The 144,179-nt window shown below is 34.0% G+C and overlaps 1 protein-coding gene across 2 annotated transcripts; it reads left to right on the top strand.

Annotated features, from left to right (window-relative positions):
- Positions 1–74,093: 74,093 nt before the first annotated feature.
- On the top strand, positions 74,094–142,817 carry RB1CC1 (RB1 inducible coiled-coil 1). 2 transcript variants are annotated; one of them, XM_074278304.1, is made up of 24 exons: positions 74,094–74,498; positions 86,712–86,835; positions 87,927–88,056; positions 91,155–91,281; positions 91,579–91,749; positions 99,327–99,529; positions 100,742–101,174; positions 108,235–108,405; positions 111,289–111,473; positions 111,738–111,924; positions 112,036–112,117; positions 113,064–113,125; positions 113,830–113,933; positions 114,328–114,454; positions 114,547–116,447; positions 123,002–123,167; positions 128,484–128,592; positions 128,723–128,963; positions 132,057–132,108; positions 133,121–133,168; positions 136,268–136,326; positions 137,535–137,662; positions 141,016–141,086; positions 141,822–142,817. In XM_074278304.1, exons 3-24 carry the CDS (start codon positions 87,986–87,988, stop codon positions 141,897–141,899), a joined length of 4,776 nt encoding a protein of 1,591 aa, XP_074134405.1. In that variant the 5' UTR covers positions 74,094–74,498; positions 86,712–86,835; positions 87,927–87,985; the 3' UTR covers positions 141,900–142,817. The 2 variants fall into 2 exon arrangements, with proteins under 2 accessions (XP_074134405.1, XP_074134394.1); XM_074278293.1 differs by having other exon boundaries at positions 137,535–137,671.
- The last annotated feature ends 1,362 nt before the right edge of the window (positions 142,818–144,179 follow it).

The raw sequence follows: 144,179 nt of genomic DNA, 5'->3' as shown, positions 1-144,179 counted from the left end.
CACATTTAATTCTGTTCATTACCACATCACTAAAAGAATGGTGGGCATTTGACCCAGATTGGAGCCAGAAACCTCACTTCATGTGCTGACTGATTTCTGCTACTACAAGTAGTGGTAACAGATTCCTTCCCCCTTCTCGTTTCATAGTAGAGATACAGGAGTTCAGTACTGGTTTTTTGGGAAAGTTGTGGCTATCTTGATAATTTAATTTTTTTTTTCTATTCAAGAGTTTGAGATCACTCTTGGGGACTACAGTCCTTCTCATCACTGCCTGAATGTTAATGCTTGGTGTGAAGCAATCTCTAGTGCAGATTCCATGTTATAATTATTCCAATATTATTATTATTATTATTCCCTCTATTATCAGGATAGTCTTTGTACAACACTAATAACTTTTTTATGCAAACCAGTCTAAACCAGTCTAAAAATAGACTTAGTCCTTATCTTATGTTCTTATGTAGCACAGAGCTAAAGACATTGATTAGATGGAGCCAAAGAGTTAGTCATAGATTTTCTGTTTTTGTTTAGTTTTATTCAAGACATTTATCAATGAGGCATGAAATATTTTTGGTTCCAACTGATGCAGCTATTTCTCATACATCAATTAATGAGTCTTTTACATAGGACACAGGCATAAACCTTACCCATGATATACCCAAGGACAGTGGGAAGGTAGATTCCTATTACTTTTTGTGACTAAAATAGTTGTAGGTTCTATCTTGTACCAATGAATGATAAAAATTTTCTTGACATGTACCTAGGGGAAAAATAAAATGCTATTTTAAAATAAAATAAAATAATATTTTAAAAAATAAAACAAAAAAGTTGTGGATAACTGTCACTCTTTTGGAATAGAGCTCTATTTGTTTACTGTATTAAAAATAGATTGACCTTCCATCAGGTATATTATTTAATGCCATTGAGTCCCTGGGTTGTATTGTCACAGAATTTCAAATGATCTTATACTTCAATTGTAGTAAATGAATCAAGGAATAGGTTCCCTAAATCAACAAAACTCTTGTGATTCAATATTAAGATATTCATGATTACAAAAGGAGTAACACTGAGACTTGATGCTTTTTTTATGGGATTCACATAATATCCTTTAACCCAGCATTACTACCACTAGGTCTGTCTCCCAAAGAAATGAAAGAAAAAGAAAAAGAAACTAATCTTATCCTTCAGTTCCCAGTAATAAGCACTGTTCAGTAAAGAAGTACCCATACCCAGCTTATTTCCCTTCTAATTAAAATCTATATAATACTGAAAATTACATACCCATCAGTTTGGAAATAGCTGAATAGTATGGTATATGAATAATAGAATGGTATATTATTGTTCTATAAGAAATGATCAGCAGGTTGATTTCAGAAAGTCCTGGAGAGACTTATATGAACTGATACTAAGTGAAGTGAGTAGAATGAACAGAACATTGTACACAGCAACAAGATTACATAATGATCAATTGTGATAGACTTGGCTCTTTTCAACAATGAGGTGATTCAGACCATTACTAAAAGACTTGTGATGAAGAGAACCATCTGTATCCAAGGAGAGGATTATGGGAATGAAAGTGGATCACAACAATATTTTCACCTTTTTTTTGTTATTGTTTATTTGCTTGTGTTATTCTTTCTCATTTTCCCTTTTGATCTGATTTTTCTTGTGCTGTATTATTAATGTGGTAATTTGTTTAGAAAAATTGCACATATTTAATCTATATTGGATTACTTGCTGTCTAAAGGATAGGGGCTGGGAGAATGGAGAAAAATTTGCAACACAAGTTTTTGCAAGAGTGAATATTGAAAACTATCTTTGTATGTATTTTGAAAATAAAAAACTATTATGTTTTTAAAAACCATATAATCTTTGTCCTTTTATTCCTTCAGAGAGTTTCTACCAGTGCAGGTGAGAATCCCTTACTAATGAACTGATTAACCCTTATTGGATCCTCAATTTCTGATTCTGGTTCTGGTTTTGGTTCTGACAATTTTATCCACAGCAAATGGTAACAGAGTTGGGATTCTCAGACAGACAGGCCAATGGACTGAATTCCAGGTTTGAGGGGATGAGGTTTGACCCAGGAATTACCTTGGTTTCACCCACTCAGGTTAGTCCTTACTTGTTGATGTTGAGATCCTGATGAGTATTTTTACCAAGCCAGGCCAGGCTAAGATTGTTCACTCTGCTCTGACCTACAAATAGCAATCTCCCTAATCTGATTAATCAGGTAGTCTAGTATGATTTAGTCTGGTTTGGGGTTAAAAAGTGGTTTCTCTGGAGAAATTGGAAAGACTTCAACTGCAAGTATTTTTATATGTCTTGGTGAATCCAAGTAAGTCAGTTGACTTTCCTGTGGTTTGATCAGTGGAGGAAAAATGATATAAAGAAAAAAAAAGTCTGTGAAATTTTCAGACTTCAAAGGATAGTTTTTTCTCTCTCTCTCTCTCTCTCTCTCTCTCTCTCTCTCTCTCTCTGGGGTGTGTGTGTGTGTGTGTGTGTGTGTGTGTGTGTGTGTGTGTGTCTTGAGTGGGGGCAACCAATCAGAAAAGCACAAAATCCCACAAGACCTTCATGTTAAGAGGAACCTTAGACAACAAAGATTGTGTAAATTAATATATTTTAGAATTAACTAAGATTTAATAGTAAATTCCATTCAAATTTCAAAATTCAAAGATGCTTGACTGTAATGTCCAAATTTTATTATTCTAATTATAGTGTCCTGTACCTAAAATATCACTTCCTACATCCTCTTTGTAGGATCCTTATTTTTCTTTGTTACTTACTCTATTCTATATTTAATTTTTATTTTTCTGCATTGAGCATAACTTTAACCTCAAGATCAGTCTGAGTACTCTATGTGAGGCCAGTTCTCGGCCTTACATATTCCCAAGATGACAGACAAGTTCTGATGATTGATGGTGTTATGGGATACCGTCAGACTCCCCCCCACTCCCACCCCACCCCCCATACAGGGTCACCAAAATGTTGGGGTTTAATCACCAAATGATGGAGTACAAGGAATGTCACCCCAAAAGTATATCGGGGTCTTGGGCTTGTGTCATGAGGTGCCTCAAAAGAATTTGTAGGTTTCTCCAAATCAAGGGGCAAACATTTTATCACATCACAAAGAGTGAGCTAAATACATAAGGGTTTTTAGTAAGGAATGGGGTTTTAGCAATTAAAAAGGGGCCTAACACATAATTAAGGAGGAAAATGACATTAAGATGTGGCAAGTAGGGGATTATACTTTTGACTGACAGGATTAACCCCAAAAAGGTATTAGTTAGTGCGGTACAAGTACTTTCTTTTATAAGGGAAATATAAACTGGGGAGGGGAGCAGGGAGTGGCATCATATCTTGGCTTTCTGATTAGAGTCAGTAACTGTAGGGTATTTTTTCAAAGTAAGGTATTCGACAAGGAACAAAAGGTCCACATAAGGCTCAGAAGATCCTACCAGTGTGCTCCTCTATGCTTCTCTTAGAGAGGATCTAGGCTTCTAGACTGTTTCCCTAATTCAGTCTCTCTCCTACCACCACTTCTTGCTACCAAAGACCTGGGAGTCTTATTCAGCCTCCATCAATGACAATGTACCCGGGAAAACTAGTATATAGAATCCTGAACCTGGAATCACAAAGAACTCATCTCCTTGAGTTCAAATCTTATTTCACACATATTAATTGTGTAGCCCTATTTGCTTCAGTCTCCTCCTCTGTAAAATGAGTTGGAGAAGGATTTGGCAAATCACTATTTTTACCAAGAAAACTCCAAGAGGAAACATAAAGAATTGGTCACAACTGAAAAATGGCTAAGCTTAAAAAAAGGTGCAATAAAGCAAAAGCAATATCATTTTCCAATGTTAGCAGCCAATTGGCCTCCTTCATTCACTTTTTCAACCAGAGGGTACCTTAGACTCTAGATGATGCTCTGCTCCTGTTTTTCTCAAAAGGACTTTCTAATGAAGCTATTATATAATTTGCTTACAGTATCACAATTAGAGTTAAAATGGAATTCAGACCTTTTGACAGGATTAGTTCTGATTCTCTGCTCCCTTCTAATTGGGAACCAGATCACCACTTGGCTAAATATCTGGATATTTGTTAAACTACTAAGGCCATTATTAGAGGGAATTAAACAGTCTAGACCTTAAATGTCACAGGCCCTGAATTTGCAGCAATTTTCCTGAAAGATAGATATGTAAGTAGAAAGGAGGGCAGATTGGGGGGAAGGAGGAACAGGAAGGAGAGAAAATATCAAACTTCAAAGTCCAATAAAAAACTTAAAATTAAATAGCAACAAAGCAATTTGAGATTTTGTTTGATTTGGCTACCATCCATACATAGCATTCTTTAAAAGAATTCTATTCTTTTTTAAAATTTCTCAATTGAGAATTCTGATACATGGGGAGCAGATATCATTCATATATGATTTCCTACATGAGGGCCTTACAACCTATTTCTTTCTTTCCCTACTAGAAGTTCTTAACCTTCTATCTGTCCTGGACCGGGCCTGACTCAGGTCAGTGAGCTACCTGAAGACCATTTAACATTTAACAAAAGAAGGTTATTTTCGTGTAGCATAAAAAGAATATTTAAGAAAGTAAATATTGAGTTATTTCATTTGGACATAACCCTTTTCTCTGCCATGTCTCCAGTGTGTGCTGATTTTCACATAGCAATAGAGGTTCTGGGACTGAGAAAGTATCACTTTGTTTTTTGATGTGTGGGTTTTTTTTTTTTTGTTTTTTTTTTTTGCTGAGACAATTGAGGTTAAATGATTTGCCCAGGGTCACACAGCTAGGAAGTATTAAGTGTTTCAGGCAGCATTTGAACTCAGGTCCTACTGACTTTAGGGGTGCTGCTCTATCCACTATGCCATCTAGATGCCCTTGAAGTATCAAGTTTTTATATTTAGGGAACCTCATACCTTAGTCCCTAGCCTAATTAAGACTCGAAGAGACTTCTCTTGATTTTTTTTTTTTTTTTTTTTTTAGGGAAAAACTTGTATATGTAGGCTAGGACTTTTCAGTTTAGTATAAATGTTGTTCCTACCACTCTCTCCCTCTTTGAATTATTTTGCATTTTATATCAACTTTGTATTTATTTATCTATATATGTATTTTATTCCATAAGGGAGAAGATTGTTTTGTTATTATTGTTTTTATATCTGGGCTGGCTGAGTTAAATTGTTTATGTTCCTAAGTTATCATACCTATTATCAGGAAGATACCTAAGAGTTAGTTGAGATAATCTCAAAGCACTCTTTTCTTCAAGGTCCCAAAAGTCAAAAAAAGATAACAGAAGCCAGACTTGTCCTGGTAGATGTAAACATATGGCTGTGGGCATGGGATATAAACATTACACATTTGTAAGCTTAATCTGAATCAGTTTTCTCCATTAGTTTCTTAGGTCTGGACAACCAATCAAGTAATAAATCAAGCCCTGATTTGTAGCTTTACTGATTTCTAAAGTGTAAATACTCTCAATGAAAATTTAAGCTTTAGCTCCATCAAGACTACAGGAGCTGGCACCAGCATACCTCTAGCAGAAGCCAGCTGCACCGGGTCCTAATAACATCTGTAGGGTATCATGGAATATTAATGCAAATGGAGTCACAAGAGTTTTTGTTTAATAATAAGCCTCATACTACACCCAGAGAAGACTGTGGGAACTGAGAGTGGCTCATAACATAACGTTTTCACTCTTTTTGTTGTTGTTCTCTTGCATTTTGTTTTCTTCTTCATTTTCTTTCCTTTTTGATCAGATTTTTCTTGAGCAAGATAATTGTATAAATATGTTAACATAGATTGGATTTAACATATTTTAACATGTATAACATATATTAGGTTGCTTGCCATCTAGGGGAGGGGATGAAAGGAAATTTGGAACAAAAGGCTATGCAAGGGTCAATGTTGAAAAATTATCCATGCATATGTTTTGAAAATAAAAAGATTTAATAAAAAAATAAACTCTAAATAATAATAATAAGCCTTGTAGCTCTGGCTTCCTATTTCTTATTCTAATACTTTTCAGATACTTAAAGACATGAAGCTGCTAAATATAAAAAAGATTGCCTTTGGCCCATGATATTACTCCTAGACATATACACCAAAATCAAAAATAGAAGAAAAGTTTCCAGATATGCAAAAATATTTAAAGCAGTGCTGAGTCTATACAATTATCTCCTGACAGCAGCATCTCAGTGCTTTTCTTCTAAAAATGTTAGTAAATTAATAGAGTCTACCTTTGGGCTATCATTAGTATTGCTACTGATATTGGTGATATGTTCAAAAGACCAGTATTTGAATAAGTAATTTTTAAAAATGATTAAACAGCACAAATGAGATTACAACTAGAAGTCTTTTTTTTTTAAATATATTTTTCAAGGTTCTTAAGCATTAATTTGTTACCAATTGCATTTAAATTAAATTTAACTGAGACAAACATCTACAATGAAGCTGATATAAAAAAGTGACAATTCTAAAAGAAAGGATGTTTCCTTTTTATTATTACATTGTTATAATAATTAAATAAATGGAAAGTTTCATATTATTTTATTGCCATTTTTCACCAATAGCACGATGCCTAGACATATTTACAAGAATTTTCTAATTCTTAGTGCTATGTTATTACCATTTCTACCGACATTCCTCAATTGCAAGAGTTCTTGAAGGGTTTGTCTAATGCCTGCTACCACCCTCTGGTCACCCTGTGACTTTATCAATTCCCAAGGGTTTAATTATTTCTGTGCCAATGACTCTACCTTCTGGCTTCCCTGATTCCTTTACATCTTAGCTAGCCTTTCCTGATCTCCCTACTTTTAGTTACTTCCTTCTGAGTTTATCTGCAACTTATCCTGTATCTTGTTTGTATGTAGTTGTTTGCATTTTTTCTCCCTCATTAAACTCTGATATTTTAGAAATTAAGGATTTTTTTAAAGCTTTTTTTTGTTGTTGTTAGCACCATGCCTTTCACTACCAGGTAGTTAATGAAATTTTTTGGACTTTTTGGCTAATTGATGCTACTATAAGATTTGAACCTGATTTTCCAAGGCCATTTCTAATAAATTTTGGCGTAAGTACTACCATTAGTTAGGTTCTGAGATGACCCATTTTCTTCTAAATGATATATGTCCATGTCCATTGACTCTTAACTACTTCTCTCTACTATACATAGGTAGAGATAAGGAGGAAGAGAATTCTGGGCATGGGGAAAGACAGTGAAAAATCACAGAGTGAGGAGATAGAGTATCTTATTTAAGGAAGATGCAAGAAGGAATATTAAGGCTCATAGGGTATATAGTTGGGGAGTAAGGTATAAAAAGAAAAAAGATAGGAAGAGCTAAGTTATGAAATTCTCTAAAAGTCAAAGAAAATTTTCCCTTTGATCCTGGAGGCAATAAGTAATCATAAGAGTCTGTTGAATACTGTGTGTTTTTCATGACATTCCATGTAACCTTAGCAAAAATGAATGGCTAAGCAATAATTAAATTCCATTTTTCTGCTATCATATTCCAAACTGTCTTAAAAATATGTCACTTGTCATAACTTGTAGAGGGCCTGAATTCTGAAAAGGTATACTTGAATCAAGGATAACAGGGTGCTTATAGTTAAGCACCCACTCAGTGTGAGATAATGGTTCTCTAAACATATATTTAATGTGATATGGTGCTATAATGGTTGCACATGCTCAGTTGCTATAGTTATGTAATCATACTGAAGTATTTAAGTTCTGGGAGAACTGGGAACGAGCCTCTCAGCCACAGACACAGAGAAGACTCCAGACTTTATCTTTGACCATCCTCATGGCTCTCCTGCCTTCAGCACTCCTCCAGTAAGACCAAGGACTTAGGCTGGTCCCAAGATCCTCCAGAAAGCTAGCCCAGACATAACAATAACTAGAACCAAGCAAGGACATAATTATATATATATATATATATATATATATATATATATATATATATATATATATATATATATATATCAGTCTACTAATGTTTTAGAAAAAACATTCTAAAAATTTCCATATTAAAGATTGTGACCTTATTAAATGAAAATTAATAAATTTTTTAAAACTCTAGGGATGTGCCCATAAATGCTTAATGACTGGGAAGCAGGCAATGTACCCACAAGACACATTCAAATTTAATCAGCATTTTCTCTTTACTTTAAATTCAAAATGATTAACAAAACTACAAATCAAGCTTTGATTTGTAGTTTTGTTAATTTCTTAGGTTTATAGGCTCTAATGGAAATGAACTCAATAGCTGAGGTGACTTTACCATACCTCTGGTCATAAGCTCCTTCTTCCTATGAAACTGAAAGACCCAAGTAATTGTGTTGTTTCTTTTAGTACTTCATAATACACATATTTTCCTATTCATATGTAGGTCCTTATCTTTTTGAAAATTTAAATCACCTAGTTTTCTTAACTTTTCATTATCAACTCAATTCTTTACAACTTAGATTAGCTCAATATGCTAAGATAAAAGCTCCATGTAAGGTTGAGTAGGAACAATCTGAAAATGACAAAGCAACATGAGTTCTGCTCACAGACAATGATATCCTGGGAACAGCTTTATAGTTAACTTTTTAAAAATCCACTTGGTTTGATAGGGTACAATATGATCTTTAAAGGTCCTTTAGAATTACCTTTTGCTAATCTCTTTAACTGGTTTCCAGCAGAGAGATGAAGAATTTTTAACTAAGGTCCTATTTAAATACAATGGCCCCTAGAAGCATGGAGTTCACTGATTTCTTTTAAGGCATTATTCAAATCATAAAACCTGACCACTGAGTCATGATGTTGAAATGATTCCACTTTTTTTAAGTCAAGAAAGATGGAATAGAAGGTAATACTGGCATTTAATCTCTATTATCTTTCAACGTAAAGGTCAAAGGAATTCATTGAGTTCACTTGTACCTTGTTTGAACATATTAATAAATAATTAATAATAATAATTGAAAAGAGCTTGATACTGAATTTTCATTTATAATAATTAGTTTTATACTGACCTCCCCATATATTTGATCTATTTAAGTCAAAATGTTTAAATCCCTTTAGAATACTCATTTGCCTCTAGCTGCACTACTTGGTTTTAATTCAATCATCATCTTATATGATATTTATGAAAAACTCCACCAAGAAATTTATCATCATGGACATTGTTTCAGCTTTTCTACTTATATATCATCAATAAACTTCAATAGTGTCTGTCTCTCTGACTGGAGGGGCTAAAGTACTAAATGAAAAACTCTTTCCATACTCTGTCCATAATTATAGAAGGCTCAAAATCTCAATCATCTCTTCATTAACTACCAACTGAAACTTTGGTTTCAAATTTCCCGTCATCTTCATCATGCCCTTACATGACCTTACTTTCTGGTGCCTCTTTTCGGCATCCATATATATATAGATAGATAGATAGATAGATAGATAGATAGATAGATAGATAGATAGATATAGATAGATATAGATATATAGATATCTATAGATATAGATATATCTATATATATATCTATATATATATATATATAAAATCCTCCCACATTAGACTATAAGTTTCTTGACCATGAGAGTATCTTTCTTTTTTTTTTTTTTATTTGTATTGTATTGCTAGTACTTAATACATTGCCTTGATCATAGTAGTTTCTTGACAAATATATATAATATCCTATAATGTGCTTCTTGAGAGTCAGTCAACAATCATTTATTAAGTAACCATTCTGTGGCAAGTGCTAAGTGCTGGGAATGCACAAAAAAAAGTTTAATAAAACTGCTCCCAAAAAATGCATAGGCTAATGTAAGAAACAACATGCAAATAACTCTGTACAAGCTTCTTTGATAGTAGAATTTTAGTTGGGACTTGATGAAAGTCAAAGGAAGCTGACATCACTGTATTACAGAATAAAGTGTAAGAATGAAAAGGAAGGAAGGAGGGAGGCAGGAAGGGAGGCAGGGAAGGAAGGAATATTTATTAAGTGCCTCTTCAGAAGAACAAGATATACATAGATATAGAACAGACATATAGTAACAGATATGACCAGTAATTAGATTTATCTTTAACTCTATTTATTGATTACAATTATTATTATAATAGGATTGTATGAGGTATTCAGAGAGGATTAATATTTCTGGTGTGAGGACTTGCTGAACCCTTTTCAGGGCTGTTCATCCACCTCTGATGTCCCCCTTCACCCAACTCTCACCTGTGACTCCAAGATGAATATGTGACATGTATACACAGTAGCCACATCCCAGCAAAACCATCTCATTAGACAGATTAAACCAGGTTGAGGATAACAAAAGCTTCAAACCTATTGGTGAGTTAGAGGAATATTTACTCCATGCTTGTGAATATTTCCCCTGGTGGAATAGGTAGAGGAGGACAATTTTTCTAACAGTCATGAAAATAGCTGAAGGAGGCACTATGGGACACTTGGTCAGACATTATAGATGCATCCTGGGTCATTGCCAATCATCTTTACTTTCATCTTGTCACTAGATTTCAATGACTCTAGAAGAGGGAAGTTGATAACTATGTGCAACTCTACCTAACTTAAATCTAATTCATGCACAAGTCAAGATGTCATTCCATGATATCATTGGTCCTCTTCAAAATAAAGGATACAATATTTATTACAAGCAAAGTTATATTTTTTTAAAAAAGAAAAGTTATCAATAAAATATTTTTAAAGAAAAAAATTAATAGTCTGTGTCATACAAAAAGACTGCTCAATTTGCCTTGTCTTGTTAACCATCAAACTTAGGGAGAAAAAAAATTTCCTTTCTTTTTTCAGTATTATATTCTAAGATATACCCAATTTAAATCAGCATCCTCAGAAAGCATCTCAGCCTTTTCTGGGAGCTAAGAAAATGTTTAAGCACTGGCATCTTGCTTCCTGTGGAAATATCCTTACTTTGTCACCATTTAAAATTCTTTATTCTATATTAAATAATCTCATGGTGTCTTATATGTAATGTTTCTTGAATTAAAGAAGTCCATTCAATAAATGTTAAAAACCCTCTTAAATCACTCCTTTATTCAAAAATCTTGTAGGATTCCCAGTGGCCTCTTTTATCTGGCATTCAAAGCCTTCCACAATCTTTTTAGTTTTTTTTGTCCTTTACATTTTTTGCTTTGTCTGTCCAGCAAACAAATTGTGTTTTTCTTCTTCCTTCACTCATGTCAGACCCTGGACCTAAAAACCCTTCCCATAGTGAGCTTTGGACAAACTTTGCTGTCACTCCCAATCCCATCTCCTTTATCATATCCTTGAATAGGGTTTAGTGAATTTCTAATATTAGGTCTGTAATGTTTTGTTCTCTAAATTGTGATTGCTCTCTGGGAGCAGATTTCTTGGGGAGCGTCTAGAGGCAGCCTTAGTTTCAGTTCAGTTCAATAGTCCCAAATGCAGCCAGGTGTTAAAGTCCAAATTTATTGTCTCTTCCAAAATCTTATCTCCTTCACTTGGGGCTTGGCTAGTTTTCTGGAGGCCTTCCTCTCTCCTTGATTCCCTGAGAGCTCTTGCCCCAATGTCTCCAGCCAGCATAAAGGTGAAGTGGGAATGAATCTTCATTCTGAATCTCTCGAAGTTCTCCAAAGTTCTGAGAGCTTCTTGCTTATATGGTGCACACTGAGTACACCCCAACCATTTCATTACTAGGAAACTATTATTTGTTGTAGGATTAAATCAATGCTAAAATACATTTAACCATTGTCTCCTCAATTCTACTCAGTACCTTGTTTCAAGTTGTGGCCCATAACATCTCCTGGTAGGATCAGATTAATCATACATACAGATAATCATTGCCTCTATTCATTCCAGTGACTTAGTACCTTGTAAGAATTCTAACAAGGTCACTAGTATGTTGGAGGGAATTCTACATTGTTAGTACATCCAAATGTGGCAAAATAATTGTCATTACTACTTTACTCCCATAGGGATAAGAAAAATGCAAAACAGGCATGCCTCAGTCATGTTGTTGTTCCTCAGACCTGAGGTACCACTATCATGACTGAGAATTAGAGTGAGCCTCACTGTCTGAGCACAAAGAAGGCCAGAGTAGTCTTTTGCCTGGCTGCAGCTGTTATTGTTTCTAATTTCCTTGCCTTCTGTTTTAAAATTATTCTTTCAATCTAAGTAAATGTATTTTAAAAATATATGCTTTGTGTCAGATCAGTCAATTACATCATGACTGAGGATTAAGGAGCTATAGCCCTCCCACAATTCCTTGCCCCCCTTCATTTACTGAATTGGTCCTAATTTCTTAAAATTCAACTCAAATGCTATTTCTGCTATGAATTCTTCCTTGATTCCCTCAAATCATTTCATCACTCCCATTCCAGACACATACTCTTCATATTACTACCTTGTTTTGTAACACTACAATTACCTTATAATTCTGGGTAAACAATTTTTACTCTATAGCTATCTGGTTATATGTGTTGGAATCAAATCTTATAGACCAAAACCAAATGCTGTGAAGTACTAATAATTTTTTAAATTTTCCTGCAAGGATGATTTAAGAGAGGCCTGGAGAGACTTACATGAATTGATGCTAAGTGAAATGAGCAGAACCAAGAGATCAGTATATATGGCAACAACAAGACTATATACAATGATCAATTTTGATGGATGTGGCTCTCTTCAACAATGATTCAAACTATTTCCAATTGTTCAGCGATGAAGAGAGCCATCTATATCCAGAGAGAGGACCATGGACCATTATTTGTGGAATTGTGAACACATCCAGCCATTCTGGAGATGATTTGGAACTATGCTCAAAAAGTTATCAAAGGGAAAGTGACCTGTATGTGCAAGAATGTTTGTGGCAGCCCTCTTTGTAGTGGCCAGAAACTCGAAACAGAGTGGATCCCCTTCAATTGGAGAATGGCTGAATAAATTGTGGTATATGAATATTATGGAATATTATTGTTCTGTAAGAAATGACCAACAGGATGATTTCAGAAAGGCCTGGAGAGACTTACGTGAACTGATGCCGAGTGAAATGAGCAGGACCAGGAGATCATATTATGCTTCAACAACAATACTATATAATGATCAATTCTGATGGATGTGGCCCTCTTCAACAATGAGAGGAACCAAATCAGTTCCAATAGAGCAGTAATGAATTGAACCAGCTACACCCAGTGAAAGAACTCTGGGAGATGACTATAAACCACTACATAGAATTCCCAATCCCTCTATTTTTGTCTGCCTGCATTTTTTATTTCCTTCACAGGCTAATTGTATACTATTTCAAAGTCCGATTCTTTTTGTACAGCAGAATAACTGTATGGATATGTATACATATATTATATTTAACTTATACTTTAATATATTTACCATGTATTGGTCAACCTGCCATCTGGGGGAAGGGGTGGGGAGAAGGAGGGGAAAAGTTGGAACAAAAGGTTTTACAATTGTCCATGCTGAAAAATTACCTATGCATATATCTTGTACGTAAAAAGCTATAATAATAATTTTTAAAATACTTTTTAAAAACCTATTTTCAGGGATGACTGAGAAAAGAGGGGAAAATGGGAAAAATCAAGCAATGTAAAAGCAAAATATATCAAGAAAATTTGTTTATAAGAAACCAAAAGGATAAATCATTTCTTTAATAAAAATATATTCAAGCTATTTTAATAAAAGCATATTCGGGTAAAAGCAGTCTACAAAGTCAGTAAAGCAACAAGTGTTTGTTAAATACTTATCACATACCAAGTACTGTGCCAACTATTGGGGAAGCAAGAAGAGGAAAAAATAGGGTCATAGTCTTCAAATGATTCACATTCTATTAGTGAAGGCAACATATACACAGCTATGTACATACAATATAGAGAGAAGAGAGGATAATCTCAAAATGAAGGCATCATCTATCAGTGGAAGGAACCAAAAAAAGTCTTCTGGCAATGATGGGAGTTCAAACATAGTTATGAAAGAAGCAAGGAAGACAAGACAAGAGATGGAGGTGATAAGGAACAGCATTTCAGGCAAGAGATATAGCCAGTGAAAAGAGCCAGGGTTTGGAAGATAGAACGTTGTGTGTGTGAGAAAGCCCAGTAAGTCATGCATTAGAGTCTGAAAAAAAGATGGCATCATCGCTGACATAGCCACATTTCATAAAATGAAGTTTTTGGGAGGAACTGACCAAGAAGAAAAAGGGGCTACAGGGAGCAGAGTGAACTTCCATTGTGAGAAGTATAGAAGAAAACTTTGAAAAGCCAAAAGATAAATCTGGAGAGTAATGAAGACCCCTGTGTCTGGTTCACAGCACTATTTTCTAACCCTGGTTAGTAGTTTGTGACTATGAGAATTCACTCAAACTACCCTAATTTCAATAGTATTTTTTCTCACCACAAAGACTTCTAGGAATTGATGCAGAGTAAAGTCTGAGTTCATTATTAGCTGTGTGATCCTGAGTAAATTATTTGATCTCAAGTCCAGTTTCTTCCTCTATAAAATGAAGATATTAGTAACACCTCCTTCACAGAATTGATCAATTGATTTCATAATCTAAAAAAGAGTTAACTTTTTTTAAGTAGAGTTTTTATTTGGCTGTAGAAGCAATAGGAAACCACTGGAACCTCTGGAATAGAAATGTAACCAAATCATATCTGTGCTTTCTAAATGGTAACTCTATTGAGGATAGATTTCAAATCTTTGGGAGACTAATGCTTTTTTTGGTGAAAATACTATGTTGTACTGGGAATTGAGGGTAAAATATTTGCACTATTGTCTTTCTATCCAGGTTACTTATACTTTTGGAATCCAGTTCTTACTGGGCAACAAGAAATTTGATTTTACACATATATATTGTATCAAGGATATACTGTAACACATTTAATATGTATGGGATTGCCTGTCATCTAGGGGAGGGAGGGGAAAATTTGGAAAAGTGATACAAGGGATAATCTTGTAAAAAAAAAAAAAAAATTACCCATGCATATGTACTGTCAAAAAAAATTATAATTATAAAATTAATTAAAAAAAAAAAAGAAAAAGAAAGAAAATACTATGTTGTGATCTACATTCAGTCCCACAGTCCTCTGTCTGGATGCAGATGACCTTCTCCATAACAAGTCTATTAGAATTGGCCTGAATCACTTCATTGTTGAAAAGAGCCACATCCATCACAGTTGATCATCACATAATCTTCTTGTTGCTGTGTACAATGTTCTCTTGGTTCTACTCACTTCATTTAATTCATGTACATCTCTCCAGGCCTTTCTGAAATCAGGCTGCTAATCATTTCATATAGAACAATAATATTCCATTACATTTATATATTCCTTATTCAGCCTTTTCTCAACTGATGGGTAGCCACTCAATTTCCAGTTCCTTGACACTATAAATAGGGCTGCTACAAACATTTTTCATGATCTCTTTGGGATACAAACCCAGTAGAGACACTGCTTGTTCAAAGGATATGCATAGTTTGATAGCCCTTTGAAGATAATTCCAAATTGTTCTCCAGAATGGTTAGATCAGTTCATGACTCCATCAATAATGTATTAGTGTCCCAGTTTTCCCACATCCCCTCCAATATTTATCATTACCTTTTGCTATTATCTTAGCTAGTCTGAGAAATATTTAATGGTACCTCAGAGTTGTCTCAATTTGCATTTCTTTGATCAGTAGTTATTTAAAACATTTTTTCATTTTTCACTAGAAATGGCTTTAATTTCTTCATCTAAAAATTGTTTATATCATTTAACCATTTATAAATTGGAAAATGGCTTGTATTCTTATAAATTTGAGTCAATTCTCTATATATTTTAGAAATAAGACCTTCATCAGAACTCTTAAATGTAAAATTTTTTCCCCAGTTTTTTGCTTCCCTTCTAATCTTGGCTGCATTGATTTTATTTATATAAAAATCTTTTAATTTAATATAATTAAGCTTATCCATTTTGCATTTCATATTGTTCTCTAGTTCTTTGGATATAAATTCTTTCCTTCTCCATAGATCTAAAAGGTAGATTATCTCTTGTTCTCCTAATATGCTTATAGTATCACTCTTTATGTCTAAGTCATGAACCCAGTCATGAGGTATTGGTCAATGCCTAGTTTCTACCATAGTATTTTCCAATTTTCTCAGCAATTTTTGTCAAATAGTGAATTCTTATACCAGAAGCTGGAGTTTTGGGGTTTGGTATTTTATTATATAGATTCCTAGATACTATAGTCATTGATAGTCATATGTAGTCATGTATAGTAATACACATTAGTATTGTGTGTGAGCCTAACCTATTCTACTGATCAAGTACTCTATTTCTTAGCCAGTACCAAATGATTTTGATGATTACTGCTTTATGATATAGTTTTACATCTAGTACAGCTAGGTCACCTTCATTTGCATTTTTTTCATTATTCCCTTGAAATTCTTGATCTTTTGTTCTTCCAGATAAACTTTGTTAATAACAAATAAATAAACAGAAAATAATGTTTTTTTCTATCTCTGTAATGTAATTTCTTGGCATTTTGATTGGTATGGCACAAGAGTTAACATTTTGAAAGCACTGATAAGATATATGTGGAACGAAGCCTATATTTTTAGACCTCCTGATCCACCTTTCACTTACAATGATGTTCCTAAATAGCTTCCAAAGCTTCAAAATGATCTTTCTTAGGGCAGCTAGGTGGTGCAGTGGATAGAGCACCAGCCCTGAAATCGGGAGGACCAGAGTTCAAATTTGTCCTCAGGCACTTAACATTTCCCAGCTGTGTGACCCTGAAGTCACTTAACCCCAATTGACTCAGAGGGGAAAAAGATCTTTCTTAAGTGCAGATCTGAATATTCAAAACAATCTATCACCTCTAGGAATAAATATAAATTTTTTCTATTTCCACTTAACCTCAATTGCAACAACAACAACAACAAAAAATCTTCAATTTTTCTTTCAAAGCCCTTGTAACCTGAGACCTTCTCACTTTTCCAGTCTTCTTATACTTTATGTCCTCCTCATATATTCTTTCATCCAAGGACATTGGCCTCCTTGCTCTTTCTAGCACAAGATACTCTCTCTAGATTGGGAATTCCATCCTTCCTCATATCCACTCCCTGCCTTCTCGGCTTCTTTCAAGACTTAGCTAAAATCCTATCTTTTACAAGAAGCCTTTCCCTACCTCCCTTAAAACAGGGCCCTTCCTTTGTTGATTTTCTCATTGATCCTGTATATATATCCTTGAATATAGTTGTTTCCCAGTTGCCTTATTAGACCTTGAATTCCTTTAGGGCAGGGACTGTTTTTTGCCTTTATCTCTAGTGCTTAGCACAGTGTTTGGTACTTAGTAGATGGTTATTGACTGTGAAGTCCCCTACTTACTCAACAGAAGAGATCACAAAATTCATAGAAGTGGATTAGACCTTTAGAGGAATATATAACTTTATATATGTATGACCTTGGGAAGATAAATTAATTTCCTTGTATAGAGTTGCTGTCATGAAAATTAATGTATCTACTGGCTTTATTTACAGACTAGAATAGAGAATTTTCTTCATGATTTTTTTTTTTTTCTTAGAAATGTGTAGTACACATAGATAGGAACTAAAATTGTAAATCAATTCAACTTATCTCTTGAAAAGTCCTCAAATCGTACATTATATAAAATAAATGTCACTTTCAACCACACTGTTGTAGCTTTAGAGTTCATACAATGATCTATTGACATTTAAAAGTGACAAAGAAATAGAAAACAAAATTAAGCAAGATCTTTGGGGAGCCTTCCAGGCTGGAGCTACTGAAGGTACAGGTAAAATAAATAAATAGCATTTAAGTATCTGGATGTTTGGCAGCAGGTAAATGAATTATCTGAATAGCTGGCTGAATTGTTTAATTTTCATCCAAATGTGTGGCATTGTCTAAACATAGTCAAGAATCATTTCATAAAGCTGCAGACCAAACCACAAATCCAGAGTGCCTTTTTTGTTAACACAAATATACTTGGCTTCTTAGACTGGCATGAATACATCATCTTTTAATACATGCCTGCCTTTTTTTGATTATGTTTTTAAAATATTTGTAAATAAAATATTGGAAGCAGAGTTGTTCAGAGCTTACAGTAAAGCTTTTTATAAATGTCAAAAAAAATTTCAGGAACCACATTTCACTTTTTAAAATTCTGGCCTATAACTTTTAAATCAAAAAAAAATTTTTTTTTTTTTTTTAGTTTGAGTTTTTGTTGTTTTCCAGATGTCAAAATTCTTCCACAAAATGGTACAATATAAAAGTAAAGTATGGTATCTCTTAAAAGTTATTTCATGGGGCAGCTAGGTGGCACAGTGGATAGAGCACCAACCTTGAATTCAAGAGGTCCAGAGTTCAAATGTGATCTCAGAAACTTAACACTTCCTAGCTGTGTGACCCTGGGCAAGTCACTTAACCCCAGCCTCAGGAAAAAAAAAAAAAAAAAAAAGTTATTTCATACTGTATGAAGATATATTCTGATGGAAGTGGATATCTTCAACATAAAGAAGACCCAACTCACTTCCAATTGATCAATGATGGACAGAAACAACTACACCCAGAGAAGGAACACTGGGAAGTGAATGTAAACTGTTAGCACTACTGTCTTTCTACACAGGTTACTTATACCTTCGGAATCCAATTCTTAATGTGCAACAAGAATATTGGATTTACACACATATAATGTATCTAGGCTATATTGTAACACATATAATATGTATAGGATTGTCTGTCATCTAGGGGAGGGAATAGAGGGAGGGGAAAATTTGGAAAAATGAATACAAGGGATAATGTTATAAAAAAAAATTACTCATGCATATGTACTGTCAAAAAATTTATAATTTTATAATTATAAAATTAATTAAAAAAAGAAAAAAAAAGAAAAGTTATTTCATAGGTAGATCTAAGAGATACGTAGTATGTTGTTGTATCTTTATTTATATATTTTTTCATATTTTGATTTCCAAATGTATTTTTTCTCTCCTGAATAGATCCCTTCTTACCTTTCCTTCATAAAGATCTATCTCATAACAAAAAATAAAAAGGAAAGGGGGGAAAAAGTTTCAGATAAAACTTAAGTAACATGTATATAGTAGTATATATTACTATATACTATTTCATATTCATAATTTTATACCCCTGCAAAAAAAAAAAAAGGAAGGTGAATTTTTTGTTCCTACAATTGTTCAAGAAGAATACATTTAAAGTATTTTAACTTAAAGAAATCATACAAAGCCTATCTATATATATAATTTCTATAATGCTCCTCTGGTGAGTTTGGACCAGGACTTCCTTAACTATGTAGTTACCTACCACTCAATTTCTAAGGTTCTGCTGGATTCCAATTAGATATATGCTAAGCCTTACAAAGGGAGATTATTCATGTCTTCTGCTTCCTTCCAAGCTCTGTCCCACAACCTCCTCAATTGTTAATGTTCAGGGATGTAGCTGCACGTACTTCTTGGATGAGAAAGAAGTCACCAATTCCAATCTTCCAATAAAATGGTGGAACACTAAGTCTTGACAAGACTGCCAATACTGTGTCAGATCCACCACATTTTACTATCTGCTGCTACACTCTCAAGATCTCCATACATTCCTGTCTACCACCATAGCCTAACCTTTTTGGCTGCCCTGTACCTGAACTCTCCCATATGTTATCTTGTGAGCTTCTTATGAACAAGAACTGCATTTCTTTACCACTTTTTTATTCCCAGAGTTAATCACAGATAATACACACAAAGCACTTAACACATTATTTTTTAACTCATTTATTCAACTATTCTAGGCATTGATTCCAAGATAAAAACAAAACAGTTATTACCTTCAAGACAACTTCCATCCTTTCAGGAAAAGGGGATCAAAGGCCTTGAACTTTGAAAGAAGTTAAATCTTCTATGAGACAAAAGGTGAGAAAGAATATTCTTTTGCACTGGGAAATGAGTGTAAACAGTGAACATTGTTTTGTTTTGTTTCTCTTCCCAGATTATTTTTATCTTCCGAATACAATCCTTCCTTTGCAACAACAACAACAACAAAATTCGGTTCTGCACATATATATTGTACCTAGGATATACTATAAGATATTTAATATGTATGGGAATGCCTGCCATCTAGGGGAGGGGGTGGAGGGAAGGAGGGGAAAAACTCGGAACAGAAGGGAGTACAAGGGATAATGTAAAAAAAAAAAAAAAAAAAAAAATACCTATGCATATGTACTGTCAAAGAAAATGTTATAATTATAAAAATTAAAAAAAAAAAAGAAAGAAAGAATGTTCTTTTGTCGGGGGGGAGTTTTGGGGAGATGGCACAGAGAAAGGAGAAAAATCTTGTGTGGGAAAGCAATGAGCTGGCCAGCTTAGCTATTATGTAAAAATTATGAAACATAATAATATGCGATAAGCCTGGAAAGAAAGGATGGGTTCAGAGGATGAAAGCCTTTAAAAAACAAACCAAAGAGTCTATATTTTATCCTGGAGGTAAGAGGGAATCAGTGGAATTGAACCATGGAGGGACATGATCAGATCTGGGTTTCAGGAATATAATTTGGGCATCTTCAGTGGGAAAAACTGGAAGCAGAAAAACCAATTATTATATAATTGCTACAGTAATAGCATGAGAGGAAAGTTTAAGACTCTGAACTAGGGTGGTATGTGAGCTGTATGAGCAGAAAGAAAAGAGCATACATAAGAAAAATAATGATTGTAGATCTATAGGATTCAGTGCCTGATCTGGCATGAAGAGCATATTCTGTCAGTTATGTTCAAATCTTCATGACCCCATTTGGGGTTTTATTGGCAAAAATACGGAAGTCATTTCATTCTTCAATTCATTTTACAGAGAGGAAACTGAGGCAAATAGGATTAAGTGACTTGCCCAGCTAATAAATTTTTAAGGTTAGATTAGAATTCATAAAGATAAGTCTTTCCGACTTCAGGGAGAAGATGAGAAAAAAAAGGAAAAGTCAGGGGTAAATGATCCCAAGTGCCTGGAAAGAAGGCAATGGTCTTAACAAAATAGGAAAGTTAGGGGAAAAAAAGGGGGGGGTGAGTTTGGGGGAAAATATAAGAAATTTTATTTTAGATAGTTAAGAAGAACTATAAAACATTCAATTGAATATGTCCACTATTCATATAACACATAGTTAGGGATATGGTATTAAAACAAAGAGATTGAAGATGGATCCCAGTGCCTCGTATTTAGCAAATGCTTGTTGACTGACTGATATATAGATCTGGGAGTTATTTGCATGAAAATGAGGGTTGAACTCCTGGAAGGCACTCCAGGTCATCAAAAGAGAGAAGAGAGCCTAGTTCAGAGATTTAAGATATCTCCAGGCACAGATGGAAAAACAAGGATGACAATCTTGCAAATAGCACTCAGAAGTGTGTGTACGGGGAAAGGGTCATGGAGGTGGGAATAGGTAGAAAAACTCATGAAAGAATGGTTTAATGAAAATTCAGGGAAGAGACAGTATGCAGGAGAAGGGGTCAATATAGAAGTGTCAAATACTGAGAAGAAAAAGAATAACAACTGAGAAAAGCCTATTAGATTTGGCAATTAAGAGAGTTATATCAGTTAAATTAAAAGTCATTTTGTAAGGGATTAAGATATATATGAAGAAGGCAAATGGAAACAGGGATCATAGAATTTTTTTTCATAGAAGTTTGTCTGTAAAAGAAGGAAAAATGTATGGTGATAAGCTTTAGGAGTTTGTAGAATCAAATGAGAATTTTTTTTTTTTTTTATGTTGAGAACCAAACATGTTTGTAAGTAGTAAGAAAGAACTAGCAGATGAGAAGAGAGAGGAAAGAGAAAGGAGAAGAGAGACTAAAAGAATGTGAATAAAAATAAAAATATTAATTATACATAATACTAATATAAATACAGCTATTTTATATACTATTTTACACATTATAAAATTGTTTCTTCACAACACTGAGAGTATATAAGTACTACTGTCCTTATTTTGCAAATGAAGAAATTAAGGCCAGAGAGGATTAAAGACATACATAGTCATGCAGCTAACTGGTAGCCATCACCATGGAGTAGTTTAGTAGTGCCTGTCTCTGATGCTTTATAGTTATATGACCAACTAATTTAATCACTGAACTTCAGTTTCCCAATCTAAAATGTGACATCTCATCAAGCTATTCCAAAGAAAGTACTTTGTAAATCTCAAAGAACTTTGTAAACATGTTATAGCTGTTATTTATTCTGAATTGAAACTCGAACAAATTATTGTAAAAGTATTATTTTACTAATGCTAAAATAAATTGACTAATACAGATTCCAGAATGATGATAAAACATATTCCTTCTCAAAAGATTCTATATGTGTGAGTGTGTATATGTGCAAGCTATGATTTATGATTCAGACATTTACAGCTTTTCATTTTTGCTTAACTTTTCCTTTGTAACAAGGAAAGACAATAGGAAATGACAAATGATTTTTTAAAGAGAATTGTCCTAGAAGATGGAATATGGTTAGCATACATTCCTCCCTCTAATTTTCCTACTTCCTGCTCACCAGAGTTTGAACTCCATCCTCCTGCCTTGGACTCTACCGTGGTTGCTTAGAGCCATATACATATATATATATATATATATATTTCATGGGAAACTCACATTCCCTCCTGGATGCTTTGAGGCACAATGTCCCCAGCACAATCTCTCCCTCTCAAATAAAATATTAAAAATTCTCTAACCTCTATCTTGCCTCAATTTTCTGGCATTACATTCTTTTCTTTGTTCTCTCACTTGTTGGCTTCATTTCCATGAGTTTAAATTTGAAATTTTTTTATGATTCTCAGCTCAATAAATGCAGTATAGCCTTTCCCTAGCTCTAGTAATATATCACCATCCTAATTATAGACTTACTAGCTTTATGATCTTGGGCAAGCTACTTAACAAAGACTATTTACCTTAGCTTTTCTAGCTGTTACATTAAGTATAATAATAATACATATCTCCCAGAGTTGTTGTGAGAATCAAATAGTTGTAAAATATCATATCTGGTATATAGTAGTTATAGCATAAATACTAGCTGTCATCATCATCAATTTCATTAACAGAAGTATTACTATAAGTGAAATATGGCAGGGTTTTATATAAAAAAAAAAAAAAAAAGCTTGAAGGAATAAATTAATATAATGAACCTGGAATCAAAGGACCATTTCAGTACAAAAATTAATTCAGTGTTTATCTTCTTTTGTAAAGAAAGAAAGTCAAAGAGCATTTTATAGGTTACATTTATGAGAGTTTACTTTTTTCTGAAAACAAAAAGGTTACAAATCTTAAATATGTTATAGCAGTGTTGAATTTCAATATAACCTTATTTTTCACCACTGAGAAGTCATTGCACCATAAAAAACAACAAATGTCAGGCATAAATATGATTTAAAAAAAATTTGCTGGGGGCAGCTAGGTGGCGCAGTGGATAGAGCACCAGTCTTGAATTCAGGAGGACCCGAGTTCAAATCTTGTCTCAGACACTTAACACTTCCTAGCTGTGTGACTCTGGGCAAGTCACTTAACCCCAGCCTAAAAAAAAAAAATCTCATTTCCCCAGACAAAAAAAAAAAAAAAAAAAAAAAAAAAAAAAAAAAAAAAAAAAAAAAATTTGTTGCAGCCCAAATGCCCAAATTTACAGAAAGAAAGAAGAAAGGAAGGAAGGAAGGAAGGAAGGAAGGAAGGAAGGAAGGAAGGAAGGAAGGAAGGAAGGAAGGAAGGAAGGAAGGAAGGAAGGAAGGAAGGAAGGAAGGAAGGAAGGAAGGAAGGAAGGAAGGAAGAAAAGAAAAAAAGAAAAGGCAATACATTTCTTCTTTTAAAGAAGAAAAAAAAAAGTTATGTAACATTTCTTGTAAGTAATGTTATTTTTATTGAGTAACAATTTTTTTTTCTTTGAACAAATAACAGGACAGGATGTCATTTTGTTACACCTGTTGATAAGATCTATATTTTGGGGTTCCTGGTCAGGGAAAAATAATGAGATTGGGGTTCCTGGTGGGCATGGAGTTAAATAGTGATGTTAGTGGCAGATTCAGAGTTCAGGGAACCAAATGAAGAGGCTCCCCTAAATCCCCTTAGGATTTGGGGCATGGGTAGGGAGTTTTGGGAACCCCTCCTTTCTGGTGGCACAGAGGTCCTTCATAAAGGAATTTACAAACCCCAAAAGCTAGACTGATAAAAAGAAATTTATTATTGGCATTGGAAAGTCAGTCTTTGCTATGCATGAATAGAAAGGCTGAATTTCTTAGTGGAGGAGTCCTGGCAGAGAGATATAAAATATATTCCCAACAGAGAAATATAAATTCTCATTAGGGAAATAGGCAAAGATAAAGAGAGGGTAACACTGGAAGAGAATATCATTCCAGTGGGCAGAGTTTTGCTGCTATGCCAGGGATGACATATTAGCTCCTCTGCAAAGAGAGGGTTTAAGATTGGCTCTTTTTATAAACCTTGGCTACAAGCTGGGGGTTATTCCATGGGGCTGGGTTTTCAGCTTGAGCTGAAATCAATTGAATAAGATGTTTCTCCAATTCAATAGGATTGCTATCTCCAGCTCTGAACTCAACTAGCCCCACTCAGACAACAGAATGAAGCTAATTGTCTTTAGGTGGGGTCCCCACAGTGTCAGGATTCAAGAAAAATTCGTCCTTCAAGGAGTTTTAGAGTTTTGGGGTCCTTTCAATGTGAACTTGTGGTTTCTTTAACTAGCCTTTAGGCTCCTTGAAACTAGCATTATCAATGACAAATACTTGTCATAAATTTTGAAAATTGAGTAATAATCCAAGATCATGAACATTTATCAGTGTCTGTGAAACAAGGTATACTTCTAATAACTTAATTTGGAACTACTAACAAAGAGATAGAAATTTGAGAAGGGGAGATAGAAACCTTTTCCCTTTAAGGGAAAAAATAATAAAAATAAATAAAATGTTAATCTTTTAATTTTTTTTTTTGTTTCAGTCTTACATAAAGAGAGAAAAACAATGAATGAAACAGTAATTATCAAGTATTTACTCTGTGTCAAACACTATGCTAAACACTGGGAAAACAAATATCTAAGTCACCACATTCCCTGATCATAAAAAACTTTTATTCTAATAATGAGACCATACACAAAGAAAAGTGGTGTTTAGTGAGGGGTATTTTGGTTTGGACAACCTTAACTTCCTCAATGTGTTCATAGTAACAGCTTCAGCCAATTTCATGATTTTTAAGAACAAATTGTTTCCATTCACTTGGAGAAGTCTTCATGTGCTTGGGGTTCTCAACTTGTTTCCTAACTCACTGATGAGTTTGAGACCACCTCAGCTACCCTCAACCTGATTTAGTCCATCTGACAAAATGATTTATACCCTATTGTGGTTTCTGCCCATGCTACAGTTTCCTGGAGCCATGCAAGTTTCTTGATTCAATAAGAAAGCAGATGAAATTTAGTTTTATGGTCAAAAGCAAGAGGACACTCTTAAGGTCTCTTTGGGATTGTGAGATATGGAAGACATTGAGAAAGGAGTACCCAGCATGGTGTGCCTACATCAAAGAAAGCTGGACTCTATAAGCAAAGCAAAACTGCAGTAACTTAAAAGAAATATGAGAAACAAAAATTTAGAGACATCTCCATTATAAAGGTTCATATGGACTAATGTATGCTCAACCTGTGGTAGAGTCTTCCAAGTTCATATTGGTCTAATCTGTACTTGACCCAAACATAGTGATGTCATTTGATCCTCTTCAAACAAAGGATCCAAATTTTATTTTGAAAAGAAAGTGGAGCCACAGAAAATAGATTAGCACAATCTTTTTAGGACAAAAGGCAGAGCTGATTTGATTAAGTTTCTAGCACTAGAAGGGGAGGAGAAAGCTGATAGGTGGGAAGATTTTTTTTTTTTCTTGAAACCAAGACTATATGTCTTCTATGCTCCAAGCTTCACAGTTTTGAGCCGGTCTAGATTGTGACCAAGTGTGGAAGCTCAAGGAATATCCCGATCCTTCATTAAGTGCTTAAAGAGCAATTAGGTAAGTCATTTCTTATCGCTGTAGAACCTAAAAGGACCCTGTAAATTTCTCATGAGAACCTGAATTTAGGCACGTCGCATACTAGATCCAAAGTGACAAGCATGAGGATAGATTGACCTTGCCTATTTCTGTTCTGCTTGCTTGGGTATGTTTCTATAGATAAGGTCAGTTATTGTTCTCCTAAAAACTGACCCTGGAAAATCCCCTTAAGTCCATTCCTACCATTGTATAAATCCTGTTGTTGCTTTAGGGTGTGAAAAACATTTTTCTTGTATAACAGCTCCCTGATAATAAATAAGAAAATTTCCTAACTGCATTCTTTTTGCTTCTGTTATTGTCTCTCTGTTTTGCTAGTTACAATCCTATATAAACTCTGTGCTTCAGTTTCCCTGGACTGAGTGTTTTGGATAATAGTCCTATTTGATCAGCTAGCTTATCAAATTCTCCATTTTAAAATTAAACCTGTCTCTACTCATCTCAATTTCCCTGGTATTACATGGCATGTTGCCAGGACTTCTTTACATTATAAAACTTTGGCATTGGAAAGAGTTGGAGTTGGGAGTTGGAAAGAGCAACAAGTAGGATGGCAGTAGATGGAGCCTAGAGTTAGGAAGGACCCAGCTTTGTGACACCAATAAGTCATTTAATTCCTCTTAGCCTCCTTTTCTTCATTTATAAAATGGAGATAATAATAGCACATATCACAGAGAGTTTTTGTGAGGTAAAGAACTCTGTAAAATGCAATGTAAATTTGTTGTTTTGACTTCCTCTTAGTTGTGAATTCATCTTATTCCTTTTTTTGGTTGTGTTTTGTTAAGAGTGAGTTTGCTTTCTGAGAATGACCTAATAAAGGTGACTATTTGTATTGAATTCTGGCCATGGCAACTTATGGATCAAAGAGAAATATGTAATACATTTCTATATTTAATTTGCAGTGATAGTTGTAGCATAACGAAAAAGGACATAGATGGTGATAAAGCATAGTTTCTATGCTATCCATAAACTTTAATTTAGCTAAATGTGAGATCTTATTGAGTTTTTTAGTCATATTCAACTCTTCTTGACCCCATTTGGTGTTTTCTTGGCAAAGGTACTAAAGTGATTTGTCATTTCTGTCTCCAGGTCATTTACAGATGATGAAACTTGGCTAAGGTCACATAGACAGTGTCTGAAGCCAGATTTGAACTGTACCACCTAACTGCCCTAAGTCAATATAAATGCTAGCATTGAAAAAAAAGGCCCCAAAATTGGCAATTAAGAAGTCAATTAAGGTTTTGGTGTGAGCTATATTTTAGACAAGAAATCAGTAAAACTGATTGAATATGAGAACTGAGAGAAAAGTTGAATCAGATTTCAAAGCTTGTTTGATTGGAAGAATATAGCAGACTTGTAATTTGTCCTTCATGTATCTTGTATTTTCATAGTTGTATGTTGTCTTATTAGACTGAACTCTGCCTTTCCTTAGCATAGTACCTGGCAAATAGAAAGTACTTAATAAATGCTTGTTTATAGACTCAACTTAAATATGAATCTCAAGTTTCCATATCTACAATTCTCAATAGAGCTACAACATGGCATATTGGTTGCTCTAATTCATCTTCCATTTAGCAAGTAAACTGACTTTCCTAAAGCACAAGTACAGTCCTATCTCACTCACAGCCTCTCCAATGGCTCCACCTATTGACCTCCTTCCTAAGCTTCCTTTCAATTTCAACTAAAATCTTATATTTTACCTGAAGCCTAACAACCTTAATTCTAGTGCCTTCTTTCTGTTATTTTCTATTTCTCTTGCATATAGGTTGTTTTGTAAATATTTTTTTGCCACTAACCATCAGATTTGTAAACTCCTTGAGAGCAAGGACTGTCTTTAGTCTTTTTTTTTTTTTAAGCTTCCAGTGCTTACCTCAGTGACTAACACATTAAAAAGTGCTTAATAAATACTGATTGATTGATCCCGGAAAGCAAATCTCATTTATCTCCAGCTGAGTGACACATCTTTGACCTGGGAAATGTCCTAATTTTCCAGTGTCATATCAAGCAAAACTCTCCAAGACAAGTTGCCCAACAGTAAGCTGAGAAAATATCTTTCAAAAACAATTACCTCTGTTTGTCAAAAATCAACCAGAGAACTGGGTCTATATCCCAAAGAGGTCATAAAAAAGGGACCCACATGTGCAAAAATGTTTGTAGCAGCCCTTTTTGTAATAGCAGGAACTGGTAATTGAGTGATGTCCATCAGTTGGGAATGGTTGAGTAAGTAATGCTATATGAATGTAATGGAATGTTAACATTCTATAAGAAATGATGAGCAGGCTGTTTTCAGAAAAACCTGGAAAGGCTTAGATGAATTGATGCTAAACAAAGTGAGTAGAATCAAGAGAACACTGTACATGCAACAAGAAAATTGTATGATGATCAACTGTGATGGACTTGTCTGTTTTCAACAATGAGGTGATTCAAAGCAATTCCAATAGACTTCTGATGGAAAAAAGCCATTTGAATCCAGATTTCTCTGGATTCAATTAGGGGGACTGAATGTGGATCAAAGCATAGAATTTTCACCTTTTTTTTTTTGGTAGAGATGTTTGTTTGTTCATTATTTTTCCCTTTATGATCTAATTCTTATGCAGCATGACGAATATGAAAATATGTACAGAAGAGTTGCACATTTAACTTATTGCTTGCTTGCTATCCAGGGAAGGGAGGAAGGAGGGAGAAAAACTTTGAACACAAGATTTTGCAAAGGTGAAGAATGATTTTTTTTTTTTTGCATGCATTTGGAGAAATAAAAAACTATTATAAAAAAGGAAAGTCAACCAGATTCAATTAACAAAAAGGCATTCCCTCTCTTGCTTTTGTCACCTTAAAACAACCACCATTACTTCTAGTTTACCTATCTGAATTCAGCATGATTCTGATCACTGGGAATTGATTAAATTTATTTAAGGAACTTTAGGTCTTCAAGTGAAGCCAACAACTTTCTTTTTTTGAGGCTGGGGTTAAGTGACTTGCCCAGGGTCACACAGCTAGGAAGTGTTAAAAACCAACAACTTTCAACTTGAAATTAAACATTTAAAGGCTACTATGTGACCACATCACAACCAATTCTTTGGTATAATTCTTATCCAAGGATGCCACACCCAGGATCTAAACTTGGTATCAAGACAAAGAATAAGATTTAACATTGATTAGAATTATCAATAGAATTAGAATAAGATTAATTGATTAGATTCTAGGAGTGAGTAAGGTAAAAATCAAATCACCTCTCAACTATGAAAACAAATATATTTCTGAATGCTCTTTGAGCAGTAGTCTTAATTCTTTGTTTTCTTATTCCTAGATCTTATTTACTCTTCTTGGGTAGGGACATTTTTTGTAGGCTCAGAAGAAAATGTCTTAAGCCAATTATTTTATTTTATTTTTTTAAAATATTCTTTTTTAAAATTTATTTGCTTGTTTGTTTTGTCCAGAATGGTTGGATCCTTTCACAGTTCCACCAACAATATATCAGTGTCCCAGTTTTCCCACATCCCCTCCAACATTTGTCATTATCTTTTCCTGTCATCTTAGCCAATCTGACAGGTATGTAGTGGTGTCTCAGAGTTGTCTTAATTTGCATTTCTCTGACCAATACTGATTTGAAGCACCTTTTCATAGGACTAGAAATGGTTTCAATCTGAAATTTGTCTGTTCATATTCTTTGATCATTTATCAATTAAGGGTTAAATGACTTGCCCAAGATTACATAGCTAGGAAATGGTCTGAGACCAGATTTGAACTCAGGTACTCCTGACTTCAGGACTGGTGTTCTATCCATTGGGCCACCTAGCTGCCCCTATAATCTAATTATTTTAAATATGTGTAAACCTGGAATCTCAGCTATGTTTATCAAGCTAACTAGAATCTAGTTACTTAACTAGTACTTAAAATAATGATTTTTACCATACCATTTTGGACTTCTCACATGAGCCATTGGCCTAGTACTTTTCATCAAGCCTTTTGTCTCTCCACACAGCTGTCAAAAATTGATTTTAATAATTTCCTAGGTCTAATTATATCATTCTTCCTATTTAAGAAGTTACAAGGGTCCCTACTGCTTCCAGAATAAAGTGCAAACTATATTGTTTAACATGTAATGTCCTTTATCCGATTTATCTTAGGTCAATTATACTCCCCTGAAACTTTGCATTCTACATCCACCCCTCTTTTCAGCTTCTTGTTCACTGTCTTTTTGACCATTTAGATTGCAAATTCCTTTTACAGCCAAGATTTCAAGATTTCAAAGCAGATCCTCAACATCCCATTCGGTGTTCTCTCAATAAGATACGTTGTAGATGCCTTGTTTGTAAAAGGAGTCTCATACCTAGGATTTTATTTCAAAGTCTTTTTTAGTACTACTCCATAAAATCCACTTATGATTTGTGATCTGCATTAGATCTCATCATTAATGATATAAGACATATAAGGATGGTACATTATATTATTAGGACTATTCAAAATTATATTATTATACATTAATATGATTCTATTATAATATTTGGTAATCCTTTCATTAGGTTATTCTTTCCCTGATTATCTTCAATATCAGCCTCTTGTATTTCTTATAATAATTAATACCTAACATTTATATAATTCTTTAAGGCTTGCAAAGCACTTTACATTTTAATCTCTTTGGATCCCATGAGATAAGTTCCAAAATTGACCACATTTTTCAGATGAGCAAACTTAAAGAGGCTAAATGACTTGACTGAGTCACACAAACCACTATCTGGCAGGATTCAAACTCCTCCCAGTCCCATGCTCTTTCCATAGCGTTTAGTTGTTATAATCAAAAATAGAAAATATATGTGAGAAATAAATGAGCATTTATTTGGTTTCAAATATGTTATGCTCACAGTTATGAAAATTAAATTGGAGGAATGAAAGTTAAATTAGAAAATTGAAACTCATAAGGTTTCAATCAAAGAATAATCAACAGAGAATTCAATCCAAGTATCTCCCTTCAGCCCTTTTTGTAGTGGCTAGAAACTGGAAAATGAATGGATGCCCATCAATTGGAGAATGGTTGGGTAAATTATGGTATATGAATGTTATGGAATATTATTGTTCTGTGAGAAATGACCAGCAAGATGAATACAGAGAGGCCTGGAGAGACTTACATCAACTGATGCTGAGTGAAACGAGCAGAACTAGGGGATCATTATACACTTCAACAATGATACTGTATGAGGATGTATTCTGATGGAAGTGGATATCTTCAACATAGAGAAGAGCTAATCCAATTTCAATAGATCAATGATGGACAGAATCAGCTACATCCAGAAAAGGAACACTGGGAAATGAGTGTAAACTGTGAGCATTTTTTTTTTCTTCCCAGATTATTTTTACCTTCTGAATACAATTCTTCCTTTGCAACAACAACAACAAATTTCAGTTCTGCACATATATATTGTACCAAGCATATACTATAAGATATTTAATATGTATGGGAATGCCTGCCATCTAGGGGAGGAGGTGGAGGGAAAGAGGGGAAAAATTCGGAACAGAAGGGAGTACAAGGGATAATGTAAAAAAAAAAAAAATTACCTATGCATATGTATTGTCAAAAAAATGTTATAATTATAAAATTAATAAAAAAAATTTATCCATCTGAGTACAGATGGATCTGACTCAGGAAAAAAAAAAAAAAAAGAAAAAGAAACTGAGCTTTAGAAACCTCAGTCAATGGGGAAAGGAGCCAAAAGCTAGTAAATGTCTGAAGCTGAATTTGAGCTGAGGTATTCCTTCTCTGGGACTATCACTCTGTGTGGAATGCTCTCCCTCCCAAGGACTTCCCTGGCTTCTTTTAAGTCCTAATTAAAATGCAAAGCCTTTCTTAAGCCCTCTTAATTCTCTGCCTGCTCTCTGTTTAATTATTTATTTAGGGCAGGGACTGCCATGTGTCTTTTTTTTTTTTAAATAGTTTTGATGAGAGTTAGGTAAGGGGTACCTGAATGAAATTAGGGTTAATTGAGGTCTAGTGGCAGGCTCGGGGTACAGGGAGTCAAATAGAGCTCTCCTGCAACGCCTTTGGATTCGGTGCAAGGATACAGAGTTAAAGGAGGTCTAGTAGTGGCGCAAGAGTTCTCTGTAAAGGAATTTACAGACCAGAAAACCTAGATTGATAAGAGGTTTATTGTGGGGTTTGGAAGTAAGGTTAAAGGTAGAAAGACACCAGGGCCAGGGCTGGCACCGGCGGACAGGAACCCTTGACATAGCCTGGCATATGCTATGTTTGGGGCTCCTGCAGAGTGGACTCCAGTTTCCTTCTTTTATAATGGGGGCTTTTGGTGAAGGGGCCCATGGGTGGAGTCCCAGATTGGCCTCTCGCTTGAGCTTCAGCCCGGGTTAGAATTTGAATAGAATTCAATGGGTTTTTAGATAAGGAGGAAGCTGTTTGTGCTTGGGAAACCTGAGGGTTGGGAAACCTGAGCAGATCATTAGAATGGGGGCTGGGACAGCCCAAGCTCAGATCCAGTGGGGGCTGGAAAAGCCGGGATATCTCCCATTGGGATTCATGGGGGCTGGGAATTAGAAAGGAATCTTAACCCACATCATTTTTACCCCCTGTATTTAGCACAGTGCTTAACACACTGATTGATTGTGCCACCTAACAGTAATATTAAGGCAGCTAGGTGGTGCAGAGGAGAGAATACTGGGTCTAGAGTCAAAAAAGTTGAAATCCAACTTCAGATACTAACTGTATGACACAGGGCAAGTCATTTAACATCTGTTTACCTCAGTTGCCTTATCTGTAAAATGGAGATAATTGCACCTACCCAGGTTGGGTAAATGATATAAAAATTGTGAAGTGCCTAACACATTGTAAGCATTATATAAATGTTAGCTATTAATACAGTAGATAGAATTCTGGGCCTGGAATCAAGAAGACAGTTCAAATCCATCCTCTTACACTTACTAGCTATGGATCTGGGCAAATCACTTAATCATGAAGCTGCAATCACTCTCAAGTGTACCTACCTCCAGGGGCTGTTTATAGCATCAAATAAAATACTTAAATCTTAAAACAGTGTTTTGCATGTAATAGGTCCTTTGTAGTAGTAATTGTGCCCCCTTTAATATTTGGGGGAAGGGTGGTCCTGGGTCTCAAACCCTTCTGACCTCTGGGAGGGGGCCCTACCCTCCTGTTCATAAGTAAAACTCCCGGATAGTAATCTCCTATTGGATATTTTAGCCAGGGGCATAATCACAACCCTCTATTGAATGGTCCCCAAACAAATCCAATAAAATCAAATGCTGTTTGCTCGGACCTTTGCAAAAGTCCTAACAGGATTTTGCCCACTGGTGAAGATATTTTCTTCTCAGTATAATAAACCTACTCTTGACACAAATCACAGAGCCTGTATTCATTGGGATTTGTGAATTCTCTTACAAAGCCTGCAAATCGGCAAGGGGACCCCATTGCTGTCAGGGGATCTCTCAACCCTCATTTCTCAGTAGTACTAGTAGTAGTAGTAGTAGTAGTAGTAGTAGTAGTAGTAGTAGTAGTAGTAGTAGTAGTAGTAGTAAGCAGCAGCAGCAGTGATAATAATAGTAATGACAGATTGCAGCTTTTAGGGGAAATTTCACAAGAATCCTAAGGTCACCTGACATTGGGAGTGGCAATAATCCTGAGGTCCCCTGACTTTAGTTATCTATATATAGTTATACATATTTCTTCTCCTAGCTTTTAGATAAGATACTGCGATAATCCTGAGTTTCTCTGGCTTTAAGAATACTATAGTCCTATTGTTGAGGGCGGTAGCCCCTTGGTATTCCTTGTTTGATCTCCAACTTCCTTTGGGACTTGGACTTTGATACAAGATCTGGTCAAACTAGTCTGGACTTGTACCCAGCCCCCCACTGGATCTGAGCTGGCTTGGATAAAGCCCGCCAAAAATCTGGCCTTCTAGGAATTAACCTGAACTCCGCCCATTACTTCTTCAAGCAGATAAAAAGAGCAAAGCTAGAATCATCTTTGGTTCAGAGATTTGAAAGATGCCAGCCAAGATGCTTGCATCAGAGATTCTCTGTCCCCGTTTATCTTCCTCTATCTAATGCCTTTTACTAACCAGACCTTAACCTTGCTTCCAAGCCCTGCAATAAACATCTTTTACCCATCTAGGTTTTCGGGCCTGTAAATTCATTTACAGGGGACTCTCACCGCCACTAGACCTGATTTAACTTTGTATCCTTGCGCCGAATCCTAAGGGGGTTGCAGGGGAGCTCCATGTGACTCCCTGTACCCTGAATCCTGCCACTAGACCTCACTTAATCCTATTGAGGTATATACCTCATTATTAGGTACTTATCTCATGATTTGGTTCAAGTTACCTCATCATTTTGAGGTTCCCTTATTATCTCATCACTATGTATACATATATTGTATTTAATTTATACTTTAACATATTTAACATGTATTGGTCAACCTGCCATCTTGGGGGGAGGGAGGAGGGGAAAAATTAGAACAAAAGGTTTGGCAATTGTCAGTGCTGTAAAATTACCCAAGCATATATCTGGTAAATAAAAACTATTTTAAAAAAGAGAGAGAGAGAATACTATATAGTCCTACAAACAGTGCTGTCAGGTAAATAATCTGTTGGTCAATGATAACAAATTCCAGAGACAATAATGAATAGACCATCCCTCAAACCTACATGTTAGCCATAAAGTTAGCACATCAGTAAAATAAAGCTCTTGGTCTCTTTTTCCTATACATTTATTTACTTCTTTGCTAAATTCTTTTGGAACTTAGCCAATGCTTGGTTTACAGAAAAGTACTTGAATATTTTATATATTCCTACCTAAAAATTTTTCCAAACTGTCAAGGAAAATATTATTTTATGAGATCAAAGCTTCCCAATGTGTGGAATTAACAAAATGAAGATATTCTTATAGGAATATTGCCTTAAACTACACCTTAATTGTGGCTTGAGACTTTATAATAACAAATAGAGCAATAGCTAAAAAAAAAATTGCAGATGTTTGCTCCTGTTTCCCACCACCTCTTAATTAGCTTTTAAGTACTTCACTTAAAGGTGATGATAGCTTTGAATTCTCTTATTCCGGATATCTGATTGTATAGAAGTTCTCTAGGGAAATTTAAATTAAGAGTTTGTTGTTGTTAACATGTGTTTTTTTTTTTTTTTTTTTTTGTTCCTGGGATTGATTTCTGGGTTTAGGGTATAATCCTGAACTCCTCCAAATAATGAGAAAAAAAGGTCAAGGTGAGGGATCTTCTGTTTTATTTAATCTGGTGTTGTGCAATTTATGCTTTGAACTCCATTTACTGACAAACATCTTGTCAGATGGGAGATGCCCTTTCCATCATTTGTTACCATGGGAGATGGTAATAAAACCCTTTTTGCTTTTTCTTACTCCGAGAGTCTGTTTTTGTGGTCAATATTGTCTCATACTCCAACATCTTTTTAAATCTATCTTTGTACAAGTTGATCTTAGAAAATACACTTGGTAGATGAAGGATTGCAAGTTATAAACTTAAAATCTAGTTTAATTTCAGCAGTAATTTAATTTCCTTTGCTTTTAACACATCTACAAAAGAATTAACCTGCTGAAATGACTCATTTAGTGAGTTACTGCTTCTAGGGTGTTCTGCAGAGAAAATGCCAAATATAATTATCCTATTCTTCATTGGAATGGGAGACCTGGTTCAGTGATAGAGGAATACTCTTGGAATCAGAAATCTGTGGGTTTTAATCCTGGTTATGACAAGATATCATTGGGTGACCCTAAGGCAAACAATAAGCTCTCATATATAGAATGTAAAGTCCATTTTGACAGGAATTATTTGTTTTGTTTGATTTTTTTTCTTATGGTTGTTGTTATTGCTATTGTCTTTTTAAATTTCAAAGCCTAGTAGGAAAGAATAGTCTTTATATGTATTCTGTATTTAGCAAACCTGGTCTTAATATGCACTGAGTTACTCTTGGGAAAAGACTTGTTAATCACTATTCACTAAGATTTTAAAGAACTTTCTGTGAAAGGAAGACATAATTCTTTTAGAGAACAGGCTTAAAAATTTTCCAAAGCAAATGTCTGGCTTTTTGTGTCAACTATTAAATCCATTCCCCTTTTTTCTATTTCCCAGGTTGGCAAAGGGTGAAAAAAGAAAATAACAGTACATTTTAGCAGTTACAATTTATTTCAACAATGAAACAATCATTTATTTCTAATCTGTCTCTCAAAATAGTCTTTTCAATGTTCTTTATATTTTATATTTACTTTTTTGATCAAACAGTAGAAGAACAAGTTCTGACAAGTCTCTTAGTATTTGTCTTGGAAGTAATTTTTCTTGTAGATTATTCTGCCTGTATTGATGTAGATATATATCTTTTAAAAATATATATTTTGTGAACATTTGAGTCTTAACAGATCAAACACATCATTTTCCTGAACCAGAAATGTTTTCAGACTTTAACTCTTAGTGGTGAACACAGAAAATATTTGATATCAAAATAAAATGGATAGAGCAAGGTCTTCCCCAATGTTATCTGTTTGCTTACTTTATTTGGGAGGAGCGCCCTCTGGTGAAAATATAGAAATGCATTCATTTCTATGTAGCATTTTGATAAGACTATAAAGGCTTTCTTAGAGACATAAGATTTAGAATTGGAAAGTAATTTAAGAACATATCTAACTCATTATTAAGACTAGAATACACAGGACTTTGAACAATGGAAAATCCAATAAGACTTGAATGTCCAGGACATAGCTTAAAAGAATCAAAATGTAGATGAGGTAATAACTGCACTGTCTTTTTTGCATGACTCCTTTTTGAGGAGGGGGAAGGTAAGGGAGAGAGGGATAAAAAAAATCACAACACAAAATCTTACAAAAGTGAATGTTAAACTATCTTTACATGTATTTAGAAAAATAAAATACCATTGAGGAAAAAAAAATCACTTTCAATCTTTCAACTATAAAGAAACTATAGAAAACACCTACTTAGCAAGAATATTTTGAAACTTTGAGTGGGGGGGGATTTCTTTTCACCCCAGTGAAATCTTAATTGGTTTAGCCCAGTTCTGCTATGAGTACATATGAGGAAACTAAAGCAAACAGAGCTAAGTGTTAAAACCATAGTCACATAGCTAAGAAATGTTTGATTTGAATTTAGGACTTCCTATTTCCAGGTCCCTCACTTTATACACTGCACCACCTAGCTTGCTTAGTTGCTCTGGCAAAACAAAAAATGATTTTATCTTTGTTGCCTTTCTAGTGAACATCTATTTATCCATGTAGGTAGTCTTTGGAGAGTGGATGTATAATCTAACACAAGATCTTGATATATTTGAATTTAGGACTTCTTATTTCCAGGTCCCTGGTGAAACTTCCTATGGCTAGTACTTTTTTGAAAACCTATAGGCACTCAGTACAATAATGTATTTCATTAAAACTGATAGAGAAAAGGAGAAAGAGGGAGAGAGAGAGATTATATACAAAATATGTGTAAATCATACATGCTTTTATAATGCCAATCTGTGAAAAAAAGTTTCTCTATGTTTTAACTCATTTATTGGAGGGATTTTTATTCCCCACATCCATTTAAATATAGTCATAGTGGGGGCAGCTAGGTGGTGCAGTGGATAGAGCACAAGCCTTGAATTCAGTAGGACCCGAGTTCAAATCTGGTCTCAGACACTTAACACTTCCTAGCTGTGTGACCCTGGGCAAGTCACTTAACCCCAGCCTCAGGAATGAATGAATAAATAAATAGATATGCCAAGAAGAGACATCAGAATACAATTAAATTAAGATTAAAAACATAATATTTCTTGGCATGTTAGCATGTGTGATATTACATAGACCAAAAAAAAAAACCCTTCAAGTTTGAGAATCTATTTTTTTGCTCAAAGAATTGTTTTTTAGTTAATTCTGTTATTCTTCCTAATAGATTCTATATTTTTTATTGTTTCTTTAATAAGCAAGGTACTCTGGTTCTCTTGTGACCCCAAATAAAAGATGTTTATTTTTTCTAAACAAGTCTTTTCATATACGTTGATTATTCTTCACGGGTTGGAAGCTTTTCAGAATGAAGAATATAAAGAACGTTGTGAAGAGCATAATGGGATTTACTCCAGCCAAAACCTAGAAGCCCTTTTATATTGAGCTTTCCCACTGGGCTGAAAAAATATTCAATGTAAATAGGCATGATGAAGAATATTGAGCAACAAGAACACAATAAAATCTCATTCTTAAAATGAACTGAATAGTTTATGCCTTTTTGTTTCTCTTATTCTTTGTTATCTTTTGGACTAATTTTTGGAGAAAATACATCCCAAAGGACAAATGATAAAGTTCTTAGGTATTAGTGTAGATTATGGAACTTGCAGTTCTATAATTTTGACTTTCTTCAGTCAGGTAATCAGTTAGTCAATAAGAATTTATTTGAGCTCTTACCATGTTTCAGGAACTGTGCTAAGCACTGAGGATAAAAAAGCAAAAGACAATTTCTCCTCTCAAGGAACTAACATTTTAATGGGGGAGACTATCTACTAATAACAAATTACATATGAAATATAGTGTAAATGTCAAGTAAACTCGGATGGAAAGCATTCAGGGAGACTAGGAAAGGCTTCTAGCAGAAAGTGATATTTGAACTTAGTCTTCTAGAAAACCAGGGAAACTTGGAGAGGAAGAGAAAGGAAAAGCATTTTTGGCATAGGGAGCAGGGAAGATAGCCAGAGCTATATTTCATATATATATATAATTCCTCTTGAGTTGCAAGGTCAATATTGATGGAGTATGTGGAGGGGTTTAAAGATTATAAAGATAGGAGTCAATTCTTTTTTAAGGTACTAGATCAACATTTAGCTTAAGTCACAAATGCAAAAATGATCAATGGTTTTTGTAAAAATGAATTTGCTGATTTGGTTTGTTCTTCTGAAATTATATCCATCTATATATAGATAAATTATCGATAAAACAACCTGTACAAATAGATTCACAATGGCATATACAATCCTTCTTGTACATAGAAATGATTGTTAATTTTTGTCAAATTTGTAATTTTACAAATTGTTAAAAATAATGAATTTCTTGGTATCCGTGTCATTCCCAATAATTACATCTCATTGGGGAAAAACCCTACATAGACCAAATTTACCTAACCCAAACAGAAAAAGTAAAGCCTAAAATAGTTTCATTGTGGTAATAAGAATTCATCCTATACAATCTAGTTTTAAAATTCCTAAATCTTTTTATACATGAAACCTATTTTTATAAATGCCAGCTATGTTGTTAGTAGAAATATTTCTAGCTCATTTGGATATTTTCCCTTATTCTTCAAAATGTTTCTAAATATAATGTATTTTAATTTCATCCTTCTCTTTTTTTTACCCTGTTCCTCCTCAAAAGTCTTATTCTTCTGATCACTGTTCTCCCTTTAATCCCTATCTTACCCCCTTTTGTTCTCCTTTCCCCTCCCTCAAGGATAACAAATTTCTAAATCCATTTGAGTATATATAAAAATGCTTCCCTATTTGAACCAATTTAGATGAGAGGAAGCATTGCCTAACCATCCAGCATTTACTACTCCAGTGTAACAGCTTTTCCTTGTACCTCTTTTAGATGAAATTATTTTCCCCACACTTTCTCTCCCTTTTCCTAATGCACTTCTCTTTCTTTCCATTTATTTTTTGAGATCATCTCAAGATAATTCATTCCCATCATCCAGATCTATGTAGAATTCTTCTAAATGAATTGATGATAAAGTTCTTAAGAGCTACATGTATCATCTTTCCATATGAGAATATAATTTCATTTTGCTGGGTTCCTTATTTCTCTTTAATGTTTTCCTTGTCATACTTCTCTTGAGTCTTATATGTGAAAGTCAAAATTTTATTTATTTCTAGCATTTTAACAGGAATTCTTTTTCATTAAATAACCTTTTTCTGAAGGATTATACTCAGTTTTTCTGGGTAGGTTATTTTTTGTTGTAATCCTAGATTCTTTGCCCTCTGAAATATATTCTAAGCCCTGTGATCCTTTTACTTAGACGCTACTAAATCTTCTATTACCCTAACCATGGCTCCATGATATCTGAGTTATTTTTTTTTGACTGATTGATTATTTTCTCTTTGACCTGGAAGTTCTAGAATTTGACTAATATTCCAGGGAGTTTTCCCTTCAGGACTTTTTTTCAGTAGGTGATTGTGGATTTTTTGTTTCTATTTTATCCTCTGATTCTAAGCTATCTAGATGGTTTTTCATGTTTTTCATAATTTTTGAAATAGGATAGCTAGGATCTTTTTTTTTTTTTTTTTTTTTTTTTTTTTTTTTTTTTTTTTTGGCTTTCAGATAGTTCAATAATTTTAAAATTACATCACCTTGATCTATTTTATATATTGTCAGTTTTTCTGATGAGATTTCACATTTTCTTCTACTTTTTCATTCTTTTAATTTTGTTTGTTTTGATGGTTTATGGAATTTCCAAGTGCTCAAGTCTAAATTTTAAAGCATTTTCTTCAATGAACTTTCATACTTGTTTTCTATTTGAACAATTCTATTTTTTAAAGAGCTTTTTTCTTTAGTGAATTTTTGTACTTCTTTTCATGTAGCCAATTCTGCTTTTTATAGTCTTCTTTTCCAGTGAATTTTTTTATTTTTATCAAGCTGTTAACTTTGTTTTCATGGTTTACTTTCATCCTTTCCCCAATTTTTTTCTTTGCCCTTGTCACTTGGTGAGGCACTTGGGGTTAAATGAATTGTCCAGGGTTATACATCTTGTCAATGTCAAGGATGTCAAGAACAAGAGTTTGCTGTCTCCTGAGTTTATGCCTTTTTGGTTGTTTGCTCATTTTTCTAACCTTTTTCTTGATTTTGAACTTTATGTTAAAGTTGGACTCTGTTCCAAAGTTGGTAGGAACATTAATCCAAGTTTCATAAACATAATTTTTAAAAGAACAATTTCTAGGGGTGTATAAGTTTTTAAATCTTTCAAGATGGTGTAATCTAAAGAGAATTAAAGTTAAAGCTCTCCTGATCTGTACTCCAGTTTATAAAGGACTTTTCTGCTTTGAAATGCCACTGGTTTCTTGCTTCCCCACTGATGGACTAGTGCTCCTTTTTGCCCTAAGACTAAGACACTGAACTGGATCTGTTGCATCCCTGTGTGCGATGTTCACTTCCCTCTTGACATTGCCATCATTCTAGTGCAGGCTCTTATCACTTTCTTTGTATCTCATAAATGGACTATTGCAATAGCATGCTAGTGGTTGCCTCAAATCTCTCCTCACTCTAATTCATACTTGATTCAGTTCACAAAAATGATTTTGCTAAAATAGAGATTTGATTATTTACCTCCCTCAATAAACTTCAGTGACCCCAGATCACATCCAGAATAAAAATAAAAAATGTTATTTGACATTTAAAGCCCTTCATCACCTATCCCCTCCTACTTTTCTAGTCTTCTTACACCTTAATCTGTCATACACTATTAATCTGTGATACGTATTCTTCCAAAATAGTGTTTATTATCATCCTTGCTGTTCCATGTACAAGACACTCCACCTCTCAGCTTCAGACATTTTCTCTGATTGGTCCCTCATTGACTGGAATATTCTCTCTTCTCTATTGTTTCCTGGCTTTCTCAATTAAAATTTCATATCCTACAGGAAGCCTTTTCTAAGCCCCCTTAGTACCTTTCCTAATTCTAGTACCTTTCCTCTGTAAACTATACTTATTTATCCTCTATATAGTTTGTTTTATATTTGCATGTTGTCTCCTCTACTAGATTGTAGTCTCTTTGAAAGCAGAAACTGTTAACAATTCTTATTTTTCTAGTTCCTGGCAGATAGTATAGGTACTTAATGTTTATTAATTGATTTTCTCCCAAACTCTTTCCACCTTCTACCTTCCCTATTTCTATAGAAGGCAATACCATGTTTAATAAATGCTTTTTCATTTATTCGTTCTTTGGTTCTAATTCAGTGAGCCTCTTGAGGCATAAGAGAATAATGTTCACCCAATTACTATCAGACTACTATTCTGTGGTTTGGACTCTGAGTGATAATTATTTTGTCAATACTTTCTCATTCTCATTTGATATTCTCATATCAAAAGATATACTTTTCTAAAAATGTTGAATGAGATTTTTATTTTATAAATTTAGGGAAATATGAGAAATTATGAGAATTTTACGATACCGGATAAGATTATTGAATTCAGTCTGAAGTAGGTCAAATGCAGGCCCAAAAGTTTGGTTAAACTTTTCAAATGATAGTATTGTTATCAAAATTCATAGTAGGTTAAAAATAATGTAAAGAATCTGACTCTTAGTGACCCCTAGTGTTTTTTTAAAGACTACTATTTTCATTTTTCAAACTTGAATAGAATAGATCTATTTTCAAATTGACCTTTGCATTGTTAGACTATAACCATACAGGAATTCAGGCGGAGAGTCTCCTAGTGATACTAATTAGAGTTCCCAGTGGTGGCTGGTAATCCCTCTGCCATCATTAGAGAATCTGGTTTCTGAAAAAGACAGCCCTTTAAGGATTTAAGGATTGCTAGAAATTTCATCCTTTTGAGAGGAAGAGGATTTCAGTGAACAAGTATGATGTTATTAGTGAACTTTTTCACTTCAATTTTCTATGACATACTTACAATCATAGATATGCTTTTAAGAGATGTGATCATTTAATATTATCCCAAATACTTCTATCTTGTTCATATCTTTCTACATTTATGAAATTAGAAACAGTATCAAATAGAAAGATAAATTTAATGGATAGAGATCTCGAGTCAGAGAAACCTGAGCTTTAAGTTTTTAAGTTTTGCCTTTTTAAGTTTTGCCTATTGGCTATTTATCCTGAAACAATCTCTTCTTCTTTCTTAATCTCTTAATGTCTCAGGTAACCTTCTAATACTATTAAGAATAATTGATATGCATTGGCCAGGAGTTCCCTACATTTAAGAAATCATCAAGTCTTTGATGCTCCAAAAAGTAACCACTCACTTTTCTATAGCATTGTATGATTGGTAAAATGCTTTCTATTTCCCAACTTTAAGAGAATAGTGTAAATATTGTTATTTTTATTTTCATATAAGAGAAAACTGAAGTCCAATAACTTACTGAAGGTCACTCAGCCAGTAACTAAAAAATAAGATAATCTGATTTTATTTATAAATCCAGGAAACTCAGTAGATACCTTTTGATTGTTCATGAGTCAATTGACATACAAAGGGTTAACTGCCATGCTGTGAGGTGGAAGCATCCAATGTTTCTTGGGTCTTCACTTCCATTTTGAGGGTCTTCTTTTCTATCTCTCTCTTATGGACAAGGCAGATACAGTGTGTCAGCAACACATCAGATTCCTTCTCCATCTGTAGAGAAACAAGCAAACCCTCCCCTCCAAGCAGTTAACCTATCTGGTCCCTTCCATCTACCACTTTCTGGGTCTCTCCACATCACCTGGCAATTATGTAAAGATATTGGAACTGCTCACACTGGTCATTGTCCTTCTGGAGAATTATGAGAACTATCTGGCAAAGCCAGTGCATCTTCTTCAAAAACCAAAAGCTTAATAGTATAAAGAGCTAGATTTAGAAGTTCTCTAGGGTTACCTGTGGCTCCCCCTTTCTTTTATTTTTGGAGGAGCATCTTGATGTCTCTGCTTCTGTCTACAACTGCCCTTCCTTGAGGATTGAAGGGTATGCCTGTGGTGAGTAAAATCTTATACTGTGCATAAAAGTGTGCAAAATGTATGCAGGTCCATTGTCTGTTTTTATTGCTTGTGGCACACCCATAACTGCATAGGCCTGTGTAAGGAATTCAGTGATCACTCTAGCTGTCTCTTTTGCTGCTGGTATTGCAAAAGTAAATCCTGAAAAGGTGTCTACCACAACATGGATAAGATAGACGATAATGGGTCACATCCATTTCATTGGGTTTCAAACCACAAGGGTTCTTCCCTGGAGGAAGCATAGGAGGAGCGTGGAAAGGAAGGCAAGCTATACAGGCTTTTACTATGCTCCTAGCTTCCTCTCTTGTTATCCCAAATTGTAAATGTAAAGCTCAAGCAACCTGATGATATTTAGAATGGGAATTCCTGAGCTGCCTGAAATAGAGGAGTGTTAGGTAACATGGTGAGAAGGCGATCTGCTTTTGAGTTTCCATAAAAAATAGCTTCTAGAATACCAGTATTAGAGTAGACATGCAAAATATACTTACCTGGATTACTTACCAGAAGTTCTTTAAAAACCTGCTGTTAGAAGCTACAAATTTTATTTGGACTATGGCAATTCTTTGTACCACACCTGCTAAATAGACCGAATCAGATATTATCATATTTACATCTCCTGGATAAAAAGTGTTAACATATTCATTCTGCTGAATGGATTGAAAGGAAATTCTGACTATTTTTATAGTTAAGTCAGGAGAATATTCGGCACAAACATTATATTTGGATGCATCTATAAAGATGGTTGGTCCTTTAAGAGGAACCTTAGAAAATTTTTCTGGTTGTGGTTGGAGGGTCACCCACTTGATCACACTATCTCCTTGATGAAGGACTGATGCAGGTGCCTCTTTTGAAGATTTTTGAGTGACTCAACTCCATTGGATAAAGCCAGTTCAACCTCTCTCAAATCCCTCTCATGACCTTTGGCATGATTGAGTTTAAAGCAGTGTCTCCCCTTAAAATGTCATATAATGATTATAATTAATAAGTAGTTAAGCTTAACACTGGACACATCCATTGGATATCATTTCTGAAAGTCATTTAAAGTGTTCAAATTCTCTGTTCTTAAAGTTTTTGTACTGTAAGTACTTTGGGATATACTTCATATCCTAAATAGTGAAAAGGAGTGTGCCTTTGAATTCTTTCCTGGGCTATATGCAAATGGTTCCTTAGGTTTCTATGGTCTTTTGTAGACATGCTTCTAACATTTGTTCCTCAGATACATACCCCAAGATATCATCCATGTAATGTAATAACATTACTTTTGGAAATGCTTTTCTTAAAAAGAATAAGAGCAGCAGCAACATACATTTGACACATAGCAGCGCTATTTTTCATTTCTTGTGGCAAAACTGTCCATATCTTCTATAAGGCTCAGCTAAGTTAATGCTGGGCACTGAAAAGGCAAATCTTTTCATATCCTCTTTATCCAGAGGGATAGAGTAGAAACAATCTTTAATGTCTATAACCCAAAGAGGCCATTCTTTAGGGAACTGAGTAGGAGATGGAAGTCCAGAGTTCCCATATTTTCCATCTGTTCACTTACTTTTCTTAAATCAGTCAACATCCTCCATTTTCCAGATTTCTTTTTAACAGCAAATACAAGGGAATCCAAGAACTTAGGTTATAAGTATCAAGTTGGTCAAGTTTCTCCTGTACTATATCTAATAAGGCCTGAATTTTTTCACTGGTTAAGGGCCACTCTTCCACTCACATTAGTGTCTTAGTTTTCCACTGGGTGAGGATAGGTGTAACAGCTGGCAGGACTTCAACAGCAGCCCTGACTAAAAAAGCCAAAGTGCTCAATAGTAATCCCAACTGCAGTAAAAGTCTCTTCTGTGCTAGAGGGCTGATGGTGTCACTGCCTCCCTACTTCTCCCCTTCCCGCCCATGAAGGTGGAGTTGAGGGAGGAGGATCTGGAAGCCCAGGAGATACCCCAAGGGCACATGCACAGGCTTAGGCAGAAATGAAGATGGGCTAGGAAATGGAGAAGCACCACGCCCCTTAAACTTCTCAATGCAATCCTTATCTCCCTTCCAGCCCAACTCTCCTGGCCCTTCAAACCTCCTAGAGCAGCAACAAAACACTAAAAAAGACTTCCTTAGCACCATCCCACTGCTGTACTCTTCAAGCTATGAGCACCAACCTTCTGCTTGTTTTTCTCCTCATATTTCCTGGTTAAAAGCTTTCTTTTTCTCTTTCTTATATGTGGGATTTCTTAAAGGCAATTTTATCCTGTTGTGTTCAGTTGGCTGTTCTCCCACTGTCTTCCATGTCTCTGCCTCCAGACTCTCTTCCTTAGAGAGCCACAAAGATGTGTACTCCAGAGCACCTGAGAACTCAGTGATCTGCTTCTGTACTAACCTAAGTAAGCGAACTTTGTACTTCCCTTGGGAGGGAGGCTCTGTTGTTAGTATTTGCCCTATTTCAGCTGAAAAACAATTAGCCCTTAGCTAATTAGCTAATTCCCTTTTGTCTTTCTTTATACTTAGCTTATTCCTAGGATCACAGGGACTTCTCCACTGAACTGGCCAATTGGACCAGCCAGTTGAGCTACCTTACTTTCTAGGACCCCACATTTAGGCACCAAATGTTGTGTCCAGATTAACTCTCTGGAGGATCTCGGTACCAGCCCAAGTTATTGGTCTTAGTGGAAGAGTGATGAGGCGGGACTCACATGGATGGTCAAACATGGAGTCCGTTTATTCCAAATTTTCTCAGACTTATATACCTTAATACCTTTATGTAATCAAACCATACTGTACACATGTGCTAACCATATACTGCACATGCAGGACCAGTACTTGATATTGTATATATAGATAGATAGATGCAGATATAGGTATAGGTATATTGTATATATACTATGTAGATTGTAAATAGTATATATTGCACTTGATATCGCTCTGCTTTAATTACAAAACAGGTTGTCACTGCCTCCTGACTTCTCAGGAAGGCCAGGAGCCCTTCGGGTTGATGCTGAACCAGAACAGGTTCCTCTCTCTTTCTCTGGGTGGTTGCTCTTTTCTCTGCCTCCCTCTCCCTTCAAGACTTTTCCCTTCCTTTTTTGTCCATCACTTTTTGGCTCTGCGATGCATTTCTTTTATGTGAGAGAATAACAAAGAGAGGTCCTATCTTCTCCCATTCTTCCCCTCTTCTTGCCAACCCCTCTTCCTCTGCATAGAATCTTGTGTCCCCCATGCCATGAGTTAAACCTCTGCATACTCCTTCTATGCATTCCACCTCTCGAATTATATTGTTTGAGGTTTCTGCTACAGTAAGAGACATAGTATTTAATTGAATAAATAAATGTTTGTTCACTGTAAATTTTATTCAACCTGGATTTTTTTTGGGAGGGTTTTGAGAGAATATTTTTTGGTATTTTCTAAAAATGCATATGTGTGTGTGTGTGTGTGTGTGTGTGTGTGTGTGTGTATACACACACACATTTTATATATATACATATACATTTTATATATATACAATATATATACAAACTCATTCAAATGTATAAGAAAATATTTCTCATTGAAAAAATGGTCATAGTATGAACAAGTAATTTTTTATTGTAGCTTTTTATTTACAAAACATATGCATGGGTAATTTTTCAACATTAATCCTTGCAAAACTTTCTGTTCTAAATTTTCCTCTCCTTCCCCCGACCCTCTCCCCTAGATGGTAGGTAGCTCAATACATGCTAAATATGTTAAAATATATGTTAAATCCAATATATGTATACATATGTATATAGTTATCTTGCTACACAAGAAAAATCAGATCCAGAAAGAAAGAAAAAACTGAGAAGGAAAACAAAAATTCAAGCACACCCCTGATTGCCTTATAATCAGCTGGAGTTAGGATAAGCAAAAGTCTTTATTCTAGGTCTTTAACAGTAGAGAGTGGAAGCATAGGATCTCTTCACAGCTTGTAGAAGTGACTCTGGCTAGTCTCATTGCACCTCCTAGTCCCTCCCACAATTCTCTGTATACACCAAATGACTGGGCCAGCACAGGATTGGGAAGGACCATTTTCCATGCATATTGTCCAATCAGTAATTAGCCTCAAGCTCTCAATTGTCCCACCTCAATGCATTGACTCATGTCCATCTCTTTCCCTTCTTTAAGATCTCTTTAGGATCTCCCAGTAGAAACAGTGCTGGATCAAAGGATATGCACAGTTTGATAACTTTTTGAGCATAGTTCCAAATCGCTCTCCAGAATGGTTAGATTAGTTCACAGTTCTACCAACAATGTATTAGTGTCCCAGTTTTCCCACATCCCCTTCATCTTTTTCTGTCATCTTAGCCAATCTGAAAGGTGTGTAGTAATATCTCAGAGTTGTCTTAAATTGCATTTCTCTGATCAATAATGATTTGGCGCACCTTTTCATATGACTAGAAATAGTTTCAATTTCTTCATTTGAAAATTGTTTCTTCATATCCTTTGACCATGTATCAATTGAACAAGTAATTTTTAAAGGAGAAATATAAGCTATCATCAAGAATTTTTTTAAAATACTCTAAATTATTAATGATTTTAAAAATGCAAATTGAAATCAAATTTAAGTTTTTACCTCAGAACTATCTAACTGGAAAAGATGACAAAAAAAATATTGGGACTAAAAGAAAAAAATACACCAGTACACTGTTGCTAGAGCTATGCCATTCAAGAAAGCAATTTGGAACTAAGTCCAGAAAGTTAGAAAACAATGCATATCCTTTAATCCAACTGGACTTTACTCCTAAACAATCTAAGAAAGATAAAAAAGATTGATCTATATATACAAAAGCAGATTTTCTTTGTGGTAACCAAAAATTGGAAACTATTAGGAATAGTTAAAAAAAATTGTGAATATAATGGAATATTATATGTGATAAGAAATGAACAATTTCACAGGAAATCACAAATCTTTGTGAACTGATATAGGGTAAATGGAGTACACTAAAAAAAGAAAAAAACACCACACAATTTATGCACTGATGACAATATAATAGAGAAAAACAACTTTAAAAGAATTTGGAACTTTTTTCAACCCAATGTTAAACCAGGAATCTAAAAGAATGAAGATTAAAAGGTATTTAGCTTAAAAATACAGACATTTTTGGATATGAACAATTTGGGAATTTGCCACACAGATGTACCGTGGGCTTTTTTTCTTTTCTTTTTTTTTTTTAAGTTAGGCAGAAAAAGGGGGATGTATGGCGAGGCAAATTATATTTTTCAAAGGATATTTATGCTAATATTTATTTCAAAATTATTTTTTGCTATGCATTGGAATTGCAAACCCTACTGACAAAGAATAGTGAAAATACTCTGTATTATATTATTGTGCAATATATATATATAGATATAGATATATGGAATCTTCTGTTAAGGTTCAGAAAGGGCCCCCAAAAGATTGGGGGACACAGACCAATGCCACTAGGTGTCTCAAAAGGATTTGCAGGCTTGAAACCATCTCCAAGTCAAGTTTATTGTAATTGTAAGAAGTTTATTGTAATTGTAAGACCAATTGAAGTGGGTTAAGTTCCAAAAGAATTTAGCAAAGCATCAAGAGCAAGATTTATAGGACAAAATTAGACCAAAGCTTCATATTACTTATTTGCTAATTTTATGGCTTATGGGTAGATTTGAGGGGTGGTCTACTTACTAGTGTCTCAGGAATTTGATTATCACTGACCAATAGATTATCTAATAATCAGTAATGTTTGTAATTAACAATCAGTAAAGCCAGAAGACTTGAGAATCATTGACATATTGTTAGAACAGAAACACTCTAAGGTCAAGGGACTATACTGCTATGTTTCCCCTAGAAGCTGTACTCCATCAAATCCACAGTAGCCCTCTATTGATATTATTGATACTATTATCGATAATGAAAGGGAAATAGTTATTTTTAAAAATATATATTATGTGCACAGGATTTAAAATGGACACATCTGTATTTTAAATTATTGTATTGCTAAGACATACTAAGATATATTCAAGGAAGATTTGAGAGGAATAAAGCAACCAATTTTTAAAAAAAAAAAAAGGAATGCTTTAAAAAGCTAGGACATGTATTTATATACTATCTTCATGTAGCTCTCTTTTCTGCAAAGCCTAAATTTGTTCTAAGTATTTTGGGATTTTGACTGGGCATGCTGGATTTCGCCCAGACTTATGTTTGGTCTGAAGAGTTGCCAATGAGGTTCCCCACAAATGGGTGGGGCTGATGGTGAGATGAGTAAGAGAAGGAGTTGCCTAAACTAACTTGTCTAGGGAAATTCTTACCTTCATTGCTGTAAAAGCCTTGAAATAAGGGAGAAGGCTCAAAGGAAATAGGTTCAAACATCAAATTAGAAATTTAAAAAAATTATGGTCCAACAAACTCCAACCAGTGCCAACAATCTATCTTTAGAGAGTTGCTAGGGTATTGAAAGATTGTCTTGCTTATGGATACACAGAGAATATGGATCCAAAGCAGATCTTGAGCCAGATGTTCTGAAGTCCAAGACTATGCCTCCATCCACTTTGCCTTGGCCTCCCATTATACTCATCCTTGGCTTGAATCATTATCATCAGAAAAAAATACTCTTGTACTGACAAATCTGTGTAAATAATGTAAACAATGCCTCATTCAATCAGCCTCTCCCATCTGCCTTAAAAACTACCACACCCAAACTTTATTTAGCAGCTGAGTCAAGAACAAAGCAGGTCAGTTGGCTTAGTTGCCAACATAACACCCTAGTTATTTTCATATTTTCTGTTTAACAGCTTACTCACAATAGTTAATAAATATTTATTAAGCGTCTGTTATGTGCCAGGCACTATACTAAGATACAAAAAGAGGCAGAAAATAGTCCTTGCCCTTAAAGAGTTCATAATCTAATAGGTGAGACAAAACAAGCAAATAAATATATTACAAACAAGTTGGTGTAGGTGGTTGATAAATAGAATGCCAGGCCTGGAGGCAGGAGGACTCAACTTCCTGAGTTCAAATCTGACCAGACACTTCCTGTGTGACCCTAGGCAAGTCACTTAATCCAGTTTGCCTTAGTTCTCTCATTTGTAAAAAGAGCTGGAGGAAGAAATGAAATGAGGTCATGAAAAAATAGACACAACTGGAAAATGATTAGCATAAGGTACACAGTATAATAGAAAATAAAAAAGGGAAGGAATTAGAAAATGCCTTGAGCTGAGAAAGAGTGGGTTTCTGGAAAAGCTAGGAGACAATCGTCACTGAGTGGGAAAGTATTTTTATTGAGGGATGAGACACTCTAACAGTGTTTGGGGGCCCACAGGTCAGTCTCATAGGTTTTGCAAAAGAATTCGCAGTCCCAGTCTCCAAGTTGGCAAAAAAAAAAGGGGGGGTTATTTTGACACTGAGAATTCTCAGCCTCCTAGGATCTTGATAAGGAAAATAGCAGAGAAGCTGAGAGACAGCTTTATCCCATCTTCTATCCCTTAAGGCTAAGGCATACATGTTGATTCCATGACCAGAGACTAAAAGATTAATCTCCAATGAATTAAGGATGGAGATTGATGGGCTCTCCTTGATGAATTAAGGGGGATGGTTATTTTAGGAGTTTCCCCTAGGCAGTAATCTCCAGGTAAATGAAGGGGGAAACCAAAGCCATAAGATTCAGAGTTTCCCATTCCCCCCCAAAAGAGCAGGGGACCAAAGAGTCTTATTACATCATTTTCATGAAATAAAGTATATAACAAGATTGGAAAAGTAAGAGGGGGCTAAATTACGAAGGACTTTGAATGGCAAATAATGTATTTTATATTTGATTCTGAAGACAATAGGGAACCATTGGGATTTAGGGTTCTGCATATAGCATGAAATTCAAAGCTCAGCACATACTATACAGTATGTGCTTAATAATGTTTCATGAATCAATAAAAGGCCATAATGTTGCTATGAATGCTACCTCCCTTCAAGTGCTCCCAAATTCCAGGCAAACTAGATTTAGGGAAAGAGTCAGGAGATCTGGGTTCTACAATTGACTCTGCCACTAACCTTGGGCACAATATCCTAATCTACCAATGTTATGCCTCAATCTCCTTGAATTGTTCTACTTAAGTTTCCCTGAATTGTATCTCCATTTTCCTGAGTTAGTCGCATACCCCTTTTTTTCTGTCCATTAGGGCTGTATTACCTACTCCAAACTACCCATTCCAAATCATGGATCCATTTGGTCCCAGTAAATCTCTCCTTTTCAAATAAAATATTAAAAACTCTCTAGTCTCTATCTTGCCTCAGTTTTTCCGGCATTCACCAAAGGCAGGTGGGGTTTATAAATAAAGACATTTAAGCCCAAAAGTTGCAATTCTTCCTAATATCATATGACAATGAAAGTGATCAAGATAGAACTAAAATCTAGTTCTCTTGACTCTCAGTCTAGAGTATTTCTACCATACTATAGTACTATCTCATTAATTTTTATAATTAAGGGCATGTTGCATCTGTGAGTAGATAAAACTCACATTCAAGTTCATTTATACTCTTACCTCTTTCTGTATAGAGGTCTTTTAAGGTATTAATGACTAAATATAGTTTGGTAGTTTGAAGCATTTGCTACTAGCAGCACAAAGTCCTTTTAAATAAATAGTTTCTTCTATGCTCCACTGGCTATAAAACTGAATACCCTTTACTCCAGCAGTGTCTGTGTTGAGGTTGGGAAGAGACCTCAAATGGTTGAAGGTTGCACACCAGTGTCCAAAGTGCTTCAAAAAGAATTTGCAGGCTTGAACCCATATTCAAGTCAAGGGGCAAAGTTTATTTTATTTAACATCAATTGAACCAGGTGAAAGTCCAGGAGAATTTAGCTAGGTACCTGGAGAAAGAAGATATCTTTATCCAGTTCATCATGTCATTGATATGCTAATTTTATGACCTAGAGGTAGAACTGAGGAGTGGTCTCAGGAATTTGGTTATCACTGACCAGCAGATGTAGGACTGTTCTAAAACCAGAAGATTTTAGAATTATTTTTAAAAATTTTTATTCATTTATTTATTTTATTTTTTTGAGGCTGGGGTTAAGTGGCTTGCATCAGGTAGCTTATGTGGGCTGCCTTGAGGATGCTGCAGGCCCACTCAACAATCCTGAAGCCCCCTGCCCCTGACCATAGAGTTCCCTAACCTGACTAAGAAGTTATCTCCTCACTGGGGGAGGGGGGCAAAGAGAGACACCACAAGATCTGGAGAGAAAATACTAGGAAAAGAGCTCTCATCCTCATTGTTGTTAAAGGTACACCTGGAAAAAGTGGGAAATAACAGAAAAGAGAGTGAGGGAGAGAAGGTCACCAGCAATTTCACTTGTGTTTCTAGGAGTCCAGCACAAGAGTAGTTCACAGGAATATTCAGGAATATCTGAGGAAGAAATAACAGTAACAGCATTCTTTAATTCTAGAAACATGAGTCCAGATGGGGAAATCTTCGAGTTTAACTGAAGTTAGAGTGGTCAGAATGACCTAATATGGTCCTTTTCTAATGGGTGATTCTTCACCTAATCCTCTCAAGTCTCCTGGCACAGTTTAGTAAGGACTAAAGGAAATGAAGTCCACCTTTCCAGAAGGCTAAGGCCACCAGGCAAAGTAGAGATAATAAATAATCTTAAGTACCTCAGACACCTTTTGAGTTATTTGAGAAGTGAAAGCTAGGCCATTGTTGTCCTAGGCAAGACAAAAAGAAAGAAAGTTCTCACTGACTTGCCTCTGGAATTAGAAACTGGCCTGAGGATGTTTGAAACCACCCACAGGGGAAAAAGGCATACCCCCTTTCTCTAGCCAGGGCTTGTTCCTGGGAGCTATATAAGAGAGTACAGTAGTCAGGGAGCTGGGGAATTAAAGGTGCCTTGGTCAAAAGCAAATGGGCAGCAGCACCTGGAGCTGAATTTGCAAGTCTATTCCCTTTGGCCTAAAGTAAATCTCCCTTCTGGTGTCTTTTTTTTTTTTTTTTTAATTCATTTACTTAATTAATTTTTACAAAAATTTTATGCATAGGTAATTTTTCAGCATTGACAATTGTAAAATCTTTTGTTCCAACTTTCCCCTCCTTCCCCCCACCTCTTCTCTCAGATGGCAGGTTGACTAATACATGTTAACATGTTAAATATATTAAAGTATAAGTTAAAAACAATATATGTATGCATGTCCAAACAGTTATTTTGCTGTTCAAAAAGAATCGGACTTAAAACAGTGTACCATTAGCCTGTGAAAGAAATAAAAAATGTAGGCAGATAAAAATAGAGAGAATGGGAACTCTTATGTAGTGGTTCATAGTCATCTCCCAGAGGTCTTTTGCTGGGTGTAGCTGGTTCAGTTCATTACTGCTCTATTGGAACTGATTTGGTTCATCTCATTGTTGAAGAGGGCCACATCCATCAGAATTGATCATCATATTGATGCGGGTGTAGCCCCCTTTAAGATACCTTTCTAATCTCCAACCCCTCTTTGGGACTGACCTTTGATTTACAAGATCTGGTCAAAACGACCCTTTTGTATTCCAAGGGGAGAGATCACTGTATCTGAGCTAATTTGGGCTGTACCCAGCTCCCATTCTAATGATCTGCTCAGGTTTCCCAACCCCCACCTGGTGGGTTCTGGCCCTCAAGGAATCAACCTGGGCTCCACCCATAGGCCCTTTCAAGCAAATAAAAGAGCCAAAATGGAATCATCTCTTTGTAGAGGGTCGAAACATGCAAGCACCATGCTTTGCATCACAGACTCTCTGCCACTTTTGGTGTAGTTCTTCCTCTATCTAATACCTTTTACTAACCAGACTTTTAACTTTACTTCCAAACCCTACAATAAACCTTTTTTTTTTTTTTTTTTTTTTTTTTTTTTTTTAATCAATCTAAGTTTTCGGACCTATAAATTCCTTTACAGGGGACTCTCGCTGCCACTAGACCTCATTTAACTTTGTATCCTTGCGCGGAAACCAAAGGGGTTGCAGGGGAGCTCCATTTGACTCCCTGTACTCCAAGTCTGCCACTAGACCTCAATTAATCCTAATTTTATTTAGTTATCTCTTATCTAGACCTCAACATTTAGCTAGACCTCATCAATATAGTATTGTTGTTGAAGTATCCTGCTCATTTACAAAACATAACAGAAACCTCTCTGGGTTCATGGACAGCTTTCAATAGTTGGATATTTAATAGGAAATTTTTTTGCTGTCAAAAGTATTCTTTCTTTCCATATAGTCCATGTAGTGTGCTATGAAAAGCATATTTGGAGTCTGTATAGATGTTCAATCTTAATCCTTTCCCCAGTTGCAAAGCCCTAGGGAGGGCAATGAGTTCATTTTTCTGGGCAGAAGTCCCAGGAGGCAGTGGCTTAGCTTCCAGGATACTACAGAGGATCACTGCAGAATAACTTGTCTTTCTTTCCTTATTTTCAAGAAAACTGGATCTATCTGTAAACCATTCACGATCTGAGTTGTCAAGAGGAATATCCCTCAAGTCAGGTCTACTGCAATAGACAGAATCTAAAGCTTCCTCACAATTATGAATAATGTCACTGACTGAGTGTTGTGGCAGGGTTAGGAGTGCAGCATACTAAGAGAATCAATTTGGGGATGTCTAGCAAGACAGCCCAATATCTGCTAAATCTTCCACTAGCAAGCCACTGATGTTCTTTGGCTTCCAAAATACTCTGAACCCAGGATGGAGGTGGGAAGTGGTTGGCCTAGGGTGAGGCTTCCTCAATCAGAAGGGCTGTGGTAGTTAGCTGTAAGATAGGAGGGTCACCCCAAAGACATCCAGTTTCTTTGAGAAGCAAGGGGTCTGGGATAGAGTTCCAGAGACAATCCAGACCCCTAGGATCTATCTCCTCCTTCCATCAATGTACATTGTAAAAGACTTTAGTTAGGGCTAAGGCTGGGACTAGAGATTAGTTGAGCTTTCCGGGTCTTGACAGATAAGACTGTGTGAGCTTTTAGATAAAGAACTTCATAGCCCTGGGTGAAGGAGGGAGGCCAGAAGTTAGGGGGTTTTATGGCTGCAGATCTAGATATCATCTACATATTGGCTAGCCAGGGCCTGTCCAAATATGTGGGGCTGTCACAAAAACTCTGACCTATTTCCATGTTATACACATGACTGCCCATGGTGGAGGTTACATTCCCCTGAAGATTGTAAATCTTTATGCAATGGTATGCAAAAGAAAGCATCTTGAAGATCTAAGGTAGAAAATAATTTTGTCCCCTGAGATACTTGTATTGGGTTCATGGACTATTTATTATAGAAATTTGCTTTAAGAGGAAAAAGCAGGGACATGATTATAATAGTATCAAAACAGGTCATTTAGGGTTTAACCTGAGAGCGCATACATGAGAGGATAAAGTATATATTAATAATAAGTATATATTAATAATTCCACCTTATAGCCAGACTCTGGAATAATCATGTGGGAAACAAAAAAACAGAACTGGGACATTGAGTCAGAAGGATCCCACTTTAAGCACAGGCTAAGATTGTCCTCCCAATTCATGCCAAGATATAAGATGTTCACCTATGTTCACCTATGACAGTTCAGGAAGGCATCTCTCTGAGTAACTTAGGGCATTTTTCTCAAAAGATGGGTTACTGACTTAATGATGAGGCAATCAAATTCAAAACTAAAAAGAATATCAGTTACTGTCCCAAGAGATTTTATCTCTAATAGTAAATTCTACTAATCGCAGCTTAGGGCTAGATACATTATTTTATAGGGCTAGATACATTATTTTATACATTTAACAAGACTTATACAAATGAAGTTTTTGTTTAATATGTTTTATATGTTTAAACTTAGCCTGGTACAAAGGATCAATCATTAAACAAGTTTATAGATTCTTAGTAAACACATTCCTTATTATTCTAAATAATTAGGTTCATTTCTCAAAGCCAATGGTCTTGTTTACCCTGATGGTTTCAAGAAAACTGGCAAGCTTACAAATTAAGGGGAGTTGTCAGAAGACCCCAGGGAAGGGGCTGAGCTTACTGTTGCCCACCCCAACTATTCTTAGTGTTTTCATGGGCTGTTTTGTTTGATACCTCTCCCCACTCTGCGAAGGGGGAAAAGCTGTTGCCCACCTCATACTTGGAGGTGAACTGATAAGGCTTTCACCTCTTGTTTCACACACAGTAATTACCAATTTTACATTTAACATGACGGCAATAACTCCAAATAACTTAGTTAACAATTTTTTCAATATATAAAGATTTTCCCAAAAGGAGAAAGAGCTTCCTTATTAGAACTATCTATAAATGTATGAATATACATCTGTGTTGTGTAGTAAGCAGTATCGATTTATATTCCTTTTTTTATTAATTTTATAATTATAACTTTTTTTTGACAGTACATATGCATAGGTAATTTTTTTTTTTTTTTTTTTTTTTTACAACATTATCCCTTGTACTCCCTTCTGTTCCAAGTTTTTTCCCTCCTTTCCTCCACCTCCTCCCCTACATGGCAGGCATTCCCATACATATTAAATATCTTACAGTATATCCTAGGTACAATATATATGTGCAGAACTGAATTTTGTTGTTGTTGTTGTTGCAAAGGAAGAATTGTATTCAGAAGGTAAAAATAATCTGGGAAGAAAAACAAAAACAAAAAAAAAAAATGCTCACAGTTTACACTCATTTCCCAGTGTTCCTTTTCTGGGTGTAGCTGATTCTGTCCATCATTGATCAATTGGAATTGGATTAGCTCTTCTCTATATCCACTTACATCAGAATACATCCTCATACAGTATCATTGTTGAAGTGTATAATGATTTCCTAGTTCTGCTCGTTTCACTCAGCAGATTTATAGTTCTTAAAGTGAAAAATATTATTTCAGTTACAAACTACTAAGAAGCAAACACATCCTTATACATAAAAGGGGAAACAGAAGCTGCTCTGGTCCAGCCTCTGCAGGAGGTTCAGGGGGTTGAGCAGATCCTTGGGCAGAGTCCTGCCTATTCCAAAAAAAAGAAAAGAAACTTACCTATCTCAGGTCCCTGTTCAGGTGCCAGAGTGCAGGGGTCCAGCCTCTGCAGGGGGTCCAGAGGGTTGAGCAGTAGGAATAGGGTCCGCGTCAAAGGAAGACAGGAGATAGTAGTTTGAGTGAGGAACTGAGGGAAGTGATGCTCCCATCTCTCTCAGGTTCCTTCAGGCTTTATTTCTATACTATATCATGATCATATACTTTTCTTTAGATCAACAAAGTCTTCAGACATGTGTCTGACTTATTGACCTACATTTGAGATTTAATATTTGAGTAAGTTTTTTATGGTTTGTGTTAATTATTGATTACATTACAGGAAACCAATAATGAAAGGTAAATGTTATACAAGGTTAAATGCCACTGAATTTTGTTAGTTTACTTATATATTCTTTGTCAATTCTATGGATTATTTGATTCCTTTACTTCTCTGGCTTGAAACCATATACATAGGCATTTAGGACAATTCCTAGTTATACTTTAACTTCCTAGACGTACTGATTTTTTTAAGTCTAAGTTAGTAAACATCAGTATTTCCTAGACCTTTGGATTCTCTCCCATAATGACAATGATTTCCATGGTGTTCTCTCCTTTATCATTTGTCTCAGTGAGAGATTAGTTTTATTAGGACAGAATATGTATGTGGAATCATTTCTAATTAACTTGCCCAAATCCCCTTGTCACCAGATTTTTTAGAAAATGTTTTAGTGCTAAAATCAAGCCAATTATAAATAATATAGGAAATAGTAGTCCACTAATGAGAATCATAGAAGGAAATGTTGTTCCTGCATGAGTGCTGTGCACATTTGATCTTAGTGCTGGGCTTTGTCAATCAGCTTAGAGATTGCAGGTTCCAACAAGAAGCCACATGAATATTATAAAATGAATGACAGCACAAAGAGATTGACTCAAGATATACACAATACCTTAAAAGATAGTGATTGCTGAATTGAACTATAAAAACTTAAAGGAAAGTTTCAAGTAAATTGGAAGAGCCCTCTGGATGATATGGAAGAAAAAAATAGGATAAAAAGACATGGATAGATTATGAAAGGGAGTATTGACACAAGCATTGTCATATATTTCCTAAAGTACCATATTGAAATTTTTTTTAAAGAATATGAACAAACCATTTTCAGATAAAGAAATTAAATCCATTTCTAGTTATATGAAAAAAACCACTGTTGAGAAATGTAAATTAAGACAACTCTGAGGTAGCACTTCACATCTTTCAGATTGGATAAGATGACAGGAAAAAATGATAAACATTGAAGGATATGTGGGAAAACAGAGACATTGATATATTGTTGGAAAATTGTGAATGATCCAACCATTCTGGAAAGCAATTTGGAGTTATGCTCAAAGGGCTATAAAACTACATACCCTTTGATCCAGCAGTATCTCTAATTGGGCCTGTATTTCAAAGAGATCATAAAAAAGGGAAAAATGTAGCAGCTGTTTTGTAGTGCCAAGGAACTGGAAACTGAGTGGATGCCCATCAGTTGGAGAATGACTGAGTAAATTATGGTATATGAATGTAATGGAATATTATTTTTCTGTAAGAATGAGCAGCAGGATGATTTCAGAGGCCTGGAGATACTGATACTAAAATGAGTAGAACCAAAAGAACATTGTACACAGCAAGGATAAGATTATGTGATGATCAACTGTAATGGAATTGGTTCTTTTAAACAATGAGGTGATTCAGGCCAATTCCAATAGACTTGTGATGGATGTACCCAGAGAGAGGACTATGAGTGTTGAATGTGTATCACAACATAGTATTCTCACCATTTTTGTTTGGTTGCTTTCTTGTTTTTTCTTATTTTTTTCCCCCTCTTGATCTTCAGAACTAGATAAGGAATACCTAAATGAAATTAGGTTTAATTGAGGTCTAGTGGCAGGTTCGGGGTTCAGGGAGTCAAACAGAGGTCCCTGCAACCCCTTTGGATTCGGCGCAAGAATACAGAGTTAAATGAGGTCTAGTAGTGACATAAGAGTCCCCTTTAAGGGAATTTACAGACCCGAAAACTTAGATTGATAAAAGAGGTTTATTGTAGGATTTGGAAATAGTTTAATTAGTAAGTTGAGGGTAGAGATAAGAGGGCACTGGAACTACAGGTTCAGTGGGCAAAAATCCTGACATGGCCATTGTAAGGATGCCATATTTGGGACCTCTGCAAAGAATGGCCCTTATATTATCAAATCTGAAGGGGCTCGTGGGTAGAGTCCCAGGTTGGCTTCTGGCTTGAGTTAGAATTTGCTAGGTGGGTATTGGGAAACCTGAGCAGATCACTAGAATGGGGGCTGGGATAGCCCAAGTTGGCTCAGATCCCATGGGGGCTGGGAGAGCTCAGATAATCTCCCATTGGAATTCAAAAGGGTGCTTTTGATCAGGATGTGTGAATCAGAGGTCCTAGCTTTGGGGGGTTAGGAATCAGAAAGGAATCCTAAAGGGACCACAATCCGCATCAATCAGATTTTTCTTGGTACAGAATGATAAATGTGGAAATATTTTTAGAAGAATTGCATATATTTAACCTATATTCGATTGCTTGCTATTTAGGGAAGGGAGGAAGAGAGAATCTAGGGGAGTGAGGAAAGAGAGAGGGAAGAAGAAAAATTTGGAACACAGGATTTTGCAAGGGTGAATGTTGGGAAATTATCTTTGCATTTATTTTGAAAATATTATAAATAAAAATTCAAAAAATGTCACCAAGACAAAAAAAATTTTTTCTAAAATTTTAAAGTGTGTATTTTTTGTCCCTTAAGCTAGCTAAAGCATTGCTTGAGTATACTCAACCACACCCAGATTCCCATCTCTGCAAAGAAAGGAAGGAATCACATTTTCTCATTTCTTCTTCAGAGAGGAGTTTAGCCATTAAAATAATACATATCCTTCAGCTTTGATTCTTATATTTTAAATTCTACTAACATTATTGTGATAAGTTCTGCATATGCTTTTGTTTTTCATGTTCTTCCTTAAAATTTTTGAGAGCTTGTTTTTACAACTCTCTAAAGCAGTGGTCCTCAAACTTTTTAAATAGGGGGCCAGTTCACTGTCCCTCAGACTGTTGGAAGGCCAGACTATAGTAAAAACAAAAACTCATATTCTGTCTCCATTCCTCAGCCCATTTGTCATAACCCAGGGGCCGCATAGGGCCGCATAAACGTCCTCAGCAGGGCCACATCTAGCCCGTGGGCAGTAGTTTGAGAACCCCTGCTCTAAAACATACTTTTCTTCTCCTCCTCCCCCTCATCCCAAAAGTGGGATTCACAAAAAGTGAAAAAATAAAAATAATGCAAAACTGACTTAGGAAATTATTCTGACACATGCAGTGTTATATCCATTGTCACCATCTCTGCAAAAAGGTAGAAGTGGCTTTTTTTATCTTTTCTGGTGGACCAAGCTATTCCAAAAGTTGTTTATAAAAAAAACTTATTTTCACTTGCATTTTTTATAATCATTGTTATTGTTTTCCTAACACATTATTTTGCATCTTCAGTTTATACATCTTTCTATGCTTCTGAACAGCATGTCCATTGTTACTTACAGCACTGTAAATTTATGTACCACATTTTTGTTCAGCTATCCCTTAGTTGATAGGCCTCTACTTTTGTTTGTTCTTTGCTACTATAATTTTTTTTTTTGCTATAAATATTAGATGCATAAGATACTTTCTGTTTCTAGCCTCCCTGTGCAAATTGTGAGATCATTAGGTCAAAGAGTATGAAAAAATTTAATCACTTTCTTGTCATATAATTCCAGAATAATTGGAACAATTTATAGCTTCATAGACATTGCATTAGTGTACCTATCTTTCAAAAATTCCTTCAACATTGACTATTTACTTCTATCTTTGCCAATTTGCCTGGATGTTGTTTGAAATCTCAAGAACTGCGAATTCTATTTCTCTTTCATATGATTTGTAACAACCTAATGTGATTACTAAATTCTTTTGGAGATAATTCTTTGAACATTTATCCATTGTACAATGGCTCTCGGTCTTAAATATTTAATAGCTTTCACTTATAAATCTTGACTAGTAGTGCTATTTGGTTAAAATATTACAAACTAGAAATTTATCAGCAAATATACATATTTCCATACAGAAAATGGAGATTGTATTTAAAATTAGTGCATCTACTATATACAGCTTGTCCCTTTAAAGATATACTAAATGAAACATGGAGGTACCAGTATTGGGCTGTAAATTGTTTCAGTGAACTTTCCCTCCCTTTCTTCTATTTCCTTTTCTTATGTAACTATTATTATACTTCTACGTTCTTTCCCTCATACCCTTGTCATAAAAGCCCTCTCAGAGAAGTTCATATGTAAAAACAGGCATGAGTAACCCAAGGAATGGGGAGATATAGAAAAGGATGGGAAATTTACTTCTGTTTATTCTCTTTCTACTGAATTAATCCCTAAGATCAGAAAAGGAGGGAAAGAAATAAAAGGAGTCTTTTATATTAAGAAAATTTGGAGGGAAAGATAATGAATACTTGTTAGTTGTCTATGAGATGTCTCTAGGGTATACTGTTTGAAATATCCAACAGGTATTAATTGATGGGGATCTAAAACTGGTGAGACTGGGATCTGATATAGAAACCTATAAAAAATGATAATTAAATTCATGAGTTCACCAAGAAAAAGTAGAGTTAAGAGGACCCGGTCACAAAGCTTGAGATAACCTATACTTAAGGGATTTGATATAAACAAATAATAAATTGTCAAAGAAGCCTAAGGAATGGTTGAACCTGGGAGATCTAGCAAAGAATATCAAGGAGAAGAATGTGGTCAACAATATTTAATTGATAATAACATTTGGCCAAAAAAAAAAAATTGTTAACTTTGGAGAATTCAGCATCAATAAAATGAGAATTTTGTGAAAGCTGGATTGCAAAGAGTTGAAGTAAGAAAAACAAAAACAGGAAGTGAACACAATGGGTGTAAGCAGCTTTTTTTGCTGTTAATGTCGAACATGAAGTACATTTTTAAATTTATATAAAATGTTTCTTATCTTCACATAAAGAACCATTCCTTGTATGTCCATCTCTCAGGTTTCTATGTCATTATAAGAGAAATGACTGTTTTATGAACTAGACTACTTTCTTCCAGGAATTTTAAGAACTGATATAGTTGGCTGGGGGAAAAAAAACCAGAAAAAGAATATAGTTGCTAAGTTCCTTTTTTTTTTTTTTTTTTTTTCCCAATTTAGTTATTTTTTTTTTTAACCTATTTCTGTAGAATGAATAATTGTTGGGATTTGCTGGTTCCCCTCTTGATCCCTTTTCACCCAAGAAGTATAGAAAATAGATTTACTGATTATTGTGTCCTGCTTTCTAGAATCCCCAAGTTGGGGTGAAAAATATTTCCATACCATGTTTTCTAGAACCCCTATGTTGGGGTGATTAAAACATACCATCTTAGTGGAGGAGTGATGAGGCAATGGTTAAAATATGGAGTCCATTTATGCCAAGTTCTTTCATCCTTAATATATACCTTTATATAACCAAAACAACACTGGGCATGCCCTAAGTATATTTTGCACAAGTGAGACCACAATTTGCTATTGTATGCAGTTTGCCACCTGGTATCACTCTTTGCAACCTAGTATCAATCTGCTTCAATTACAGTAGGTTGTCACTGCTTCTTGACTTCTCTGGAAAGCCTAGAGCCCTCAGGGAAATGGCAAGCCAAACTAGACATTGTCAGGAGGTTCCCTCTGGGCTGAAGGGTCTTATACCTCACACAGAGTTCCCCCACTGTCTGTGGCCCTCTGCAACTGATTATAACATTTACTGAGAATAAATCATAATTTCTTTTTAAATTTTTTAAATTAATTTTATAATCATAACATTTTTTGACAGTACATATGCATAGGTAATTTTTTTTACAACATTATCCCTTGTACTCCTTTCTGTTCCAAATTTTCCCCTCCTTCCCTCCACCTCCTCCCCTAGATGGCAGGCATTCCCATACATATTAAATATCTTATAGTATATCCTAGGTACAATATATATGTGCAGAACCGAATTTTGTTGTTATTGTTGTTGCAAATGATTCAGAAGGTAAACATAATCTGAGAAGAAAAACAAAAAATGCAAACAGTTTACATTTAATTCCCAGTGTTCCTTCTCTGGGTGTATCTGATTCTGTCCATCATTGATCAATTAGAACTGGATTAGATTTTCTCTATGTCGAAGATATCCACTTCCATCAGAATACATCTTCATACAGTATCATTGTTGAAGTGTATAATGATCTCCTAGCTCTGCTCATCTCACTCAGCATCAGTTGATGAAAGTCTCTCCAAGCCTCTCTGTATTCATCCTGCTGGTCATTTCTTACAGAACAATAATATTCCATAACATTCATATACCATAATTTACCCAACCATTCTTCAATTGATGGGCATCCATTCATTTTCTAGTTTCTAGCCACTACAAAAAGAGCTGCCACAAATAAATCATAATTTCTTGACCCTTACTTTCAGTTATGAGATTCCATATGAAGAAGAGGATTGGGTTTTGCCTGCTCATACATACCTACTCAAAATCAAGAATCTACATCATTGTTATCCTTAAAGAAGACACTGTCTGGGTATTAGTTTCCTCATTTATAAAATGAGCTAGTTGAAGCAAATGACTTATAAGATTCCTTTCAGTTCTAACAATCTGATACTACTGAAATACTAATAATGACCATTTTCCTGGAAAATAAATTTAGTGTAGTCATTGATTTAAGCAGTTCTAAAAGGAATGTACATTTTATTACAAACACAGCATTCTATAAAAAACCAATTTATTATGCCTACTGATTTTGCTTATTTTAAATTAGAGTTGTTTTCACCAAGAGCTTGGGAGTCCTTTTCAAATATGTTTTATATATAGATGGTCTCATTATTTATTTTACATAGACTTAACTTTGGTATTTCCACAGGTAGAATTTAGTCATTATGCTGAAGGTAGGGATTCTTTTTGTTATGCCAGTGCTTAATACAGTATATGTGATAAATTTTTCTTTTGGTTTTACTAACTATATTAATTGGGGCAGAGCCAAATTATTATCTAAAATGGAGGCATTAGTGAATTTGGGAAAAAATGAATTTTCTTTCTACTATTTAACAAACATACTATATAATGTAGGTATTGCTAATCTTTCATTGTTCTTCATGTGAGTTCTGTAGAACAGTGTCTTTATTACTATATAAATTACATGTAGAAAGAGAATGAAATCACTTTTTTATCAAAATCTTGTTTTAATGCTACCTACATTTTCCAGTGCATTCCCAGTCCCCTTTATAACAAAGACTACACAATGTGGTAATGGGAGGCAGGGAGAATAGCTTAGCAAAACAATCAACACATTGAAATTAGATCAATTCCACTGACTTAGCACCTTGTTTCAAGTTCTGGCCCATAACAGGAGACACCTCCAAATTTCTAGGTTGCATTCTATTTTATCCAATCAAGTACGATATCTTTTTAAAAATCATGCAGATGGGGAACCAGGCATATTTATTTTTGCCCTTCCACCTCACCTAACATTTAAAATATTAGGATCAAATTGTGATGACTTTATTTACCTTTTACAAAAATCTTTATAGGTATGGGAAAACTTAAAGATTTACAAAATAAAGTAAAAAGAGACAGAACAAAAAAAAAAAAAGCATAATAATTATGGTAATATAAAGAACCATAGATGAAACTGAACATGTGTAATTATTACAATCAAGTTTGGTCACAGAGAAGAGTTGAGAATATGCACCTTTATGTCTTCAATGCAGAGGTAGGAGACTAAGTTGAATATTAAACATACTGATAGACATGTATTGAATGTATTGCAGTTAGAATATTGGTTGGTTTTACTGACTTACTTTTTTTGAAACAAGGGATTGATTCCAAGAGGCTCAGGTGAGGAAGGCATGATTTCCATGCGTGAGGGACAGAGAATATGAAGATATGGAGGCAGAAGACACACATAATATATATGGCTGTTGGCTGGAATAGTAGAATATAGTGGGGGGAGGAAAATATTATATCAAGATTGGAAAGGTAGATTAGAAATAGGTTTTGAAGCATCTTAAAAGCTAAATACTATACCTTCTACTTTTGTTTATTGCAGTATCTATAATAGTTTTATAGTCATACTATTATCTAAGAAACACAAATTAAATAGAAATGACACTTTTTTTAAGATTAGGATTTTTGATTTGTTTCTTCATGATGGTTTTCAATGTCTTCAAGATAAAAAAAATAAAGTTAAGTTTAGACTAATGGATACCACATATTAGGAAGGACACTACTAAGCTGAATTCAAGAGGCTGACGACTAGAATGTTGAAGGCCCTAATGATCATTCTGTATGAGGATGGAATGAAGAAGCTGGAGAAGGGAAAGATTAGGATGTACACACAGAGCTTTCTTCAGGTATTTGAAGTATGTCACATCAAAGAGATTCAGAATTTTTGCTTACTGTCAGAGAGCAGAATTAAAAACAATGGATAAAAATTGTAGAGATAGAAATAACAATCTCTAGAATTTTTATCCATTGTTTTTAACATTTCTAACATGTTAACAGTTTAACATGTATAACAGTTCTAACATTAAACTATCCAAAAGTAGACTGGGCTACTTCAGGTACATAACAAAGTACTTTCCTTAGATGTCGCAAGGAAGATTTTTATTTAGTTTCATGTTAAACTAGATGGCTTCTGAGGTCCTTGCCAACACTGAGATGCTGTTGAGTTCTATGAGCTATCATTTTCAATACCTTTTTTGTTTCATGTAAACATTTCTTGGACAGAATAGTTTAGAAAAATTAACTCTTGGTGCAAAATAGTATTTAAATGTTGCTTTTTTCATTTAAATGTTTTCAACATCTAAGTGCATTTATTCAAAGCCACACTGCTTAGAATTTTTCCAGGACAGATAATTGTTTTCACAAAAGCCAAATGAATTCCTTTGTTAAGGACTTATATATATTTACCCATCCAGGCTAAGACTAAAGAACAAAAATATATTTTTAAAAAATCTTTAAAAATTATTTTTATAATTCAGCCACTAAAGTGACTTTCCTAAAATGATTTTCCAATTACTGATCTCCTGGATTTTAAGTCCCAACTAAAATCTCACCTTTCACAGGAAGCTTTCCCTAACCCTCTTTTAATTCTGGTGCCCTCTATTATTCCTATTTATCCTACATATAACTTGCTGTGTGTGTGTGTGTGTGTGTGTGTGTGTGTGTGTGTGTATGTTGTGTGTTGTGTCTATGTGTTTTGCATGTTGTCTTCCTTATTAGAATGTAAACTTCTTGAGGACACAAAACTTTTTTTACTTTTTTTTTGATCTTCAATACTTAGCATAGTGCCTGTACATGGCAAGCACTTAAAATGTTTGTTTGAAATCATATTTAAACTTTGTTGTTACAAAAATTATGGAGACCTGTAGTTTTAAGAACAGAATAAAAAGTTGCTCAAAATGGGGAATAAGGTTATAATGGAGTATCATTGTGGCCCAGAAAGAAAATTATTTACATTGTTACCAATATGTGGATCAAAAAGAATAAGTAGTAGCAGAGATCAAACTAGTTCTGTTTACTAGAAAGAATATTGAATTTGGAGTCAAGAGAATCTTAGGTTTAATTCTACTTGTCTCTTATTAGTTATCACAAGGAAGTATATATTTAGAATTGTAAGAACTTACTAAGTCAATTAAGTTCAAACCCCCATTTTACAAATAAAGAAATTGTGTCTCATAGAGGTTGTGACTTGCTTAGGATCTCATAACTATTATCTGAAGTGGATTTGAACTCCATCTCCAAGGAATTTTACTAGCTATGTCTAGCAAAGTCTCCTTCCTCATTTCTGTCTCCTGGTTTCTTTTAAGATCCAGTTAAAATCCCTTCTACAGGTACCATCCTGATCCTCCTTAATTCGAGTATTTTCTTTCTGCTCATCTCCTACATAGCTTGTTTGTACAAAGCTTTTTGCATGTTATCTCCCCAGTTGAAGTCAAGGATTGTTCTTTGACTGCCTTTGTATTCCTAGCACTTAGCATAGTACCTGGCAAATAGTAAGCACAAATGAGCTCTTCTTATTGCCAAGTCCAGCACATAAGCTTGATTCTCAAGACACTTTGCATTATAGAACTCCTCTGTCTTTTTGCTTCTCTACAAAATTTACCTTACAAAGTACTTAACAACTTAAAGTACATAACAGTGGAAATAATCTTTTTGACCCTGTGAAAATCTGTAGGACCTACCTCACTTCTTTGTTCTAATAAGAGATAATATATGTATTGTGTTAAACTTAAAGTACTTAATTGATATAAGCTGTCATTAACTATTAAGAATAAAGCAGAAATTAATAAAAGTTATAAGATAACCTTAAAGGTAGCTAGGCAGTACAGTGGATAGAGTGCCAGGCCTGGAATCAGGAAGACTCAGCTTCCTGAGTTCAAATCTGGCTTCAGACACTTATTAGCTATATGACATTGGGCAAGTCACTTAATCCTGTTTGCCTCAATTTCTTCATCTGTAGAATGAGCAGGAGAAGGAAATGACAAAATTGTTTCAGTATCTATACCAAGAAAGCCCCCAATAGAGCCAGGGAGAGTCAGACGGTTATGAACAAAAACATACTGAAGACTTTGTCATAAAACTTCTCTTGGAGAAAAAGGCAAGTTTTTATATACTCTGATATTAAGCAGTCCATTGATGAAAAGGAATAAAATACCATTTCCTAGGTAAAATGCCAGGAAAAAGATTAAGTATTTATATAGAGCTTAGTATATGTCAGGTACTGTGCTAAGCACTTTCTTTTTGCACAACTATTATCTCTTTTAACTGCTTGGAGTTTGGCATTCACTGGAAACTCACTATGAATCCAGGCACCATTTCCCTCCCCAACTACCTCCGAAAGCCATTCCATAAAACAAATATTTGATTAAAAGAAAAAAGAGGGATGTAAATCGACAAAAGTGATTAATACATGGAAAAAAAAAAAAACCCTAAAAAAGTATATCATATTCTACATCCAGTCTTCCCATTCCTCTTTGGGAACACTAATTGTTTTTTGTTCCCTTTTATTTGTTTTGTGATTGTTCTTTTCATTTACATTGCTGTAATCACTGTGTATATTGTCTTTTTGGCTTTGCTTACTTTGGTTTACATTAATTCATGTGCAAAGCATGGGTTGGTTTGAGAATCTGGGAAAAGTTAGCTTATTTTAGTATATAACAGAAAATGTTTTGGCCAGAATCCTGACTAGGTAAAAGAGGCCTTTTCTTATCTAGTATTAATGACTGACTGGATGTTTCTCAGGTCAAACTGAGACCTACTGGGAAAAGACAACCTTAACCTTTGCTTACAGAGCTATCTTTAGTGGTCTTGATCTGTATCTGGCCACCAGACCCAGATCCAGAGGGGAAAGTAAGGCTGGTAACTTTTCACATCCTTCCTTCACTTTAATCCAGTTCATTTGCTTGTCATAATCTTCTTCCAGAATGAAGGGCAAACAACAATAGAAAAAAGTAATGAAGTTTGGAACAGAACTAGAATCGTGGCTTTAAATGGGGAAAGTGAGACAAATGAAAGGAATATTGTGAATGTAGATACAACTAAATTACTTTCATTTTTTTATGTTTAGATAATTATACAAGATATCAGTTTTTCCTCTTTGATGCTCCCACAAATTTCATATTCATCCCTCCAAATTGTAATAATCCAGACTTTATCTGTTCTTGTATTGATTTAAGGCAGCTGAGGAATTATCAGGTTCAATTGAAGTTCTTTGGTTAATAATACTTTTTTAAAAATACATATCTATATGCCCATAATTAAACATTTTATTTCACTTCAAACAAGAAGTCTAACATTCAAGGACTAGAACCTGAACTCAGGTCTCCAGAAATATAATGCATTGTCTTAGACTCTGTGGCAATGCAGAGTGCTGAGACCTTAAGACACTTGTACACTGAGTGGTCCTGTAAAATGGAGATAATAATAGCATTTGCCTACCTGAATAGCATTTATCACAGTACCAGGCTCTATATAAATCCTAGCTATTATTATTACAAAATATATGAGAAAAAAAAATACATGAGTTCTGTTTAGGGGAAGCCAAATATTCTTGTCTATTCACTCTTAAGAGTACTATATGGTGATTTAATTAGGTGGAAGAGGAATTTTTTGGTGCTATACAGAATTACTTCCTGGGAATACTTTTATTATGAAAATGTTTAGTGATTAACAACATACAGTATGAACGTAATAGACATTGAAAAAATAATTTAAAAGATTAATAGTATATCTTTTTACTTCTTCCACAGAATAAATGAAAACACCAAAAAAGACACATATGGTATCTCAGTTTAGTGATTAGATGTTTTGGGAGAGAGTCAACTAAACAATTTTCTTTTTGATGGTGTAATTCTGGAAATAATATTGCTTCTCAATTCACCATATTCTTGAATACCTTTAATGAGCTTTGAAAATAGCTATTTTTAAGTTATTATCATTAATTATAGCTATATGTGGTATATAGCATACCAATAAAGTATGGTAGTTGGAAGCTTTGAGAATATTAGCTTAGTGATTTCATTAATGCCATATAGCAACCTCTAAATGACATGACTATATCATTTAAATAGCTATGAGCATTAAAATAAAGTCACAACACACCATTTTTTCCTAGTAAAATGTAAGGAATTTTTATTGATTCTTTGAAGACATACATTTATAAGCCCTGTATTGTTTAAACATTAGAATGGATCCAGTAAGAAAACCTTGAATAAAGATTCTAAGGCAACATTCTTATGTTGAAGGAAAGCACACACCATCTAATGGTGGACATTTATGGATTGTTTTTGAACTTGGGTCTTGGGTTTGAAAGGACAAATCTGGCATTAACATTCTATTACAATGATTTAATTCACATGAAAATTGGTTACTACTAAGTATTAAGTACTAGATTTCACTATCGTGTAATTGTTTATCATAAACTTTTTTTTTTTCTTTAAAAACTATACCAATACTCTTTACATAGAGATGCTTAATATTTACTGAACTGAAAAATGACATGGTGGAACATCTGCAAATTTTCAATGGCTTTCCAATATTAGGTTGAAGACTGATCACACACATGATATTCAGTCTGGTTCTATGTGTGAATAGTGAAGTCAAATATTTCTTCACAGTTGTTGGGCACTTTGGAAGGGTATATAACTTTTATTTCCCAAAATAGAAAGTATGCTTGTTTCCAATATATATCCTTTCCCATTGCCCCTCCAAAAGAGCCACTTTTTATAACAACAAAGTAAAACAGTTCAGCAAAAAATTAAAGAACATAATATCATTCAAATTTGATATTATAGACATCCGGGTTTTTTCACATTTGCAAAGAAGGAAGGTGCATTTTCATCTGTTCTTTGGAGCTAAGCTTGTTTATAATTTCTCAGTATTCCATTTTAATTGTTTTGCTATTATTTAAAAGTACAATACTGTTGTTACAAGTAAGTCTCAGGAAAAACTATTTCATAATATGGGATGGATGATATGTATCATAATAAACACTGCCATTTAATAACATTTTAAGTTTTGTATTTGGAGACATAATTTGAACTTGACAATAATTCTGGGAGATAGGTATTATTAATACTTTAGTGAAAATGAAACTTAAGAGGAATCAAATGACTTGATCCATGAGCATATAACTAGCAAGTATGAAATACAGTACGTGAAACAAAAATCTTCTTTACAAGTCCAATATTCTATTTGCTAAAGGAGGGAAGGGAGAGTGCTAAATGGGAATTTTACTGAATAGATGTTATTCCAAAAGAACTCATGATCTTCTGCTTATCATTTCCATCTCTATCCAAAAAACCAAAATTTGTCCTGAGTGGTCTGCCATCTTTTTTTTTTTTTTTTTTTTTGAGGCTGGGGTTAAGTGGCTTGCCCAGGGTAACACAGCTAGGAAGTGTTAAGTGCCCCTGGTAGGAGTTCAGGGCTGGTGCTCTATCCACTGCGCCACCTAGCTGTCCCATCTGCCATCTATTTCTAACCAAAATCTCTATTTTCTTCAGAAAGCTGAGTCAAAGCTTTATAATCCTAACCTTCATTTCTTTTTAACTGACTTAACATGACTTTTTAATCCTTCCTTTCAATTTTCTGGTTTCAAAGGTGATCATCCTGATTCTTTGTAGGCTTGTGAGTTCTGGAAGCTTAGTGGATAGACTACTAGACTTCAAGTTAGGAAATGAACTCAGATCCTACCTAACATTTACTTAGCTGAGTGACTTTATTCAAATCACTTAAACTACTTGTAAAATGGGACTCACAGCACCTCCTTCAGAGAGATCTTGTGAAGATCAACCTAGATAATATATGCAAATGCTATTGTTTTGTATTTTCATTGATTCAAAATATTTAAGCAGTTTGAACACTACCCCATTTATGAAAGATCTGAAGATGATTATTGATGGAAAATACATTAAAAAATCTACAATCATTGCATTTTCCTCTTTTCTGAATTTGATCAGGTCTCAAACATTATTTCTATTAAATTAAACATAAAAATTGCTCTTTGACTTTCATGCATTGCCTTTTTAAGATAGTGGCAAAAATTATCTTAATGCTCACCTGCTTCTTTTTTGACTATGCTCATTTCTTTGCATAGTAAGCATTTCTGAATAATTTGCAATTCTCTTACCTTGAAGTTTTAGCTTTAGCATTGGCATTAAAGATAGAGAGAAAATCTCAACTCTTGATGAGCCTCATCCCTATCCAAGTTTTTATATACTTTCTAAAGAAGATATAATCACCAGTTTATATAATGCCGGGAATCAGCCATTCTTTGTAATTCACACACAGAGTGCCAAGTATGATGGTTATATATAATAGCCCTAGTTATTTCATATGTGCTTTTTAGTGAAGCTTAAAAGGTGAGAAACAAAAGGATTGGAAACCAATTTTTTATCATTTTATCAATTAATAGCAGCTCAAGTAGTTGCACTGGCCAGAAAAAGCAATGATTAAAAATAGTTAAAATAAAACACCCAAAGTCAAAAAAAGACAGCTATAGCTGAAAAATGTTATTTTAAAAGTAGGCAGAACCAAAGTTTTGAACTTTTAACTTGAACAATCCTAACACTTCACTGAAAATAAGATACAGTGTAACTTGTAGAAGCCTAAAAATATGTCCTTTTCTTCTACCAATATTGGTTAAAAATAAATATGTATGACTACAAGTTTTCTACGTATTTATCAAACCTATATGCCCCATAATTAAATATATAGACTGCTGGATGATAAAATCACAAACTTAAGAGCTGGAAGGTACCTTAATAATTCTGCAGTGCAACTTTTCTTAGCTTAAGAGCAAGGCTGAACAAGTTGAGACCTTCAAAGTCACACTAGTGCTAAAGAAAAAAGATCCGGCCTTTCAACCTAGGCTTTCTGAGAAACTCCAAATCTGGCTGTTTTTCACTATACCAATTCTTGTATATGATGTCACCAAAACATAACAGGCATCTCCGGAAAGCTGCTCTCCTTGTAACAAAATAGCATCTCCATTTGGAAATTACTAAGACAAGAGGTTACTACGCTTTCAAAAAAAATTCCTTTAGTGCTTAGCCTAGCACTTAGTAACATTTAATAAATAAAATAAATTAGTATGGCTAAGTCCGACATACGACTAAGTATTCAATAATAATTGTTAATTTTTCAAGCTTTAAATTTGTGCACTTTCTCTTTAGGTAAGAAATAGTCTCAAAACTTTAAGGACTGCTTAAATTACTTAAAATTAAATTTTAAATAAATTAATTTAAATTTAATTAATTAAATTTAAATTAAAATGCTTAGATTGTGCTAGAGTCACAATCTAAGTAGCAGTTTTTCCCCTCCTTCAGCTGCTCAGGCCGAGACCTTCCTTTCCCAAACTGCCCAGCATTAGAAGTGTCTCAGGCCCCAAGTGGTGGAAGTCCAGGAAGAGCGCTGTCAAGTTGTCAAGTGCACCCAGGAGCCAGGTCAGGGCGGCGGAGATCCCCAAGTTAGGATGTCTCCCTCACCGAGGGCTGATCCCCAAAGCGGGAAGAAACAGGCCCATTCCACCGTCCCCATCATGAAGGTCAAATGCACCAGGTAGAAGAACGACCCCACTATAGGCGGGGCTCAGTCCCCCGCCGCGAGTCTCACAAGCAGGGTCAAGAAGGTGGGGGTTGAAGGAAAATCAGCCGCGGCTCGAAGTCCTACGGAGTTTGGGAGGCGGAGTTATTCCGTATCGCGTAGGCTCCGTCAACTTCCGGCCATGCGCCGTGACTTCTCTAACCTCTCTGGGTTTCCTATGCTCGTCTCTATGGTGTTACTCACAACTCCCCTCCCCCCATTCTTAGCCCGAGCAGCCCTTTCCCAGCTTGCACCGCGGCGGAAGAGACGGACTCGACAATAACAAACCGAACCCCGGCTGTGGCGGCGACCAGGGCCCAGCAGTGCCCCCGAACCGACAAGCTGCCTCAGCCTCGGGGCTCGGTGCAAGCCCCGACTGTGCTGTTTCTCCGTCGCGTTTGTTCCTGACTGTCAGCCGGAGGGCCTGGCAGCGTACCGGAGGCTGTCTTTAGTGGCCTGAACCCCTCCCCGCCCGGAGCCCGGCGGGGCCGGGGGGGGACCGCCGCCGCTCGTGTCGGTTAGCAGCGCCGAATGGGCGGTTTGGAGCCGCCGCCGAAGGACTAGGCGGCGGCGGAAGATGGTTCCGGGGGCCGCCGGGGCTGCCCGCGGAGGAGGAGGCGCTGCCGCCGGGTAAGAGGGCGACTCTGCCGCCGACCGCTTCCCCCCTCAGTCAGCAGCTGCTGCCGCCGCCGCCGGGGTTGTCAGTCCCTGAAGCGGAGCACACCTGGGGCCGGGGTAGGGGGCGCTCGCTGGGGTTCCGAGGTCCTCGGTCGGAGTCCTCCCGGGGGTCCGCATCCCTGGGGTAAGGGGTGGGGATGCTGCTTGGACCCTCCTTTGGCTGGCGAGCTCCGGCATCCCGGACCGTACACCGGCCGCCCAGAGACAAAAGCGGAGAAGTCGCGAATTTTGGGAGGAGCTGGGGCTGTCTGACGCCGTATGGGACGGAGCTGACATATGGGTTCTCGAAGCTGCTTGTGTTGGGGACTCCCCTACCCCCAACTTTGCCGCTCTGAGGAGGTTGGCGAAGTTGTGGGGAAAAGGCACTGATGGCAAGGGAGACCCTCCCTGGGAGGAGGACCTCTCTCCCTTTCCTCCCCTCGGGGCGGGGAACGGATGCAAGGGTGTTTTTTTCCTGTTGGAAATGTAAAGTTGATCAGGTCTGGGCTGAATGAAGCCCTGGTCGGGCTGCTAAGGCAGACAGCCGTGTCTTTGTCCCCTTGGAGTGAGAGGGTCGGTATAAAGTTACTTCTAGGAATGACTCAGCCTCTCCGCACATTTCCACCTGCCCCCACTAGTGCCTTTTTGGGGGGGGGTTGGAGTGGGTTTTCACAAGTTGTTTCATAGATGCAGACTGTTAAACGTAAGAAATGATAATATTTCAAGGATAAAGAATCTCCTTCCACTTTTGTGGGTGCCTGTGCAATGCTTGTAGCTTACAATTTCGTAATCTGTTATTTCCTTTCTTGATTTTTACAAGTGTGGTTATATTCTCCGAAGTGGGATAGGACGAGGTGTCAGTAGTAACCTGCCATGCTGCCTCTTGATAAGGGGTATGTTTTGTTCAATTTGACCGTCTAATTTGCACTGATTCAACATTAAAAAGTGGCTGGGTGTCATTAAGTGCTTCTAATTAACTCTTTTCTAGGTTTTCACCTGTAGCTAAACTTCATATTTTTATAAGTAGATACAGAAGGCTGAAATTTAGAAAAGGATTAGGAAGGTTTTTAGAAAGGCTTTTAAAAAAATGTATATTAAGCAGTCTTAAAATTGCTAAAAGGTCAGTAAAGAATTTGATTACTTAAAAAGGACAAGAATTTTTATCATGAGCAGGATTATTGATGCACCAATCGAATAAAGATTTTTCCTCCCATATATTGTAACAGAATAAACATGTATAAGCACGTTCTTTTTGTACCTTTCCTCTTGTATATAAACTCTATTAAAATTTTTTTTTGTCTTTTATGTGTAATGGATTAGCCTACCTTATCTTAAAGATCTTGAGCAAAGTAGATAATCAGATTCTTAGTTGCTTCTGTTAAACATATTAGGAGAAAACAGGTTAAGTTCTTTGTATTTAGAGATGTTGGAACTCATTATTTAGGGTATTGACTACATTTTCAGTAATTTTAGCCAGTATATATTTTAAAATCTGCAATAGAATTGTGTTTGGTCCTCCAACTGTGCATGTTTAAGCAGTATCAATGTAGTCAATGTAGTATGGAGAAAATTAATTGGGCTTTTTAATGGAGGAAAAAAAATGGGCTTTGCTAACAAACAAGAAGTCAATGCATGACAGCATTTTGAACTTTTGAATCTGATTTTTTTTTTTTAAAGGGCAAGGAACACAAAACCTTTGTTCAACTAAAACTCCACTCCATGACCTAACATGCAAGCTTTGCATACAGAACTACTTTGAAGTCAGGATTCTGATTAGAATGCATCTCTATCCTGCCCTTACTCTCTTTGGGCCTTAATTTCCTTATCTGTAAAATTTAATGGCCCTAAGGCTCCTTCCAGGCCTAAATCTCTGATGCTATGAACTTTAACATGAACTTGGATTGTTGAAAATTTGTTACAGGCATGTAATATCTAGTATTTGTAATACTTTAAGGTTTGAAAAAACTATAATTATCTCATTCTATCCTCTCAACAACACTGGGCAATAGGTGCTGTTATTGCTTACATTTAAGAAATAGAAAAATTTAAGCATGAAGAAGTGACTTGCCAAGATCATGAAGTTAAAGTGAAACATGATTTGAACAGTGCTATCTATCCACTGTGACCCTATTTCTTGCTGTTTAGAAATTTTTATTCTTAGATTGTAAATTTTAATAGTCATCTTTGAAGCTTAATTTTGTAAGTTTATGGCAACAAAAAAACTAGTACGAGAATAAATAGGTGAACAAACATTTAAGGTCTTATTGTTTGCAGTTTAATTAGTGTTAAGTAAAAACAGTCCAGTCTTCAAAAAATTCACATTTTAAAGGAGAAGATAACATGTAAATAACTAAATACATAGAAGATAGAATGTAATATTAGGGAGAAAAGCAGCTGGAAGTGGAGGATGCTGACTGGGAAATGCTTCCTTCATGCAGTGGAATTTGAGCTTGTAAGAAGAAAGATAGGAAAGCTAAATTAGAGATGTCAAGGAAAAACAATATTTTGGTCAGAAATACTAGAGTGATTTTGCCATTCTCCAGCTGATTTTACAGATGAGGAAACTGAGGCAGATAGGGTTAAGTGATTAAGTGTAAATTTCTGGCCAGATTGGAACTCAGATGAGTCTTCCTGAAATCAGGCCATACACACTATTGTGCCACCTAGTTGGCCATTTCTGGCCCAGTCAATGTAAGGGCTGAGAGGCAGCTTATCTGGAAAAATCAATGTAAATAGAGTTGTTGGAGTAGAGTGGGAATAGAGTAGAAAACTGGAAAGGAGTAAAAGGGATCAATTTGTGAAGGGGAATTTATGAAAATGATTTTTCAGGTAATAGGGAGCAACTATGGCCCATATCTTTACAATAATCATTTTTGGCAGCTAAAAGAGGAAGATTAGGAATTTGGTTTGGGAAGAGAGTTGAGATAGGGAGACTGACCTAGCAAAAGGCTTTATCTAATCCAGTTGGGAAGTTGGCCCCCATTTTTATAGTGGTTGTATGAGTTGAAAGTAAAGACCTATTAAAGAAATTCTATGAAAGTAGGAAATGACAAACTTTCACAATGTAAAGGGAATGAAATGTGTTTGGGAGAATGGTGATGTCCTGGATAGTGACAAGGAAGTCGAGAATAGGGATTTGTTTTAAATTTGTGATTCTTTACATCTTCTGTTGACTAGTGCTCAAGTAGAGCTCTACTCTGTCAAAATATTAAATAAACTTTTGACATTCATTGAGAGGTTTGTGGACTTAACCTGTCAGTATTACAAAGGTGTTTAGATTTTTCAGAGTTATTAAGATATTAAGACTAACTTCATTCCATCAGATAATTTATAATCTAGTTATCAACAAAAAATACTGTCAGTTGTATAGCACTAACTGAAGACACTTTGAAGGAGCTGAAATTAATTAACAGAGGCAAGGCACTAGAATTCTGAGGTTGGGAAAGGCTTCTTATGAAAAAATTGGGGATTTTAGTTGGGACTTAAAGAAAACCTAGGAAATTACAAATTAAAATAAGGATTGAGAGCATTCTAGGAATAGGGAACTGACAGAGAAAAATACTAGAAAGGTAGGAGATTCTTAGGGTAGAAAGGCATGATTATGGCAATTTTTTATAACTGTTTTGATTATTTGGGATCCAGGACCATTCCTCCTGACTAAAGCCTGTCCTATGTAACATGAAAATTTATTTAAAGGATTAAGTTGTGTTTTTGATTAGAAGCCAGAGGAAGAATTTTAACTGCCCCTGACAGTATATAAAACTTTTTTTATCAGTCTATTTTTGAGTCCTTTAAATGTAATTTAATCTTACCTTTTTTTCTGAGGGTTTGATCCTATGCATGAACATAATAATAAAAGGCATATTTTTGCTTAGATAATTTGTGTTGTGATAATTAATATTTGGCAGCAGTTACCTACCCAGGAACTCAGGAGATTCTCCCATAAAAGTAGGCTAAATCCATGGTTTTTCTATTTGATCCTAGAGGCAATAGGGAACACTGGAGTTTATGGGAATTGGGGGATAGGGATGACCTGCTTTGGGGAAAGTCATTTTAGTAATTTAATAGAGGCTAGTTTAGTAGTTTAATAGAGGTTAGATTGCAATGGGGAGGGATTTGAGGCAAACATATCCACTCAGCTAGTTATTGCAATAATCAACACATTGATGTAGTAGAAACCTTCACATTACAGGCATTATCTATATTTTCTCTCATTCTTCAGTTTTGCAGAATTATTTCCTGCATACAGTTTTGCAGTTTTGCAGAATTTCATATTGTGTTTCCATGCGTCTTTATTTTAATCATCTTTTTTTTTTTTTTTTTTTACTGTACAGTAATATTTGCTTATACTTTGTTTAGCCTCCTAATTGATTGGTATCTACTCATTTTTTGTCATTTTTCAATCAGTTCCAATTTGCTTCTCTTCACATTTTTATTATATGATCTTTGTAATATTAAGAGTGTGTGTGTGTGTGTTCTAATATATATATATGGAATGTATTGTGGATTATATTATAATTTGAATGTATTTCTATTGGCAGAATACTTTGAGTATTCCGACAACTCTGCTCTAGGTTCTTTAACAACTGACTTTTGAAAGCATCAAAATGTGGGTAAGTCAAGGTCCAGTTAAGTTTTTTCCAGTCTATGTCCAACTCTGAGATCCCATTTAGGATTTTCTTGGCAAAGAAATTTTTCTTTGTCATTTCCTTCTCCAGACCATTTACAGATAAAGAACCTTTAGCAGAAAGGGTTAAGTGACTTGCCCAGAGTCACACCAGATTTAAACTCTGGGACCTGAATCTTTCTGATTCTAGGCCAGATACTTATGAACTAGCCAATACAATGCAAATGGTGCTTTGTTGTTAGAGCTTCTTAAAGAGGACCTTGAGATCAGGGAGGTGATGCCATGAGATACATGTGAATTGATTTAAATGAGGGAGGGCTGAGCAAAGGCACCTGCCTCACTGTCCCCTCCAGAGCTTTCTGGGTCCAGTGGCCAGATAGAGATCAAAACAACTGGAGATAGCCCTGGATGAAATAAGAGACCTTGGCTTTTTTAAGTTAAGGTCTTCAACAGGTTTCAGTTTGACTATTGCTGAGCTTAGCCCTAGTGTGAGTTAAACTCTAGGCCTACAAATAACAAAAGGAGAAAGTGAAAAAGAGAAGAGAGCTAAAATTGATGGTACCTGGGACTAGGCCTTTTTTAAATGGAAGCTTTAGGAGGAGTTGGCAGAATATAAAGAGTGCACTGGTAAGAAAATGAAGAATTGAGAGAGTTTTTGAGTAAAAACTGCTAGATATTATCATTATATCATATTATTTCTATTTGCTACCACAAAAAGTATTGATCTGAAGTACTTTTGTGCGTGTAGAAGGATTTCTTTTTGTCACTGACGTTCTTCTGTATACCTGTAGAAGTGGATTTTCTAGATATTTTTGTCATTCTCTGCAAAATTTTGAGCTGCTTTTCAGAGTGCCTTGATCAATTTATAATTGCACCAACCATTTGTTAGTGTATCTATCTTTCCAAAATTGTTCTAAAACTTATTTTTTTCTATTTTTTTGGTCATCTTTCCCAGTTTGTAAAATGAGAGTTTGTTTTGAATTTTATTTTTTTTTAATTGGCAATTTGGAGTATTCTTTCTTATGGGCACCAGTAGTTCACAGTTCTTTTGAGAACTGATCATCTTGTTGTTTTTTAACAGCAAAAATTGATCTTATCACTGCTATCCCCATCATCACTCATCTCCATTTCTTACACTTAACAATTCTTGTGTGCTACAAAAATAACTTATATTTTTGCACATCCTTCTGGTTTGTTTTTCTTAGAACTGATTAATCCTTACTCATACATAGTCACCCTGGATTAGGTAGAAATTAAAGAAATGGTCATAATAAAGCACTGTATATCCGAAATATTAAATTCCTGCAAATCTAATGAAAAATGTAGCTTAAAAAGCAGGAATAATTTTTAAATTCGAAGTATAGACATTATCAATTGAATACTGATAAATATTTAATAAATAGTTAAAATCTCAAAGGAACTTAAATATTGAATTTTGCGCCAAAGGATCCTAGTTTGAATTTTGGCTCTATTGTCTTAGACCAGAAAGAAACTTCCTCTAGACTTAATTTGAAGGGCTTGCATAGATTTCTAATGCTCTTGTTAGCTTTAAATTCTTTGAGCCTGCTGTGAAGATTGATGCTAAGTCATCAGTGCCCTGATATACCGAATTATAGAATGACAAATTATTTTTACTGATGCCTACCTTGAGCATTTGACCTGAGAAAATTACTGTTAATCTGATAGTTTTGTGTATTGGGTTTTTTAATGCCTTTTCCAACTTCTCTATAAGCATAGAAACTAATTACTCAGATTATCACATTAATCAAATCAGTACATTTCTCTTTTTTTAAAAAAAGTGAAATTTGCTTTTTGTGTCCTGAATTAAAAAGATGCCAAAGAAATGTAAAAGTAGAACATGGAGGATTGTATATGAAATTGTACTTCTTAATGAGCTTAATATAAAAAAGTATTGGCTCTTTTTTTCATAAAGTGGGCACACTTCATCTTAGGACCTCTGGGGAGTTGATTGTGCTTTGATGAGAGTTCAAGTTGATATTATTTGCACTGTTGTCAGTGTATAAATTATTCTTGTTCTGTCCACTTCAATCTGTATCAGTTCACACTACCCAGGATCGTCTGAAACTGTATTTCAATTTTATACAAGAATTTCCAATACATCTACATGCCATATGCTATAATATCTAGCTGTTCCCTCTTTGATAGACACTTCTCCCTCCCCTTTTTATATTTATTGTATTTTTTTCTTTTAATTTCCCTCTGGGGATCAGGGCATTATGCTTTGAACTCTTGTCTTTCCTCTTTATTCCTTTTTCACCTTATTCCTCACCTCCTTCCTACTGATACTAAAGTACTTTCACCTTAAATTCTTTAGGTTTTGCCTGTATTTACTTGGGTTCAGCCTTTATTTGATTCAATCAAAGTAAAGTATCAGGTATCCACTTCCATCAACCCTTTCTCTATTTCCTACTTTTACCCCATTCTTCAAGTATATTCATCATGTTCACTTTTTCAGTGGGAGTAATTTTTCTTGGCAAAGATACTGGAATGTTTTGCAATTTCCTTCTTCAGTAAATTAAGGTATAGAGGTTAAATGGCTGATTTAGGATCACAGCTAATAATGTCTGAAGCCAAATTTGAACTCAGTTTTCCTGTTTCCAGGCCCAGCTCTCTATCCACTGAGGACTTTTAGCTGTTTCATATTCCTTATTATTAAAATCTCAACAAAATCAGTCCATCCCCTTCTTATTTTATTTTTACATTTCTTGTGAAAAATATTAAGGTTCTGAAGGGACCCTTGGTTATAAGTATCTGAGGCCAGATTTAAACTCGGGAAGATGAGTCTTCTTGATTTCAGGCCTGACACTCTATACCACTATGCCATATAGCTGTCCTTAGGGAATCTCTATCCTTTGATTAATATGAGCATGCCATAGGAACTGAATCGTATCCTACTTTAAATGAAACTAGAAGAAAAAAGGGATTTACAGCAAAATGGAAGGGTGATACAAACTTTCCTTAGGATAAAAAAGGGAGAAGGCAATGTTTTGTGATATTCCATATTTTTATCATCAAAATTTGCTGTAGAAAATACAAATTGTCTTCCATGAAGGTGTCTTTTGTATAAGTCAAAGTTGGTTTTGGAGAGGCAATATGATCGGTGTTGAATAGTTAGAAACAAAGCTCAGCAACTATTTGATTCTGGGGGGGGTGAATTAATGAAGAGTTGAGAATGACTCAAGAACCTGGGCAACTGGAAGAATGGTTATGCCTTGGCCATTTTTTAATGTTGTTAAATAGTCTTGTTTTTTTCTTTTTTGGTTCTCCAGTTAATATTATCTTAGATTTCTTCTGTGAATTCCTAATTACTATAGCAGTTCTTGATTTCCTGATCTTGTTATTTCCATTTCCTTTTATGAAATTTGCATAACGTGATAGAATCAAAAGTGGTAGTTCTATAATAGAAAAAAAATGCTCTTGAAACACTGACGGATTGGTTGCATGTCAAGTCTATTTGGTGTCTTTCAAATTTCATATGTAAGGGCCCTTGGAGTTATCATGCCAAACTAAAGTCTCATTTTCCCTTCTACTGCTTTTAGCTATGAGGTATTATACTATTTATTATCTCTGTTTTCCTTCCTCAAGAAAAAAAGAAAAACAAAACAAAACAGCCAGGATAGTTGCTTATTATTGCTCTCCTTATTTGCACTTCTGTTAGGTTTTTTTCCCCCCTGAATTTGTGTCCTTTGTCAGTTTTATGAGACCCAAAACATGACCGTTGCCCAGAAATGTAAAAGGTAAATTCGAAGAAATAGTTTGTAATTTGTTTGATATTTTATGCATTAGAAACAGTAGCAGTATTTGTATGTGTAAATTTAGGAATTACTTGTATGGAACTTTGAATTGAATAAATTGTAGTAAAGACAGAAAAATAAACTGAAGTATTGGCCAATACGAGCTGGCCTGTCATGTAGCAAGAATGGAGCAACAGATGGACAAGCTTTAATACCTTAAATACAAAGTTGAGAAAATGTAAATATAAAAAGTAGCATGTTGTAAATTGTGTAGAAGAATATGAATAAGAATTGCACAGAATAAGAAATCACATAGACTGTGATCTGATTCATTAGAATGAATACATGTAAGACTGCAGGCCTTAGTTTTATTTATATTAAATGCATATTGGTTAATAAGAATCTCAGTCTTGATCTTGCCAAATTAACAAAAAAGATAACTGAAAACAGTTCTTTAAAATAAATCTATTACTGATTAATAATGTTGCTAAAATAAAATTCACAGGACAGGAATATAACAAGCACAGGGTTTATTAGATGCAAGGTGATTCAAAGAAGAGAGCACTAATTACTTTTAGCAAAAAATGCTTCATACAAGGGCCAGCTATTTGATGAAGGATTTTAAGAATTTTTTAAAAGATAGATTAAAAGTGCCATAGACCAAGAGGACTTAGATTTAGAGGTTCATCCTACCATCATACTTCCACCCCTACCTCCCTACTACCATCCATTAAAGGTTGTTAATGGCTCTCCTAAACTACTTTTTTTTTTTTTTTTTTTGAATGAATAAAAAATAAAAACAAAAAAAATTGGCCTATGCCCAGCAGAGCATCAGGGAACATTCAAAACATATAACGACGAATTTTCATTTCAAGAAAGTGTATATATAATAATAGAAGTTATATTAATGAGTGTCCATCTTTTTTTTGCTTCGCCATAGGTTATGTTCTCTGCTGTGAACTTTATACTTACTCTTTTGATAACTGCCCTCCCCCCATTGTAATGCCGGAGAAACTGCAAGATAGAGATTAGAGAGTATTCAATACAAAATTTATTAAATGGAGAGATTTATTGGGACCAAATGGATTTGGTCCCAGGGCTGAACAAAACTATTGTCTCAAAGAATCCAGCCCTGAATGTCAAAATGCAAGACTCTTTTATAGGATAACAAGAACTATGACATAATGGGGGAAGTACCTGGATGGGGGAGGCACCTAGGATGGAGGGAGGTACTGGATAGGCTCCTGATATTCTAATGATGTCTAAAATGGATAAAGACCTTGATCCCATCTAACATTAAGGGGGAATAAGTATAGCCTAAGGTCTAAGATATGAGACCTTTATCCTATCAAACATTAAGAGGGAATGGTTATAACCTGTGGGGAGAGTAACTGAATAGACAATTAGGGAATCTGGGTCAGGACATTAAAAGAGAACTGTGGCACGCCACCATGTTCCCCAAGCTGGCTATAGTTAAGTATAGATATTTATACGTACATACACACATGCTTATGTATATATACATACCCATACACACACATATATATGTATACATATAATGTGCCATGTGTAAAATTTGCATTTAAAATAATAATATGGCTGACATAGATTTCTCTCTTGATTGAATCTTGATTTTTGTCTAAGATCAACAATTAATAGCTTTGTATTCAGGATTAGTCTGGCCTTTCCCTTGCTAATCAGTTGAGATAGTAACCAAATCTCAGTTTTTGTGTCACCCTCTTGTCTCTGTTAAAACCTGAATATCCTAGTGAATGAAATGAACAAACCTAGGAAAACTCTGCATACCATGAGGAAGTACTTTAATTTGTGAGAAAGCCAATGTAAACCTGGAGGTTAGTAACCGCATATGGGCCATTAAAATCTCTGGGGGGAAAAACATGCCCTTCCCATAGGGATTGTTTGTTGGAGGAGTACCTTGAAGAGATTAAACAAGAAATGCATAATGGAAAAGAAGAAAAAATGGTGAGGAAAATTGACATCTCAAGACAGTAAAAGGTCTCACCCAAAAACTGACCTGAAAATTAAATGAGCTAGAAGATATCCTGGATATTTGTATTTTTCCCCCCTCTTTTGGAGGTAATTGATCCAGGGTCATACAATTAAATAGTTCAGGAAGTTATGAAAGTAAAGTACCCAGACATATGAGAACATTTGGGCAAAGTGAACATTTAATCTACTGAACATATCCTGAAAGAAACTCCCACAGTGAAATTCATAGCCAAACTTCATAGGCAGAAATTTAGTTTTGTTTTTTTGTTTTTTTTTTTTTAAAGAATATGGCAAGCAGCAAGAAAGAAAAAATCCAAGTATCAAGGATTACATAAGACTTAGCAGCTATCAGAGTAATGTAGAGGAGAACTTGGAATATAATATTTTAAGAGGAGAAAAGTATGCAGTCAAGAATAACCTATCGTGACAAAATGAAATACAATAGACAAGGAAGGTGTGTCCAGGGGGAGCAGAAAAGGCTTTTAATGGAGTAGAAGACTAAGAATTCTTAAAAGGGCAGAACTGTGGAGGCACCAAGAGAAACACACAAAAGTTCTTATAATTATTTAATTCAAAAGAAATAGGGATGACTTATTTACACATTGATGGCAGGGCAAAGGGGAAATACAAATTTCTTCCTGCTGTGCAGGTCATAAAATTTATTTTCATAATTTTTTTTTTTTTTTTTACTGTTGTGCAGGGAATATATAGGATTCTCTGCATCATCAGTTGTTGGCTTATTTTTATAAATTTATATAAAATTACTATGTTTAATATATGATTAGCTAATTATACATTTATATATTGTATTAGATATTATACACAATTTTATATACTTATATATATATGCTTATATATATATATATACTTATATATAATTTATATTTATAATTTATTCAGATGTTAATTGATCTGGAATTAATATTGCCTTTTGTTATTAGTTTTCTGTATTGGTTTATCTTGCTCAAGATTTTTCACTATTTCCTTCCTCATGAGAACTTTGGTAGTTACAATTTTTTCTCAACTCAAATGCTACTTGTGGTGAAGAATTCACTTTTCACTTGCCTTAGCCTCTCCCTTCTGGAAGAAAAGGACTGATCTCGGCTGGATTTCAGTCTCTTTTCCTTCAGGTTTGTTGGGCTATTATATACATGCTGTTATTTTTGTCCTGTTTCTTAGGTCTCTAACAGAACTACTTGCTATCTCCAGGGGGAATAATACTTCCCTCCCTCCCCCGCTACTTAACACTTTTTTTTTCCCTCATAGCAGAGGTTGTGAAGAGTTGAGGTCTTTCACTTGTTTCCACAGAATAGTGAGATGAAAGAAAAGATAAAGGGGAGTGTTACCATAGATTGTATATATAGCAGTAGCAAATGAACTGCTAAGTGGATCTTGAAACCTATCCTACTCTGCCAGAACTTAGCTTATAGTTTGTGGGGGGTTTTAGTGATTGCCTTAGGGCTTATTGAGATCTTGCTTTTTTTTTTAAGGTTTTCTGTGTCTTAGACCATGGATGCAGCTGTAATTGCTTAACTCTTAAGCCATAGAAATATTTGAGAGGTTGGAGAAATTAAAATGCTTTAGTTGTCCTTGTTTGTCATGTGACCTGAACATCTCTGATGATGCATTACAGGTGTCTTTGCCTAAAATTGTAACTGGAAAATTCTGAATGGATATACATTTGTTAAGAAACTGTTATGACTAACCTGCCCTCCAGAATTTTCTCCAAAGGTATGGGCCCTGGACATATGTACTATTTCTTAATAAATTAACCAAAAATATTTTCATTTCTAGGTCACCAGATTTCATTTTGAACAGTAATGTCATTCTGTTGCCAATATCAAGCAAAGGAAGCATACACCAGTTTTTAGTCTCCTACAGTTAAGAAAAGTGGTAGCCCCTTTAACAGTGCCTGAAGGTAAGTCGAAATCTTGTTTTTATACTTAGTATTTGACTGGAATATAAATAAGTTTTTTGCTTATATTTAACTTGGAAACATTTTCGATAGACTATAAATTCAATGATAACAGAAGCTACTTTATTTTTCCTTCACATTCCCAGATTCTACACAGTACTTTGCAATTGAAAATATTTAGTAAATGTGTGGTTTTTAAAATTAAGTTGTTAAATATTATATTGTAATAGAAACATCATTATTGTACCTAGACGAACTAGATTGTTTGTCTTGAAGCAGATTTTTTTTTTTTTTTTTTTTAGCAGTTGCAAGGGAATTTTAATTATTAAAAAATTATTACTTGTCTTAAGGTATAGCCATAATGTGTTAAATGTCTGAGACCAGATTTGAATTTGGGTCCTCCAGAATTCAGATCTTTAGATTGTTGATGTTTAAGTCTGTTGAGGTTTTTTAAAAAATTGTTTAAACCCAGTCCCCTGCCTCAAGGAGCTTATGTTTAAATGGGGGAGACCACATGAAATAAACCTGAGTAAGTGGTAACCTCTGAGAGACACTAGTAGTAGAATGTGAGAGGGTAGAGTTCTATAAAATGAGATGCTATGGTTTGAAGGGAAACCAAGAAATGGAAATGAGGAAATAGCATTTCGAAGATGGGAAAATGAATAGACATATGCATTCTGATATGGGCACTGCTTGTAAATTAATGCAACAGTATCATTGAATATTTGGAGAAAAGATGGGAAGGGTCAAAGTTAGGAGCTTAAAATGTCAAAAAAAATGAATTTTTGTTTGATCCTGGAGATAAGAGCTACTGGAGCTCACTCAACAGAAATGCTTATGGTATATGGTAGATAGTCACTTTTGTCTTTGTTAAAGTGAAAATGCTGATTACCATGTTACTTTATTTTTCATGTAGCAGTTTGACTCTGGTTGCATGCCTACAATGTCCTAAACATTTGTGTTTAATATTAATCACCTTTATATATGAAAGCTGACTAATTGTTTGTATATGTACTTATGCTCTAATAAGATGACTTTTCTTAATGAATGTGCTATATATTAAAAATTGGTCCCTGTTTCTGAATTCTTTTTAGTTCTTAAGTGACCAAATCAGAGTGAGAGACATAAACAACTAGAATCCAGAGAAATCATCATGAAGTTATATGTATTTTTGGTCAACACTGGAACTACCCTAACATTTGATACTGAACTTGCAGTGCAAACGTGAGAATATTTTACTGACAGAAATCTTTGTGTGTGTGTGTAATTTTTAAAAATGCATATTATTATGGTAGGTTATATATAAATGCTTATTCCCTTCTTTTCACTTCCCCTTAAACTTCCTGCTCCCACCCATTGAATAAGACTGCTTGGCAGGTATGAAACCATTTTGTTTAGCAAATCACATTTTGGTTAAGTATGATGAATTTTGTTTATGGTTTGTGAATGCTTTATTTTATTGCTTCAAAAATCTGTAATTTCATTATAATTTCTTAAAACTTTAAAAAATTGCTTCATGAGTTGCTGCTGGTCAAAATTTTTGAGCACCTGAATATACTGTATCTAGTTAGCCTGGTCTTCATTTTATTGTTGGGCCCATGTGTCTTGGGCAGAAACTGTTTGTAGGTACTTCAAGATCTCATTGCCACATTAATTCCAAAAAGAGGTGAGTTAAGAGAAAAGTATGATTCTATAGCCTACAATTCTTTAGAGGAAGTTAGTGCAGGAGTAATGTAATTAAGACTTTAGAAAACATTTCTGTTTTCTAAGGAGAGAGGATGTATCATCGGTAGACTCTTGTGGATATATGGGGAATCAATCAACTTAAATTTTAAGAATAGCTATATAGAAGATGGAAACAATGGTAGGCATTGGACAATGAATACAAAAACATGAAATGGTCCAGATAGTCAGGATTGTGAAACAGGCAGGAAAAAAAATGGCAAGAAAAGGTAACAATATAATCAATTATTTATTTTGTGATCAATAATGAGCTGAAGTTCTTCTTTGGTCACAAATTCCTTCTTCCTCCACAAATCTGAGAGATTAAACTAACTTATGTTCATCTAATTTTGTTTATAGTATCATTCTTTATGTCTAGATCATGAACCCATTTCGACCTTACATTGGAATACGGTCTTAGATGTGGGTCTGTCTACTTTTCTGCCAGACTAGTTTCTAATTTTCCTAGCAGTTTTTGTCAAATAGTGAATTCACAAAACGTGGGGCCTTTGGGTTTGCCAAATACTAGATTGTCATAGTTATTGGCTATTTTGTTCTGTGAACCTAACATATTCCACTGATCAACTTCTCTTTCTTAGCCAGTACCAAATGGTTTTAATGACTGCTGCTTTATAATATAGTTTTAGATCTGGTACAGCTAGGCCACCTTCGTTTGCTTTTCTCTTCATTAATTCTTTTGAAATTCTTTACCTTTTATTCTTCCAGATGAATTTTGTTATTTTTTTTTCTAGTTCAGTAAGATAGTTTTCTTGGGAGTTTGATTGGCATAGCACTAAATAAATTCATTTATTTAGATTCATTTAGGCAGTATTTCATCTTTATTATATTTGCTTAATCTATCCACGAGCACTTGATATTTTTCCAGTTGCTTAGATCTGATTTTATTTGTGTGGAAAGTGTTTTGTAATTTTGCTTAAATATAGTTCCTGACTTTCCTTTGGCAGATAAATTCTGAAATATTTTATATTAGCAATAGTTATTCTAAATGAAATTTTTCTTTGTATCTCTTGCTGTTGGATTTTGTTAATGATATATAAAAATGCTGATTTATGTGGATTTATTTTGTATCCTGCAACTTTGCTAAAGTTTTTGAGTTGATTCTCTGGGGTATCATATCATCTGCAAAGTGATAATTTGATTTCCTCATTACCTACTCTAATTCCTTCAATCTCTTTTTCTTTTCTTATTGCCAAGGTTAGCAAGAAATTTAAGTTTTAATAACCTGAGATGCATGAGGACATAGAGAATATTTGACTGCTTCTGTTATCTTTGTTATAGTTGCAAAGAGAATTGAAAAAATTATTGTCAGTGAAAGATCATGAAGTATGTGAAAGATTGTCAAGGACTAGAAAAGAACAAACTTTAGGGAAGAGCTGTCATTTTAGGATATAGAAAAGCCAGGATTGAGAGAGTCAGACTACAAATTGATTCTGTAGTTGTATGGGAAAATAATTAAAGAGCAGTGTGGTCTTTATACTACACTAGATCACATAGGTTTCAGAAAATCTCATAGAAATGAATATATTGGGGGCGGCTAGGGGGCGCAGTGGATAGAGCACCAGCCTTGAATTCAGGAGTACCCGAGTTCAAATCTGGTCTCAGATACTTAAACACTTCCTAGTTGTGTGACCCTGGGCAAGTCACTTAGCCCCAGCCTCAGAAAAAAAAAAAAATGAATATATTATTAGATTTTCTGAAAATCATAACCAAATAATTTTGTTAACCTATTTCAAGGAGCCCAAAAATGAGTAAAAATCTTTTAGAAACAGAGGGCAAAAAGAAACAGAATGAAATAGCATCTACCAGTCATTTCTTGAAATAAAGCCAAGTGCAATGCAGCCAAAATCCAGAACTTCAAGGATAAGTAAAAAATCTTACAAGTAGCCAAAACAAGTTTAAATAAAAATACGTAGTCACGTTCAGGATATTAAGAGCCATGGATATAGATGTAATTGGCTCCTTGCAAATAGAAAATGAATACAAAAAAATATTCCATGCCTTTAGTTTTAAAATCATTCTCACATTTAAATGGAAAATAATCTTAATTAAAATTCAAATTTACAGAATTTTAGGTAGTTTACAGAATCTTGGTATAAAAACTAAGATTGCTTACATTTGAATTATGAAATTGCTTTTTTTCTCCTTTCCAATAAAAGTGAAAGATTTAACATTTGAGAGAGAGTTTATAAAATAGGTTTGGAATTGTTTGATTTCCTGAGTCCCCCAACACTTGAAACTGTCTTAAGTGTCATATTGACATTGAAATCAGTTTCATTTTGTATTAGGTTACAACTTATACCAGATTTTATTGAGAATTTTCCTTAAGAAAGTAAGGTTTTTTTTTTTGTTTGTTTTGTTTTTTTTGTTACTAAATTAAAAAAGATATCATCAAAAGGAAAGTTTTACTTGTCTGTGAGTATATAGTCCCTTGTAATTATTACAACTTTTACAATTTAATAAAATTTGTCTTGAACTATCTTAATTTGAATTTAGCATAAGCCAGTTAAATTTGTATTTTATATGTGAAAGATACTCTTATTGAAGCAACTGTGAAATAACTTGCTTATCTTTTCTCTTAGTGTGGCAGACCTTAAACATGCAATTCAAAGCAAATATAAGATTGCAATTCACCAGCAGGTACTGGTAGTAAATGGAGGAGAATGTATGGCTTCAGATAGAAGAGTATGCACTTATAGTGCTGGGACAGTAAGTATACACACCTGTCTTCTATTATATACATTTCGTCTGAGGAGGAAACTAATTAGAACCTAAAAATTCTTAGGCTTGCATCCTAGATAATCTTTTTAAGGAGATTGGAAGGATTTTTGTTTATTTTTTGTGTGAGTGTAGTGAATGTGGAAGAAATACAGCCAGAAGAATTATGAAGTATCTGTATGCTAATAAATAATTTTGCTATGAATCTTATAATAATAATTTTAAAGTTGGGAAGGCTTATGAATAAAATTTACTTAATTTTAAAATTATGTTCCTTTTATAATGTAGGACACAAATCCAATTTTTCTGTTTAATAAAGAAATGATCTTATGTGATCGTCCTCCTGCTATTCCCAAAACAACATTTTCAGCAGAAAATGACATGGAATTAAAAGTTGAAGAGTCTTTAATGATGCCTGCAGTTTTCCATACGGTAGCTTCAAGAACACAGCTTGCTGTGGTAAGTTGTACACAAATATCTTTTAAACTTCAAATAATTTCAACTTGTGTCCAGCAGAATTTTTTTATTTTACGTCATTAGAATCTTTTATTTATTAGAGCCTTCACATTAAACATAAATTTTTGTTTATGAAAATCAAAAAAGAAGAAAAATCGAGAACTGATTGTTCAGTGTTGCATGCTATTGTCTTTCCCTCCCTCTGGAGAAGTCAGTCTCCTTTGGGGTCATATTTATTCTTTGTAACTTTATAACATTCATTTTTTATTATTGTGTGGTAGTTTGTTTTTGTTTTTGTTTTTGTTTTGTTTTTTGCTGAGGCAATTCAGGTTAAGGGTACCCAGGGTCACACAGCTAGGAAAGTAAGCTGGTGCTCTATCTGCTGTGCCACCTAGCTGCCCCATGTGTGGTAGTTCTTTTATGTATGTTAACGTAGTCAAAATGATGAGAGGAGCCCCATAACTCTTTCTCCCTGACTTTGGGAATGAGACATGAGGTAAAGCACTTGATGCTCCTTGGAGGAGAAAATCTCCTGCCTCAGTAAGAGCCCCAGGGAATCAGGTAAAGTGGAATCAGACCTAGTGGTCTAGGTGGGGCTGGTTGAGTCCTGAGCTAAAGAATTCCAACTGGATTCAATTGAAGATCTTCTTTTCAATTCAGCTCAAGCAGGACCCATCCCCATCAAGAGCAACCCCCAGATTGTAGCCCAGGCTTATAAAAAAGTCAATCTAAAATCCTTTCTTTGCAGAGATCCTAACATGCCATGCCATGCCATGCTATGCCAAGGAAACCTCTGGAATAATACTCTGTTCCACTGCTACCCTCTCTTTATCCTCACCTATTTCCCTAATGAGACTTTATTCCTCTCTGCCTGGATTTCTTTAAACTTCTATGTCAGACTTTGCCACTAAGGAATTCAACCTTCAATTCTTGCATAGCAAAGGCCGACTTCCCAATGTCAATACTAAACCTCTTTTATCAATCTAGGTTTTTGGGTTCCTAATTCCTTTACGAGGAATCTCTGTGCTGACTTAATCGGGATTCCCCAAAATCCCTACCCATGTGCCAAATCCCAAGGCATATAGGGAAGCCAAGCTTCTCCATTTGGTTCCTTGAACCACAAACCTGCAACTAGACCTCATTTTACTCCCTCACCACCAGGAACCTTAATTTCATTTTGGCTCCCTAAATCTAGACCTCATTTAATTCCCCAACAGAAGGGAACACCTAAATCTAAACTTAATCAATTGTATGTATTTTGTTGTGCTTCACTCAGTCCATTTCTTTACACTCTTCTCTGTAGTTATCATATATTCACCACTTTTTACAACCCACTAATATTTCATTATATTCCATGTAACACAATCATTTTCTAATTGATGAATATTCTTGTTTCCAGTTCTTTGCTAGCACAAAAAATGCTACTTTACAGCATGCTTTATTTATATCAATATTTTCTTTTTATTCCAATCACTTGTTTTCTCTTTAGTCATGATTTCTTTTGTTGATATTGCTATGCAAGACATAAATCTGTCATTTTGTTCCTTTTTAACTTTCAGGAACCATTTGGGAAAATTTGCTGCTATTCAGTTCTCTCTTGGAAATCCATAGATTTCATCTGGAATCGGTTTAATTTCCTTTGTTTTGCAGTTTTTATTTAGAGATATTTGCAGTCATTTAAATCTCTTGGGAGCCTTTTTTACTTATGTTTTAATAATTTCTGTTTTATATATTTGTGTTCTAGGTTTTTAATTGAGCTGTCTTCTTCCTGAGATCTTTGATTTGTTTTATTCCCCCCTGTGCCCTTTTATTCTCCTGTCTTTCATTTCCTGACTTCTCTCTGTTTGATGGGTGGTCTCCCAAATATTGTAGTAGACTCTGTGGCTCTTATTATATTGGTTATTAATCTTTCACCAAGCTAAAACTTATACCAAGTGTCTTCTGGGGAAGTGGGATTATCTCCATCCGAATCCTTGTCTAACTCCCTTTTCTTTCTTGCTTAGAGGCTTTTGATAAGCATGTAAATTAGATTTAAGTGAGGCAGAGTTGCACTCTGATTTAGTTCTCTTTGTTCTTAATTTGCTGGCTAAGCTTTGCTGCCCTAGGCAGAACCGCCCTTTTTACCTTCTTTGCTTCCTCCTCTTGGAAGTGGTGGAAGTTTAGTTCTACTGTGTCTTGTCACAGAATGGGAGAGTGAGGGCAGGGACAGGGTGTGCTGGAATAGACTGGGCAGGCAGGGAAATTAGTATCCCAGAGCACAAGCTACATCTTGCCAGAGTTTGTGGCCTCATGACCTCACCACTGTATGCTTTTTGGTGTTTTGACCAGTAAAGATAGCTGGAATTGCTCATAAGTTAGTTTTGTTCTTGGATAGTTTTTGAGAATTAGAGACCCTGTTAGTTTGTTTTGTAGAATCTTTTTAAATTAATGATTTTCTTGGGGTATTTGCCTTTAGTGGATTCCTGGGTTAAAAATTATGCACTAAAGTTTTAGTGACTTTAAATAACAGCAAATTGCTTACCCATATAGTTGAACATGTTTACAACTCCACCAATAATACATGAATGTCTATGTTTCTGATAAAGTCTTGGGTTATCCAGGTGGGCATTATCTGAGAAAACCTGAATCACTGGGTATGGAAGCCTGCCTATTTCCTGAGGCAACTTCTGATCATCTCAGCCTTTAAGTGGTCCTTTTGTTCTTAACTTGGGCTTTTGATTACAGTCCCATCCTAGGTGGAGGTCTCTGGAACTCCAGCTTTACTGTTTCCAGTAAACAGCTTGCTAACTTCTCTGAATTTAGCCTGCTACAGAGGCTCCTTGTTATAACTGATTTTTTTTTTTTTTTTAAAGGCTACTCTGGCCTCATGGTATATTTCTGTTTTACAGTTAACCTCTTTGGTAAATGTCCCAACAGCTAATGCTTATTAGGACCCAAACTTCCTTTTAGGGTCAGCCCTATAATTCCTCACTTGTCAAGTGTTAATGGCTTCTTCCTCCTGTTTAGTACTAGGTACTTGTTTTCCCCCATTTAATTGTTAAAACCCCTTTTCCTTGCTAAAGACAATATTGGATTTAGCCTGCTCTTAGCAGCATAATTATTATTATTATTAATTTTTTTTTTTTTACAATTATTTAATTTTATTCTAAAATGTGGTAGATAATTGCTGGCACACATTTCTGACTCGGCACAATGCTTTATCCAATCTGTTACTTTTTTTTTTTTTTTTTTTATAATTATAAAAAATTTTTTTGACAGTACATATGCATGAGTAATTTTTTTGTAACATTATCCCTTGTATTCATTTTTCCAAATTTTCCCCTTCCTCCCTCTACTCCCTCTCCTAGATGACAGGCAATCCCATACATTTTACATGTGTTACAGTATAACCTAGATACAATATATGTGTGTAAATCCCATTTTCTTGTTGCACGTTAAGAATTGGGTTCTGAAGGTATAAGTAACCTGGGTAGATAGACAGTAGTGCTAACAATTTACATTCACTTCCCAGTGTTCCTTCTCTGGGTGTAGTTATTTCTGTCCATCATTGATTAACTGGAAGTGAGTTGGATCTTCTTTATGTTGAAGATATCCACTTCCATCAGAATATATCTTCATACGGCATTGAAGTGTACAGCGATCTTCTGGTTCTATTCATTTCACTCAGTATCAGTTGATGTAAGTCTCTCCAAGCCTCTCTGTATTCCTCCTGCTGGTCATTTCTTACAGAACAATAATATTCCATAACCTTCATATACCATAATTTACCCAACCATTCTCCAGTTGATGGACATCGATACGTTTTCCAGTTTCTAGCCACAACAAAAAGAGCTGCCACAAACATTTTGGCACGTACAGGTCCCTTTCCCCTCCTCAATATTTCTTTGGGATATAAGCCCCATAGCAGCAATGCTGGATCAAAGGATATGCACAGTTTGATAACTTTTTGGGCATAGTTCCAAATTGCTCTCCAGAATGGCCGGATTCTTTCACAACTCCACCAACAATGCATTAGTGTCCCAGTTTTCCCACATCCCTCCAACATTCATCATTATTTGTTCCTGTCATCTTAGCCAATCTGACAAGTATGTAATGGTATCTCAGAGTTGTCTTAATTTGCATTTCTCTGATCAGTAGTGATTTGGAACACTTTCATATGAGTGGATATAGTTTCAATTTCATCATCTGAGAATTGTCTGTTCATATCCTTTGACCATTTATCAATTGGAGAATGGTTTGATTTTTTATAAATTAGGGTCAGTTCTCTATATAGTTTGGAAATGAGGCCTTTATCAGAACCTTTAACTGTAAAAATATTTTCCCAATTTGTTACTTCCCTTCTAATCTTGTTTGCATTAGTTTGTAAGGAAACCTTTTAGTTTGATGTAATCAAAATCTTCTGTTTTGTGGTCAATAATGATCTCAAGTTCTCCTCAGGTCATAAATTCCTTCCTCTTCCACTAGTTTAAGTGGTAGATTATCTTCTGTTCTTCTAATCTATTTTATGGTCTCATTCTTTATGCCTAAATCATGGACTCATTTTGATCTTATCTTGGTATATGGTGTTAAGTGTGGATCCATATCTAATTTCTGCCATACTAATTTCCAGTTTTCCCAACATTTTTTTTCAAATAATGAATTTTTATCCCAAATGTTGGTAACTTTGAGTTTGTCAAATACTAGATTACTATAGTTGTACCCTTTTTTGTCCTTTGTACCTAATCTGTTCCACTGATCGACTGGTCTATTTCTTAGCCAATACCAAATGGTTTTGGTGACTTAGCAGCATAATTAAATACTCCTGATCAACCTCATAACACTAATCATTCTGTAGCAGACATTTTGGTGGTCTGGTACAAGGAGAATCTGACTGCACCTCATTTCTACAACCCCTTACACTGATAGGAATAATCTTTTGTTATTTTCTTGGTGGGAAGTGAAATCTCAGTGTTGATTGTACTTTTCTTTACAACTTTCCTTCCTTGATGAAAAGTTGTTTGCAATTTTCTTTAATTTTCCCTCCTTTGTGAAAAAGTGTAAACTTGATTTCTTCCTTTCCTAATGGTATGTTACAATCATTGAGAACCTTTTATCTGCCAACTCTTTTTAGTTAGGCCTTAAAAACCTTATTTCTGCTTGTCATTAAAGTTGATTTCTAGGAATCTTCTTGACTAACCTAATTAAATAATTAACTAAATTAGCCTAACTAAAATAATTGTATGTGCAAATAATTTATCCAATTTTAGTATTTTTGCTTATCCTTTATTATAATTTTGTATATATTCTTTAGTAATAGTGTTGTTTTTGTTGACAATAACTACAGATAAAGTTTAGCCACTGGAGACCAATTCCTCCATCCCCCAACCCATCCTTCATATACACATAACATGCCTCATGTCACAATGGTTGAAAGGGAATGCTTTAAATATCTGGGTTTAAGTCTTGACTCTGACATAAGTTTTGTGAACAAGGACAAGTAAACTGAAATGCCACAGTAATGAGCACATCAGACTAGAAATCAGAAAAACCTGAGTTCAAATATAGATTAAAGACAATTACTGTATGATCTTGTGCAAACTACTTAACTTCTGTCAGCCTTAGTTTCCTCATCTATAACATAGAGATAACAGCACAGACCTCAAGTTAGGAAGGGATTTGTAAAGAACTTTGCTAACTTTTAAGTACTGTATAAATACTAATTATCATTTGTGTATAGCTATTATTAAATCAGTTAACCTCTAATTAACCCAGATCATTGTTCTGGACTTTTGCAATTTATTGTAGTGAATAAAGGACTAAATTTTGTCCTTGATTCATAACACTTTTTTTGCCACTTACCTTGTATAGGTCACTTCATATTTCTAGGCTGTAACCATCTTAACTGTAAAATGAAGAGGCTGAACTAATTGGCCTTTAAAGTCAGTATTATATCTCTTAATTCTCTGATACCATAAATAAGAATAAGAATTTTCTATTTAAAAAGTTTGAGGACCACTGGTCTAGATGATCTGTTTTCAGAATTTTAAGAAACATAAGAATTTTCTCATTCTAATTCATTTCCTTTGTAATCTTAATTTTTTAATGTAATCTGTAATTTTCCCTCTATGAGTCCATGGTCTTCATGAAACTGAAAAATGACACAAAAACAATATGGTTAATTAAATAGTTATAAAAAGTTGTCAGTCTTTTTATATTGAAAGATGTTTTTGCACCTTGATTTCCCTTAATTGAAGAAATGAAATCACAGGTTTGTATATATAGATACACTCAGTCTTTATAGTTCAACATATTAATAGTTCTAATATCTGATTCATGTGGGCCCGTAAATAATTTTTCATTGAAACATTTGTGAAGAATTAGTTATTTTAGTCTATGCAAAGAGTCTTAATTGAAAAAAAAAATGCCAAGTAAGATATCTTGCTTTTGTAGATCTGGAGTTACTTGCTTTTTGTAGTCCTGAGGACTAAGATAATATTCCAGGATTGTGGAATGATTGAGTGAGTGAATGAATGAATGAATGAAAGATTTATTAAGCTCTTACTATGTACAAAGCACTGTTTTTAAATATTAAGTAGGATACAAGTAGAAAAATAGGATTGTCTTTGCTTTTAAGGAGCTCACATTCTCATAAGGCAGATAATACATGAAAGTTACACGTCATATGGAAAAGTCTCTTACACTGGTACACTAGTAAAGCAGATAATGCTTTTTGTCATTTTTACTAATAAAATGATAAGCGTGTTGTTGAACCATTTGAGAATGAAAAGGACTATGATAACAACTGGGAGGGAGGTCTTCAGTTGTTATGGCTGTGCCACTTGCAGGAACCCAGGCTGTATCTCCAAAGGGTTTGCTTCCCAGAATAATGACTGGAAATAATAATTCCCAGAAGTCTCTAGTCTAGAAGTTTTCCTTTTCTCAAGTCCTGGTTTCACAGTCCTATATTGTCTCTGTCAGAATCCTAGAGTTCACATATCTAGAAGCAGGAAGGAATGCCATAGTACCCCCAAAACGTCCTTTTATAGATGAGGAAACTGGCACAAGTACCAAACATTGAAGATGAAATTTAAATTCCATATACTAAAACTGTAATAACATTCAACTTCAATGTGTATTTTTTGTTGCAACTTTATTATTTTTAAAATTTTATCTTTTCATTTTTATTTTTTAAAGAATTACGCTTTTAGGGGCAGCCAGATGGCATAGTGGATAGTTCATGGCCCTGGAGTGAGGAGGACCAGAGTTCAAATTTGGCTTCAAACACTTGATACTTAATAGCTGTGTGACCCTGAGCAAGTCACTTAACTCCTATTGCTTCGCCAAAAAAAAAAAAAAAGGCACAAATAAAACAAAATTAGAATTTTAGTTTTTAAGAAGTTTGTTTGACTTGATTTAGCCATTTTGAAATCTCAGGAGAAACACATTCACAGCTTTTGTTATAGTTGCCATAAGGGAAATAGTTATCATTGTCCCTTGCCTCCTAGGATCTTTTGTCATTGCCTTCTCTACTTGAGTAGTAGTAGGTCATGTTTAAAATGATTTAATGGAATATTTTTCTTCATTTTTTTTTTCCCACATAGGAAATGCATGAAGTTGCCAAGAAACTTTGTTCCTTTTGTGAAGGTCTAGTCCATGATGAACATCTGCAACATCAAGGCTGGGCTGCAATAATGGCCAATTTAGAGGATTGTACATTATCCTACCAAAAACTGCTTTCCAAGTTTGAAAGTGCTTATTCAAATTACCTACAGTCTGTAGAAGATATCAAGTTGAAGCTTACACAGTATGTCTACTAATAATACCTGTAGAATTGAACTAAATTATAGTTTTTATTTTGTTTTTTTTTTTTCCTTTTAATTGTTAGTTTTTGGGCTAAGTTATCTTAAGTGATTGTCTGGATCATGGGTTCTCAAACTACGACCCGCGGGCCAGATGCGGCCCGCTGGGTTATGGCAAAAGGGGTGAGGGGTGGACACTGAGTGTGAGTTTTTGTTTTTACTATAGTCCTGCCCTCCCAACAGTCTGAGGGACAGTAAACTGGCTCCCTATTTAAAAAGTTTGAGGACCACTGGTCTAGATGATCTGTTTTCAGAATTTTAAGAAACATACTCTACAGATATCTTGAGGAATTAAATACAATAAATAATATGTATAATGAAAAAGTTGATTAAAAAAACCTGATTTGTCAGGATATAGAATATAATATTAAAATTTAAATATCAAAATTAAAATTTTTTTTTAAATTGTTAAAAAAAATTTTCTGATATTTTATATCAGATTTTATCAGAATTTTTGTTAGATTTTCCCCTAGTTCTACCACAACAAAATTTGAAATGTGGTAAAACATTAGACCGTCTTCTTCCATAATTGCATATTAAACCATTGAGAATAAAAAGGTAATTACAAAAGAAATTTTAAAAAGAAAGATAGGCAAATAAAATGAATAGTATAAAAACGACAGTAGTCAGCCTTAAAAAGAGAGCATTTCAATTATTAAAAATACATTTAAAAAAATTTTATGACAAAAAATTTTTAGTAACTAGTATAGATAGATCACATATGTATCAAATAATTTTTAAGCCTGAAAGTAACTCATATAGTTTGTGCTATATCAACATATACTAGTCTATTGTAATATATGTAATTATGTAGCAGTTAACAAGCATTATATGTATGTATTTATATATATAAAATATTATCCCCATTTTACAGATGAGGAAATTATCACATCAATGTGCACCTTAGGTAGTGTTGGACTGTGTACAACAATCAAGTCAAAACCAAATTTTAACTTCAAATCTGTTATTTATAATATTATATTCTATACCATATCAATTATTTTTCCATCAAGTCAGATTGCATAAAGATGACTTAAGTCATCTGTAGTACCAGTATTCAGTAAATTCATTTAGTAATTCTTTGAAGTTACTTTAAATTAGTGGGTTTTTTTGTTTTTGAATATTTCTTGCTATTGACAATTTGCTTCTATTTTAAGTTTAGGAACTGCGGTTTCAGTAATGGCCAAGATTCCACTTTTGGAGTGCCTAACAAGACATAGCTACAGGGAATGTTTGGGAAGACTTGATTCTTCTCCTGAACATGAAGAAAAAGAAACAGAGAACAATGAAACTGAAAAATCATCAGAATTGGTGCTTTATCCTGATATGCCTCAGATGACTAACAAATCATTGTTAGCCTCATATTGCAAGTCAGTGGAACATTCAGCCCCGGACAACACAGATCCTGAAAGTGGCAAAGAAATTAGGGAATCTTGTCAGAGCACTGTCCAGGAGGAAGAAATTTCAGTAGAACATAAAGAGAGTGATTTGCCTTCTTTCAATGTATCTTTATTAGACTGGATAAATGTTCAAGATAGACCTAATGATGTGGAATCTTTGGTTAGGAAGTGCTTTGATTCTATGAACAGGGTAAGTAATCATTTTGCTAATTGTACATAATAAATTTGTTGCTATTGCAATCTTACTGCTTGGTTCCAAATATTCCAGATTAATTCCTTTTTTTCCTCTGGTAAATCTTAGATTAACTCTCATATTTAATTAATATCTGAAGTTTTTATGAAGGTAAATGAAAATGAGGGAATATGTTTAAATTATATAATACTATTAAAATGACAGAGTGAGATATACTTTTTCCATATTTAAGTTTTTGATATTAAAATGCAATTTTATTTATTTTTTTGCTGAGGCAATGGGGCATTAAGTGTGTGTAGGGTCACACATTTAGGAAGTGTTGAGTGTTTGAGGGCAGATTTGAACTCAGGTCCTCTGACTTCAAGTTTGGTGCTCTATCTATTGTGCCACCTAGCTGCCCCTAAAGTGCAATTTTTAAACATTTTGCTTTCATTGAAATGTTAAATTCATCAGGTTGTATTCATTATAAAATTCAAAGATAAAGCCACAAACTATGAAAATTCAGTTAATAGTAAGATTATGAGCGAGTTTCATCATAAAAATATACTGACCTATTTAAATATAATAGGATTATTATAATCCTTAATTATATAGATTAAATATATCTCTATAGGCAAAGGAAATAGGAAATATAGGACTCCATAAAGAAATGTTAAACAAAGTCATATAAACAGGATTGTAACAAGTGAGGAAAGCTTATTTGAAAAGTCCAGACCTGTTTTTTGTTTTTGTTTTTCTGTGTCATTAGTGCTACTTTGAATTAGTAGTTTGGATCAGCTAAATTTTATGTGGTAGATATGTAGTTTTTTGTCTAGAAGACTAAACTAAAATAATTTGAATCTTTGTTCTGATTATTGTTTAGTTTTTTGGTAATTACTTCTCTTTGGGCATCAATTTATTTGTAAAATGGCTATGATAATGATTGTTTAACTATCAGGTTAACAATCATTATTGTACTTTGAAAAGAGAAACTGGAATTTGAAATCTATTCTCATATTGATGTTGTACTTTGTTTTCAAAGGACTCTGGACAATCAAAACTCTAATCAAATGGTTCTTTCCCCCAGTGCATGAATGCTAAATTCTCATTTTCTGCTTCTCTTGTCCCTGAGATTCAGAGGAGTGAGGCAGAACTCCTCTTCCCCCCCCTTACTGTCTATACACAGTTTACCTTTTCTTCCTCTTTATTCATTGTGTTTTTTGGATCCTTGCCCTGCTATATTGTTAAATGGAATCCACTTCAGTGTTTGTTTTATATTCTTTCTATCTACTGGGATTCCTGGAAGCTTTTGGTTTCTCTTGAAGATTATTTATTTATAATATCCTTTAGTCACCCTGACACATACTAGGTTAGGAAGATTTGATTAAATTTTTCTTATTGCCATTTACAGACCAACCTCTTTTCCTTTTAAGTTCACTTCTATCTTTTTTATATTATCTCTTCCAGATTCTTTTTGCCATGATATAATCATGTCTAGTTTATCCTTCCTGCTTTCCCAAGTATAATTGGCTTGTGTTTTCTTCTATTTCTTCTTTTTTCTTGAATCCTCTTCCCCCAACATTCACATCCTCTCAATTCTTCATTTGATTTATTTCCCCTACCATACCTCATCTCCACTCTTCTATCCCAATTAACTTCCTTGCTTCTACTTCATCATTGCTGAATGCCACTGAATTTTTTTATCTGGGCCTTGTTGCATGCTAGTTCATTCATTCCCAAAAAGAAACATTCCAAAATGTTTCTTCTCTCTCCAGGTCTAGCAGGCCTTCTTTGTCTTACATCCTCTACTTAGGAGAAAGTAGACATATAAATTCACCTTTTTCTTTATTGATAAAGTCAAGATCATCTCTTGTCAGATCTTTTTATTTTTCCTGGTCTACCCCTCATCATCTCTGTTTTTATCCCTTTCCTTTTTTCCATTATCCAAGGAACATATATCTTTTTTTTTTTTTTTTTTTTTTTTTTTTTTTTTTTGGCCAAACTAAACTATTCAGCTTTTCTTCTTGATCCCATTTTTTCCTGTATCTTCTAGGAGTTTGTACCTTTTAATCATTGCCTGAATCCCTCTAATCTTTAAATTCTCTACTGGCTTGTCTTTTTGGAAACCTTTATTTTATCTTACCATCCTTTCGTGGTTTTATCCAATGTTTCCTAACCAGCTCAATTCCAAAGAACAATTCTTGGGTATAAAGAATTGTCCAAGTTTGCAGCTTTTACTTTTTTGTTTTGTTTTGTTTTAAACACTCTTTAATATAATCTTAACCCAAGCCTCATTTCCAATTAGGCTTCCAGATCTCTTGTTCTCCTGAGACTACTTTCTCTAGGATCTCAAAATTGCCAGATTGAAAGGACTGTGCTCATCATTTTTGATCTCTCTATAATATCCTTTCCTTTGACATCAGTGGTAGTTAAGTATTTTATGTTCCTCAGATTTGTCCTGAACTTTTCCCTTACTTTATACTCAATATACTTACTTATACTCAATTCCACTCTATATATATGAAAACAAACTCTATTTGCAGCTCTATCTTCCAGATGTCAGTTCCTTGTCGGCAGCTACCTAGTAAGACAATTTTACCTGAATGAATATAAAGTGTCAAAAGTGTTCTGGTTCTTATTCTTACTGTCTGGGAAGAACTGGTTGTTAAAAGTAGAAGTGATGGGAACTTTTGGAGTGAAGTGGCTCCTTTAAAAAAAAAAAAAAAGAAAGAAAGTTCCTATGGAACTCAAAAGGGAAGTTAAATCCAATAAAGGTGAGAAACTTTTAAAAATAAACTGAAAATATAGCTGGAAACAATTAGTGGAAAGTGAAATTTGGAATCACAGTATGCTTCAACCAACTTAGATATACAAATGATTTGTACAAGTGGTGTAAGGAAAAGAAGGTTATGGAAGATTTATATATTAAAGTATGTTATACTCTTAGGAAAGGAATGCCAAAATGTAGCTCAGAATGGGTTCTACACCCCAGAGATAGGGCATTCACTTCTGCCTCTTTTTTTTTTTTTCTTTTTTTTTTTTCCTGAGGCTGGGGTTAAGTGACTTGCCCAGGGTCACGAAGCTAAGAAATGTTAAGTGTCTGAGATCAGATTTGAACTTGGGTCCTCTTGAATTCAGAGTTGGTGCTCTATCCACTGTGCCACCTAGCTGCCCCCACTTCTGCCTCCTTAATGATTATTGGGGACATTTACCTTTTAGAATTCCTACCTTGGGCCCTAGATATCCTGATCATAGAGTGCCTCTCATGTTCTACTGAATCTGGGTGGCCTTCAACCATGCTTTACTCAATCTCAGTCATTTTCTCATTGAATTCCCTTCACTCCTACCCCCTCTCTCCCATTTACTCCTTTCTCCTTCAAGTTTCAAAATCACAATCAAATCAGTGCTGCCATTGGTATTTAAGAGTATTTCTAGACTCTGTATTCCCATGACTTCCCTGATCATAGTTTCCTTTCCAGGCTATGCATATTTTGGCTCCCTCCCCTTCAAATGTAAGCTTCTTGAGCACAAAAATTATTTTACTTGGACACAAATTTTTTTGTTCAAATTTTGTTTTTGTTCAAATTTATTTACTCAGGTACTCAACTACTTTTCAAATAGTTGTCACTTAAATGTCTTTTCAATTCATTTAATACAACATGATAAGAAAAGTAAAAAAGTAGAAGATTTTTATTAAGGTACTTTGAACAAAAAAGATTAGAAAAGGATAGAAACTGCAATTATTATTATTGAATGCAACAATTTTAGCTGACAACTGAGGGAAGACAGAATTACTTCTCTTTTCTCTGTTAATTTCCTGTTCCTACCTTATTCAGCCATGAATAAGGCATTCACTGTGACCTATTCCTTATCCCCTAGTCTTTAAAAGGGACCAACTCCATTGTTATCCCCTAAAGCTAGGTCCTAGATCACTACCTCCCTTTGCCACTGTATAATTCTCTGTCCACTGACCATTTTCTGCCTTGACCTGGATATGGCCCACTATGCCAGTCAGCTGTTACCTCTATGTCCCAGGAATAGAGTGCTGTCTTGAATGCTGTCATTGCTTCTTTGTGCCAGGACAGGACAACTGTCAGTAATGGGGCTTGGAATCTGCTGTCTTGTGCTGAGCCAAGCATTGACCTTCCTGTGCTTGGGACCTGGCTCTGCTTCTATGTACAATGTTGCTGCTGACCTGTGCTGTCATTGCCTCGTGTACTTGTTGGGCACACTTGGGTACTGCTACTGCTATGACTAGATTCTTTCCTCTTATGCTGGGAGCCAGAAAGTCCATAGAATCACTGTCTCTGTCTGATCCACTATGGTTACAAGAGGTCAAGAACTGATATGCGGAAGTTCATGCCAGAGCTTGAATTCCTGTTGATATTCTTCTTGCTGCCATTTGGCACCTATTGGAAGCACCCAGAAAATCCTGACATCTCAGACCAAGTCTAGTCTTCCACCAAAATTAGTTGCCACATATTTGGCATCTTTGCCAATTTGCATATTTGCAATCTCAGTCACCCTCCTTCACCTTTAAAAAAAAAATTGATACATTCTATTTTTATATGGCAAAATTTCTCCCACTGTTTTCTGTTCCTCAATAGCCATACCATTTAATACCCCCCCCCCAAAAAAAAAAACGTTTTAAAAAGCAAAGGTTAAAAAAGGAAGAGAAAATCAGGTTTATTGATTATTTCATTGAAAAAGTCTAAAAATATTTGCCATGTTCTATACTTGTGGACCACCTTCTACAAAGGAATGAGATGGGCAGCTCTCGTTCTTTAGTCATTGTCAATTCCATTTCTGCTATATAACTTGTATCATTCTCTTCTATGCAGTTATACATCCACTTCACTATCCTATTTCAGACCCTTAACTTTTTTTAAATAGTATTTTGTTTTTCCAAATAACATGCAAAGATAGTTCTCAACATTCACTTTTGCAAAACCTTATGTTTTTCAAATTTTTCTCCTTCCCTACTTCCATTGCTTTCTAAGATAGCTAGCAATCCGATATAGGTTAAACATGTGCAATTTTTCCAAACATATTTACATATTCATAAGTAAAATCAGATCAAAGGGGTGGGCGACACACACACACACACACACACACACACACACACACGGAACACCAGGTAAAGTAAAACAACAAAAGGTAAAAAAAACTATGCTTTGATCCACATCTAGTCTCTATGAGGATTTGAGATTAACTTCTACATTACCTGTTTGAGGGCCTGCAAGAATAGTATTGCTCACTACAGAAATGGAGAAGATAGGAGGGAGGGGGAAGGTTTCTAGGAAAAGATAATGAATTGTTTTGGTCCTGTTAAGTTTAAAATGTCTACTAGACATCTAGGCAATTGAAGACAGAGAAGAGGACCCGGGACAGAATTCAGCTTTTAAACAGAGAATATTATTTCTGAACTTGATGCTTTTTTCCTTTTTTAAAAAAGTAAAAATAGTTGTAAAATTCTTTACCTCCATTATATTAATTTTTAAAATTAATAATAATTTTAAATTTATTTTTTAGTAATTAAATTCCTTTTACCATTTAGTTTCTGTATTTAAAGAAAAACCTTTTTTTTTTTTAATTTGCTTTTCTCCTGTTAATGACTTAGAACAATCTGTTTTAAAAAATTTTAACCATTATTTAATTACGTTTTTGTTTTTAAATTATCCTCATTTCAAAATTTGTTTACTATCCCATCCCCACAGAGAGCTATGTGTTGTATTAAAGAATAAAATATAAGGAATTGGGGAGAGTGGGAAATCAGTTTCATAAAAATGATATATGAATCTGAGAGTATATGCCATATGTAAGTATGCCTTTTCATAATTTTTTTTTTCTGAGGCTATTCTTGGTCATTATACTTGTACATGTAACAGCATTTAGTTTTCCATTTCACTTTCTTCCTCTTTACCTTGTCTTGATTGAACATTTCATATAAGTCTTCCCCATGCTGGCCTATGTTTTTTTATGTTCATATCTTATGATGCAATAATACTCCATTATGATGATGGGCCATAATTCATTTAGCTGCTACTCAATGATATCTTTTTTTTTTTTTTTTTTTTTTTAAACTAATTTTATAATTATAACATTTTTTGACAGTACATATGCATAGGTAATTTTTTTACATTATTCTTTGTACTCCCTTCTGTTCCGATTTTTCCCCTCCTTCCCTCCACTCCCTCCCCTAGATGGCAGGCATTCCCCTATATATTAAATATGTTATAGTATATCCTAGGTACAATATATATGTGCAGAACCGAATTTTGTTGTTGTTGTTGTTGCTGCTGCTACTGCAGCAAAGGAAGAATTGGATTCGGAAGGTAAATATAACCTGGGAAGAAAAACAAAAAATGCAAACAGTTTACACTCAATGATATCTTTTATTTGTTTTTTTTGTGACTTCAATAAGTGCTAATATAAATATATTTCCAAACAATATACTTTTCTTTTATCCTGAGCTATATTTGTAACAATGCCTATTTTCTAGGTCAAAATAGATACTTTTGGGCATAGTTAGTAATTTACAGTTGCAAAAAAATGTTTTAAAAATTAGTTGAAGATGTTTTAGTCATTCTGGTATATTTTTAATTTAATGAGTTCCAGAAGATTTTGGGAATGAAACACAATTGTATAGCTTATCAAAGTTCTGAGACATCACTTAATTTTTAAATGAAGTCTTTCTACTCTCATACTACTTTTAGTGTTGCCTCAAGTAGAACTGTCATTTGAAAATTTTTAATTCTTGTGATAACATAACTTGGTAGTTACAGAAAGACCAGTCAGCTTTAGAACCAGCTCTGTTTTTTAGAAGTCTTAACTTTTGTATCATACCCAATTTATTATTCAAACTAAATTGATTTGAATTTATGGTGCATTGCTATTTTTAATTCCTTTGTGATCATTTGGACTTATTATTTTAGAGCTGATTTAAGGAAGTGAATTTAAGCAGTGTTTTGGCAGTGAAAATGATCTAGTAGTGGAAATGATGGTGAAATAATTCTTTATGATTTAAGAATATGTTTTGATACATACAAAATGTCATTTCTTTGCCCTTGTCTTTTAGCTTGATCCAAGATTCATTCAGCCCTTTTTGGTAGAGTGTCGACAAACTGTTGCCAAACTGGATAATCAGAACATGAAAGCCATTAAAGGACTTGAAGACAGGCTTTATGCACTGGACCAGATGATAGCTAGCTGCAGCCGATTGGTAAATGAACAAAAAGAACTTGCTCAGGTAATTAAGGCTCCTCACACTAGAAAAGAAAACTTTAATTCTTCTTTAATTCTTCTTCTGTATAGCATCTATTCACCATAATCAAAAAACATTCTTTTTATATATATATATATATATATATATATATGTATATATATGGGATTATGTTATTGAATCCTTTTAATGATGAATTAAAGATGTAATGTAAATGTAAGATTAGTATAAAAATAAAGTGATTTGAAAACTAATTGCAAATGAGGATATTCATATTAACCAGTGGATATATTTATTGAAGAAAGCTAGGATAGGTTTTAGTATTACTTATTAGAGTTTCATGATTAGATTTATATTGGACTTTAAGGTGATCAGTAATTTTTTTTTTTGTATTGTTCCCAGTTGTCTTTGAAATTAAGCCTTTAGAAAATTTTAAAAACCTGGAGAAAAATATGATTGGAAATATTGGAGATGTAATTGATCATACTTCAAGTGAAGTACTATTTTATTATTTTCAGTTATGGGTATCACTTTTTAAAAAGGACATTGCCAGACTGAAATGCAAACTGGCATGGTGGATATAGAATGGGCCTTGGGGTGTGAGTAAAATCTTGTCTCTTAACCTACTCCTGACAGTTAAAGATAGTGTAACCCTGGACAGGGCAGCTCTCTAAAATTATAAAGTTTATTATTTATAATATATTTGTAATGTGATATAGAAATGTAATTAATAACTAATTACGAAAGATAACTTAGTGAGCTGCATTGCTAGAGGAAGTTTTTATATTGGGATATGTTGAAATCACACTATTTAGGTCTGAAAGAAGAATGTAATCCAAGAGAAGGCAACTAAGATAATAAGCCATGCCCAAGGGAAAGGACCAAGAGGAAACTTGATAGCCGTTCTTGAATATTTGAAGTGTTGTCACAAAGAAGAGTAGACAAATAGAAAGCAGGTTTTGATTCACTTTCTTAACAATTAGGAATACATCACTGTAGAGTAGGTATATCATTCATATATCATTCCCCTCTCAGATCAAATAATAGATTTAAAGGAGAGATATACATTTTAAGTTAGGAATTGGTTTAATGATCCTATTCACTGAAAATAAAAAAATGTTGTTAGATTATTCTTAGTTAAATATCCTAATAAAATTATCAGGCATAACACTCAAAATAACTTGCTTGAATGGCGTTTAAGGGATTTGAGTTAACTCAATCAACCAAATGGTACAATTGTTTATTTTGTGCAAGATATTATCATAGGTACTTCGTCCCCTCAAGAAACTTGCATTTTATCAGGGGGCACAATATATGCATGTATAGTATACATGAAATAAATAAATATAAAGGTAGGATTTTTTCATGAGAAAGGACAGAAACAAGCATTTATTAAACACTTAAAATGCAGCACTGTGCTAGGCACTTTATGGATATTCTCATCTGATCCTCACAATTTTTGAGAGGAAAATACTATTTTCATTTTACAGTTGAGGAAACTGGCAGATCAAGGTTAAGTGATTTGTCCAAGGTCACAAGGCTATAAGATATCTTAGAGTGAACTTTAAAACTTCCAGACCTAATGATGCTTCCACTGGGCTGTGCCACATCTATAAAAGTTTCACATAGCTAGCTATTGAACTTTGAAGGAAACTAATATTTTACAACATGATGAGGGAAGAATGCATTATAGGTACCAGAACATACCAAGATAGGAGTCATTTTTGAGGACTAATAAGACCGCCTGTTTGACTGAACTGAAGTCCTTGAAGGAGGTAAATATGTAAAGGTGGAAAGGTAGATTAGATCCAAATTGTGAAAGGGTCTAACCAGAGGAGTTTTATGTTTTAACCTAGCAGTAATGGAGTAATAGAGAATTACTAGAGTTGAGCTGTGAAGTGACTTGTTCAGAGCAGTGTTTTAAGTAACTGTTGAATAAAAACTACTGATAAAAAGTCCCCATGAAAGATGATGAGGTCCTGATAAGTAGATAATAAGAATTTTTCCCCTGAGGCAATTGGGGTTAAGTGACTTGCCCAGGGTCACACAGCTAGGAAGTCTTTTAAGTGTCTAAGGCAAGACTTGAACTCAGGTCCTCCTGACTATCCACCATACCAAGATGTGAAATCTCGATGGATATTCCCCAAAGTTAGATAGTATAGTATCTAAAAAATAACTAGAAATTCACGGAATTCACAGCCCAAGAAGCAAGCTTATAGAGGGCCTAAGCCAAATGAGCAAATGTGATCTCCATATGTTGTTTGGTAGAATGAAACCTTTATTAATTGTTAGACTTTTGATTCTGGTACACTACAATTTGCTGATCTTTGCCATTCTCTTAAGTTTATGATTATACTTAAAACACTCATTTTACATATTATTTTGATTCTTTTTAAAATGAAGAGATTAGGTTCAAATTAGAAAATTCTAGAAGTTCATTTATAATTTTAAAATCTGATTTATTCAACAATATCTTGTCTAAAGTTTTATTGAGTCTTATTTGTGTGGTTTTTAATTGTATTTGTGTGTGTATGTGTATATTTTCATTTTGTCAAAAAATAAGAGCAGATTTTCTATTAAGGATATGAGAGTCTTGAATCTGAACAAAAAGCTCCACATCAATTCATGAATGCAGGAGAATATAAACTTTGAAAGTAGGGATTGTTTTCACTTTCAGCACCTAATACAGAGCCTGATAAATATAAATCTTAATGAGTACTTAATAAATTAAAATCAAATTCTATTCTAATAAATATTTTAATCGAAATATTTATTTTTAAAAATGTAGATAGCTCACTTTAAATTATTATTAGATAATAGATTTTAAAATTTTGAGTATTTGTTCACTGTTTTTACTAAACTTTTAATTTTAATATATGGACATATAAATGAAACATTTTATTTTTAAAGGGATTTTTAGCTAATCAGAAGAGAGCTGAAAACTTGAAAGATACTTCTGTGCTACCTGATTTGTGCCTGAGTCATGCAAATCAGTTGATGATTATGTTGAATAATCATAGAAAACTATTGGATATTAAACAGAAATGTACCACTGCCAAACAAGAACTTGCAAATAATCTACAAGTCAGATTGAAGTAAGTGATTTCTAGTGTATTTATAAGTAACAAAATTTTATTTTATTTAATGTGAGTTTAATCTAAAACTTCTTCACAAAAATATTTCTGTCAGTAATATATTGTCATATAAATTGGTTAATCTAGAACACAAAAGTTGGGGGTTTTTTTGGTACTGGATTTTTTAGTACCTGTTCGTAAATTTAATGAGAAAGTATTTATGGATAGTAGATGGTATGTGGCTTTTTAACCTGTCATCTGTTCACATTTTCCTTTTATCAATAGGTGGTGTTGCTTTGTTATGCTTCATGCTGACAAAGAAGGAGAGAAGCTACAAGCTTTGCTCCGCCTTGTAACAGAGCTGCTAGAACGAGTCAAGATTGTAGAAGCTCTTAGTACAGTACCACAGATGTACTGCTTAGCTGTTGTTGAAGTTGTAAGAAGAAAAATGTTCATAAAACACTACAGGGAGGTAAGGAGATTAGAATACATATATTTGTGTGTGCATGCTTGCAAACAGGGACTTGAGGAACTGATGGGCTACTATATTAATGTTTTTTGTTTTGTTTTGTTTTTTTAATAGTGGGCTGGTGCTTTAATCAATGATGGAAAACATTTATATGAAGCTGAAAAGTCAAAAAGGGAATCTTTTGGAAAATTGTTTAGTAAGTATTCTTCATTTGTAGCTTTTGTATTTTATTTATACTGCTTTAAAGCACTTATATATTCATTGGTTTACAAAATATGTTTTCATATACACAAGGTTTACAAAATTAGGGGTTAATATTTGGTTTGCTTCCTATAGAACTTTTGAAACTTCTGTGACTGGAAAATATTGCGGGAAAATTTCATCTACAAAATTTTATAATTGATTCCTTTTAACATATACATAATTTTATCTGTGAATTATTCAAATAAATATTCTTTGAAGATCCTTTTAAAAGTTGTAATTATTTTATTATTTTCTATTAATATTATTTTTGGGCACAGGACTATGTGCACTTTTAAAAATGATAATTATGTAGGTCATATCCTTCATTAGTACATAACATTGCCAAAAAGCAGCCTCTGTGTAGATAGTTGTAGAGGTCTAATTCGCAAAACTATTTATTCTTTAAGCACTGACTACATATAAGCCATTATGGCTCTGGGTAAAAAAAACCAAAATATAAAAAAAAAATCCGTAACTTCAAGAGGGAACGCAGTATTCACACAGATAATTACATTACATTAGAGTTCGTACATAGAGAAAGCATTAAGGCTTCCTAAAGGAAAAGGCACCTCAATCAAACTATTAACTAAACTAAAGATTCTTCCAAGTGGAAGGCAGTAAAGGAGTGTAGTGCAGGCATGTAAAATAACCTGTTTATTTGTACAGAGGCAGGAAAGTTAATTGAGTTTCAGTCTTTGTTTTTGATTTTTTAAAAATATTTTTAAATATAGTTATTAGCGAAATTTATTAGAGCATGTTTTTTGAAGGCTTAAGAGATGTATACAGATTTCCAAAGGGAGGCCTTATTAAAATACATGCAAAATTTATTTATTTATTTATTTTGACTTTTCCTTTTTTATTCCTTCTCTTGTAATCATATTGTTAATCTCTTCATACAGGGAAATCTTTTTTAAGAAATCGTCTGTTTAGGGGACTTGACTCCTGGCCTCCTTCTTTTTGTGTATGTATGCATTTTCTTAAACATTATTAAATTTTACATGTTTTAAGTCAACTACATTTTTGAAAATATTAGGTATTTGGAAAGGACCTGATGTAGAACCTATCAGTAAAATTATGTGGCAGTTTTAAAAATAATCCCCATAAGCAAAATAAACTTTGTGCTCAGAGTTGATAGTTTTTTCATTTAGGGTAATCTTTTGGTCTTTAGAAAATTTAGGAAATTGCATATCCTGAATACTTTTTTTGCTAGTATACATGTATTTATGTGTGTGTATATATATGTGATGTGTGTGTTTGTGTGTCTATATATTAGTTGCACACATACATATAAAATAATTTAGGAGTATATGTACAGTATAAAAATAAGTTAAACAAGACAAATTGAGAAAATATAGTTTATATAGCCTCTAATAGCATCAATTTGTTGATCGGATATTGCTTCATAATCTTTTGACATCGTATACCACTGATAAGGCCTTTTTTAAAAATATTGTAATATAAGATCAAAATTAGCTGAGACTTAGAGTGAATCTTAGAAATTTCTATTTAGAAAGATAGAAAATTGAACTCTTCAATCCCAAGATTTAGTGTCTCACAACTTAATTGATCACATTGAAACCTATCATGTGTATTTATTTCTGCCTTTTAATTCTGTTATCTTTATTCTGGTCCAATTACATTTTTATGTAAATTTCTTATCCTCAGACTCGAAAGCCTCGTAAGTTTGATGGTGAACTTCCAGACATTTCCTTAACTGATTTGAAGTTTCTACAGTCTTTCTGTCCTTCAGAAGTACAACCATTACTCAGGTAAAATGACAGTGCTATACTTAATTTTAGATGTGATCTTTCATTTTAGAAGATATTGTAGGAAAAGCAAAAGCTGTATCAGTGCCTTTTTTAGTAGAATTCAGTAAATTTCACTGGAGTAATGTTAAGAACCAAGCGTAGGTGAAGGGGCAGGTTAATTCTCCAAGAAATAAGACCAATTTTTGAATCAGTGGTTTGTCTTTTTAAGCTCAGGGGATAATGATCTAAGTGCACTTGGCTTAGGTATGTTTTAATACTTGACCTTGTTATTTTAAAAAATATTCCTGATAGATCAAAATTTTAATTATCTAATTTATCAATTTTAAAGTATTTCATTGTAATTATCTCATAACATTATCAGGAATTCAAAATAAACAACTCTTTCTCCACTCAGGGTTCCATTACTTTGTGATTTTGAACCTCTACACCAGCATGTACTCGCACTACATAATTTAGTGAAAGCAGCACAAAGTTTGGATGAAATGTCACAGACTATTACAGATCTACTGAGTGAACAAAAGGTAGGGTTTTTTAATTTGTATATTTGTAGGTAAGCATTAAGGCTATGCTTTTTAATCCAATTCTGCTTTTGTTTTCCTTTTTTTACTTCAAGGCTTCCATGAGTCAGACATCCCCACAATCAGTTACTACACCAAGGATGGAAAGTACAACAGGAATTACAACTACTACCTCACCTAGAACTCCTCCTCCACTTACTATTCAGGATCCCCCATGTCCTCCAGTATGTCCATTAGAAGAATTGTCTCCAGATAGCATTGATGCTCATACATTTGATTTTGAGACAATTCCTCACCCAAATAGTGAACAAACCCTTCATCAAGAATCTTTAGATTTGGACTCTTTAGCTGAAAGCCCTGAATCTGATTTTATGTCAGCAGTGAATGAATTTGTAATAGAAGAAAATCTTACATCTCCTAATCCCATAAGTGATCCACAAAGTCCAGAAATGATGGTAGAATCACTCTATTCTTCAGTCATCAATGCAATAGACAGCAGACGCATGCAGGATACAAACATATGTGGCAAAGAAGATGCAGGAGACCATTCTTCTCTAAATGTTCAAATGGAAAAATGTAGAGCTGTTGCCCAAGAATCACAGTTCAATTTACAAAACATAAAAGAAGACCTCTGTCACTTCAGAACACTTGTGCAGAAAGAACAGTGTGATTTTTCTAATTCTTTAAAATGTACAGCTGTAGAAATACGAAATATCATTGAAAAAGTAAAATGTTCCCTGGAAATAACACTAAAAGAAAAACATCAGAAAGAATTGCAGTCTTTAAAAAATGAGTATGAAGCTAAACTCAATGCATTAATAAGTGACAGTGAAGAAAATGAAAAAAAGATTAAAAAATTAAAAGGAGATTTAGTAGGTCTTGAAGAGGTTTTACAAAATAAAGATAATGAGTTTGCTTTGGTTAAGAATGAAAAAGAAGCTGTTCTTTGCCTGCAGAATGAAAAAGATCAGAAACTGTTAGAGATGGAACATGCAATGAAGAACCAAAATTTTGAAATTAAAGAACTGAAGCAGTCACGAGAAATTGTATTGGAAGACTTAAAAAAGCTCCATGTTGAGAATGAAGAAAGATTACATCTCCTTAGGGCAGAACTTCAGAGTTTGGAACAGAGTCACCTGAAAGAACTAGAAGATACTCTTCAAGACAAACACACACAGGAATTTGAAAAAGTTTTGAATGACCACAAGGTTTCTTTAGAGAAATTAAAAATGGAAAATCAACAAAAGCTTGATCAGATACAAGAATCCCATGCAATAATTGTCCAAGAAAAGGAACAACAGTTGCAAGATTTAAAAGTTAAAGTTTCTGATTTGTCTGACCTGAGGTGCAAGTTAGAAGTTGAGCTTGCTTTGAAAGAAGCAGAAACTGATGAAATGAAAATATTATTAGAAGAAAACAAAGCCCAACAGCAAGAAACTTTAAAAATCCTCATTGAAAAAGAAACAGAAAATTTGAAATCAGAGATAAGTAAGTTAAACCAGAAGATTCTAGATAATAACGAGGACTACCAAATAGGTTTAGCAGAGCTGAAAACTCTAATGACTGTTGAAAAAGATCAGTGCATTTCAGAGTTAGTCAGTAGACATGAAGAGGAATCAAATTTGCTGAGAACTGAACTAAATAAGGTAACATCTTTACATCAGCAAGCTTTTGAAATTGAAACTAAATTGAAAGAACAAATAGTGGAATTGCAGAGTAAGTTGGAGTTGCAATTGAGTATTCTTGAAAAGCAAAACAATGAAAGAATGACCCAACAACAAGAAAAATATGAAGCCATTATCCACAAACTTGAAGAAGACAAAGAGAAAATAATTATGAGTCAAGAACAAGACAGAGAACAACTCATTCAGAAGCTTAATTGTGAAAAAGAGGAAGCTGTTCAAGTTGCCCTTAAAGAATTTGAGTTACAGAGAGATGCTGTTGAAAAAGAACTATTGGAAAAAATTAAACATCTTGAGAGTCAAATAACCAAAAGGTAAGAATTGAGTTGCCTGAAAGTATTTGTAATTGAAAATAATAGATTTACATTTCACCTCTTATATAAAATTATTATTTTTATATAATCATGTGCCCTAAACAGGTGAATTGTAAAATTGAATGTGTGGATTTTAACATTATTTTTTAAAAAAAATTGTATTTGGGATGATATTTTGAATCATACTCTGTATAATATCCTTAAAAGTAAGAGGATAGATTAAATGAAATGGACTTTTTGTATGCACATATGTGCTTGTGTACACATGTGATTGAAATCACACATTTTGAAATATTTTAATTTCATAAATGTAGTTTTTAAAGGTTAGCATTTCCAAGAAGTTTTATATTGTAATTTTCCAGAATTTTTCTCAGTTTGCTTTGAGGAAAATGTTTGGTTGTATAGGTCAAAATCTGTGTTTTAACTATGCATATATTTATTGCTGCCTAGTCATTAAAGGACTTTGTAATACTATTTAGGAAGTATATACTGCAGTGATGAGAAAGTTCATAAGCTTCATGTAGCAAATCAACAATAATAGTTAATATTTATATAGTTTTCAAAGAGCTTTGCATAACATTTATTATATAATCTGTTGAATCTTTTACTTGCAACCTGCTGCTGTGAGGCTCTTTTTGTTCAAAGTTTTTGCTTTTTGTTGCAGTTGTGAACCCAGTGTTTCACAACTGTATCTACCCCTGAGTTATAGCATCAGATTTATTATTTTAGAGTTTTAGGACTTAGCCTAGTTATAGTATAAAGACAGAATTTTTGGTGTTTAGATTATAAGGACTTTGCCTATGCAAGTTGGTTAAAACTGTCAAACTGTCTCATCTATTCTCAAAAGACCTGAAAACTATTGCCTTAGCCAATATCATTCTGCAATAAAGTCACAAATAATTCTCATCATACCTCTTTATAACTTGTCCTATGGTCACCTTTCCATTTACAACTATGTTTCCATGGAATCTGCTATGTCTTCTAATGTTGTCTTACATATTTTTACAACATATTTATGGAACCTGTTAATGATGTTAGGCAAGTTGTGCCTTTACTTTGGAACTTTACTTTGAAATATTAATATAATTATGCTATCAGTCATAGCTATAAGAAATATATATATATATATATATATATATATATATATATATGAAAAATTTATGCTTATTATTCACTATTATATGTGTACAATATATAGGTGTTTGTACTTAATAGTATTAATAAATCATTTGTTTACATAAGAACTATAATATATGATAGTAGCTGAGCAGCTTTTCATGCCTTCAAAGTCATGTTTATTTGCCATTGTGTATGGCTAGGTATTGTTCCATATTCATTTACTTATTACTGCATCATGTTTTTAAAAATTGCGGAAGTGATTAGAGGGGAAAAAAGGGGTGACTTTTCAGTCTAGTATGTCTTGTTCACAAAAGCATGCACATTTTAAAATTTGTACCGTTAAGATACTGTGTCAATCATAAAAATTACTATTTGTTTTGAGTGTAATTAATAAATTATAAAATTCATTTTTTATAAACTTGTGATTAAAAAAGGCTATTGTAATTTTATTGTAGACTGAAACTTAATTATTTACGGGGGGGGGGGAATCATTGTTTGTTTGTTTGTTTGTTTGTTTGTTTGTTTGTTTGTTTTTAACTGAAAGTTAGTAGGGAAGGTAGCATTTTATATGTAGAAATTTCACATTCCTGAAAAATGTGTTTCTTTCAGTTTAGGTGCCCCTGTGTATAGACTTGATTTAAAAATTATAACTAAGACTTAATATATATTTGTATCAACATCTTTCAAAAATGAATTTTAGAACATATTACTTAGGGAAATTTAAGGTTATCATAGAAGCTTAGGTTGTTTTTTTTTTTTTTTTTTTTTTTTTAAGATCTTTTGAAATTGAAAATTTTAAAATCAAGAGAACTTGGTCAGTTCTCTTAATCCTGAGGAAGTCTCACTTTCCTCATCTTTAAAATGAATGGTTTGAATTACATGCCCTTCAAAGTTTTCTCTAGCTATTGATTTGTGACCCTGGGCAGGTTTTGTTTTGTTTTTGCAAGCCAGCTGGGATTATAAAGTGATGATAAAGAGGATTTTCAAGAGTAAGAACTGAACTAAGCTGGTGCTGTTGAAGACACTTTTTTAAAAGGCTGCATCTGGTCCTTTTCCTTCATTCTTACTCCTTGGTCCACATTGTTCTCCTCTATAACTACAGCCAGATTTTGTCCACGTTGACTACATTTGTAGTTCCTACAAATCCTGAAAACTGAAATTGCCTGAAAACTTTGATTTTTGAGACATTTTATTTGATGCATGCATTTCTTTTAACGTATTAACTTCTGTGTATGATCAGTAACTAGATGTTTGATCAAGAGAACAAGTCAGAACACAAATGAAATAAGTCTTGAGACAATTGAATTTTGTCAGGAAGATGTAGGTTTAAATTTTGTCTCAGACATTTATTAGCTCTCTTCCTTAGTACTTTAGTAAACTTTTAGTAAAATTTTTAGCAAACTTCTCTTCACCAGCAAATGAGAGATTGGACTTAATCACCTCCATTTCCTTTCCATTTCAAGATGATTTATGACTAATTGTGATTAAAAATTCTATGTGAAATTCTATATAGGGTTATAAGATATAGTCACACCTCAGAGTCATTTCTATGACTCCCTTTTTATTTCCATTTATATCATTTTGATAGTGGTAGAATCTAGTTATCTTGTTTGTTTTTTCAAAAATGAAAACAGCAGTTAAATGCAATTTTGGTGGATAATAATTGGATTTCCACTAAACTTCCTTTCTTACTTTTTTGAAACATAATCAATAACTTAACCATGATAGAAGCTTATATTAGTCGAGACCTTCATTTTTACAAACACCTTTTATACATACATAATTTTCATGGTCCTTATGATAAAGGCATAAATAAGAACTATATAAGAATTTCTCAGCACAATTTGAAATAAGAGTAATTATATTACAATTCTATGTCAGATTTAGTTCAAGAGTTTAAGATAACTAGGAATAAATAAAGGTAGCTCATTTTCTCTTGAGAATACCAGAAGTATACTTAACAGATTGTCTTTACTCTGAGATTTTGAAGAGCGCTGATGACAGCATATTGAAACCTACTTCATTAGTTCAAATTTCTAGGGTTTTATTTTGTTGTTGTTTTTGACTAAAAAAGATAATGAAGATCATATGGACAATCTTAAAAATTAGTGTAAGAGCTATTGTACTAAAGTAAATGAAAATGATTGACATGATGTACAGTGGAGCCCTTCACATTTTTCCAAAAAAGGATGTCTCCTTTATTTTACACTTGCAATTTCTCTGGGGTTTTATTTTAAATTTTATTTAAACAAGCACCAGCCCTGAATTCAGGAGGACCCGAGTTCAAATGTGATCTCAGACACTTAACACTTCCAAGCTGTGTGACCCTGGGCAAGTCACTTAACCCCAGCCTCAGGGAAAATAAATAAATAAATTTTATTTAAACAATTTTAAATTGATGGTTAATATTTATAATTCATCTAGAAATTTAAACAGTTTACATAGCATAGTTTATCATTTGTTTACCTCTTATATTTTTGATTTATGAATGATATTTAACTGCATGTTTAAAATGTGAAGAATTATGTGGTAGGTATTACAAAAAGTACAAAAGCAAAGTCATTCTCCCTCTTTCCCCCAAAAATCCTATCTTCCTAATTTTCCTATTATTGGTATCACCAGGATAATCATCTTTTCAGATATGTGGGCTCACAGCTTAGGTACCATCCTTGACTCCTTTCTCATTCTATATCCAGTCTATTGCCATCTTGTCTACATTTTACCAGGACCCTATTCTTCTGTTTTTATTTTATTTTACTTGTTGATTGTATTAGCTAGCTTCCATGTATTCAGTTATCATCTCTGTGCTGATGATTCTTTTATCTAATCCCAACCTTTCTGCTGACTTCCATTATTGAATCTATAACTGCCTATTGGACATCTCAAACTAGATACACTGTAGCTATCTTAAAGCATGACCACAACTGTTGTTAAAGGTATGTCAGTTTTGTCATTGTAATAATGCTTTTCCTTCCTCTGACACTGCCATTGTGTTAGTGTAGGGTTTCCATCACCCCATTCCTAGACTATTGCAGTATCTTGCTGGTTGAACTGCCTTTTCTAAATTCTTCACCACTCCAACTCATTCTCTACTCAGCTATCACAGTTACCATCCCAAAGTACACATCTGACCATGTTACTCTACTCCAGCTAAATAAACTCTCTCTGTCACCTCCAAGTTCAAGCAGTCCTTTGAAATTCAAAGCCTTTTACAACCTGCTTTTCCAGTCTTCTAATACCTTTCCTCCATCTTCTCTGTAATTTAGTCACAGTGATTGTTCATGAAATAAGATGCTCTGTTTCCCAACTCTCATGCCTAGAATAGTCTTCATTTCCTGGCTTCCTTCAAGTACAACTAAAATCATAGCTTTTGCAAGAAATCTTTTGTGATCCTTCTTAATGTTATTTTTTTGGGAACATCTCCAGTTAATTTAGATAGATTTTTTTTTTTTTAATGTATAAATTGTCTACCCAATTAGATGGAGTAAGATTCTTTTTTTATTTTTCCTTTTTTGTATCCCTAGTGCTTAATTAATATATTAATTAATATAGCTTGCTAATTCTAAATATTTTATTATGTACCTAATAAACCAGGTACATAATTAGATACATAATAAAATATTCAGAATTAGCAAGCTATATTTCCATTTGCATATTTTATTTATAAATTATAAAGCAAGAACACAAATGACAAAGGTCTTACTAAGATCTTAGAATTTTACGTAGATAATGTCTAAAAATAATATAAGAAGTCTTCTAAATCGATGTAGGGTCTTCAAGCAAGAGACTTCCTTGAATTTTTGTTCTTCTATAAAATTAGAATAATTTCATGATCTTTTGAGATAATTTCCTCCCCACAATCATGTGGAGTATTATGGCCATCTTATTGATGAAGACACCCTAATTAATTGAACCTAAAACCATCTACCACTTCCACTGTTCAATTTTGCCATTCCAGTCTCTTAGCAAATGCTATTTTCTTATCTTATTTTTCATTTATTACTTAAATTGCTAGTAGGGAGAGGAAGTAGCCATAGAGACTTTACTATACAACATTGACTTTTAAGTGCTTTCATTACTAATTTTTCCTGCAAATATTAGTAGGTCATCCCCACCCTCTAAAATGAAATCCTCAAGGGAAAAAAAAAGAAATCTTGCACAAGTATTAAGAATCTGAATTATATAAAGATACTGTTTGTGTCTTGCATGCATGCTTCTTAGCTTCCACTAGGTATTAGTACAAAAATACTCAAGAACAAGTAGGTGATTTGAGTTTTGTTTCTTAGAAGAACAGATTTTTTTTTTTTTTTTTTTTAATTAACAGGCTTTCTAAACATTTCAAAAGACATTTGCACATAGTTAATTCATGAACTTGATCTGTTTTCATGTGAGTTGTTGGACCTGGCCATAGGCAAAACCACATCAGCGTCAATTATAAGAAGTCTTCTAAATTGATGTAGGATCTTCAAGCAAGAGACTCCTTGAATTTTTGTTCTTCTATAAAGTTAGCTTTATATCTATCTATCTATCTATCTATCTATCAATCTATCATTCCCCCCCACCCACCCCCAGGCTGGGGTTAAGTGACTTGCCCAGAGTCACACAGCTAGGATGTGTTAAGTGTCTGAGATCAGATTTGAACTCGGGTCCTCCTGAATTCAAGGCTGGTGCTCTATCCACTGCAACACGTAGCTGCCCCCTCTTTTATCAAGTTAGAATCATGACTTATCTCCCAGTGTTTTTATGAGGATAAAATGAAAAATTTGTAAATTAAAACTTATTATTTCTTCCTCAGTAAAATAGTAATGACATTGTATTGAAAATAGATAATAAAAATGGGAAACTTCTCTTGTTTGAGAAAAATGTAGTAAATTTTGATCATGGAATCATCACTTATTGTGATGGCATTTTCTTGGATTAATATGATTATCGGGGAGATCACAGTTTTTCTGTTTGGCTTTATCAGTAGGACAGAACTCTTAGCACTAGTAGGTAGAAGTGGAAAGATAGGCAGATATTGGTTGGCAAAAAGTAGAGCTTTCTAAAATTGCAATGACTACCTTATGAGATAGTGAGTTCATATAGGCTGAATAATTTCTAGCTAAGCATGTTCTAAAAACCATATTTCAGAATAGAAGGTTACTTAAAATTTTTTTGTCCTTTTTTTCTATGACTTAAATATATTGCCACAAGCTGTGCTCTCTTAGCTAGTGATAATGTATTACTCATACTACATCTTGCTTTTTCTGAAACATAGGAATCCAAACTTCAGATAACTATATTCTAACTCAGGCAATACTATGTTTGAAGGGGGGAATATATCATCCTTTTTACTCTAAGCCTGTTTAGTTGCTAAGCTACATTAAGATCATTTGATATTTAAAAAGGAATTTCAATAATTTAATAGCTTGTTCTTAATATTATATTCACTGAAGTCCTCCTATTGAGCATACCAGTGAAGATTCATCAAGTTTAGTTGCTGAACTTCAAGAAAAACTTCAGGAAGAAAAGGCCAAGTTTTTAGAACAACTTGAAGAACAAGAAAAAAGAAAGAATGAAGAAATGCAAAATGTTAGAACATCTTTGATTGCAGAACAACAGGTAAATTTTCTTTTCTTGGGAATTTACAAAGGGTAAACAGCATCAAGACTTCTTAGTCTTATTTGTCTATGTAGCCTATGTTCTCAACATAACCTGAAAATGCCAGTGGTAATAATATTCAGGAGATCTAACTGGGTAAATCTTTAGGTAGGCCATGTTGGGCCAGTGATACAGAAAGTTCTCGAAAGATCCACCCAAAAAATGGATTTTAATACATTTTACTACATTCATGACCCTCTTAAGTACACCCACATATTAAACATTCTATATATATAGTGAAGTTCTTATGATGTTTCTGGAAATGTCACATTTTGAGTATGGATTGTTTCATTCTTTATATATGTATCCCCATTTAACAAAATTCCTAGTACTTTTTTTTTTTTTTTTTTCTGAAGCAATTGGGGTTAAGTGACTTGCCCAAGGTCACAGAGCTTGGAAGTATTAAGTGTCTGAGACCAGATTTGAACTCAGGTCCTCCTTAATTCAGGGGTAATGCTCTATCCACTGCTCCATTTAGCTGTTCCTCATATAGTAATTCTTAATAGATAATTGCTGACTCTTTGGGCTCTGATTAAAAACTTTGGACAGGAGTTAATGCAAATCAACAACTCATTTAAACTCTTTTTTTTTTTTTTTTTCTGGAGTGCAAATTACCTTTTTTTTTTTTTTTTTTTTTTTTTTTTTTTTTTTAAATAACATTATCCCTTGTATTCATTTTTCCAAATTTTCCCCTCCCTCCCTTTGCTCCCTCCCTTAGATGACGGGCAATCCCATACGTTTTACATGTGTTATGGTATAACCTACACTATATGTGTGTAAATCTAATTTTCTTGTTGCACATTAAGAATTGGATTCCGAAGGTATAAGTAAGCTTGGTAGAAAGACAGTAGTGCTAACAGTTTACATTCAATTCCAGTGTTCCTTCTCTGGGTGTATAAACTCTGAATTTTTAAAAGATGAGTTTTAACTAATTTCTTAAGGCCCAGCCAATTTTGAAATTCTAAATTAGTTGGCAATTTTCTTTTAAGTTTCTACTACTTTGGGGCAGCTAGTGGCACAATGGATAGAGCACCAGCCCTGAAGTTAGAAGGACCCAAGTTCCAATTTGGCCTCAGACACAATACTTCCTAGTTGTATAACTGGGCAAGTTGCTTAACCCCAATTACCTCAGTAAAAAAAAAACAAAAAAAACACTTCTGTTTGGGGATAAATTGCGGGGGGGGGGGGGGGGAGGGGAGGGGGGGAGGGAGCAGGTAATGAAGTAAAGGTAGAGTGGTATTCTGCTTTACACATAACTATAGTTAAACCTTTTATATTGCAGTTGTTAGGGGCACATAAGCCCCTTTCCATCTGAAAAATCCATGTAAAATATCTTGGCCTTCCTTTCACACCAAAGAAGTGTGGATGTTTTTAGTACCATTTTATAAAATTTGGGTTCATGTATGATATATGTTTATTATGCCTTTCTAAGTTTCTAAATTTTTCCTGTGTCATTTGCTGTCTTTTGCATATTGTCTATGGCTTCTGCAAAACTCTTATTTATTATTCTGACTCGCAGTATATTGAAACTGCAATGGGGAAGGGATAACTGTTCTTTACTATTTTAGAAAGTACACTGGACTTTCACCTTGCTGATCTAATTTCAGGTCCTACAAATATGACTTGTGCAACAGTGACATGTACCAAAAGTTGCCACTATTATGAGAAGTGAGGACAAGAACAGTGTTCCCCTTTCCTAGCCTTCTAGTTTGTCAGTCACTTTCTTCTTTGTTCTTTAGATTCCTCAGTCTGTAAAACATTTAACCTTCTTAGCTTCCCAGAGGAATTCTGGGGAATTTCTGAGGAATTAAAGCACTGTGTTCATATAAGATATTGACTCATGTCTGAATCAACATAAATGCAGTAATCTTTTTAATAACAATAACAACATTTATATAGTGCTTACTGTGTGCCAGTTGCTGTGGTAAATGCTTTAGTCATTCGCCATTTCATATCCATATCAGATCTTTTATACATCAGATCTTTTATAAGAGACATACATAGCCTGTTGGAAAAATCATAATATTCACAGCTTTAGCAAATTTTAAAAGGATTTACAATTTTTATTTGATGTTAATTACCAAATAAAATTCTCAATTGTCATCAGTTTGGTTAATTCTTCCAGGAAACCCATCAGTGTCTGTTCACTCTCTGTACTGCTTTTCCATGATGTTGCATGAGTTTGCCCATAGGAGTTGGAGTTCACCCTTGTTGGAAGCCTTCTTTGCATTTTTGTGGAGTATTTGAACTGTGTATTTGTTATTCCTTTCCCTTACTATTTAATTAGTCCATTCTTGCATTTATTTCTCTGATAATATCTTTTTTTCTCCTATTTGCATTTTAACATGGTTAGTACTTATCACCTGCTTACATCTATAATGTACATTTTCATTGCCCTCTGAAATACTCATTCCCTGTCCTTTTAAAAAATGAGGTTCCATGTCTTTCAGGCAGGCATCAGTAGAATGTTATTAAAGTGTACCTTTCTTTCTAGGAGAATCTTTTGAGTTTCCTGAAAGCAATCCAGCTCACTGTTGTTCCTCATCTGTTAAACCCTCAGCACAATTTGGTCATCTATAATATATATCCCAGATATATACTGATCTACAATAAACATTCTTTGTACACTGATTTTTCCTATGTTCATCATTAGGGCAAAGTAGTTACTTTATCTAGGATGTTCTACAATATTCCTAAGCATTATGGCATCAGTATACTATTATCTGCAAACTGGACTATCTGGATTACCTTAATCTTCATAGAAAACACAGTTTGGATTCTTGCATTATAAGACCAGAGAGCTATGAAATGGTGTCATTTCTGTTGTTAGATCTTATCAATGAATCTTAAAAGATTTTGATATATATGAATGGAATATGTTTTGTTGGAAGAGAACCTTTTCTTAGATGTTTTCATTTTCATCTTTTTTTCATAATCATAAGCATCTCGGAACCTCTACATCTTTCAGTTACAAATTGGCAAAGATATAAGAAAACCAGTTTGTTTTCTTTAATACCATCACTGAAGATGTGTTTAATTCATGTGTAGTTGAGTTTTGTAAGGTTTTTGTATACTTGTTAAAGCATATAGCTCATTAGTTATTGATGTCTTACTTGCTTTTTCTTAGTAATAAGGAGGGGTGACATTTTTTATGATGCTGTGGTATTAGTCCCTTCATATCCTCACAGTTGTGTCACCTCCAGTATAGATTTTATCTGAATAAATCTGGGCCAATCCAATTGCTTTTTTTCCCCCCTTTTTGCCATTTTTATTTCCTGTGATGATTATACTTGATGGTAGAAAAATTAAATCTTGCAAATCTTTTCCTTTTTCTTTCTTTTGTTGTCTATTATCATTCTGAATCACCCTATAGGCAATTTATTTATTCTTTCTAGGCTTTCTTTAAACTTTTATGCTTCACTGTTTTAGTTTGAATGAATACAAAAGCATGAAAAGCATTTATTAGGTACTACCCATTGCTGTGTTAAACACTGGAGATATTGTACCTACCTTCTGTGAGCTTTATTCTAATAGGAGAGACAGCATAGTGGTAGCCAAGGAAGGAAATTATAGTTTGGAAAATCATAGAGGTAGTGAATGGAACAATACACGGACAGGTTCTACTGACTGGCCTTTCCCAAAGGCAGTAGTAGTATTGATTTGATTATCATACTGAGCAAGATAAAAGAGCAGAAGGCATCATATGACAGATGAAGAGAAGGACGTTTTGGTTCCAGAAAATGACAAAGAGAGTGAGCTGATAATGCAGATAATCATCCATTATTCTATTTTGCCCAATTTTTTGAGTTTATCTTCTGAGTTAGTATTGTTTTTGTCCATAATTTCTCTGTTTATCAAGTTAAGTGAAATGTTTGCTTACGAAGATTTGCTCACTAGGTTCTTTTTTTGTTGCCTTGTTATTTCAGTTGATTCATTTAGTGAACTTAGGTAAAAAGTTATTTATTATGGTCAGTATTGTGTAATTTCCATTGCCCTCTACTTATTTTTTCATTGTAATTACTTGTTCAAATATTTCACTATTGCATTTTTATATGATTTTTTTATCTTATTCTTCCAGCATTTTGTTGCTAATTGTGATATTGGCTCTGACAAGTCAGTGACCTAATTATATAAAAACAGCTGATTCAGGTTTTTCTCCCACATCAGTTAAATTTTTCCTGTGTGCTAAAATATAATCAGTTTCATCTTTGAGGTCTCCTATGATACTTACTATGAGTGTTGCATACTAATTTTCTAGAAGTAGTATTCATGATGTGGAGGCTTCTTCCTTCTTTGATCTTTCTCATTCCTTCTTCCTCACCCAAGTTCTTTCACCATTTTGACCTGTTCTCACTTTTGTATTGAAAATCTTGAAAATCAATATATGGTAAATTGTTAATTAGTTGTTAATAGTGGTTTTCTTTATATCCTCTATAACCAATGGTGGTACATAAGATGTAATTCTTTTCATTGTTATTCTTTTAAAATAATTTCAAATACTCATGTACTCTAATATAAATATAAATAAATAACTAAATTCCCCTAAAATGAGAAGGGTTTTGTTGTCATTGTTTACACAGTAAATCTAATTCTTTCAACTTTCAACTCTTCTCTGCTAACAAGAGTTTGTTTCTTATTTCGTTTTATAATGAGTCACAAGATTGATATGTTTCAGCTACTCTGTGTACATTTATTTGCTTAGATCTCATATTTAGAATACAAACAACCAAGGTAAAAGCTGTAGACCTTCTTAAAAACTTTATACTTTGCTACACTAGAGTTCTGTTATTTTGCCTTAATTACATATTTATATATATATATGGCCATAGCAACAAACTGAGGACCAAAGCATGTTACAAGCTCATCTTGGGTAGATAGGCTAGCCCAGTGGTCCTCAAACTTTTTAAATAGGGGGTCAGTTCACTGTCCCTCAGACTGTTGGAGGGCCGGACTATAATAAAAACAAAAAAAACCTCACAGTCTGTCTCCCATTTGCCATAACTTGGCGGGCTGCATAAACGACCTCAGTGGGCTATATCTGGCCCACGGGCCGTAGTTTGAGAGCCCCTGGGCTAGCCAATGTCCACTTCTACTTCTTCAGTGATGGTGGCATTATTGTGGAAAAGGGGAATAGCAGGAACTACCAAATATGTTGAAGTATAATTAAGTTAATACCATTTATTTTTCCTGGTACTTTTTTGTAAATATAATTAGCAATTTTCTGCCTTTCGTGTTGAGACTGTTAATTTCAAGTCTTTTTTTTCCCCCTAATCCTAGACTAATTTTAATACTGTTCTAACAAGAGAAAAAATGAAGAAAGAAAATATAATAAATGATCTTAGTGACAAATTGAAAAATACAATGCAACAACAAGAACGAGATAAAGGTCAGTTTGTTTTATTCTAATAGGATATTTTACATCACTTATAGTGATCGTTTGGTTTAAATTTAGAGAAATTTTTGAAATACAATAAATGTTAGTTTATCAATTGAATATTTTTATTCTTTACATTCAGATTTAATTGAATCCCTTTCTGAAGATCGAGCTCGTTTGCTTGAGGAGAAGAAAAAACTTGAAGAAGAAGTAAATAAATTGCGTAGTAGCAGTTTTGTTCCTCCACCATATTTAGCTACAGCCCCTGAACTTTGTGGTGCTTGTGCACCTGAACTCCCTGGTGAAACAGACAGATTAGCCTCAGAAATGGCAGATGAAGGAAGAACAGATTCAGCCATGGAAACAAGCATGATGTCTGTACAGTGAGTGTTCCATCTGTGTGTTTATATCCTCCCAACATGGCTAAACTCTTTGTTAACCAGACCTTTGCAAAGAATTATCTTAGGGCACAGTGTGTAACAAGGAACTAGTTTTGTAAGTTAAAAAGAAAAGATTATATTTTAATTATTGATATTGAGAGGATACAATAAAGATTGTAATATAATTACAAGCCCAGTATAGTTGAATATTTTGGATAACTTCAATACAGGAGACACAAAAGAATTAATTAACATAAATACTGTAAGACACACATTGAAGTTAAATGGGACTGGGAATATTGACATTAACCTCTCAAAGTAGCTCTATGAGGTAATAGGTAATGTTATGTCTATTTTAAAGATGAAAATCCAAAGCTCAAAGAAGAGAAGTGACTGTACTTTTCTTTAGATATCTGAAGTCTGTGACCTCAGCATCTATATTACTATTATTCCTATTTTATGTTTTGTCAGCTTGGATATAGGATTCTTTCCTACCCCCCTCCTTTCACTTTAAATAATTTGATTAAATTCGCCAGAATTCAGACAAAACTGTTCTTACCTCTTTAGATACAGTATGCTTTAACCCTGGCAAAAAGCTCATTTTACCTATTAATGGAATTTCCTGTCCAGAAATGCAAATCCTGTTCCCATATATCTTTCTCTTAATTATTTGTTCACTTCTGAAATCTTTCTTTCAGAGCACTCCATCCTTACCTTTAAGAAACAAAGTGATTTATTTCTAAAGTGTTCATTTTCTTGATAAGGTCTTTTATTTACAAGTAGTTTTTTCTTGGTTTCTGATGGCAATATATAATTTGTTCCCAATAGTAGATATATGCTGGGAAACTTCTCACTTTGTCAGTGTTCTTCTTTCTTCCTTTACCATTGCTTTTGCTTTCCATTTTCAGATAAGTTGTGTTTTCTGTGTTATCTTCAGATCCTTTTGTTGTTTTTACCTTCCCTCCCCTTTTTTTTTCCAAGAAAGATTTCATTCCTAATGTTGCTGTGGAGTAAAGTATTCCTTACAGCCTTTACCTTCTGAAATGAGGCTAGAATTTTTTTTCTTCCTTTTTTCCCTTAATATTATAATTGAACCATGTAATTGATTTCCTTTATTTTATTTTATTCTGAGAAGGTTTCCATAAGCTTCCTTATTTCTGTAAGCTGTGTTTTTCAATCAAGATCAGGATCACATTCACTCTTTTGGTGCTACTGAAAACTGCTAACTCACTGAGCTTGCTACGCTTGAATATTTCCAGTTTTTTTTTTGTGTGTGGGTTTTTTTTTTTTTTTTTTTTTTTTTTTTTTTTTTTTCAGAAAAAAACTCCTACTCTTTTTTGTATTTGTGAAGTGGATTATTTTTTTATTTATTTATTTTTTTTATTTTTTTATTTATTTTTATTATATATATATATATATTTTATAATATTATCCCTTGTATTCATTTTTCCAAATTACCCCCCCTCCCTTATTCCCTCCCCCCGACGACAGGCAATACCATACATTTTACATGTGTTACAATATAGTCTAAGTACAATACATGTGTGTGAATATCATTTTCTTGTTGCACAATAAACATTAGAATCCGAAGGTACATGCAACCTGGGCAGACAGATATTAGTGCTAACAATTTACATTCCCCTCCCAGTGTTTCTTCTCTGGGTGTATCTACCTCTGTCCATCATTGATCAACTGGAAGTGAGTTGGATCTTCTTTATGTTGAAGATTTCCGAAGTGGATTATTTTTAAACAATTGCAAGACTTCATTGAATTTTCATCTTATTAGAGTCAGTCCTTAACCTGTAATAATCATTTTGAATCCTGAACTTTGTGTCACAATATGATAGCTTTCCTTCTTAACTTGATGTTCCATCTAAAAATGTGATGAGCCTTCTTTATGTTTATCCAAATTTCTAAGAAAATTAGTAGTCAGTTTCCTTTAAGAAGCCAGAACTGCTTTTTGCCTTTGAATCTTCAGTGGTAACATAGTAGACATTTTAAAAATGTTTATTGGATGAATGATTTGTATTTCTAGTGCCTAGAACAGTGGTCCTCAAGCTTTTTAAATAGGGGGCCAGTTCACTGTCCTTCAGACTGTTGGAGGGCCGGACATAGTAAAAACAAAAACTTGCACTCTGTCTCTTCCCCCGGCCCATTTGCCATAACCTGGCGGGCTGCATAAACGTCCTTTAGTGGGCTGCATCTGGCCCATGAGCCGTACGTAGTTTGAGAACCCCTAGCCTAGAGCATAGTAGAAGCTTAATAAATATTTGTTTGAGATGTTTTATCAAATTCTTCATTAGAATCTTGTTAGATTTTGAAGAGGAAAGTACTCTAGAGGCCACCTATTCCAATTACAGAAGAACTGTAACTTCAAAGAATTAAATGATATGTCCAATATACATTCAAAACTAAGACATACATTTTGTATGAACTGATAAAGCCATGCTCACTCTTTATTGATTTGTTCATTTGTTTCTTCTCTAGAAGCTTCAGTGGATATTCTTGTTTAGCTTACTATTACTCCAGCAGGCACTGACCCAGACATAATAGAGAAGCATGGACATATACATAACATACATATATATGTGTGTGTGTGTATATGTGTGTGTGTGTGTATATACATGCACAGAAAGAGATCACTGGAATACTACAATTGTTGAAACTTGGACAACTGAATTCATGTTAGTGCTTTATATATCAGACATTGTCATTCAAAAGAAAGGAGAAGAAAAATAACATAAATGCTATCAGGGTATTCAACTAGTATTAATATCTAGCCCCTTAAATTTCAGGGCTTAATAGTCTTCATTTTGTCATTAAATTTTAAGCTGTAAACGTTGGTAGCCTATTCCCATGATAGGATATGTGATAGTGAAAATAAAATTTTGTGAAATTTGTGAATCATTGAGCACTGCATAAGTTTATCAGGATTTGGGGAAATATTTGATACCCTTGTTCTCCATTTTTAAATATTGAGTTTGTGTCAAATATTAAAAATTTTAAAACCTTTCTTTGAAGTTGATATATTAAGAAACTAAAAGAATTTGAAACAATAGAATAATTTCTTCATAAATTCCTTTTTTCTCTCCTTAGTGAAAATATTCACATGTCTGAAGAAAAACAAAGAATAATGTTGTTAGAAAGAGTAAGTAACTTGTTTTAATTGTTAAATTCATTGTGTTCACTTTGGGATATACTTAGTTATTCATTAACATTTTATTCTATGAATGTATTTTAATTCTAAAGAATCTATCTACTTTGCATTTAGAATTTAATGTTTCATTGTTTTGTGTTTAAGTGTCTAGTTAACATTTTGAGGAATCCTGTTTCATATTAGAGAATAAAATAACTTAACAATTACCTTTAAATGACAGTTAATTGAAGTTCCATTATCAGAGAATGAAATCAGAAATTGAAATCTCTTATTTAGTAGTAGTTGTCCTAACTTTTTAGGAAATGTAACAAGTTTTTGTTTTTTTTTTCCCCCTCCCCTGCATTAAGGTTTAAATGATTTGTCTACAAATCTGGGGCTGGTTCTCTATCTACTGTGCCATCCAGATGCCCCTGAACAAACACTTTATATGGTTTTTTTAAATGGAAAATTTATCTTAATTGGGTTAAAAATATATAAAATGAGGACAGTAGTATAATCTAGCAACACGATTTTACATGCATTTCAAATTCTGAATAGATTCTTGAAGGTTGGCAATTCTTTTTCATTTTCAGCTGTGACCAAGGCATCACTTACATACATATTCTATAATTTTTATATTCCAGCAAGCAGATGTGTAACTTTTGCAATGTTAATAGGGAAATTCTTGGTCCATAGATCAATCACCATTCCTTAATTGAATAAACATTTTTAAAATTTCTATCTGTTGTAATGAATGAAATTTCAGAAATCAAACTAGCAAATATTTTCAAATAGAGCTTAAACAGGTATGTCTATAAGTGCTTCATTTTCAGACAAGTTCAGAGTATTTTGAATTGATTTGTTGGAAAATATCAGTAGATAAATAGAGCTATCCTAAAGAATAAATTTACTATTATTTTTTTACTTAGTTCAGCATTCTCAAAGAAATGCTATTTGGTTTTCAAGTGTTTATCATTTGGATTGATTATGATTTAAGCACAAAAATTTTTCATTTGTTCTGCAGACTTTGCAGTTAAAAGAAGAAGAAAACAAGCGGTTAAATCAGAGACTAGTAAGTATTTATTACTTATCATGTTATCTTTAAAAGTATCATTTTTGTTTATTTTTTTCCATACAAAATTATATCTATTTTTGAATCTTTCACAGTTGATCATCCTTACAATATTGGTGTTATTATGTCCAGTGTTTTCCTGTGCTTTAGAAATGGGCTGTATGAATGTTGAAAATATACTGTAAAAATATGTATCTCTGTAATCAAAGAATCTGCGTTCAAATTCAGCTCTCTCTTACTATCTGCATCATGTTGGACAAATCGTCACAGTCATATACCACAGTTTAAGCTATTACCCAATTGATGGGCAGCTCTTCAGTTTTCAATTCTTTGCCAATATCTTTGCTACAAATAGATCCTTTTTCAATCTCTTTGGGAAACAGAACAATAGCATTTCTGGGTCAGAAGGTATGCAGGTTTATAATAAGTGACCTTTTGGGCTTGTTTCCAAATTGTTCTTCAGAATGTGTTATTTCTAATAGAAATAACACGTAGTAGAATGGTGGCCAGGACCAAATATTTTAGTTGGAAAAGTTAGTTAGTGAGTCAATCTGTAGAAGAATAGATTTAGGTCCCCTTTCCAGTAGTTGATTTGATTATGGTTCCAGACCTGGAAAAAAAGGAAAAGATGGAGGTCGTACATAAAGCCAGCAAGCAAATGGCCAAGGAATGAAGTGAAGGGTATCTAGTTAGACATAAATATAGAATCCCACCACGACAATTACTTATCAAGACAATAAAGCCTAAGAATTGGGATGGAAAGATTAAGACCTTATGGAAAACATTTCTTGTCCAGGAAACATGGTGAGGAGATGACTGGGAAATAATATGAAAATATGTAATTAGTATACCAAAAAAAAGTAGTGAACTTGCATCTGGAGGAGTTCAGGTCTTCCTGGAGAAAGAGGCATATATTAGCTGGGTTTTAAAAGAAAATATTTACAGAGTTGTAGAGATAGTATGCTCTAAGCATTGAGGATAACGAATTTGAGTGCTTGAAAATTACATGATAAAATCAAGGAAAAAGCAATAATCCAGCTTTCTTAAAATTTTTTAGAAGTATTGTGATACACTTTGAGTGGAGAAAGGTATAGCCATGTGAGCAAATTATGGGCCCTTAAAGTACTGAAATATGAACAGGGTGATGTCAACTTGTCAATATTATTACATTGTAATGTTAAGTCATATACACACACACACACACACACACACACACACACACGTGTGTGTGTATCTATGTGTATCTGTGTATTTTGTGTGTATGTAAGGTTTTTATCAAGCCTATAATTTGTTTTATCTAAAGCGTTGTACCCATCATAATTGGTAGTAGACTAGAGCCACATATATAAACACGTATATACTACACACATATATAACATGTATATATTCAGTATTGATATTATAAAGAGAAATTCACATGCTCCTGATTCCTTCATTTTAAAAAATTTAATCATTGAACTATTTGTGTATGCATATATGTAATTTTAAACCTTTTTAAAAATTTATATTAAGTAATTTCCAATAGAATACTACTTCTGATTAATATTAAATATCAATAGATTAGGACGATTTGTCCAACATGATGCCGATTCCAGCAGGAGCTGGAATTTGAACTCATATTCTTTGACTACAGAGACTATTTTTCCGGTACATTTTCACCATTCATAAAGCCTATTTTAAAGGTACTTCAACAATAGTTTCTTTATAAAGCTTTTTTTTTTTTTTTTTTTTTTTTTTTTGTTGTTGTTGTTGTTGTTGTTTAAAGTAAAATTTAAGCTCAGTTTTCATTTAAAGTTTCACAAATTTCAAATTGAAAGGCTTGAAGGGGCATGATGATAATTTTCGTTTTTTTTGTATCCCAACATATTTTTTATTAGATTTATTAAAACTTAAAATATTACAAGGCTTTTACAATGCCTTGTACAGCACATGCATTTTTCCAAATGCTTTATATCTTTTATCTCATTTGATCCTAATAGTTCCTAATAGAAACAATTAGAATCCTCATTTTTATTTCATGAGAAAAGAGAAACCAGGAGAGGTTAAGTGACTTGCCCAAGATCACACTTTTAAAAAGAGTCTGAAACAACATTTAAAATGAGGTTTTCTCGATTCCAAATCCAGTGCTCTGCCCATTATGCTGTGTCTAGTGTTTACTGTATTTATAATTACAATATCAAATTGTTAATATTTTAAAGCCCCAAATCCTAAAGCTCACCAATGAAATTTATTTGCAAAGCTTTTTATTTTACAGATAAGGAAGCTGCTGTCCAGAGAAGTAAATTGATTATCCCACTGTCACATAGTATTCTTATTCTGTCTACACTGAATAAGAGAAAGATTAAAAATAGCCATGTTTGATAAAGACAAGAGACAACATGATATTAATTCATGAGCTTTGTAAATCTATACTGCAATGTCACTTTGGAATATGTATATTCCTAAGATATAAATCTATTATTCTGCATTTATATTACGTGTGCACATCAATGAATGTTTTGATTTAATGAAAATTGATCATTAAACCAGATAAAGTATGTTTATTTCTGTGTTCTATTTTCACATTTGTAGATTAACCATACATAAATATTTCTCATATAACAGGCTTTTTTAGCTGAATTCCATAATTTCTATACACATTCCCCCCTCCCTACCACTGCAAAATTTGTAGGTCCTTTGGTTCCACCATTTGAAATTGCATCTTTGCCAAGGTTAATCTCTCTATATATTTGCACAAACTATTCATTTAACATAAATTAAAGAATAAACTAATTATAGCTCTTTATTTAGTTTTTAGTTTTTATGTTTAAATAAAAATAAGTTTCACATCAGCACAAACTTAAATTATTGAACGAACCACACTAACATTCAATGATTAAGGAAAGTATTTTGAATATTTTATGAAGTATTTTTTATGCTTTTGAATGATACTTGAATTATCAAGAACTTGGTATTGATAATTATCAAGTCAAAAAACATTTAGGTATTTTAATCTAAATTTGTTTCTGTTTAGGTACATAAACTATTTAAGGATAATAAATTGTTTGAAGATCCTCTCACTTTATATGCTTAACTATTTGTTTAATTTTTTCCCCCCAGATGTCTCAAAGCATGTCTTCAGTTTCTTCAAGGCATTCTGAAAAAATAGCTATTAGAGAGTAAGTACTTACTTTTGGGAGATTCTTTTATGTATGTAACCTATTAGCAAGTAAAATCTCTTAAAAGTGCTAACTTGTTAGAAAAGTCATAGAATTTCAAATTAGAGGGGACTTGAAAAGTTGTTGCCTTTGCTATTCAAAAAGTGATTATCCAGCTTTGCTTTTTAAGATATGATTTATAAATCACTGTTTTAGTCAGGTTATAGGTAAGTATAGATAAGTAAGCCATCCTTTCTTCCACTTCTTTTCCTTAAGCAACACTTTATATCTAGATTGTGTCACTTTGAAAAAAATTGTATCATAACTTTCTTTCTCACCATTTGTATATACCTAGGATAAAATATTTTAAAAGGAGAGAAAAAAGTTTTACTGGCACTTTGTTTTATGGAAAGGTCAAATTCTAGTGAACTGCTAATGGAATCATCATAATCATTAAAACTACTATATGTTTTTAAAAGTTGATTTTTTTAAAAATACCATGTTTACTTATAGATAAATAGCTAGGAATAAAATATCAGAAAAATGTTTATAAAATCATAACAGTTTTCTCAGAATCAAATAGTTATTAAATACAAAGTATGTGTCTTGCTTTATGCTAATTTTCTTAAATAAAAAGAGCTTTCAGAGTATGTGACTTCTATTTTAAATGGATTTTTGAGGATATATGTAGTCATATTTGAGGATATATTTACTTATGTGATTTGATACAATAGAAAGAATGTTATATTTATTGTCAGAGGATTTGGACTCAAATATAATTTCCTCTTAGTGATTATATAGCATTAGACAAGTCATTTCACCTCTATAGATCCTACTTTGTTGATTTCTTAAATGCAAGAGTTAAATGAGTGGTATCTTTTTAAAGTCTTAATTTTGTTTTGATAGGTGGCTCAATAGATAATAGCTCTATACCTGAAGTTAGGAAGACTTTAGTTCAAATTTACACTCAAGACACTTAATAGCTGTGTGACCCTGGACAAGTCACTCAACTTTATTTGCCTTAATTCACTAGAAATGACAAACTACTACTCCAGTATCCCTGTCAAGAAAATCTCTTGGACAGTATGGTCCATAGTATCCCACAAGTGTCAAGAACAATTGAATAACAACAAAAAATTTATCTTAAAATCCAAAAATTAGTTAAGCTTTCACAATGTGGTCATCAACCACCATGAAGTGTATAGTAAAACTCTACTACTTTTATTTAGTTTTCAGGTTGGAGATTTGGTTCTCATTATCTTGGATGAACGTCATGACAATTATGTATTATTTACTGTTAGCCCAACTTTATACTTCCTGCATTCAGAGTCTCTTACTGCATTGGACCTCAAACCAGGTGAGTGTGGTAAGTGTCTCATTTTAAACTAATTATCAGTTTCTGTTTTATTAAAGACAGTCACTTTTTTAGAATTGTTAGAGATCTAAAAGTCCCAGAATTTAAGTATACTAATTCACTGTAGTACAAATATTTACCCCCCCCCCCAAAAAATGTCTTGCTTAATAAATCTGTATTCAAAATGAACAGCTGACAAATATTTCTTGAAAGTGTATTGTGCCAAGATATTGCCACTGAGATGTCCTTTAGGAAACTTGTCAAATCCAGTCTTCAAAGAAAAATATGAAATAGAAGAAGCCTAGAACTTAGGAGTTAGAACCCATAAATTCTTGTCATACTTTGGACTCTATGTAATCCTGAATATGTTATTTAACTTTTCTGGGCACCAATTTCCTCAGTTATAAAATGAGAAATAATATGAACAAATATTGCTACTGTTTAGAATACTGTAGTACATTGTTTGACAATTTTTAACAGTTGTGATGATACTATTTTGTAACTTTTAACCAGCATATTTGATTAACTGAGACCTATTTCAGTGCTTCATCTTAATGTAGAAGTAACTATATTCTTAAAACGCCTGTGCCAGTCAACCTTAATTATCTAACAAATGAGAGAGACCTCAAATACAGGCTTTTTGAAGGACTGTATGTGTGTATGTCTGTATTAAAGTACTCTCTTCCTTGACCCTGATGAAGACATTTTTTAATTGTATCAGATAATCATCATTTAGATTTGAGTTGCCCGATTCAGCCTTGTACATACATATAAATGACTCCCAGAGAATGAGACTGCTAACTTTGCACAACTCTGCCTCATCTCCCTGATAATTGTGGTCTTCGAAAATGAAGAACAAGCAGAGTCATATATATTATACATTCCAAGAATTATACATGCTATGCTCTCTTTTTATGAACTTATACACTAAATAGATGAGCATTTCCAAATACATATAATAGAACAGAAAAAAAGGATTACTCACAAAACTAAAAGTCTCTTTATATGTAAGAGCACTCTTATATGTGCTTTTAAATAAGTAAGCATATATAAAATAATTCCAGCATGTAACTTTCAAAGATGTCCTGGTTGTTTTCTTTTGTCTGTAATGTATAAATGTTAAATCATGTAAATCTAACTTTTCCTAAGTAGTAAAATTGAGAAAAAAAATAGTCATTAAGTTTTTCATATTCATAGCCTCCCATATGGCTACTCAGGAGTCACTCCTCTGATATTTTCTGTAGTCCATAATTCTCACTATTCGAAGAACTTGTAATCTTTCTTAGGGAAGATTTCTAGGCCATTGTAATATCATGGATAGATCTGGGCTATCCTGGTAGATAAAGGACTGGAAGACTTGTGTTCACATTCTATCCAAGAGTTCATTGCTGTACTCAACTTAAAATCTATTCTACAACTACTTGCTACCTGGGCAAGTCAGGTTGAGAAAGTACTGACTAGCATTAATACAAGGAGTTTCTTCATTTGGTATTTATACCAATGAAATTTCAGATGCAGTCTCCAGCCTTAATCCTAAGCTATTATTTTCAGCTTCCATGTAGTATAACTCAAGTTGGTAGATAGCTACATCAATCCAGAGAGCTCTCATACTGAGCTGTTCCTCCACTGAGCAAAGGGGTTTAGAGAAATGAGGGAAATTAGGCAGCATTTCTGAGTCCACAGGGCTTTTGTCTAGATTTTAATTTTCAATTTGACTTCCATGCATGGATTGAAGAAAAACTGGGGCAGTAGCAAGGGGAGATCTATATACTAACTAGCTATGGGCAAATAACTTCACTTCTTAGGGCCTCTGTGCCTTCTTTAAAACAAAGAGATTTAGACTAGATCATCTTTAAGGTCTTTTAAGTTTGCCTTAACCTTATATACATTTTACAGATAAAATATGAAGAGATAAAATCAATTTTAAATATCTCCTCTCTGGGTTAATGGGTTATCTAATAAGGTATGCATCATGGGATACATTATTGTGCTGAAATCACTATCTGTAAAAAGAAAAAAATTATTAATTTATAATGTGAGTATCTGTTTGTTTTTAAAGATGGTGGGGAAGAGCATTCCACTTGTTAGGATTAGGTGGAGTAGTAATCATCAGAACCATTAAATTTCACAGAATTTGAGAATTGAAAAGGGACTTCAGTAAATATCCTAGTTCAGCTCATATAGTAAAGAAAATTTTTTCACCATAACATACCCAGAAATAGAGACCTCACCATTGTTCTAGGTAGCCCATTCTTCTTTAGGACAGCTTTTTAATTATCAGGAAATTTTCCCTGACAGCAAGCCCAAACTTGCTTCTCAGCAATTTCTATTTACTTGTAATGTAAATGTTTTTATACAAGATAATGTAATTATCTTTCTATAACAACCCTTCATAATAATCATGTTCCTGTTTATAAAGTTGTTCATTCATCTTAAAAGTTCAAAATCATTATCTAACAAGTTAGTGCCCCTGTCACTGTCATCTATCACTTACTCAAAAAAGTGGTAGCTTTGAGAATTGAGGAGAATTCTGCCCTTCTGTGTTAGAATTACAAGGTGATAACTCAGGTTGTCTAAACAATTCTCTAGCTCAGAATTCACACCTTTGGTTCAGGCCTTGAAGGGAGTTTACACCTTTGGAATTCTGAAAAGGAGTTCACACAACCTTTAAGAGGAGCAAGTTCATTGGTTGAAGTATTTTCCTACAAGCCCCTTAGTTCTCACATGTCCCTTTAAAAGAAGGAAGTTCATTGGCTGTAGAAGTTCTCACAGGCCCCATTGAGTTCTCACTACAATCTTTGTGAGTGTAAAAGAGGGCAGCATTGGGTCTGGAGAGTAGTGGAGTCTGGGACAGAGTTGGGCCAGCTGTCTGGAAGGAGAGACTCTGGCTGGGAGATTGAGTTGAGATGGCAGTCCCCAAGGATAACTTAGAGACGACCGAACCTTTACAATTCCGGATCTTTACACTTCTCCACTTAATTTGGACCTTTTTACCGTAAAAATACTTTTATTTGCTGCACCTGGTAATCTGACGGCATCTTGTCTGTTTTTTTTTCCCCCAGATAAAATCTTGATTAGTCAGTAGGTGGCACTCTTATGCCATTGTGGAATTCTTTGATGTAGGTTTTCAGACGCTTCTATATTGATTTTAAAGTATTCCATAGTCCATTCAAGTTACACCTTACTATGAGAGGTGGTAAGGGTTAAAAGCATTGTCCACAAGTATTTTTATTGTTTCATATTACAAATTAATAATTTAAGGATTTTAATTTTTTTCTTTTTAAAGAACAAGTGTTATAAAAGTGCTTTATAAGAGATCTTATTTTTAAAATAAAATTAATGCTATAACTTATTAGCTTCAGGTACATCTAGAAGACCGTGGGTACTTGGAAAAGTAATGGAAAAGGAATATTGTCAAGCCAAAAAGGTAAAACAAAATATAGGATGTGTTATAAAACGCATAGAGTTGGTAAAGAAAATGCTTTTTGTAGAAATCGTAATGGTCACTTCCCATCCAATTAAAGCATGATTCCAGTGAGGTCCAAGAAAATAAAATAAACCCTTTGATTGTAATTCTGATTAATCCTAGAAAATAATCTTTAATAGGTGTGTACCATTTGCCATAAGTGGGATAGACAGATGATACCTGTTAAAAAATTATTTCTTGTTTTGTTCCTATTAAGTCAGTAGTTTATGAAGAGTAGATCCATAAATTATATTTGTCTATCAAATCTCTGTAGTGAAGATGCAGGAAAATTATTTCATGATTTAAAATAAACCAGGTTCATTGTCAATAATTTATAATTAGTATGCATGTATATGTCTGTCTACCTTATTCTTTTTTCTGAATCAATTGGGGTTAAGTGACTTACCCAGGGTCACTCGGCTAGGAAGTGTTAAGTGTCTGAGGCCAGATTTTAACTCAGGTCCTCCTGACTTCAGGGCTGGTGCTATCTCTAGTGTGCCACCTAGCTGCCCCCATATGTCTCATTTTTAATAGCATCATTGTTGCTACTGAAGACTCACTCTAATTCTCTGTAATTATTGTAGAACTAGTAGTAGTATATAATTCTTCAATTATGTGTAGAAATAACTCTTATAATATTGTCTTACCTTAGCTTCAACAAGTAACATGATAAAATATTTCTTCTCTCTCTTTTAGGCACAAAACAGATTTAAAGTTCCTTTGGGTACCAAATTTTACAGAGTTAAAGCTGTGCCGTGGAATAAGAAAGTATAATAACCCTCACAGGAAATTTCATTTTGTCATATTTTCTCTACCTTGTCCTACAGTGTTCATCCATCACTCCAAAAATAGGCCATCTTTTTTATACAGAAGTCAATATGACAATATACTTCATTGATGTACAACATTTATTTTTTAACAAATTACATTTTAGAAACAAGAAATTCATCATATCCCTTGGCTGAATTACAATTTTTTACCCAGATGACTCTAGAAATGCGGACCAAATTAGTTCATTTTCTCAAAGGGCATATCCTATACATTGTGGCTTACAAATTAGCCATATTAATTGCCTGTTAAATATACATTAGCTCGAACTTAGATGTTAAGTGTTAGTTACCATTATTACCAGCATTTGTCCTTTTGTGAAATGGTTATCAGGATACTTGTTCTCTTTAACACATTCTTTATAATATATATAAATTCTTCAAAACTATTTAAAAGAGGAGTGTCATTGCATGCAGATAATCATATAATTTTCTTAAAACATGAGTTTGCCTCTGTAGATAACTACCACAACTTGTTTCATTATTTTTTTTAAATGCCCTTTGATGTTTCAAGAAAGAAAGAAAAAAAAAAGAACCCTACAATTGGATTGACTGATTTTAAGATCAGCCACAGGTAATCAGCAATCTTCAAAGCACTTTCGATGGATTGATCATATAGATTCTGAAGGGAAGAATCTGTGCCATTGACAGTTTTAAATGTAAGCACATGAACCTTCCCAATAACACAGAAGTCTTGTATTAATCTATTTAGAAAAATCATATTGATGAAATTGTAATTCATGGTTGAGTTCAGGAAAAAAAACACTCATTGTATATTAACCATATGAAAGTCATTTAAGTAACAAATTATTGTATTGTAAAAGACATGTAGAATTTTAAAACAATAAAGATTTGAACCTGTAAATGTGTGTGCCTTTTAAAGAAAATGGTAAGTTTTTTAATACATTTGAGTGAATGCTAGAGAGTGTGACAAGATTTTTCTGTATCATTATAGCACAGAAAGACATCTGTGTTACAGAAATAGTATTCTTTAATTTATTTTACAGGATAGAGCAGTGTTTTCCCAAGAAATAGAAATGAATCGTGGCAAACTCCCTTTTCTCAAAGAAGCAACTGTTAAGCAGAGGCATTTCAATGAGTTTTTGAGTTAGAGAGGATAGTATTTCCGTTATGTTGCTATAGGACAATAATGAAGTTACTCATTTGCATATAATATTTAACAGTATTTCTTCACAAAAGAGTTAATTTTTTTTAAGATGTGTGTCTAATAGAACAGAAAATAAATGGAATAAATACAACAGTGTGAAAAAAAAATCCTGAGTTTGACAACATTAATAAATGAATGAATGATTTGAAATGTTTCTATTCAATCTGTCCATGGCTTTTTAGTACAAAAGAAAACACTCACAAATGGTTTTATAATGCATCTGTCTTCATATGAGAAATAAAATTTAGTGAAGATTTTTTCCTCCTTAAGGCAAAGGAAAGCACAAAAATAAGCTAAATTTGATTGTATTTGTAAAAAGTTACCAGACGGGCAGTTGCAGTGTCACATATACATATCTTGAAAGAATAAGACATTCGTAGAGTTGGTGGTGTGGTACCAAAAGTTTGTTAGTATGGCAAGCAGACCCATCCTTTTAATATTAGTGAATTAATCTTTTTAATGTTTAATTTCTTCTCAGTTAACCACAGAAAATTGTTATCAAAGTTCATCAGTTTTGCCCGTGTCACATTAAGTTGAAAATTTGAATTTTCTGCTTTTGGATTAAAGAAAGAATATTTTGAATGTTCAGTGTACTTCTGTAGACTGTAGTTCATTCTACACATTTTTAATCCTGTGTAGTTCTAGATTGTACCTTTCAATAAATTTTCCATTTAAGGTCTACCAAGCATGCTAATTCAACATTCTGGTTCTCTACTTCTCTTTTTGGGATGATATACATGCCCCTTTGTTCATGTCCTTCATAAAATCTTATGTCACTTGTTATATCAGATTATTGTCAATAATATCCATATCAATTACAGTTTAGATCTTGAGAATTTATTTCAAAACAAATTATTTAAAATTTACAAAGCACAACTTTATTTAAATTTAAAGAATCCTAACCACCTGAGATGTATTAGGTTGGTTTCACTAAAAGCACATGTATGAACTATATCAGATGGCTTATTGTCTTGGGATAAGGGACATTAAGGTAGAAAAAATTTGGAACATGAAATCTTATAAAAATAAATATTGAAAACTATTGAAAATGTTTAGGAA

Source organism: Sminthopsis crassicaudata, chromosome 1, assembly GCF_048593235.1.
Source record: "Sminthopsis crassicaudata isolate SCR6 chromosome 1, ASM4859323v1, whole genome shotgun sequence".
Taxonomy (NCBI): domain Eukaryota; kingdom Metazoa; phylum Chordata; class Mammalia; order Dasyuromorphia; family Dasyuridae; genus Sminthopsis; species Sminthopsis crassicaudata.
The sequence above is the reverse complement of the archived record's forward strand: the minus strand, read 5'-3'. Positions and strand labels throughout refer to the sequence as shown.

Coding starts and splice junctions, on each gene's coding strand:
- RB1CC1 (XM_074278293.1), top strand. CDS start 87,986: ATGAAGTTATATGTATTTTTGGTCAACACTGGAACTACCCTAACATTT. Junction 111,474..111,737: donor AATCTACAAGTCAGATTGAA/GTAAGTGATTTC, acceptor TTTTATCAATAG/GTGGTGTTGCTTTGTTATGC. Junction 113,126..113,829: donor CCTGGCCTCCTTCTTTTTGT/GTATGTATGCAT, acceptor TCTTATCCTCAG/ACTCGAAAGCCTCGTAAGTT.